A 144,179-nucleotide genomic window follows, 5' to 3' on the forward strand; every position below is an offset into this window, starting at 1 on the left:
TCTCCAGGCCTCTCCCCGCCTCTGGTCCCGGCAGTTGATGGGAGAGCGCACCTGCGTTGGTGCGTGGTGTTGCATCACTGCAGTGCCTCCAAGGGATGTCTGTGGCTGGGCTATTCTTCCGGCGTCCCACGTTGCTAGGTTACCCGCTTGTTCGCGTCTCGGCATTCTGAAATGAGCTGCAGCACAGCACAGCAGCGGCACTCGCCAGGGGGTTAAATGCACTCGCCCCACCCAGGTGTTCCTGGGGGTGCATTTGTCGAACACTGCTTATGTTAATCCCTTCGGGGCCATAAAGCATTGACAGGCCCTTCTAGCACTAATAGGTTAAGTAGAGTAGTGCTTTGCTGAGTAATATTGCTCAGTACAGTTCATTTATAGTGCTTGGTGTTTAAAAACAGGGCATTTTGTTTGATTCGGGGATATTGTAGGCCGATTTGTTTGATTTTTTTTTTTTTTTTTTACTCCAGTGCTGTTATTTTTATTCTGAAAATTGCAGCTGGAACAAAATGTCAGGTCAAGTTTAGATTTCAATCACTTTTGCCATAATTGTCCAAGGCACAGTATATTGTAACTTTGGTTAGCAAAAGTAGATTAATGTGTTGGGCCTGTCTCCCTAGCACCGTTGCTCAGGATCACTGAAGGTCTTTTCTCTGAATGCTGTTATTCTTTAACTCCTCATCAAAACATACAGCACTCTTATAACACTCAAATAAATAAAAAAGAACTGCACCCAACAATGTCAAGCGCTTTGCAGACAAATCTTGTTTAAATATATTGTTAAAAATATTAACATAGATCATATTTAATTATTATTAAACGTGGGAGCTGTTCCATTTGATTATGCTTTGAGGTATTATAGGCAGGTCGCCAACAGCTTTCCCGGGGCCCAGGACTAGAGTTTCCACCAGGCCTCCCCCCCACACTCTTTCAAACCTCCTCGCTCTCACCCCTCTATTCCTTCCCTCAACCCATGTATTTCTCGCCCCTCTTTGTCTCTCACTCTTCCCCTTCCCTTTCACACTTCCTCTCTCCCTCCGCCTCTTCTTCTCTCCCCCCTATCCCCTCTCTTACTCCGTCTCTTACACTCTTTCTATTCTGTCCCACTCTCCTCCCTTGCTCAATGACCTCACTCTCACTTAATCCAACTCCCTCAATCCCCCCTTCCTCACACTCATTCCCCCTCCCTCCCTGGCCACACACACACACACACACACACACACACACACACACACACACACACACACACACACACACACACACACACACACACACACACACACACACACACACACACACACACAATTCCACCCAACCCCCACACATACATACATACACACAATTCCACACAATTCCACACAATCCCCCCAATACCCATACAATCCCGATTCCCTCCCCACAATACTCACAATCCCCCCTGACAATGATTACCCCCTCACAATACACATACATTACCCCCGCAATACACACAATAATTACCCCCCACAATACACACAATAATACTCCCACAAAACACACACAATAATACCCCTCCACAAAATGCACACATAGGGTGACCAGATTTTCAAAATGAAAAACAAACAAATTACATCACGTGATGCACCCTGTTGCCATGACAATGAGACACACACTGTACCACACACCCACACACAGAGTCACTGACCCACACATACACACAGAGCCACTGACCCACACACACACAGAGCCACTGACCCACACACACACACAGAGCCACTGACCCACACACACACACAGAGCCACTGACCCACACACACACAGAGCCACTGACCCACACAGAGCCACAGACCCACACACACAGAGCCACACCCACAGAGCCACTGACGCACAGAGCCACTGACCCCCACACACACACCTAGCCACTGACCCACACACCTAGCCACTGACCCACACACCTAGCCACTGACCCACAGAGCCACTGACCCACACACACAGAGCCACACACCTAGCCACTGACCCACACACCTAGCCACTGAGCCACACACCTAGCCACTGACCCACACACCTAGCCACTGACCAACACACAGAGCCACACACACAGAGACACACACACACACACACACACACACACACACACACACACACACACACACACACACACACACACAGCCACACACACACACACAGAGCCACAGACACACACACACACAGAGAGAGACACACACACACACACACACACACAAACACACACACACACACACACACACACACACACACACACACACACACACACACACACACACACACACAGAGCCACACACACTCAGAGACACACACACACACACACACACACACACACACACACACACACCTCTACCTGCTCTGAGAAGGAAGCAGCTCAGTGGGCTCTGTCCTCCAACCAGTCCCCTGCAGCCGGTATCCTGCAAAGCCCCACCCCGGCTTCTTCCGACCTTCAACCAATCCCCTGCGGCCCGGCCGGCATTGTCCAAAAGCCCAACCCCCTGGCATTCTGCAAATCCTCACCTGCTACCGCATCTTCTCCTCACCGCCTGCGCGCCGCCCCCGCATTGCACAGCGCCCCCGCATCGCGCAGCGCCCCCGCATAGCTCAGCGCCCCCGCATAGCTCAGCGCCCCCGCATTGCGTACCACTGCATCTTCCTACAAGAACCGGGACCAGGGCCAAAAACCGGGACATTACCGGGACAGACCGGCAACTGGGACAGGAATGAAAAAACCGGGACTGTCCTGTCAAAAACGGGACACCTGGTCACCCTATGCACACAACCCCACACAATACACAATAATACTCCCCACCAAAATACACACAATAATACCCCCACACAATACAGACAATAATACCCCCCACAAAATACAAACAATAATACCCCCCCCCCACACACACACACAAAATATGAATAATAAATTACGCACACACTCTCACACTTACTTTGGGGTGGTCTCATGCCCGATTTCCAGTAGGCCCAGCTTTCGGCGTCCATTGGCAGAAGAGGCAGGCCCGGTGGGGGAGAGGCCTGCAGTAGCTGGGGAGAACTGGGGCCCGGCTGCAATCAGAAGCCGGCACCCAGATGCAAAAGTTGGGCCTGACCTCTGACCAGGCCCGGGACAGTTGTCCCGTCTCTTCCCCCCCCCCTCCCCAACACGCCCCTCCCCACCTCACCCCCCCCCCTGTTGGCGGCCCTGATTATAGCTGTATTTAACCACTGTACTAAGGTCAATTGTTGATTCATTTTTACTTGTTTTGTTCTATTTAGAAAACGCCCTATTCTATTAATTTCAAAGCTAATGTTAGTTAAATATAAATGTGACACTTAGCCTGTTTTGGTGTAAATTAAAAGGCTAGGTTAACTCATACTGATCCATCTATAATTAAGGGATAGACAAAGAAGCCCCAATGCTACATCTAATATGACAAACTATTTAGTTCATTACTGTCTATTTTTTCTATGGTTTTTTTTGTGGTTAAAAACCAGAAGTGCCCTAATAAATATAGTACAATAAATAAATAAATAAAGTGCAAGGGGAAAAAAAACCTATATATATTCATCTCAACCCCGTTATAACGCTGTGCTTGGGGTCCAATGAATCACATCGCGTTATAACCGGATCGCGTTAGAAATAATGTACAATTGTATGCATTGTACAATAAAGTATTTAAGAAACCAATAATAGTGTTGTAAAGTATTCATAAATACGGAAATTGGAGCCATGCTACCATCGCGTTATAAGCGGATTCGCGTTGTAATGGATCGCATTATAACGGGATTGAGCTGTATATATATAAGTCTGGTATAAATAATGCACTAATGTGTTAATTCAAAGCCCCTTCCAACTGGGCTAAAATATATTAGTTGACCAATAAACCTCCGATATAAATAGACAGAGAATTATTAAATAAGCATCCTATTATAGATAATATTGATAGAACAGTGTGTTGCTAATGTATAAAATATCTAAAAAAATGTAATTAAAAAAATGATATATGGGAACAAATCTATAAATGACTGTCTGACCAAATGTAATCACACATGTGACTGATTAGGGGGATCCCCTGATGAAATCACTTAATGTGAAGAAACGCGTAGGGTGAGCATTGTGCTGCTAAAGTTAAGAGCGCATACACCGAATCACCCAGTACTTTGGACTGAAGACGTTGGTAGTACTTTCTATTGGCTCCCCGCACTAGCCTGCCCTGCCCGGAACCATTTTAATTATAATGATTGTTTCCGGAGAACACTAACGATGGCGGTGTTGTTTCCTGAGTTCCTGCTGGACGGAGGCTCAGAGGGGTCTGGACGGACAAGACCAAGAGGCGGAAGAGTGGAGGAGCATTGTTCCAGTGCTAGGGCATCAGTATAATCTCATAACACACTCTTATTCTTTGTTGTTTGTGAGTTTTAATTTGGAAATTTTTGGGAATATTAAATGTATTTTTAGACATATTGCACTAGGATCGGGCGCTTTCTTTTTTCTTTTTTCTTTTTGTACACAGACACATATATATATATATATATATATATATATATATATATATATATATATATACTTTCCATGCTTATTGCTACAGCAAATGTCATCTCCACCTCTCTCCTAGGGAAGAAATCTCTTAATAGACTACTCATTCACATGTATGTACCAGGACCTGTTGATTAAATAGAAGTGAGATGTGTATATACTTATATTCTTTAAGCAATCCACCCTCCTTAAACCTCCCTTCGTTGCCGGCAACGTAGTGAATTAATCCCTGCAAGGCAGCTTCGATAGGATTACCTCTTGGTTGAATTTATTTTTCTTGCATTTTATTTTGCAGATTTTTGTCACTGTATTTATTAGGGCACGTTTTCTAACTGCACCGTAGCTCACACACAGTGCTACTAAACGTTAACCCCTTAGGCACCGCATACATGTCACGTGTCCCATGCTGTTGGCTACAGTATATTATGTTTCCTCTTTTCTCTATGTAGTGGAGGAAATACAGAAGACAGTATAATATTGGTAGTGTAGGACTTGCTGATAGGGTTCACCTTGAAGTGGTTACAGGCTTGACATTTTTTGGCCCAAGTATTGAACTAAATGACACATATTTATGAGAAGAATAAACATAGAAAAAAACAGATAGTAATGGACTAAATAGTTTGTTATATCGGATATAGCATTGGGATTCTTTGTCTATTGTTGTATACTTGAGGTGACTATCCTAGTAGCACTCCAATCGACAGAAACAAATATATACAGATATAATACAGTGGGTTGGGCACTTGATAAAGCTGAGTATGTCTAATTGTAAATTGAATATTCCATAATTAAAGAGACAACTCAACCTGAACTCTTGTCGTGCTTTATCCCAGTCTGTGCAGAGTGGTTTATATTACCTCGCTAAATGATATATGCAAGTAATTTTAAACGTGACCTGATACCGACTTGCAGATGTGGAGCTTAAATGTCAACAGTGAAATGTCTATTTCTAGCTTGTATTTCTATCATTTCTCATCTAGCTTGCAACTAGTATTGTTCATGTTGTTGCAATGGCATGGTGCTGTATAACAACTTAGAATGCAGGGAAAATAGGCGAGTAGGTTATGAATTGAATGTTACATTGGGTTGCAGAACATTCTATGATTTTAACCAAATCAAAAAGGTATCCCATGTTACACAACGCAAATAGAGGACGGTACCGTGTTAGCCAGTAGATTAGACAGAGAAAGGTAAGGAGAGCGTGATGCCTTTAATATATCATTTGTGATTAAAAAGAGTGCAAGCTTTCAGCACCACAAATGTCCCTTCTTCAGGCATATCTTTTTGCAAATGAAGCTGAAATAGGATTTCATATTTATACAAGAATAACATAGTTACATAGTTACATAGTTACATATAGTTACATAGTAGATGAGGTTGAAAAAAGACGTACGTCCATCAAGTTCAACCTATGCTAAATTTAGACAATAGATACTTTATCATATATCTATACTTACATGTTGATCCAGAGGAAGGCAAACAAAAAACCCCAGAGACATATCATCCAATGATATCTCATAAATTGAAAAATAAATTCCTTCCTGACTCCAAGAATTGGCAATTGGATTAATCCCTGGATCCACATTCTTCCCATGTATACTTATTTGGTATATCCCTGTATACCTTTCCTATCTAAAAAGATGTCCAACCTTTTTTTGAACAAATCTATTGTATCTGCCATCACAGTCTCCATGGGTAATGAATTCCACATTGTAACTGCCCTTACTGTAACGAACCCTTTCCTTTGTTGCTGGTGAAATTTCCTTTCCTCCAACCTTAAGGGATGCCCCCGAGTCCTTTGTACTGCCCGTGGGATGAATAGTTCTTTTGAAAGCTCCTTGTATTGTCACCAAATATATTTGTATATAGTTATCATATCCCCTCTTGGACGCCTCGTTTCTAATGTAAATAAATCTAATTTAGCTAGCCTCTCCTCATAAGTTAGATTGTCGAACATCTTTGTACGTCATACACAAAGTAACATGCAAATGTAAGAAGGTAAATTTACAGGGCAGGGATTAGGGTAACATGTTAATATACACTAATGTAAACCTTTAGTGGTAAAGGAGGAGTCCACATAGGGTCAAAGTAATCTGTAACATTTTAATGGGTTAAACCTTGACGGCTGAGATTTTTGACAGGGAGAACCATTTTAACTCTAAATTTCCTTTTAATCTCTTCTTTGTTCTTCTACTTTGACAAACTGCTTGTTAAAAACCTGCCCCAAGTTTCTAATGTTCACTAGTAGGGTGGCCAAATGCAGGTTTGTGGTTTCATTATTAGGAGGGTGGGACAATGAAGAATACCCAATGACAGCGCTGCTGCCCACCGCAATGAAAACTCCCCGCACCTGTGTCTCAATACTGCATATCCACAGTCAATGTTCTCCACACAACGCTTCAGAAAGGGACATACATTATCTTTACTATCAGAGTATATTTAGTTATACCCCTTGTTTTCTAATAGTGAGTCCCAAAGGGTGGAATGACCGTTATTGCTTAAGATTTTCACTGCCAGAGGAACATGCAACAGCAGCGAAAGGGTTAACGGTATTTAGGTCACAATATTAATTTAAGACATACATTACAACTCTTTAATATTTTAATGACACCCTGTGAGTTGTGTTACCTGATATTAGAATTCAATATGGGAAACCTGCTATTCCCACCTTATTTGCAGTGGGGGGTTTTACCCTTTCCCTGATACACATTTTGATTAATTAGAAAATTTTCTCCATACGTTGGGAATAATATCCTGCTGACAAGTTAGCAGCTGACAAATGAAGTTTCCATTTTCCCTTAGTGCCTCAGTAATGTCACATGAAAACATGGTGCTCTTAACCCCATCAATGCCAGGGATTATTGCAGCACATTTTTCCTATGTAAAGTTACTATTTGGTCATTGCCTTTTCATACACAAACACTGTCAAAATACACAAATTAGCACATTCTTAGAGCATGGCTTAGTCAATAAAGGTGGAATACGACATTTCCACATTGGACGCTATCTAGCATGTTTTAATATACATCAGACTATGTTATAGCAAACAATATTGTAACATACCGTATATATAGTAGCACAGTCGTTTAGGATGAAAATAGATATACTGTATGTCCATCATGTTCAACCTGTGTTAAATAGTATCATGATAATATTAGTGCGAGAAGATGTGTTTCGGGCAGTTGCCTGCCCTTAATCTAGCTCTTAGAGTGCATATGTATGTGTATTTACGACTACTGTATGCCCATAGCCAGAAAATTGATATCTGCACTTTAAATATTGTGCACTTTCTGAGTGTCAGGCTGAGATGATTCAGTTTTAAATATGAAAACCAGGCAGTGTTTCCATACCAGTCTCCTTTCACCTTAAATGTAAAAATATAAAAACGTCCCTGTGCACACAATGAAAGATATGCCTCCTGGGAGACACTGCTATCTTTTCATCTCCCCAGATAATTCCATGCATGACAACTCTACAGTTTTCTTTGCCATTCATGTGCTATTAATATCCAACACGAGTGGGAGTTCAAACACGAATATGATAAGGGTATGAATTGGGTTGTCACATGACTTAACGTAGGGAAGATAAGTATTAAAATTAATTTTCTCAAATAGGACCATCAAATCCTGAATTTTTTTGATGCCGTAAAAAAAAACAGGCCCGGATAAGATATTCCCTCCAAGACCGTCATATTGTCATTGTTGGTATAATATGAAGATCTGTGGAAAAGAAACCAAATGAACAAACGAATTTCAGTACCTCGGCAAATGACCCATTGAAATGTGAATTTACACTCAAGCTCTATAGCATATAATAAGTTCCCTGTACTGATTTTGTAATTCTCAATTAATTGGTTTTCAAATGTTTTTTTTGTCCCGGCTGGCGCTGAGCGCGCTCATGCTTGGAGAGCGCTCCAAGCATGAGCGCCGGATGTCCTGCTTGTACTCGAACGCGGGGGGGGGGCATTGCGGGTAGTTGAGTGCGCGGGTAAGTATAGATTTTTTTGTTTATGTAAGCGCCGATCGCGGCTGAGCGTGTGTGCACGCGCAAGAGCTCCGCGCGCACCGCGTGAGCGGGGACGTACATATATCTATATATGTAAGTCTCCTCCGCATGCGCCGCCCGCTCAGCTCGATCAGCGCTAGCGGGGACTAAAAATGACCGCAGAGATTTGGAATGAATGGGGGTCACACATGAAGCCAGCCTTCTGTATTCTCCCTTATTACTCAAAATCTTGTCCTACTGTCCTGTGTTTCTCTTGCTTTGCTGGTCCTGGCTCTTAATAGCGTAGAATGCAGATTATAGGAGACTAGCAAGATAGCTGAAAATGCAGCAACATGTAATATTCTCCTCTGTAAGTGATATAAAGGATACGGCTAAAATGAGGATCACTGGCTAGAATACATTAATTATGTAAAAATTTGAAAATAATGGCAATACAGATGTAGTCAACGTTAATGCACCTATTATTATTACACAATGACACATTTCCACTGGTTTTTTTACGCATTATTGTTCGATTTGCAATTTAAGACTATGGAGCCACGCGTTAGGCTGAGTCCCCGCTGGCGCTGAGCGTGCTCATGGTCGGAGAGCGCTCCGAGCATGAGCGCCGGGTGTCCTGCATGTCCGGGGGACGGGGCATTGCGGGTAGTTGAGCGCGCTGGAAAGTATAATTTTTGTTGTTTAACTAAGCGCCGAGCGTGTGTGCCCACACACGAGAGCGCGCGTACAGCGTGAGCAGGCACTTCCATACTGTATATCTATATATGTAAGTAACTGCCGCAAGCGCCGCCCGCTCAGCGCTAGCGGGGACGCAGCATTAAACTTGGCACCTGACCACACAATAACAGGTGCAATAAAGTTGGCTACTTCTGTATACAACTGTGAGTATAACAATAACATATTTTTATTTCAGTTTTCTACTAAGAGTTAATGCAATAAAAATAAAATAGAAAAGCACGTTTTAGCGTGTCACGAAATCCATAAACATTGAGGTTAGCATAGATCAATTTCCTCTCTGCTTGTGTGCAGCATTTCATTTCCGTTACTGTCCTACTGTGTATAAAGTAATTAAAATAAAAATACATGTCGTATCTGCTTGTGAGAGCAGCTTTCCCTTCAGGCTGCTGTTGCCCGGGCAACCAGGTGAAACAAGAGGCAACAGCAACATAACCACAGACTGCAATGATGGAGCGAGCGAGAGGGAAAAGGTTACATCTTAACCCCTTCATTGCAAGAGGGGCGAAGAAACACGATTATTGGCTCTGCCCCATTGTGATGGGGGCTTTACATTTGCTCTCCGAACCACGACATTAATGGTTATATTTAATTAATTGCTTTCATGTGGTACTCTCAAGCATTTTTTTGGACAGATTGCAAATTTTAATTAAAAAATATCCATGTTAGGGCTAGAAAATTAGGGCATTCATATATGAAAAGAAATAAGAGAACTGAATGTTATTGTAAGAAGGCTGCAGGGGAAGTAGACGCTATCACTGGTAAATGGCACAAAACAATATTGGTTTGCTGTATATTGGTGGTAAAATAGGATAAATAGTTTATCGACTACAGTAAGCCCTACAATGAAGATAGAAATGATACAGGTCATTAAGATGACATAATTTTTTAAGTCAACCGTCAACAACACACATAAGATATACCACTTACACTACTTTTGTTCGAGGTTTATCACTCACTAAGACATGAGTGCTCCATTTCTTTACAGCAGTATTACACGTGACATAATAATATAGCACATAATGGGAATAAGCGCTTCAGACATAAAAGTAACATTAGGAAAAGGAGCCCCTGTCCCAAAGAGCTTACAATCTAAGCGGTAAGTAGGAAGAACGTACAGAGACAGTAGGAGGGTGATCTGGTAAGTGCATCTGCAAGGGACCACGGTCGATGTATGAGATGTAAAGTATCAACCACGGAGCTACTCATATGCTTCATTAAGCAGGTGTGTTTTAAGATGGGTCTTAAAGGTGGATGGAGAGGGTGCTACTCGGGTATTGAGGAGAAGGGCATTCCAGAGGTGTGGGGCAGTCAGTGAGAAGGGTTTAGGGTGGGAGAGGGCTTTAGATACAAAAGGGGTAGAGAGTAGACATCCTTGAGCAGAACGAAGGATACTAGGGCGCAAACTCAAAATAACGCAAGAATAAATTAGCTAAAATGCAGCTGATACTACCTGTGACCAATCCCATATATGTTCCCCACTGTTGAAGATACACAGGGGTAGACAGGCTCCTGCCGCTCAACCCCAGTAGGATCAATCCAGGATCCTTAAAAACAAGTATAAAATGACACAATAGGGGATCGCAAGATTAAAAATGAATAAATACGTGCAATGAATATAACACAATGGTGGGTTGGCAGCTGCTTTGTAACCAGCCTACCGCATATACACAGAAGTGCACAAGGATTATGCACCACAGTCAATGCACTTACTGTATGTTCCAATGGGAGGAGGGTGGTGTGGAGTAATCATGTAAATATATATAACAACAACTTACACGGCCCTGTGTAAGTGATACACCCGTCAGAGGTTTCTTTTCTCCATCTCCTCCTATTCAGGCTGGGCCTTCTATGTAGTTTCACTGGTAACCCCAATGGATATGAGTAAGATGACCCCTTGTCTCGGGGTAAGCTCCCACAATCAATTGTGAAGCCAGAGAAGTGTGTTAGGTCAAGCTTGAAAACTTTTAATAATAAAATAAATAATCCACACTCACATAAAGTAAAGTCCTAGGCTGCGACTGTGAAGTCCGTGCCCGCTGCGACACCACAATGTCCCTGCTCCCGCATCTGGTACACAGCTCTGGGTCTCAGCTGGAACGCAATCCAGACGGACTGCTACGGTGGCCTCTTTGGGACAAGATTTAGAGCAATGCGTTTCACCAATGTACGGCTTCGTCAGGCTCAATGATCCTTGAGCAGAACACAAGAGTCAGGATGGTGTCTAGTGAGAAATTAGGGCTGAGATGTAAAGAGGGCCAGAAGAGTGTATAGCCTTTAAAGTGAGGTGGAGAATTGAGTGCGAGATGTGGGATTTGATAGGAATCCAGGAGAGGGATTTCAGCAGCGGAGACGCTGAGACAGATTTAGGAACGAGTAGGGTATTTTTGGCAGCAGCGTTAAAGATAGATTGTAGGGGAGACAGGTGAGAGGCGGGAAGGCCGGACAGTAGAAGGTTATAGTAGTCCAGACGCGAGAGAATGAGGGCTTGCGTTAGAGTTTTCACATCAGAATGACAGAAGAAAGGGCTTATCTTTGCAATGTTGCAGGAGAAAAAATTACAGATTTTAGCTACATTTTGAATGTGAGAGGAGAATGTGAGGGAAGAGTCGCATGCAACCCCGTGGCAGCGTGCTTGTGATATAAATGTGGAACTTCCTTACAGTACTGCTTAGGATCAAACGGAATTGTTCCGAAACCTCTGTATACCACCATCAAATTAGGGAGTTGAAGACCAAGTTCATTGAACGTGAGTATAGAAACCAAGAATTGGATCTCGCAATTAAAGAGGTCAATAAGACCGACAGAGCATCCCTGCTGTGTGGGGGGAAACGGACAGCTGATGTGGGTCAGGCCCCATTTCCGTTTTTTATCACACAATATAGTGGGATAGCTCCATTTATATCTAAGACACTTAATAAACATTGGAGTATTCTCCAACGAGACCCAATCCTTAAAACTGTGCTCCCAGTCAAACCGAAAATAGTTTTCAAGCGAGCAAAAAATTTAAAATCCTCCCTATCCCCCAGTTGTCCGCTGGACAATCTAAAAGATCACCATGTCACATGGTTACAAGATCTTAAAGGTTTTTATACATGTCAAAGCTGCATTGGATGCAAACATAGTAAAAAAACTAAGACCTTCAGATCCAATGTGACAGGTAAAAGCTATGACATAAAAACCTTTATCAACTGCAAAACCAACTTCTGCGTCTATTTGCTGGAATGCCCGTGCGGCCTACAGTATGTGGGCCGCACGGGGAGACCCCTTAAACGAAGGTTCGCAGAACACGTTTATAATATCAGAAGGGGTCTCGAGACACATAGTGTCTCAAATCATTTCAGGCAACATCACAATCAGAGCCCTGAAGGGTTAATGTGTGTAGGAATTGACAATCCGAAGAGTAGCTGGCGTGGGGGGGACAGGCTTAATCTAGTCTCTAAAAGAGAAAGCTATTGGATCTACACACTCAAGACCCTGACCCCCCTAGGTCTAAACATCGAATTTGACTTGGCAGCCTTCTTGAAGGACCATTAGTCCATTCCTGTTCACTGTTGTGGTATAGTTTAAACATGAAATGTACCAATTTTTCAAGTGTTAACCCCTAGTTGCATGATGTGACTGGGATGCACTTCATTCTATTCATTCCAGTCTGACTTCATAATTGTAGTCATTGCCACCATCATATTGTAAAGCTCTTATCTATGTACCATGCGGAGACATGCGCACATTCATAATAAGATAACAACCCCCATTGCGCTGTTAAACCCAGAGCTGATAATCTTTATTCCAATGCCTTAGTCCCGCCCCCGACAGGGGGTTCCTCCCATTTGGGATAGTACATAGGTTAGTACCATTCATTGATGTGGTAAAGTTCAGTGAGATAATGTAAAGTTTTTTAACTGATTATTTTTCATTTACGCCTTTTGCCCTGTGGTAATTAATTATTGCCCTAGTGTGATTGGGATATATTTTTATATTTTATTTTTTTATATTTTCTATTACGAGTATTGCCATTATTATCAAGATTTTTGAGTTCATATCTTTATATTATGTGGGTACATGTGCTTAATTAAGCCAAGGTACCAATTCCTATCACGCTGTTGATATTAAAGCAGATACTCCACTTTTCAACAGCTAGGCTCCACCCCAAGTAGGAGGCTCTCTCCATTTGGTGTAATATAAAAGGTATCACTGACCAGACTCCACTATCCCCTGACGAAGTGACCACGTGTCACGAAACGCGTAGGGAGGAGGAGTCTAGTCACTTGAGCCAACCCAGCCACCGTAGCCTCTGCAAGGAGAGTTCCCGGCAGCGGTGACGTCACACGCTTAGTACCATCAGCGTGTCTGCGTGCAGGGATTCTCTGTATCTTGCGGGCAGGATTTGCAAGCTGCGGACGGCAATTTGAGCAATACAATTCGGTATTGCACCATGTGAGTGTATTTTAAATGTGTTTTTTAGTGTATTAGCTAATTAAAGTGTTTCAAACTACACCATATTGTGCCCATTCCTTCCCTCGGTGGGGGTTTCGCAACGGAGCCAACCGCCGACGCCACTGTGGATTGAGGTCTCCTCCAGAAAGCTGCCTGCACGTGGGGTCGTGAGAGGAGCTGAAAGAAGAGGAACAAGCACAGATTCTCTCCACTGACTACATTGGCGTTCATCATGTGAGTAGGAATCATCACTGTCTTAGATAGGGATCTGATTGCTAGAAAACGCTGCGCAATCAGGTGTGCCTCTCATCTGTATTTCAGACGTGCATCTGTCCATTCCTAGGACACATCCCATCTGGAACATTTTCAACAGAGCCCAGTTACCATCTTTAATACCAGAGACTATCTGAAGATCACGGTATCTTGGACTTTAGCGCTGGGGACTTTAATATTGTTTGTGCACTGCTTGCAAGTCACTTACTCTTCCTTTCTGTAGTGCGGGTATTGAAGATCTGCCACATGAATGTAGGATTTCACACGTCCTCCCAATAAAGACATAAAAAATTAATGTGTCTGCCAACTTGTCTCACAGATTCTTCAAGCTTGTGCTAGTACAGTAATTTGAATATCAAATGGTGTTCAAACTGCAGATACAGTAAGTATAACATACTGGACACATAACAAGCTCCTATTGAACCCCCAAAATAACCACAACATATATATAAGCATATGAGTGTCACAGAGGAGTGCTACTGAGCATGGCAATATATATTTAAAACCAGAGACAGAACATAAAACACAGACAGAGCTCAGTTTTAGCACATCCAGTGAAACTCATACACGGTACAGTGCCTAAATATATATGTATAAATATCTATTAAGTAAAATGGTCTTTTAGTTTGACATTTTTGGCCAAAATTGTTAATAAATTCTTAATAACCTGTGTAATAACAGGAAGAATGATTTATAGTAAATCTGTCAATATTAGTTGCAAAGTTCTAAGTCTATTACACAGGTTATTAAGAATTTATATTAGCGTTAGGGACCCCTGAATTGTGGTCTGCCGTGCAGTTGGCTCAGGGGCTTACAACAATTTTGGCCAAAAATGTCAAACTAAAAGACCATTTTACTTAATAGATATTTATACATATATATTTAGGCAATGTACCGTGTATGAGTTTCACTGGATGTGCTAAAACTGAGCTCTGTCTGTGTTTTATGTTTTTAAATTTTTAGATACAGTAAGTATCAAGACAAATAAATATATTAAAGTCACAATTTACTAAACGGAGCTCAGCTTTAGCACATCTTAAGGTCCCCAGTTAGTAAATCTAGGCCTAAATGCCTTTAGACACCATTTTGCCTGTCTGAGTAATGACAATCCTCTCTGTAGACCTTTACTGCTCAGATAAGTTGGAAGAATAGGTGAAGTTATGAGGCAGGATTCTATTGATTGTTATAGAACAGGATTATTAAATGGAAATTCCCAGGACTTCGTGGAGGCTGAGCCCTAAGATAGTGACTAAAGTCTAAAGCTCCCTCCGTGGTCTCCCTCAATGCGTTGCCTATCCGCCTCTGGTTGGCAAATTGGGGGTCAAACTCCATACACTGAAGTAATCCTGGGCTGAGTACACCTTTATAATCAATACCCAACAACGTGTGACCTAATTCCCTGCATGTAAAGTAATAAGGTTCCACCCGCTAAACCAGGGTTGTATCTAGGGAGCACCAGGTTAATATGTAATTAATAGCAACACCAAAGGAAAAAATGTGTTTCTCTCCACAGACGGAGGGAAACTAGAATACCCAATTGTGTGCACTCTCTAGACACCTAAAGGTAAATGAGGTTGTTTAAAGATGTAAATAGTGATTGCAACTAGCATAGACAAATCACCGGATGTTTTATAAATGTAAATGTAATGGTATCCCCGGAAAAAACAGTAAAGGGTAATCTGGTATGAGATAACTTTATTTAAACTTATACATAAAATAATGCAGGTGAGTGAAATCACCAAATCATTGGTGATAGTAAAAATCACCAGAGAATCAAGGACTATATTGGCAATCATAGATTGATACGGAGAGTATAATATACATACAGACTTCAGTATGGATAAATATGGGTAGTCTATATTTTTCCAAGCTATGGGTCAGGACTATAGGTGGTTGGGAACTCGTAAGTTCTAAATTAATGTAGCACTGCGTAACAAGTAGAGTCTATTGATTAATATGACTCTTGGGGGGTTTATTCTATAAACTCCATTAGCACTGAACCATGCAATCTGCACGGAAAGCCCCATTGACTTGAATGGGGCTTTACTGCGTGTCGTTGCAAAAGTAAAGGCACTTTACTAGATCGTACGGTTCAGTGCTAAAGGAGCTTACAGAATAAACCCCTTGGTATTATATAACAGGTAAATATTTTCAAAGATGGAGCAGTCATCAGAAGTTTCCTAACATCTCTGAGCATGCTTGTGAGACCAGGGCCGCCAACAGAAATCATGGGGTCCGGGACAAATGAAAGGAGCAGGCCCCCCCCCCCCCCGAACCCATAGCGCACCTACCACGAAAAAATAGTTTTTAGCACGCAACTTTTACTTAACTGTTTTCTTATTGTGATACAGAAAAAAAAATTACAATGCAACCTGTTTATTTTTATATTTTCAACAAAAGACAGGTGACTGCCTGCCTGGGTGACTGGGTGGGTGAGTGGGTGGGTGAATGACAGTGACTGGGTGGGTGAATGACAGTAGAATGATAGTGGGTGGGTGGGTGAATGACGATGGGTGAATGATGGTGGGTGGGTTGGTGAATGACAGGGGGTGGGTGAATGAGGGTGGGTGGGACACAGTGACTGGGTGACTGGGTGACAGTGACTGGGTGGGTGGGAGACAGTGACTAGGTGACTGGGTGACAGTGACTGGGTGAATGACAGTGGGTGGGTGAATGACAGTGACTGGGTGGGTGGGAGACAGTGACTGGGTGGGTGACAGTGACTGGGTGACAGTAACTGGGTGGGAGACAGTGACTGGGTGGGTGACAGTCAGTGACTGGGTGGGTGATAGTCAGTGACTGGGTGGGTGACAGTGACAGTGGGTGACAGTGACTGGGTGGGGTGACTTACCTTGACTGGTTGGGTGCAGCTTGCTGCCGGACGCTTCCCCTCCTGCCCCCGATATCCCCACGGCAGCTGCCCGGGATGGGAGGTGGGCTTGGGGGGGGCACGGGAGGTGGGCTCGGGGGGGGGCACGGGAGGTGGGCTCAGGGGGGCCATGCGAGGTGGGCTCAGGGGGCGCACGGGAAGCTGGCCATGGGGGAAAGTGGGGGGGAAGCGGGCCACAGGAGGAGCTGTTACTTCCCCCTCCGTCCCACGTTGGGAGCGGGAGGGGGGAGCGGGCCGCAGGAGGAGCAGCTACTTCCCCCTCCGTCCCACGTTGGGAGCGGGCCGCAGAGGAGCTGGTACTTCCCCCTCTGTCCCACGTTGGGAGCGGGTGGGGAGTGGGCCGCAGAGGAGCTGGTGCTTCACCCTCCATCCCACGTTGGGAGCGGGCCCTGCTTGCCCTGTGCATGCGCACCGGGACCGCGGGGAATCGCCGCCATTTTTTTAAACTTTTAAAAAATATATATTTAATTAACTGGGGCCCGGCCGCGCAGGGGGCCGGGCGGCTGGGCCTCCCTGACCCACGGCGCCCAGGACACCAGTACCCTTTGTCCCCCCCTCTTGGTGACCCTGTGTGAGGCACTCAGAGGCACTGGTGACTAACTCTCTAACTTCCTGACATTATTTGTTAGGAGATTTCATGAACCCTCCTGTTTAATGGCATCCTGCGTTTTCCATTTTTTCCCCACTTCTTTTTTCTGTTTGTGTTGTCGATAACTTTTATTTAATATTGGTGTGTACCAATACTTTATACTTTTTTGTTGACAGATATATATATATATATATACACACACAGAGACAAGCTGACAAAAAGACTCTCCCTCACTCTGTGTCCTACCCGCAGTTGCTTTGACCTCTATAGATCAGATAAGATCTGTCATAAACTCCCCAGCAGCTCTCCAGGTCTTGTGGTACTGAATGAGAGTCACTGACAGATTCTGTCTGATTAATAACATTCTGAGCAAACAGCCTCCGTTCCACAGGCAGGATACAGGAGGAAGAGGTTAATAGCTGCTTTCAATTGTCCGATAGCAGACTACTATTTTGTGTACTGAAGCTGAAATTGTAAAGAAAAGGTGTATTCCAAACCAGTGGGGGTCCAAAGTGTCCACTTAGTCCACTTATATGGTAGCATCGTCTGTGAAGTTTTTCTGTTGTAGGAGAACATTTGACTCTTAAGTGTATGGAACATTTGAAAGATGGAAAACTAAAACATTCCATTAGTAAATCTGATATTTCCATTGGAACTTTATGCCGCGTTTATAGTGGACGCGCAAGGTGCGACATAGAGCATGGCGTCGCGGGTGCCTGTTGCTTGAGCGATTTGTGCTCATAGTGTTTGTACGGCGGGGAGGCATGGTGGCGGTGGGGCGGACGCGTTAAAAGGCTGGTTCGCCCTGATTGGCTGAACCTCTCTCGTGACACGGCCGCCATGCGAAAAAAGCAAAATCATTTGTATCTTGAAAAATCTGCCGCGCGGTCGCTCTGCATTGCGCCTACGCTATTGCACACTATGGTCACCCTCATTGACTTCTACTAATTTGTTTCTGAGGTGTGCACCATCCTGCTGTCACAGTTACTATAATCGCGGCCTTAGAAGTCTTCCATGGTTGGGGTACATTATATTGAATGAAAAGCAGCTTTGACATCTCCTTAGAGACTAAAGGAATTTTATTGTACTAAAAAATAGAGATGGGCGAATTTTTTGCCGTAATTCAAGCCCGCTGCGAATTGGCTAGTTCCTTTCAGCCTCGTAATCCGACGAATCAGTCTCAAAAAGGCAGATTAGTTTTTGTTTTGATCACTCATAATCCGCCCGGCTGTTTCAGGTTAAGAATCTGTAAGCATAAATCGCATCTATAAATTATGATTTTCAGATAGACCAGGGTAATGCAGTTGATGTGGTCTACTTAGATTTTGCAAAGACTTTTGATACAGTTCCATACAAGAGGTTAGTGTACAAAATAAAGCAAAGCGGGTCAAAATATTTGCACTTGGATTAAAAACTGGTTGAAGGATAGACAACAGAGAGTTGTCATAAATGGAACTTTTTCAGATTGGGCTAAAGTTGTGAGTGGAGTCTCAAGGATCGGTACTGGGACCCCTGCTTTTTAACTTGTTTATTAATGACCTTGAGGTTGGCATAGAGAGCAAAGTCTCCATCTTTGCTGATGATACTAAATTGTGTAAGGTAGTAGAATCAGAGCAGGATGTAATTTCTCTCCAGAAGAACTTGGATAGACTGGAAACTTGGGCAGGTAAATGGCACTTAAATGTAAAGTTATGCATTTGGGAAAAAAGAATAAACAGGCAATTTACAAATTAAATGGGGATAAATTAGGAGAATGCTTGATGGAGAATGATTTAAGAGTGCTTGTACACAGAAAGTTTAGCAATAGTGCCAAAAGTAATGCAGTAGCTGCAAAGGCAAACAAGATCTTATCTTGCATTAAACGGGCAATGGATAGAAGGGAAGTAAGCATAATTATGCCCCTTTATAAAGCATTAGTAATGTCACACCTTGAATATGGAGTACAGTTTTGGGTACCACTAAATAGAAAATACATTATGGGACTAGAGAGAGTGCAGAGAAGATCCACCAAATTAATGAAGGAAATAGATATTCTGATTTATGAGGAGAGGCTAGCTAAATTAGATTTGTTTACATTAGAAAAGAAGCGTCTAATAGAGGATATGATAACTATATACAAATATATTCGGGGACAATACAAGGAGCTTACAAAATAACTATTCATCCCACGGGCAGCACAAACGACACAGCGTCATCCCTTAAGGTTGGAGGAAAGGAAATTTCACCAGCAAAAAAGGAAAGGGATCTTTACAGTAAGGGCAGTTACAATGTGGAATTCATTACCCATGGAGACTGTGATGGCAGATACTGTACAATACTGTAGATATGTTCAAGAAAAGGTTGGACATCCTTTTAGAAAGGAAAGGTATACAGGGATATATCAAATAAGTATACATGGGAAGGATGTTGATCTAGAGAGTAATCTGATTGCCAATATTTGGAGCCAGGAAGGAATTTCTTTTCCCCCTTATGAGATATCATTAGATGATATTTCACTGGAGTTTTTTGTTTGCCTTCCTCTGGGTCAATATACTGTAAGTACGGATATAGGATAAAGTATCTGTTGTGTACCTGTAGTATAGGTTGAACTTGATGGACGTACAGTATGTCTGTTTTTCAACTCCATCGACTATGTAACTATATGTAACTATGTAACTATAATTGAAGGAGGAGTATATAAACAGGAATATAGTCTCAAGTTTGTTATTTTGTTGTAGGCAGGGTTTAGCTGTGGTGGGTTGGGAATGGCTTCTGCTGCTGTACTACTACTGTTGTCAGGCCCAATAGGATCCAAACCCAAAACCTTTACTATTCAAGGCAGTACCTCTAGCATTGAACAAAACCAGCTACTGGAACAGTCCACTGTCACATATCTCTCAGGTATATCAGGTGTGCTCTTTATTTTGCACAAGGCACTTTGAACTGACAATCAGGAAGTGGAAGTGCAAGGCTTCAATGCGCATGCGCAACAGCCAAAGTTGGCCGCTGCCTGTAGCGCCGGTCCGTCCCGGAGCTCCGATGGCACCCTATAAGCCCAGCAGTAGCCTTTCCCTCCCCCACACCCGCATCGGAGGCAAGGGGGCTCGGCTACATAAGAAAATTGAGAAATCTGCTGATTTTTAGCAAAGTTAGAACATGAGAATTGTTTATAGCACATTTTGGGTTCAAAATGGAACCTATCAAAATTATTATAGGTTTTGTGCCCAGACTTTTTGCTATGGGTGAGAATATGTTATTATTTTATTGTATTATTACCTCATACTAACAACGCCATAGGCTAATCTCTAAGTGACGAAATTACTATATGAATCTGTTATCAGAGTAGATACGTCAGAATGAACTATACCATCGAGCGATCAAGAATGCTTTACCATTCTCTGTACATAGTATGTTTTAGTTTGACCTATACCTGTAGGTGAAGCTTTATTGTTTTTTTGCATTACGATAAATAAATTAACTGCCAAGAGATCTGTTTTCATTTGATATTGGATAAGAAGAAATGTACAATTACAAATAAAGGAACAATTAGTTTCATACTGCTGCCAATCCCACTAGTATTAAGCCATCTGCAAAAAGGCACATCTTTCTTGTCACATTAAAAAGCTTTCATAAATACAGAACAAGCTCTGGTATTGATAGCACAAGATTCTGAAGAGCTGTTAAAAAAGTCGGATGAAGAAGAGGGAGAGTCACAGGGACATGATGACTGAGGAGCAGGGGGGCGGATTCATCCATTCCAATATCACTTGTGAATGAGGATTCTGATAATGATGATGATGTTGCTGATGTTGTAAAAGACGGTGATTTAAGTTGTGATGGCACTTGTGGTGGTGGTGGTGGTGGTGGTGGTGGGAGTGATGAATGTGAAAATGCTTCAGATGCAAATGATGATACTGTCATCATTGTTAAAGATTGTGAAAATACAGATTCAACAACAAGTAAAGGGAAAACTCCAAGCAGTGATAACACCAACCCTGCTGTACAGTATATTCATTATTTAATAAACAAAACCACACATCATCATCAACATCAAGTACATTGATGTTACTTTCCTCCTCATCAGCAGCACCCTCTTTTACATAGATGTCATCATCATCACTAGTACCATTGACCAGTCATGGTTCTTGTTGTGATGAAGATGACAAAGGGCCAAACCACCAGAACTACAGCATTTATGACTACGGTTAACTTCACAACGTCCAGAACTACCAATTACATCCCCGGTTGGACACACTTTCAATGCAAAAGCTATTGTGTGGCCTTTTTTTTCAACTTGCAAAGGATCAGAGTACAGCTACATGTAGTTTATGTCGAACTGTTGTGAAAAGGAGTAGGCCGGGTACCCATCTTGGCACCTCTGCATTAAGAGGTCACATGACTTGTCACCACCATACAAAGTGGAAGGCAACCTTAGATTGTCAGGGTAAGACAAAGGGGGGGGGGAGGTTGCAGTCAGACTACACACTGTCATGTCACAGCATGGGGAGATGGAGACAATAGGTCACCGTCAGTATAGCAGACACACACACCCCCGCCACAATCACTATTTTCTCATGTGGTACTGGTGGTGGTGATGCATTTGATGATAATGGTGATGTAGATGATCTTTGTGTAACAGGGATGGTGTTAAATAGTATTAATGATGAAGGTGGTGTGGGTAGAGTTGCCAGGTGTCCGGATTTGAACCGTACAGCCCGGTATTTTCCCCCTGCATCCGGTATAAAATGAAAGGTAATACTAGACATGTATGTGTCCGGTATTACCTCTCTCCGAATGCAGGGTGGATGCAGGGAGGGGGGGGGGCAGCCAGTCAGAGCTTATGCAGAGATTATGCAAACTGTGGAGCCACATTGGACCATCCCAAGCAGATCCTCTTTCTCTAACAAGGTGCTTCCCGAACTGTACAGCAAAGTTGTTGCATTGATGGTTGAGGCCCTTGTACAGTCGGAGGGAAGTAGGGTACACGTCACTACTGACATGTGGAGTACTGGTTATGGAGGCGGTGACTATCTGGTGTTTTCTTATTTTTAACCAACAAAAGTCAGTGCAAAAAAAGCCAGTCAGAGTCTGCATCAGCAAGACGTTTCCGAAGACATGCTACTTTATGTATGCAGAGTTTTGAAGGAAAGGCACACCCAGTTTCTGATGTTTTAGCAAAATAACATAATGTGATAGAGTGGTGGCTAACTCCTTGAGCACTTGAGGTTGGGTTTGTGACGGGGATAACAGTTCCAACTTGGTTGCAGCACTGAAACAAGGCAAAATGACACACATTGTTTTGCACACGTACTCAATTTAATAGTCACTCGTTTCCTAGCTCAGTGTAGGAATGTGCAGGGAACTTTGTCAGTTGCCCAAAAATTATCTGCTTACTGCAAAACAACCTGCCTCGTTACCAGCTAAAATGGAGGTACATACACACTGGAATTCCACCATGTGTATACTTGAGTGTCCCCATGAGCAGCAGACGTCAGTAAGCGATTATGTCATGTTGCATGGTAGGCAGCTGGATGAGCGCTTTCTCTCGCCCAGACAGCAGCCTCTGATCGGAGAACTGTCAGCTGCTAAGGCCCATTGAGAAATCCACCTCTCTTGGAAGCAGTGGTGAAGCTGGCATAAGCCAGATCATCCCTCTAATTTTCCTCTTTGAAAAAATATTAATTGATGTGCAGCATAATGGTGACACTGAATATGATGATGATGACGACGACGACGACGACGACGACGACGAAGACGACGAAGACGACGACGATGATATGGTTGATAAGCTGCTTGAATGCCTGATAAATGACCACCGTGTTGTCAGTATGAAATGGATAGATGAAAACATTCAGGCTACACTTTTAGACCCTCAATTCAAAAAGAGAATGAAACACTTTTTGCCCCAAGGGGAAGAGATGTGGTTCATTGAAAGGAGAAGCTAATTTATTGTGTCCAGACCATGATGGAAAAGAATGAAAGGCTGAGAGAGAGGAGGGCAGTGAAGGCTCACAGAGGACAACCTCAGTTGGCATACATTCCACACAGAAACAACAACATGGGAGTCATCATCATCGCTTTCTTCCTCTCAGGCCTCAAGTCAAGTGGCTTTTGGTAGTGGTGTGGGTAGGGGTTGTGGTGGTGGTGGCAGTAGCAGCAGCAGAAGTCAGGGTCCATCACTATGTGAAACACCATCACCATGGCATGGTTCGCACTAGCGCAGAAGCTGCAGACACCTCTAATTCTACTAGTGCTAAGGACATGGTGGAGGTGTATGTGGGTGATAGTTCATTCCTGCCTCCTGACTGACATCCTCTTGAATACTGGGCTGCTAAAACAGAAATATGTCCTGCTCTTGCAAAGGTGGCAGTGGAGTGGCTGAGTTGTCCTCCTGCAAGTGTGTTGTAAAAGAGTGCATAGAGCAGCTGGTGCAATCCTAACCCACTGCCGGACAATAATGTCCCATGGTAGTGTTGAAAGGCTCTCTTTATCAAGATGAATAAACATCTGATTCCTCAGATATACTGTCCCTGCACCCAGCATTTTAGAGGCTCAGAAGTAGCCTGCTAATTACTAAGATTATTACAACACTACCAGTGCTACCACCACTCTAAGGCTACGGCGCCGGTGTCGGAGCTGAATGCGGGCCTGCCAGGCTGACGTGTGTGCAGCTGTGATCCCCGGCCTGCGGTGAGCTGCAGGGGGAAAGATGGGGGGAGGGCGTGATAGGGGTGTGGCAGGAGGGGTGCGGCCATAATGTCACCCTGCATGTTCGTCCTCATTGGCTGAACCGGGCATGGCCACCACGATCGTCACCAGTACTGAAAACAACTTGACTGTCTTCAGGAAAAACTGGTCGTGCAACGTGGCGGCCAAGTGAGCTAGTGGTCCCGGCCCCATTGAGGCACGGTTCTTGTCCCTGCAGCGCATGCCATAGTGCGCACTGCAGCAGGCACTGGGGACCTAGCCTAACACTACCAGTACTATAGCACTTTAAAAAGACCATGCAACAATAGCTGTCTGCCAGTCTCCAGAAGACATGTCACAGGTATTCTGTCATGCCAGAGTGAACTGAGCAGCTTGCAGGGACTTCTGGGCTGGGAGTCCCTATTCCGGCACTTTGAGGGGGTTTCTGCAACGTCACTAGTTGACAGAAATCGATTGATGCAGCAGCCAGTGTACATCTCTCATGTATGCTCCAGATCACTTGGTGCAGGCAACAGCTACATTTCTCAGCTTCAGCCTGAAAGCCCAATTCTCCGGGAGAGGACAAGAACAAGAGGGACACACACAGATTTGGGATAAAAAATAATAAAGAATAGACAAAACAAAATTGCACAAACCATGTGGATAATGAGATTTTCTCAACAAATTCTACATATAAATTCTTATTTAAAGATGAGTCATTCGCTGTGTCTGAAAGTCGCACAAAGCACAAAGCACTTTATTTGTCTGTTCTCTGGGGCAAGGATTCTTTTCCTATTGTTTGAAAGTGTGGGTCGGTGCACTGTCACACGGAGACTCTCATTGAATCAATGGGAGTTTTTTTGCTATACTGTAGTGCCCCAATCTGAACTATTACTTCTTAATGAATAACCATCTGTTTGATGTACTTATTGTATTATATTTCTCTGTATTCTAATGTCTATTTTCTAAAGCATTGCAGGCATTGTTTTCGCTATATAAGGTAACATTTACACATAAACAAGGTAGCACGTTTGTTTAACTCTTAAGTTGATAAAAAAATATTATATGAACGTCACAGAAGACTGTGATATCATTTGAAGATTATTTCCTAATGTATTTTGGACCTTCAACAGGAAAACACACAGCCCTGGAACATCTTTTACTGTATATTATTCTATTAGTGGAAAGCATGAAGCCCTAAGAAATAAGTGCTGCGCACACAACACAGATGCAGTGATCAGGACTGGGTTATAAAGAAATTTGTTGAAAAAAGAAACTAATTATAGACATTTATTCAAGTCCCTAAGAACACCGTTTTACTGTACATAAATATATTGCTGAGACGGAAAACTACAATAAAACTACACATTGGGATGATAGGATTTGGGTAATATGTGCACTGTTACCAAAACACATGCAACTTTTTTTTTTTTGTGGTTTGAAAAATGATTCAAAGAAATACGGAAACCCAGTTTATCCTACATAGCTACTTATACATCGCAGTGTTATGGTCTATGAATTCTTCATGTTCATTAATTATTTAAAAATAATCTCAAATTCCACATGGAAAAAAAGTTGAGGTTTTAATTACTGAGGAAATAATGATGTTTTTTTTTTTTTGTTTTTTTTCAAATGTAAGTCTAGTAAGCATGGTGTAGAGAACCACAAAGCTGGAGGTGCACAGCCTGGGCAAAAGCACAGTACTATATGCGGTAAACCACAAAAGTTTTTATTTGACCAGAGACTTGCATAAAAAGGGAACAATCCTCTGTCTCTAACGCGTTTCGTGCCCAGTGGTGCTTTATCAAAGAGTGAGCGAATCCTATCCCTTTCCTCTTTCATGTTCCGGTCCCACACCGGAAGCACCCACCTCTGAGAGTCCGGGGAGAAACTGTCCAACCGACACCAGGAAAGAAAAGTAACAAATGTGGTCTTTCTGGTGTGGACACATCCGGTGTGACGTGAACAGAAATGAATAGTGAGAAATAAAAAAAACATTATTATAGACATACAAGGAACATCAACAATTGATATTCCACAATAGTTCAAGTATGGCTATATATCATAAAAATATAACAAAACTGTTATACAGTAACAATACAGGTGACTTAAAAACAACCCCTTAGATGTAATATATATGTGTTGATGCTGAGGTTCTCTCTACACTTCACTTCAGGATGGGAGCATGCCAACGGACAGTGGTACTTACCCACTGCAGGGGTGACACCATTTATTAGAAAATTGTCTACACATTGGGCTTGGGATAGAGATGACATTACAACTGAGATATGTCTATTTGTCTCTAGTTATCTACACCATAAGCCCAGACCAAGGACTATATGTCTACATGGACTATTTCTGAAGATACCATATGCAGATTGTGGACCAGGATGATCACTTGATCCTTTATTAAAAGTTCCTATACATATTTATAGAACATATTTCGACAAGTCAATATGTTTATTATTGTATCCAATAGGGAAGAGGTTTTGATGCACTGGTTCTTTTGGGATTCATCTCCTTATACAACGTTTACTAGTAAACATGGTGACAAGAAATACGTCAAAAGTTTTACAGTTCAAATATTATCCCATCCCAGTTACTTTGAGAATAGTTTGGACAAGTGGCTGGGACAGAGGTACAAATAAATAGAACACATTTAGACCAGATAGCGCTCCTAGTCAAAAATGTTTTTACCAAGCAATAGGCATATTTATTTAAATAAAATAGTAATTAAAAAAAACAGCCATAGAAACCTTCAGTAGGGAGTGCTATTTGGTCTTGTTACCTCTGTGAAGTAGACTCATGACCGAGCACCCTATAACTAATTTATATTCTTTCATTTGTTTGTGCGTAAACAGAGATCTTTTTCTACAGAATATAAAATAAATGGAGTCAAAAAAAATGTAGACAACATCATTTTCAGTAATATAAAACTTTAATTCCACTTGCTTATTTCTATGCAGACACAAAATACATATGTAAGCAATGATAAAGTATCCATAATGTCAATTTCAACATATTTCTTTATTTAAATGCTCGTGAAATCACTGTTGATGAAACGTGGGCTTTGTAAATACCGTATTTTCTTTATGTAACATTTTTTATTGTCATTTTGTGTTTGTGTTTAAAAGTATAGTATTAACACACAGTGTTATATTTTGTTTGTTAGCTTTACAGCGTCATGTAGAAAAATAATAAGTATGGAATTGAATATGGAAAATAAAACAATGTAGTCACATTTTAACAAATGGGTTACAGCAAAGGTCAGTTATCGTTACTGCAAAACTAGTACAAAAAGATGTATTAATGAAAGAAAAGACACAATTCAGTGAGATTTTTTTGATAACTGGAGAATTTGAGAACTCATGTTTCCTATTCAGATGTTCAAGAAATAGTGTCCAATAAGAAAGGGAAATGTCAGCATGCTAATGACATACACACAAGGCCTCAGTCACCAACCATCGATGAAGAACTTTGAAGGATGTTCATATACGGTGGTCAATTGATCGGAGTTGTGATGAACAAGCAGTGTCTTTTTTTTCAGCGGATTTATTGTTATAAGAAGATAAAGGGAAAGATTAAGGATACTCCTTGTAAATAACTGTACTCTCTTATAAGCTCGCAATAAAAGCAATGGTACAGTGCATACAATAGTGGTACTACTACATACAATTTAAAGTCATGAATATTTTATGGTAAAATGTACTAATAAAACTTCTGGTCTTCTTAAGGAAGGAGACAAAAGTATTTGGATCCAACTACAAGGGTATCTGTAATGAGAGAAAGCTTTTTTGTTTTTTTGTTTTTTAAACCATCACCAAGTACAATGTTACATCAACCACCCTGTTTAATTCATTTTCAGTTTGAAGGATAATGCTGCACTCCCCCCCTCCCCCCAAAAAAGGAATAATTATTATCAGTGTTCGACAAACCTATACATTTGCTCGCCCCGGGCGAGTGGATTTAACCCCCGGGCGAGTAAATATTGGCCCAAGCAGCACACGTTTGGTACTAGGTGGCGAGTAGATTTTTTTGTGTGGCGAGTAGATTTTTTGGTGATTTGTCAACCACTGATTATTATAAATACTGGTTCTCCGGGTTCAGGAATCTCTGTTAGGCACTCCCAATATCATATGAAAGGAAAAAACCTGAGCACTGCGGATTTCTGCTTAGAAAATTTATTCAGCCAATGATCTGACGTTTCGGCCACCAGGGCCTTTCTCAAAGGTAAATGGTATAATCATGATTATGCCATTTACCTTTGAGGAAGCCCCTGGTGGCCGAAACGTCAGATCATTGTCTGAATAAATTTTCTAAGCAGAAATGCGCAGTGCTCAGGTTTTTTCCTTTCATAATTCACTTTCAGGCCTGATATGGATAATACAATTCTACAGGGTTCTACAAAAAATAATATATTGAAAGCAAACTAGATATTATTGGCTCGAGGAAGGAAATACAAGTTGTTTTACCTTTTGCTCTAGTATTTCCCTTTCATTTTAAGATCAGTTTCTACTGGTGACATGCTGGGAAATTTAGAATACATTTCAATTTTCTCTACATGTAATATAGAAAGTGCAGTAAAAACTGACTGACTGGGGATGTATTACATCAACAAATGTCCTAATCTGCTCCTGAAGCTGAGAAAACGAGCCTAATAAAGGAACAATCCAAGCAATATCCCATGTGTGTGCTTTTTATTTATTTATTTATTTTTAATAACTCGGTTCTGTAGTATTAGATTTTTTTTTTTCATTCAACTCTTAATGTCATTTTTTATGAGTTTTAATATACTGATCATCCTTTGATTTCTGCAGCAGGTTTTAGCCCACCTCCCCAGCAGATCTTTGCAACACTTTCCTACTTGTGGTAATTTGTTGCCAATGTTCCCAGCAGTTTGAGCTGCAAACTGTAACAGTAGATAATGTAACCTTAGTAATATACGAATACATTGTAGCTGCTGAGTTACACTGAGTGAAGGATTGATTGAAACTTAAAGCCAGCCATTAAGTGAACCCTTAGAAGCAGGATTGTGCCTATCGATCACAGGAGAACGAATCGATCGGCAGTTTAGGCAAGTAGCTGTCAATAAAGGTAATCAAAGGCTGCATATGTTAAAACAACATTTTTTTTAAAAAAGTGGCGCTTGGATTGCCTCTTCAAAAACTTTTTAGGGGGCCTATGGGGCTGACGTGTTTCAACTCCTGAGACCCCCTTCTTCGAACTTATTTTTATTTAAAAACACATGTTCTGCTGCTTTCAGGAAATACCGCCCTAGCTTTTTAAAGACATACTGTACAGAACATTCAGTGTAAAGATTGTGATGCAAGAACCCTACTTGGCTGCAACATCTGATTTGAAGCCTTTTCCTCACGTACGTATATGTGATATCATAGTTTCCTTTGCAAGTAGCCTCACGGTGATACCAATCCTTTCATCTTTTGCTGTATTTTAAAAGTGCATCATTTCACTTTTGATTAACCTGAAATTCTGCTACCATTTGTCTATAATGTCAAAATGAACACCATTGTATTTCATGCATACACAATCCGAGAGAGTATAAATTGGTATCAAGTATGGTGCCATTTTGCAGCTCAGAGGTCACTGACTGTTGAACCATGGAGTCGGTTTTGATTAACCGGTTGTCTAATCATGAGCGGTTGGAAAATAGTTGCATTTACCTTGCTATTGACATCATTCTCTTGGTTTTAATCTTTTGAGGTTTACTGGTCTATTCATAATTCTCTAATGTTACGGAACAAGAGACAGTTTAACAAAAGAAAGCAAAGCCTTCATTATGTTCTGCAATTCTCAATTTAAGAGTCAAACGAATTACGGAAGAAAAGGCTGTGTAAGCGGCCCATTTTGGCAACTGTGGGCGGTTGTTTCGGGAGCTGACGCATTGGCTCATATGTTCCAGGACCTGGAGTCTTCTAAAATAGAACATAAATAACAAGTATTAGAGATGAGTTAAGAGGTTTGAAGAGTCCCGAAAAATGCTTAAAATAAATCATATAACATTTGCACAACATGTGATCCTAGCAAGGTAAATGAAATGGCTGGAAACAGAGTCCCATCAGTTCCACTTAGGGGCGACATTGTTTCCCCTCCTACCCCTATTGCCTTCCTTCATGGCCTTGTTGCGTCTTTCCTCCCTCTGTATACAATCACTTGACAGCACTTGAACAGAAGCTCATATTTTTTGTGCAAGTATATCTGTTTCCCCCATGTGTCTACAACGCTGTATTAATGCCACGTATTGTGTCAGGATTCTAATACTGTAATTCTAATAAGGATTCCATTTCAAAGCACTTTGACGTTCTGCTGCTGGGGCATTCATGCGGCCGCATGACATCCAGAGTGAAATCCAACCCGCACATATCTGGTGCTCTGGTTTGTAAGCTATTCTCAAAGAGGGAAAGAAGGATTTATTCATCAGGGCTGCAAACTAGTACCATTTTGGAACCCGTCCAAAAAATGTAGACCCCAAATATTGCTATGAATACTCAATGTATAGCTACATCTGCTGACACATACTATGGGGCCTATGCAGAGAGCAGCGAATTTTCGAAATTCGCCATTTTTTGGAGATAATCGCGCAGAAAACAGCAGAAAATGGAGATTTCCGAAAAACGCGCCAATTTTTCTTTTCTATTTGTAAAACTCGCCTCGCGGCTGGCGAAAACCTCAATCTCGCCAGTTTTACAAATATCCTAATGCAGAGAGCCGCGAACGGCATCTAGCGGCTGTTCGCGCCAATAAAATGGCGCTATTGTCTCCTTTTTCCCTCGCCAGAAAAAATTGGCAAGAAGCTGCCGCTCGCGGCCATTGCAAAGGGAAAAAAAAAGGCGCGCATTTGTTTTTACAAGTTTCTGAAGCGCGCATCTCGCCAATTTAAACTCGCCAGACGCATCCATGTTAAACATAGCAGAATTCGCACTTTTCTGCATATGGAGAATAAAACTCTCCAAAAAAACTACTTTTTAATAAATTCGCCAATTTTAAAATTCGCTGCTCTCTGCATGAGGCCCTATATGCCTTCAGTAAAGCCTGTTAGTTATTATAGAAGTATAAAAAGGTGGGCAACTGTTTAGGAGAAAAATGAAGAGTTGTTATTTTTATAATCTGTTATTATTTAGAGTAAGACGTGCTTCTGATTTATTTCAAAATAAAGGTACTTGCATACACACTTTCAAAATAAAAATGAGGGGGGGGGGGTTGTACATTTGCCATACTTAAATGAAAATGCATCCCAGTTAAGTTGATCTGCACCTTTAAGTAAGTAAAGTAAAACAGACATGGGAGTGAGTCACCAAAACAGAACACTATATTTGGCTCTGTCTCCCTTTCTCCCTGAATTTACTACTACTGTATGTCATAACAGCTCTAATGCTGTGGGCAGTGGAGGAGGATTATGGAAATGAACTCCCTTTGAGAAATCCAGCCCCTTCATTGCAGCTTGTGACGAGATAATTAGAGGTAACGTATAAATAGCTTCTCTGTGTACTGCCTGATATAAAAGAGCAAAACGTCTCACGTTGAATGCAGGATATTATAGATAATAGATAATAAAGGTTATCTCAGACTCTAGGTCCAAAGAATATGGTTGGTCAGTGCGGGGAAGGAGCCAGATTATTGCAAACGTGTTTATTTTTTATAATCTTTATACCAGGCAGGTGGAGATGATATGTCTCACTTAAAGTAGTCATTCATGTCCTTTTTTATGTTTAGAATTTTTTAACGTAGGTTTGAAGCAGGGGCCCCCCGGAGCTGAACCCCCCTGCTTTCTGAGATAGAGACCTCCCGTAGGGGGTGCTGGTATCTCTGCACAGTGTAAAGGTCCCCGTCACGTGGGTCAATGGGAAGCTTCACCGGATGACGTCACCGATTCCTATAGGCCCCGCAGGGTGCGGGAACCTTGAAAAGCGGCTACCGGCACCCCCTACGGAGGGTCTGTATCTACAGAAGCAGGGGTCCCTGGAGTTGAAATGAATTGGGATTTAGCTCCGGAGACCCCCTGCTTCGATCCTATGTTAACAGAAAATTAGCAACAAAAATAAAAATCGCCTGCTTGGATTGCATATTAAATGACCCCATTTGCGGTGTCATTTTGTATCACTGAATGTATGTGAGATCTTTAACCAGAGTGTTTCAGCCCCTCCGGCACTACCCAATCACGTGACGGCTCCTTGGAGGGATCACATGGTCGTGGAGTCACTGATGACAGGAATGGAAGAGTACTTCTCTTTCATCCCTCTACCAGCTAGATCACGCTCAATGTTCCACAGGAGCATAGAATGAAATCTCCCCTAGAAAACTCGCTGATGCCCATGATATAGCCACTACACCCTAAAGTACCAGACCTGTGACATAGTGCATGACAAACTCCAGCCCTCAAGGGCCACTAGCAGGTCAGGTTTTAAGGATATCCCTGCTTCAGAACAGGTGGCTCAATCAGTGGCTCTGTCAATGACTGAGCCACCTGTGCTGAAGCGGGGATATCCTTAAAACCTGACCTATTGGTGGCCCTTGAGGACTGGAGTTTGCCACCCCCTAGTGGCTACATCAAGGGGTATTCAAAGATGTAATTAGGACAAGAATACTGCAAATACTGTAGTGTAATTTTAGCATCTTATTGTTTTGATAAAATGCCTTAAATCCCCTTACTGAATCTTCTTACTTTACAAATGCAAAAAGAGATTATTATTATTTTTTAATAAGTAGTTCACATGACCAGTGGGAGGATTATTTGAATATCCGGATCATTCCTTTCGGGAACATGATTACATCGCATATTCAACAGGGGTAATGTTGCCAATATAAGTCCTGTGATCTACAAGACGCTTGCCTCCTGACAAATTCAGACTTTATTAGCATGGATTTACTTAAAGTCTGTGAAAATTAAAACCATACATTATCGGTGTTGTAAATAAGTAGCCAGATGAGGGTCTGTATTTGTTACGACTGTACCACATTCTATTAAACTTCCAATATAGGTTTGATAGAAAGTCCACTATTTTACTTAAGTGAAATTAATTGATCCTTTGTGTATTTATTTGTTTTTCTGCGACTGCCTATCTTTGTAACCAAGTCTTTAGTTTGTGACTCTGATACGGCATTTTGCATCTTTGTTTTGCTATACATCCACTTATGATAGATACCAGACCTTGGGTATTATTTATTAATATCTCAGAGCTGTAAAAAAAAAAGGTGCAAACATCAGTACCTGATTAAGCAAAGAAAATTAATCCTATTGTAAACATGAGATTTTCTTCCTGTGGCAAAACCAGTGCAAATAAACTGCACCTGATTTATCACAGTTTTGCTCCCTAGAGACTTTGATAAATAGACGCTGAGTTTCATCTAGTGTATTTACGTTACACCAACTATGGGCTCCAAAAGTAGAATAAACATTAAAACAAAGCAGCAATCTCGATTACTTTTTTTTTAAAGTATCGTTTTTTACAGGATGGGAAACGTGGGGTCTCCCGGAGCGGAACCACGCTTTTTTCAGCCACGGGAACCCGCCGGTTCCTGAGTCACTTAGTGGGGAAGTAGCCAGGTCTCATTCTCTCTACAGGGGAAACAAACTTACTGCAAAATCTCAGGCCAATAGGAAGCCGCAACATCATCGGTTGTGGCTTCCTATTGGATGGCCATTTAAATCCCCTTTAAGAACCAGGAAATATTAATACTAGCAATGTTACCAGAAAGTATGTCGGGATTGCGGAGTCCCTGGTGTAGAAAAAAGTGCAATTTGGCTCCAGAGAACGCCCTGTTTCTAATTCTGTGAGAAAATAATGAGCATGAAAATATAGGCGGGGATGTGGTTTATACACAACAGATTCTTACACTCCTAGAATAAAAAGCTTAGTTTCTGTATGTTCTGAATCTTTAGGCTATAGTTAAGTAGTAATCCCACAAGCACAGGGCATTACCTGGCCATTAATGCTATGAATGGAGGAGTTGAAGGTTTAAGACGTAACGATGATGTTTAACCTAGAAGGCTTCTGGAAAAAGTCAGCTGTAGTCTTTAATCCAGAAAGGATATGAGGGGCAAGGTAAAACTCTATTCTGAGGATATTATTACTATTATGAGTTAAATGTATCTCAATTAGCGTTTTATTTTGATCCTAATTTTTTATTTTATTGTTAGAAGCTGATACTGCTTGAAATTCCCATGCATTTCTAGGTCATTAAAGTCTAGAAAATAGACCAATTAGATAGCTAGAATATACAGGTACATGTTTGTTTCTTTGTTTATAAAGTAATTATACGGTCGCCATCACCAGAGATTAAAAACATTCATTTTCAAAAGAATTAGAATCAGTAAAACGTTTGCTTGAAAGATAATTGACCTTTATAAGGAAGTTTATTCCATTATTAGTTTATTACTACCCTAGCGTTCCAACATATCTTCCTTCTGGGACTACCCCTTAAAAGTTTTTTTTTCTGTATTTTTATTTCATTAAATTTAGAGCAAAAGGAAACAACCTTCTTTTAATTCGCTATTTTCACCAAATCTCAGAAATATTTAAAAAAAAAAACACACATTTTATTTGTACTAATATATTGATGTGATCTGTAACGCTGGCAATTATGTTTTGCTACAAATTGTGCTACCACTGAATCTCGTGAAAAATGTGGTGAATCTTAGGTCGGTTTTATAGTGTGCGCTTGCTACGCCGTGTGCGCGCGTGGCAGTTTTAGTTGGCTGAGGTTAGTCAGCCTTTCTATAATGGTGCCGCGCGCGCACGGCAGTGTGTATGGAACCGGCCGACAGGGGGGAAGATGAAGAAAATATAGAATTTGCGCCGCTACCGCCGCTGAAATATATGTATATGTGTGTGTGTATGTGTGTGTGTGTGTGTGTATGTGTGTGTGTGTGTGTGTGTGTGTACAATGTTAATAAACTATTTATTAAAGTATTTATTTATTTCAAAACTTATTTAACACACACACACATACACACACACACATATACATACACATACATACAGTACCTCACTCGCTCACAGCATACACACAAACAGCGTGCGGCCCGTGCACGCGCGTTCGCACAGGCACGTGCGCACGCACGGCCTCACACACTATAGAACGGCCCTTATGATGCATCACAAGCAGTGGCACTGGTCCAGTCTCTTAAACCGCACATTTGTACTACTAAAAACAGGGTGTCGAAAATATATTATTTTTCCAAGTCAAGTAGCATAACAAATCAGCTTTGAAGTGACTCCTCTTTAACATGATTGGCAGTTAGACATGCACTGAAAGATGCCCGAATTTACACTTGGTGCTTTGCCAGCATTACTTTAAGCCGCTGGTTAACATGGATTGACCTTTGTGCTGCTTTGCGTTTGCTGGAATTGGAGACTGCCGGGCAGCTGAAAGAGCCAACTATATAATCTGGTGATAAGCCATTTAAGCAGCTGTAAATGCTGTGTTTCCTGTGTCCCTAGACCACCAAATCAAATGCTGTCACAAAACAGCTTGACACTTGCCCAGATCATATATTAATGCAGTATGCAGTACATTAAACTGTAGTTCCGTTCTAGAAACAAATAGGCTGGTAGGAAAGTAAAACATGTGCATTGCTTTGCTTTGTAACTAAATCATTATGTTAAAACAGACAAAAAAAATGTCAGTGCTAAAGATCAGAGATGGGCAAACTTGTTGGTTTTCTATTCGCCTCATTTATTTTTTAGAATGTTATAGTAATTAGACAATTTTGTGAAACATTGTGTGTGTGTGTGTGTGTGTGTGTGTGTGTGTGAGTGTGTGTGTGTGTGTGTGTGTGTGTGTGTGTGTGTGTGTGTGTGTGTGTGTGTGTGTGTGTGTGTGTGTAGGTGAGAGGAGGGCTATACAAAATAATGTACACAAAAAAAAAGCTTTTAATTTTAACCCTCTGCAAAAAAATTTTTTCCGTTTTTGCGGCCAACTTTACCAGTTGGTGAGGAAGGAGGAGGGGAGTTTGAGCCCATCTATGAAAGATACTAAAAAAAACTCTTGAGACCGATTTCTTCATATTTACAGCCAATGTGCCTTTTTATGCTTATTGATACTATTGATAAAGGCCTTCAATAAAGCTCAGGAATTGGACACCGAGATGTGGATAAATCTCTGTACACCTGTTATGTACATTTTTGAACCAATTCCTGCCTAGGAACTCTCCAGTCAGTTCGCGCGCGCGCGCGCGTTGTAGCAGCTGGCAGCACATGCACCTGTTTCTGCAGCGATCAGTGGACTTCTGATTGCTCACGACAGGGAGGTGTGGCTGGGGCGCAGCGCCTTCATTGGCTGGACCGCCGCCGTGACGTGACCATCGCTCGGCCATGGCGCCAAAAGACAAATTCCTTGTCTGGTCAAAATGCGGTTGCGCCATTGCGCTTTGTGCATGCGCGCGCACTGACTGGGGCCTGCCCCACAGACGGCCATCTCTTGTTCGCGCAGCGCATGCCGTTGTCCGTGTGGCCGCGATCACTGGGTACGAGGCCTTTGTAAAGTTCTAAGTGTAGTAAGTGCTCCGTCTCGGATTGTTCACTTAAGCCAAGTTAGAAAACCTCCTTCTTGGCAGGAATTGTGCTCTGCTAAATTAAAATACAGTGGCAATATCATTTCTTTCACATGTACTTTAACCTAATGGCCCAGAACATTGTTTGATTTTTAATTAGCAGAAATATGTGTTGGTTTCTTGTTGATTTTTTTTTGTTCTCGGAACTTACAGAATGTGATGACAAAAATCTGGGTACATTTGACTTGAAACACGATGCAATAACAGGAGATGAGTCACTTTTCACATGATAGTCGCCTGGTCCTGGGCCTTGTTTCTAAAGTAAAAATAGAAGGAGAATGATTAAAATTGCCCATTTTATTACTGAACCTAATTTTCTCTAATGCAACAAACTATTAAAACACCAGGCAATTTAGATCAAGCACAATTAAACTGCTGATCACATCTAAACAGAAGACATAATGAAATGAGTTTACTATAGACAGATTCACAGTAGACGTGTACAGATGATTAGAAGCCTTGATTTGAATATAGTAATTAAAATGATGCCTCTAAGCATCTAGTTTTTGTCTTGTCATATTAAAAGGCTATAATTACAAATGACACAAAAATGCACTTAGAGTGACAGTACAGGTTGTCAGCAGTATCTCCATTTCTGATGCTTGCAAAGTTGATATCCTTGTTGCACAATGTCTACAACTATACAGACTAGAACAGAAGAATAGCACACCGTGTTACGGTTTTTAAAATGTCCCATTTTAAGATCACTGTTAAAATGTGATTTTCCACTTAGATAAAAACAAGCTCAGAAGCTCTGCAATATTAATGCCATCTACAAAGCAAAATAAAAAATCCGGGATAAGAGTACATGGGGAGTGCACAGTGGAGGAAAATAAACATTCTTTTTTAATTCTACGACGTAACAAATTTCTCCACAAATATATAAAACCGCTGACCTTGTGTGCTCCTTTATATATAATGAATTGCAGCAGGTGCCTTTCTCTATTGTAGCAAACAGTTATACATAATAGATGGCGTGCACTTCTATTGTAGTGTATGCACTGCAGCAAATTTAATTAAAAATGCTTGGCACATGGTGTTGAGGTCAGAGTACCCAGAGTAAAATAAACACGTTGACACACCACATCAACAAAAATAGTGTCCCTTGATACTAAAATTATTAAACTAGAAAACCTGTTACGGCCCAGATCCCCAAAAGGCTGCTATGTTTTAGCACATCTTTACTCCAATTCATATGAATGGGAGTAAAAGGCATGCTAAAGCTTAGCACCCTTTTGTGGATCTGGATTTAAGAGTTCACAATACTATATAACGTCTATACAATACTTGCAACGCCAGTAACAATCCTCAGTTTGAAGCATTGTATGCTAAGGCCTTGGATATCATCGGGGCAGCGCACGCCTGTCGGTGAGAAATCTGTGGACTGACATCCACAGTGACAGGGAGGTGTGACCGTGACATCACGAGACTGGTTCGCCCTCATTGGGTGAACTGCTCGCGTGACCCGGCCGTCACACGACAAAATAAAAATCTTTTGTCGGCTGAAAAATCTGCTGCTCCGTCGCCCATACGCTTGCGCGCACTATGGCCGGTCCCATAGATGCCCTGCATTTTGTTTGCGCCGGTCACGTGAAGTATGGACGCAGCCGAAGAGATAATGGTGTATAAGCAGGGTTGCAGACCTGTGTGAGACATGTGAATGTGCTCACAAGTAGTATTTGTATTTGCAATACTAGACAAGAACATGGGGACTTGTCGGGGATTTACGAAGCTATAATAAGGGGTATCAGTTCTCAATCAACGTTAACTGCCATTCAAATCTTTGACAGTTAGCACAGGATCCAGCTCCAATATCCTTCATCAGAGGTTTATTATTGATGGTGTATACATTCATTTACTTCATACTGCATATTTTAACTCAGTAACCAACTAGCTGAAAGAATTATTGATACTTTTGATACTTTTATGTAATTAACAGTTATTCAATAAAGAATTTTCAGGTTATGAAATTAGCAAAATGAAGAAAAACTAGACAACATTGAAATACTACTCCCATTTGTATAGTTTGTGCAAGATACTTTTCCATTTCATCCCAATGACAGGGATGCTAGTAGCACTTGACTTCCTATCCTCCAATAACTGGGAAGTCTCTCCTCCTGTATCTCACTATGTCCTCCTTATTGCATTTTCTGTTTACTCACTCCTTGGTGAATGTCCCTGTTCTCTCCAACTTCCCCACTCCCCACTGCACCATTATTTATACACCTCTCTTCCAACAACCCTCAATAAAAAAAAAAACAGCCCCACAAATCCTCTATTCACACTCTCTATCTACTCCTTCCTGCTGCTAGGGATCTCCCCTAAACCTGAAGCCAGACATACACACCTGATCTCACCCACAGCTCCCTGCCATCTCTTCCCCTGTAAATGGTGTTAACCTTTTCATTTAACACTGACTAACCTTAAAACTTGCCCCACAAATCAAGCATCCCAATAGCCTGCACTCATGACTATTGTCCCACAGTCACTTATACCACCCATTGTGGCCAAGCACACCCATATACAGCACGTATTCCCTCACCTGTTGTCTCTATAAGTTCCCCTCAAACCTATTAGATTGTAAGCTCTTCGGGGCAGGGATTTCCTTTCCCATTGTCTGATTTTTGCAGCACTTATTGTATTATTATAATTCCCTGTACTGTATTCTGTGTGAAGCGCTGAGTACACTTTTGGCCTATATAAATAAAGACATACAATACAATACAATTAAAGGTTATTTTAACTTCATTTTAACTTCATTTTTGCTGGTGTCTAGCCCCACTTTTTTGCAGCTGTGCTCCGCTTTGTTCCCTTGTGAATATCTTCTTTGCTGATCATCCAGCGTGATGCACGCAACTGGATAAACTGCCTATAGACTGTGAGTACTCTTTTCTTTCAATTTATGTGGATTCGAAGATGTTGGCCATCAAATGAGTGCTACTCCAGGGTGGCTATTTTTCCAGTGATATACTTATAGAGGACTGTTTACTTACTAGCAGTTGGTCTGACATTTATCCATGGAAATTCACATTTCATGTCCCCAGATTGGAGAATATATTGCACACTAGGTCTATGAGTCTCACAAGGCCTTGTCATAGTTTATCCACAACCTAACTCATAACATCTTTCAGGACTTTATTTCGCTATATGTGCCCTTTGTTTACTGAGCACCGACTCTTGGAACTTGTTCCTGTTGCTTACTCATACTATTTGCAGCACTGGCATATTGGTACCCCGTGAAAGGTTTAAATCTGGTAACTTCACTGATCAGTATCTCAGAATCCCGGGGGTCACCGGAGTTGAAAATAATGTTGTTTGGTGCAGGGGAATCCTCAGTTTCCGCTCTAAATAATGGGGTGTAAAACACACATACAAAAACTAGTAAGGAAGTGCTCTTTTTTAAAGAATGTACAACTAAGAACTACTAAAAACAAAGAAAAACCTGGTGCCAAAAGTACTTTGGATAATCCTGTACTCCTCAGGGGATCAGCACACTTGCTTGACAGGCCATGTAGGGGAAAAAACACAAATAGACACAGATCATAGTGCAACACTGTAGGGTTAAAACAGGTCTACACTAATACACACACTGCACATATAACATAGAGACTCCTAGTGACTATAAAAACTATTTATTAAATAAAAAGAACTATGCCATAAACTGGTATGGACAAATGAGAACACCGCTGGTCATCCAGGTGGGAAAATCAGAGCCCTACTTACAAGCAGCAAGGAAAGTAGGGCTCTGATTTTCCCATCTGGATGACCAGCGGTGTTCTCATTTGTCCATACCATTTTATGGCATAGTTCTTTTTATTTAATAAATAGTTTTTATAGTCACTAGGAGTCTCTATGTTATATGTGCAGTGTGTGTATTAGTGTAGACCTGTTTTAACCCTACAGTGTTGCACTATGATCTGTGTCTGTTTGTGTTTTTTCCCCTACATGGCCTGTCAAGCAAGTGTGCTGATCCCCTGAGGAGTACAGGATTATCCAATGAACTTTTGGCGCCAGGTTTTTCTTTGTTTTCACTTTTTCTGTTAGTACTGACAGTATTACTAGGCAGTCTTTATATATATATATATTTTGTACTTGTCACACTGGTGTTTTAGTCTTTAGCGCTTGTTCACATTTTTTCTTTTTCAAACTAAGAACTACTGATTCATGTCAGAACAGGTGACTATCACACGCAACCCTTAAACTCAAGAGTGGGCAACTCCAGTCTTCAAGGGCCACCAACAGGTCAGGTTTTAAGTGTATCCCTGCTTGAGCACAGGTGACTCAATCAGTGGCTCAGTCAAATACGTCCCATCCTTTTGAACTAAGGTAACCTATCACATGGTACAGCAACCAATGGAATTGCCTTCAATCCCATTGGCTCTAATACCATGTGATATGGCCATGTGGTTTGAAGGATGTGACTTACCTCACTTGGAGATGACGTCACATCCTTAAAAAAAAGAAGAAAAAAAGAGGCGGGAACATGATACAGCATCCAATCAGATTGGAGCTGTACATCTGACCCAAAAATGTGATGGCATAGGTCATATTTAAGGCCTTGACGCCTCATTTGAGCTCAAGAAGCCGATGAGCCAACATCGTGTTTTGGATCTAACATGGGTTTTTTGGATTAACAGATAAAGAAAGAAGATAAAGAAAAGAAAGATATCACAGATGAAGGAAGAAGAAGCAGATACAAGATCAAAGAAAGAAGATTTGTGTTACTGTACCTGGCCAGGATATTCAAGGTGGATGGTGTTGGATTGAGTTTGATGAAGTCGTGGTACGAAAGGTTCCAGATTAACTGGGATTAAGAGGGCCAACACTTCCAAAAGTAAGAAAATTATTGAATGTATAGAAATGTTTTTTTTTCAGGTTTTTGATTGTTTATTTATTTTTAAATTTTTTATGTTTTTCATTGCCCATTGACTGATAATGTATTAATCTGAACCCCTTTAGGTACAGATCAATACAGTATTAGCCAATGTATTTTTTGACTAATGCTTGTGTGGCCAGGTCCCCCCTGGGTCCCCCTTGCAGCCCTTACCTGGGATGCAGCTGCGGCTGGCAGCGGACGTTAGGGCAGGGACAGCGGCAGGTGGGGGAAGGTGCAGGAGCCAGCGGGCAGTCAGGGGATGTGACCGGGTCGGTGGAGGTCCGCGGCGGCTCCCCTTGCAGGGCGAAGACATCTTACTGCAGTTGCGCATGTGCAGTGAGGCCTAGCGCATGTGCAGAAGGGTCCCGACAGCTGACGGCCATTTTAGGAGCTTGCGCATGCACAGTGCAATCGCAATAGTGATGACCATTACAGAGCAGGTCTGCAGGGGAATTACATGCCCCATAATGCACAGGGGATGCCAGGCATGTGAGCCAGCCCAGCCAATAGGACTGCAGCCTTCCCCCTGCACGACAGTTGATACATTTGGTGTGCTAGAGGCCACGCCAGTCATAGCTGGGACACAGAAGGGTGAGGGTGAGTGAGCAGGGTGTCTGTGGCCCCTGCACTAGGCCAGAGACCCCCTTATAGGCCCCAAATAGGCCCCGACTCCCACTAACTTGTGGATACTACAGGGACAGCCCCTCTACATAGGGACATTGCCCCCCTGTATTGAGTGCAGTGTCAGGGACACAGCAAGAAGACGCTGCGCAGAATCAGCAGCTTGTGGTCTGGGATTAGACCACACACACAGATAGACACTCTTCATGGTTGGACCCTCCAGCTGGATACTACCCCATGCAGAGGCAGATGACAGGGCTGATGGCAACAGCGTGGGACAGAAGGGCACTTTCTATAGTCAGCGGTACCAGGTGCTGGAGCACCTGGCAAGTATAAGACAAGTCATCAAGTGCACCAACTCTACACTCTCACAGTGAGCAGTGCTGTCTCACACACTTTGGGTGTGGGTTGGTTCCTGTGGACACCAGGGTGGCTAGGTGCCCAGGGCACCTCCGTGCGTTGAGGGACACTCTCACCGGGGTGCGGACTAGGTGGTTGGACAGTGGGATACGGGGTGCAGGTAATGCCATGCGAGGCCTAAATTATCGTGTTACCTATTGCATGTCAGTAAACCTGTTATAATATATGCTGTGTGTAATTATTGCATTGGGTCCTGTGAAGGGGTTATCCGGTGCTGCCAGTATCCTTCACAGGTGGAGGCGCTGTCACCGGACGATCCAGGTATACCCCAGGCTCCCAGCAGCGGAGGTTCAGGACTCCTGTGAGCCGCAGGTATGTACCAAATACACTCAGTAGTCACCACATCTTCCAGAGTGTGGGGGAAACAGGGCTACACTTGCTTTGTATTGAGTGATATTTTTTTAATTTATGTTTATTCTGCGGATGTCTTTCTTTGTCATTTTGTCGGCTTGTGTTGTATTGGTTTTTTTTTTCCCGATTGATTAGCGTTTTTAATTAATGATTTCTTGTGTTGGATCCTGCTTTTAAGTGATGTGTTGGATAGTGGTTTTATAATTAATTGATTTGTTGGCTACTTGTTGAAATTAATTAATTGTTTAGTTGGTTACTGCTTGTATTTATTTAATTTCTTGGCTACTGTTTTTATTTATTGATTTTTAGGTGCGTGTGTTGTTGATTTTTGGCCTTCATGCTTTTGGATTAGGGTTACCATTGAGTACTATAGTATTTTATCATCCCTTGAAGAAGTACGCGCATGCGTACGAAACGCGTCGGGAAGTTTCAAGTTTTTAGAGTGTTCCAGTGTGGTGAAGTCTGCAGTTCCAAAGGAGAAACTCTGCAGTCTCCAACTAGTGTTTTGAACCGAGGTACGGCGATATTGCGGCTGCTGATGAGGACTGGAGGACTGGAGTCCTGTGAGCCGGTGGAGAATACACAACGGGGGTGACGTCACGTCCGCCCAGAGGCCTCGTCATCTGAGTCATCTGCCTGGCTTCCTAGTCACGTGTGGACGCCAGCACAAGTGCTCCGGTCGCCATCTTGAGAGCCCAGATGCATACAGCAGATCTGCCTGTACCTTTCCAGCATTTTGTGAGTAGGGTTGCAATTTTACCCCTCCGGATGCGGTTTATGCACATTTCCACATCAATAAATATGCTTTTTATTAATATTTAGGCCGTGCTAGTGTTATATGTTTGTATGTCTTGTTTGTTGTTTTTTGTCAATATCTGTGATCATCCCCCCCCCCCCCCCCCCCCCCCGGTGTTGATTTACTGCACTATTATTTCTTTTTCTCTTTTTTCACATATGCACTGCTGAGGTGAGAATCATCACCATTCATCATCCCAAGGACTGTATTTGGACTGTCACAACAGGACTGGTATTTACCCTCTTTGGCGCCGGTTAACCCCTTTGTTTCATAGTATTTTATCAAGCCCATATTATATGGGAATGATGTACTACTATGCCACTCAATGGGTACAGGGTGGGTATAGTGTGTCCGGGGTGGGTGGTTAGGCATCCCGGATGGGTAGCAGGGGATGGGGGTTGACACCTTAATTACTTTAGCGTTTATTAACCGCTACGGGGATTAAGGGGTTAGAGGCCATTAGATTGTTTTATTTCATGTATTCTTTCTGGCAACGGAGGACATGGCCCTGCAGTTTGCTGACGAGGACACCCTTCATGTTGGCAGGGGTAAGTAGAACAGTTTTTATTTACTTTATTTATGCTGCCTGGATAATGTTTAATTTAATAATGGGCAAATTAGCTATTATCCCTATCTGGATAATAGTTATTTTGCCCATTACTGTACTGAATGTATTTGGTGTGTGGGGGTGGGGGGAAGTGTATTAATTGAAATATAGGCCACATTTATTTTTTTTAACAACAGGATTCATACTGCAGGGGACCCACGGGGACCACCTGAGGACACCCGGACACTCACGGGGAGGACCCCCGGACACCCACATGGACCACCTGGGGACCCCTGTGGAGCCCCTGGACACCCGTGGGAACAAACTGAGGGCCCCCAAACACCCATGGGAACCACCCGAGGGCCCACAGACACCCATGGGGATGACACGGGGACCCCCAGACACCCACAGAGAAAACCCGGAGACCCCTATGGGGCCCTCCGACACCCACAGGGAACACCTAGAGGCCCATAGACACTCGCAGGGACCATCTGAGGATCCCCGCAGGCCTCTGGTATGAATCCTGTGTATAAAAAAATAAATGATGGTTTTATGTTGGGGCACAGGGGGTGGGTTGTGTGTTGGTGATTATAATATATTGTAATATTTATTGGGGGAAGAGGGGCAAGTACCCCCTCCACTCACCCACTCTGCCTCCAATAAAGCTGCTGCTGTCCATTAACCCCTTCATTGCCTTAGTGGTTTGCCGCTAAGGTAATGAAGTTGACCGTAAATGCATTTTTATTGCATGGGATTGATGTCGGGGATCTCCGGTACTGATATTAATAGATAACAGCTCCGGAGACACCCGGCATCAATCCGATGCAGGAAAAATGCGTTTTTTTCCTAAGTCCTGTCTCGCCGCCTTATCGGCAGATTCTCACCACCCTTTTGCCAACTTTTCCTGGCGAGGCGATTTGGAGAGGAAATCGCAATTCTAGAGCCGCGATTAGCCTAGTTAAGCTAATCGAGACTACTAAAATACCACGAGCTTGAAAAGCTGGCAATAATTGGAGATAAGTGGCTTACCGCCACGCATTTGGCAAATTATTTTCTCCGCCAAAAAAAATTGACGAAAATCTCTCTTAGGCAAATAGGCTTTTTTGGCGATAAGGTGGCGATAAGTGACTTATCGGAGCTTAGTGCATAGGCCCTTCAGTCTCTGCAGGGCAGACTTTCCTTGCTCCAAAACGAAGCCGTTTGCTCTGCTATATGGAACAGAGCAACTTTGAAAAGCCCGCCCTTGCGTAATCGACTCAAGCCACAAGATTGTCTGGTTCTCTGTCTGGGGCTTCTCCTTACATACCCTCCGCTGAGCTATGTTCAGCATGGAGGAAGGAGGAGCGACAACTCAGAGTGTGTGAACCCTATCCCACTAGCCAACAGAAACAGGGGCTCGTCTCTTGGCTGATGTCAGAGGAAGAGGCGTGCCAAGCCGGCTCAAAAAGCCAGGTGAGCAGGAAATATGATTTAGCCAATGGGAGAAGCGTCTACGAGCTGCATCTACCTCAGCTAACTCATTGCTACCCGCTGGGCAGGCTCCACCAAGTCTGGCCGATACAAAAGGTGTCCCCATAGGGTTCCCTTTGTTCTCCAGACTTGGCAATTTGCCCTTCCACGCCCACCAAATGGTCTTCTCACCTCTGGACATCCTCTCCTGATTCAACTACAGACTCTATACAGACATGCTGGCATCTATGCTGATGCCCTGGCTGACTGTATAGAGCCTTATAAGAAATGTATAAAACATTATAAAGTACACTTTAATAAAGTATGGACTTTGGGGAACATTATACTTATAAAGGAAATGGATTTGGGATATTTGGGCTCGAAACTCAGGAGTCTGTGTAATTCACCCCGCGTACCGGCAAATCCTGCCTGCTCGCCGGGGAGAATTAAAGGACTACTGGTACATTTGGCCCCCGAACTCCTGCTAACAAAATAATTGTAATAAACAATATATATGAAAAATAGAAATTAAACAAACATAGGGGGCTATGCACTAAGCTCAATGCTTTTGCGTCCGGATGGGAAAAAAAGCACGTCCGTTAAAAAGTGAGGCCGGAGACACGATTCACTAAGGCCTTGAGCCCATTTTCTAACGTACGTGCTCAAAACAGCCACAGCGTACATGTTGCTTTTTTCCCCCTGCTAGCGTTCTTAAACTTCACGTACGCTAGCTGATAGAAAAAATAAGCTGCATGTAACATTTGCATGGAGATTATGTATATCCATGCAAGGCTGTTACAGGCGATCGTACACTAAATAAATACATTTTAATAATAGTGTTCATGAGCAGGGGGTCTCCAGCCCTGAACAACATTGGTTTCAGGTCCGGGGACCCCCTACTTCAGGAGATACAGGCCCCGTTATGGGGTGCCGGTATCCCCTGCACTTTGAAAGCTTCCGCGTCACGTGACCGGGACATTTAAATTCTGAAGGGGATAATGGCACCCCATAACAGGGCCTGTATCTCCTGAAGTAGGGGGTCTCCGAGGCTGAAACCAATGCGGTTCAGCTCTGGAGATCCCCTACACATCTACACTACTGTCAAAACACACATATCAATAAACAATAATTCCTTACCGTAGCGGCTATCTGCAATGGTAATGAAGCTGCATTAATGTACATTTTAATAATAGTGTGCCGGAGCAGGGGGTCCCCTTAGCTGAACCGCATTGATTTCTGCCTCAGAGACCCACTGCTTCCCGAGTTACAGGGCAAGGTATGGGGCATCGGTGCCAGTGTCGGCGCCATCTTTATGGCGCCACATCTGTTGGGGGCACCGCGGACCCATAGGGACCACCCTTGGGCCCCCAGAGCCCCGTGGGAACCACCTGAGGCCCCTCAGACACCTGTGGGTCTGACCCGGGGCCCCCAGACAGCCATGGGCCTACCCGTGGAGACCCCATTGTGGCCCACGATGACCCGCGGAGACCACCTGGTGGACCAAAGCGCCTGGCGGGGACCACCCGTAGGCCTCCAGACCCTGTTTGAAACATTGTGCTGGGCTACTGTGAGGTCTACTGACACCCGTCAGGGCCACCGGGGACTCCCGTGGGCCTGGAGTGTTAACCCTGTATGTAAAATTAAAAATCATGTATTTATGGGGGGGCACAGAGGGTAGGTTATGTATTTAATAAATATAATGATGTTTATTGTGGGGTGTGTATTGTTTTTCTTGTGGGTACTGGGGGTGGGGGAAGGGGTTATTGGCCCCAAGGGTATGTGGGTAGGCCTCCCGCCTGGGTTAGTGGGTGAGGGTGGTTAGGCCTCACGGGATGGGTAGTGGGGGAGGGTATTTAGACCTCCCGAGTGGTGGCTGAGGGTGGGTTAACCCCTTAATGTCTGTAGCGGTTAATGACCGCTAAGGTGATTAAGGGGTTAGGGGCTATTTTTATTCTTGTGTATGTTTTGCAGCACCGGAGGGACATGGGCAGGATGAAGATGAGGATGAAGACGGCCTTCATCGTGGGTGCCTGGAAAAGGTAAGTGTAATATGTATTTACTGTATTTATTGTAATTTATATGTATTTAAAATGGGCAAATGCATTATTATCCATATGTGGATAATAGTAATTTTACCCATTACTGTATTGTATGTGTTAGGGGGGTGTATTTAGTTATAAATATTGTTTATTATTTTTGGAGGCACAACATTGGTACCGCAGGCGCGGGGACCCCGGGACTCCCACCGGGACCCCCGCTTGGTGAACCAGGGACCCCCGGACCCTGCGGGGTCAGCCGGGGACACCCGCCGGCCTGTTGTATGGGTTTTTCTAAGACCAGCTTTTTTAGCGGCTGCATTGAGCTGACGTGTTTTCTTGAACGCAACTTTTGCGTACGCTAAGGTTGCGTAGTTTAGTGCATCCCGCAGAAGACAGAATTGAACACAAACAGGGTAACGAACGAGCAAAGTTGGACTTTCCAGAAAAAAGTCAGTTTTAGAACGTAAAGTGCCTGTTTGCGTGTCTCTGTGAATCGCGTTCAGCGCAACATCACGTTCTAAGAGCACTTTGCGTTCTTAAAACGACTTATCAGAGCTTAGTGCATGACCACCATAGTGGGACCTGTATGGTAAGGTATCTTAATGTCAAAAAGTGTGATGATAATCCACTCACATATTCCTCTTTCAATAATAAGGCAGGTTTCCTTTATATTTGGGAGAGTGAAAGTACCCTCTACCTTGCACATTACATCCTGGGGGAAATCACCATTGAGGTTTTTAAAATCCTGATATCCTGCTATCTGTCCTACCATAGCTCCAGTTAGAGAGAGAACGTGTCTCTAACCTGCCTTATTATTGAAAGAGGAATATGTGAGTGGATTATCATCACACTTTTTGACATTAAGATACCTTACCATACAGGTCCCACTATGTTTGTTTCAGCTCTATTTTTCATATATGCAGTGAACCATTCGCGCTCACTTGGAAGAAAGAAAAGACTGATATAGACCTTGGAATGATCTATAGAGGGTTAAATCAGAGCTGCTTTGCATTTTTTTATCACATATACACTTGCACAATATTGTGGTGGTGATTTGCTATTTATATTTGGTTTGATGTGGGATTTTCCCGCACTTAATTAATCATATGTGATAGCATTTGTTTATATAAGAGTTCACAATTTATTTTTGCACTTATTCAGTGGCACTATTAAATCACTCTTCACTTCACTAATTTAGAAACGCCTGATTACACCTTTCTTTTACCAATGCTTTAGTTAATTAGTAATATTAATGTTTTGGTCACACCCAGGAATTTTATTAAAGTGACAAAGGTCCCGAAGGGAACCAAAACATCCCAGCTTTTGATTTTTCACGTATAACTTCCCGTTAGCAAAGTTTTTTTTGTGAAAAAAAAAATTAAATATATACAGTACACACACAAAAAAAAAGTTTTAGCCTTCACTTTTAGTTGGGCAACGCTGTTCACAACATATAAATGTTTGAACATTGAATATACTTTAAAATTTTAGCTTAATGTTGACATTATACACAGCACTGGACAACTGGTAACCCATCGAGATCACAATCTAATTTTGATGCTGGAGGTTTGAGACTTTCCCAAAATTATCAGGGACTGAAACTTGGTCTTGTACAGAATTCCTGTATTACTCCTCCTCCCTTTTATAAAGATGTGTGTATCACATGGCAGCACTAGTACAGTAAACAGGACTACACATTACCTGATCCGGGCAGGATGGTGATAATGCCTTTGGGCAAACCTGCTTTTGCAGCCAGCTCTGCAAACTTTAAGGCAGTCAGTGGAGTGACTGGGATAATTGTTTTCCTTATTTGATGAGAGTACATACTCTAAGCATATTCAAGGCAAAAGGACCATTGCTGTAAATGTTCATAAATTCATACACAAATGATCTAGTAACCACTACTTCCATCCCCATAGAGTTTATGGTGTGTAATTAAAAAAAACTCCACAATTAAGTACAAACAGGGAAAAAAACACACACACGCACACAATGATGTATGAAGCTGAGTTGGAACATTTGCAACACACACACACCGACCCCCCGCCCCTCCCCCGATGGCTGCGCCATGGTGTCGGATCCCCAGCATCCTGCTCCGGGTAAGTCCTGTTTGGGAGTGCGGCTGGGTCTGGGACAGCTGGGGGAGTTATCCCAGCTCTCATCTCCAGCAGACGCGGAACCCCTAATTGCAGCAGCCATACATATATTTTTTTCCGCGATCCCCGTTATAACGCAGTCGCATTATGTGGACTCCAAGCACCACGTTATAACGGGGTTCAACGGTATTATTATTATTATTATTATTATTAAGAAGAGAATGCATTAGTAGGATAAATATAACCAGAATGAAGTTCTGGGAAGCGAATCAATCCATGTATTGTTTCCTTGTGATACAGAGCAGCATCTGAGTTTGTGAAATGGTAAAGACACAGTTTTCAAAAATGTTTTAAATTGTGAATTAACGCTAGAAAGAAATATTACATAAATTCATGAATACTTTAAAACCTGCAGCTAAAAAATATAAAGTGAAAAATGGTTATATCTCTGTCACTGGGACACTACACTAATTGTGCAAACCTATTGTCTAATGAGGCTAACTGGATGCAATGCACAGGCAGTGAAGTAGGCCCTGGAAGGCTTGAGATGCAATGTGAAATACCACAATTTCCTCTTTCATTTCGGTTTCAAGGAAAGAAATACAAAATAAGAAAAGCATTAGCATTCATCTTGAACATATTACTTAGGGGACTTCCAAAGCCTTTGCTGCTGGAAAGGTTGAATTAAGTATTCTGTTGGAAGAAAAACAACATTTCAGAAGAAAACCTTTTTAACTACTCATGAGTAAGTCAGTAAGTGATTTAGATCTTAAACTATAAACATAATAATTGTATACACTGACCTATAAATCACAATATAATATTATTTTATTATTGTTAATGATATGACAAAACGAAAAACAATTAATCATTCTTGTGTGTATATAATTAAATAATCAAATAATTGGACATTATCCTGCAAACATCATCAAGACGAATGCTATAAGCGACATTGAAGTGTATCATGAATGTATACATGTGTACATATTTGAGTATTAATTGATGGATGTGTTCCTTGTTGGGAAAAGTCAAATTGATAATCAATTCGCTCACCAAGATTATGCAATATCTAATACTAGTTAACCCGATATTTACATAATAAAGAATATAGAATATATATATATGTTTTGTAAATATGTACACAATAAAATAACATAGAATAAAGAGGGTACAGAAGCAATATGACTATTATTGAAGCACATATATCTTCATGACCAACATTAGTATGATGTAATATGTACTCACATGGATGACTAATAAGCTCTTAGTGATGGAAGTGAATTATATTATCTTTCCTGGAACCAGGGTCACGAATGATGTATGATTAGTTCCAGTAAGCTCAACTCATGTCCTCCCTCTTCCAAAGCATGACAAGTCCTTAATGTCTTTCTTAATTTTATTGCTGGATTAGAAAACACAGGAACTTGTGGGTGTAGTGTAGGCAGAGAGTGCTTCTCTATGTGGGATGCTTCTATGAGGTTGGACTATGGTAAGAGAGAAAGGCCTTACCAGGGGTGGATGCAGACAGGTCTGTACTCACTGTAATCTAGGGTGGAAAAGAAAGTGAGGGGCAGGGGTCACACTAAAGGTTGAGTGGGACTGCACTAACTGTCAGCAAAAGACAGGGGAGAACATGGGAAAGTCCATTAACTGGGAGGACTGGAGAAGCTGCAGTAGCAGTTCACTGATTATGTGCTCAGAGGCAAAAAATGCAACATTGTTGCATGTTACACAGGCACAGTGTGTGTATGTGGAGCCAATGCCTGTAGCTGAACTTAAGGAGCTGACAAGCAGAAGGGGGGTCGGGCAGGAATGTGATTCTTGTTCCATGACACTCCCCGTCTGGTATCTGGAGATACCACTATATAACTGGAATATGTGGAACATATGTGCAATGCATAACAAAGATAACATCACATTCTCAAACAATGCAAGAGTCCATGTCCACATAGCGATGTGACACCGGCCGGTATCACTGGTATCAAGGTCCCTTGGCCAAGGTTCTTTGGCAAAGGATGCAGGGTGGATGCACAGCTCCAGGTTTGCTGGTTGCACCACAATGTCTTTGTATAAAAGTCTCTGGCACTGTTTCCTTTTAGTCTTGTGAGAGAACAGTCCTTTTGTCTCTGTAGTTTCACCCACAGAGTGTATCCCCTTGTAGGTATACCAGCCGTGGCAGCCTGTTACTCTATCACCTGGCGTTTGGCAGAAGGAGAGGGCTTTTGGCTCCTTGTGGGAGCGGATTACTGTCCCTGGAAAACTGGTTGTCGAATGTAATCCAATAAAGGGGGCGTCGTTCAGGGAGACTCCCTGAAGCTGAGCGCTGGGGTTGAACATTACCCGGATTTGATCGGGTTCCTGAGGGTGGTAGGCCCCAGGTGATTGGAGGTACCGACATTCTTTGCCTTCCTCCATTAGAGGTGCTGGCTTTGCGTGGCCGGTAAAGAATATCTTCTGGATGAAGACCACAAAGTTGTTTTTGGTCTCTGGTTCCCTTTGTGGGCCGCAGAGGTGCGAGGTGAACCTAGAGATGGCATGTTCTCCATTGTTTGAGAAGTGCCTCCTTGGTGAACGGGATGGTAGCGGAGTCACCCGACTGCTTAGTCCGTCTTTAGAGGGCTCCTTGACAGTTAACCTCGGGAATCCTCTATCTTCCCTCGAGGGTGTTTGTTTGTCATCGTTCCTTGTTGTCTGGAACGCTGTGCACTGTAGTTCATCGGTACATTTCTCTTGCACGAGAACATCTCCGCGTAGTCTGGTGAAACGCTTTTGTGTTTCTTTGTTGACTGCCATCGGGAGGTTGTTTTCTCCCTGGACATGACGAAGAACAGTCTCTTTTGTCCTTGTAAATCCTTTTGGGAAATGTCTCTGCAACTGTCCCCTTTTACGTGTTTGAACGAACAGTCCTTTTGACACTGTGGCTTCGCCTGTGGGGCGCAATCTTTTGCGGCTATGCCAGCCGTGGCAATTGGTTGCTCTGTTGCTTGATACTCTGTGGAGAGGAACAACTGTACGTCTTAATTGTGCCCTTGCTCGCGGGAGTATTGTCTGCTTGTTTGTTGTTTTTAGGAAGATCCCTTTATCGGTCACCTTTGGGAGGTTACTCTCTTCCTTCGGTGGAGTTGACTCATCATCCTTGGCTGTCTGGACTGCTGAGCATCCTAAGCCATTGTCGCATCCCATCGGCGTGAGGATGTCTTTGTTGGTCTCAGGGGTATGACCTTGTCTTTTCTCTTCACTTGGCCCTTCGGTCACTTGGAGATGGCCAAGACATGGTTCGGAGAAAGATGTGTGTCCACATTCTGTCACCTCCGTTCTGCGGGCATCGACGTAGTCTTGCCCGTGCTCTTTGTTAGTGCACGAGTTGCCCACTATCACCCATCCTAGGTCGAGTCTTTGGGCGTATGGCGCGTTGTGGGGTCCGTTGTGCTGTTTACGGACTTTATGTACTCTCATGATGTCCCTACCGAGCAGCAGCAGGATCTTGGCGTCTTGTTCCACCGGCCGGATGTGGTTGGCTATTCCTTTGAGGTGGGGGTAATGGAGTGCCACGTCTGGTGTGGGTATCTCGTCCCTGTTTGTGGCCATGTGGTTGCACTCGATGAGTGTGGGAAGGGGCATGTTCACTTTGCCGTCTATTGAGCATATGGTGTAGCCATTCACTCTTCTCCCTGTGGTCTCCATTTGCCCTGCGCACGTTCTGAGAGTGTAAGGAGAGGCACCATCTTGTATGTTAAACATGTCGAAGAACTCTGACCTGACCAGTGATCGGTTGCTCTGGTCGTCGAGGATTGCGTACATCCGAATAGCCTTCTCAGGTTGTCCCTGGGGGTGCACTGCGACAAGGCATATTTTGGAGCAGGACATTTTGTCACCTTCTTTTCCGCAAACCTCAGTGCGCTGAGATGTGACGGATGTTGACTCTCCTTCTTCTTTCTCCCCGCCATGCTCCGCTATGGAGGATGGGTTCTTGAGTTGGTGGAGTGTCATCGACTCTGGGTGTAACGCTGTCACGTGCTTGTCACTCTCGCACACTGTGCATTTGATCTCTTCCTTACAGTCCCTGGCTAGGTGAGTCGTGGAACCGCAGCACTTGAAGCAAACTCCGAATTCTCCAAGTAACCTCTTGCGTTCCTCTAGGGACTTCATCCTGAACCCAAAGCACTTGTTGAGTGGGTGTGGCTTCTTGTGTATGGGACATTCCCTGTTTGGGTCCCTTGGTTCCTTGTCTCCGGCGACCGACTGATCGGGAGTAGTTTGGGCCGTGGGAGGCACGTCCGTCCTGCGGGCCGAGATGGGTGTTTGGGGGTTACCATATCTCGTCGCTGGTCTCTCGTTCTTCGGGCTGCTTGCACTGTATGTGGTTTGCGCACCTAAGATGAAACTGGGATCGTTTCTTGTCTTTGCCGCTTCGCAGATGAAGCTCACGAAGAATGAGAATGGGGGGAAGACAACCTGCTTCTCCCTTTTGTATTTGGAACCTTGTGAAAGCCACCTTTCTTGGAGGTTGAAGGGTAGCTTCTCCAGGATGGGTCTCACTCCACGAGCTGAATCTAGGGCGTTGAGACCTATTAAGGAATGGTCTTTCCTTGCGAACTCCAGTTCTTGCAGCAGGTCTCCAAGATCTCGTAACTTCGAGTAGTCTTTACTCGTGATCTTGGGGAAGCTCTCGATTCTTTTGAAGAGTGAATCCTCGACTGCTTCAGGGCTGCCATAGGTCTCTTCTAGCCTTTCCCACACTAGGTCCAGACCTACTTGGGGTTGATGTGCGTTTGCCGTCCGAAGTCTCTGCGCTTGCTCCCTGGATACGTTCCCCAGGAACTTGACTAACAGGTTGAGCTCTTCCCTTGCTGAGAAGTCCAAGCTGTCGATTGCGTCTTTGAACGTGAACTTCCACGTCCGGTAGTTCTCAGGGCGGTCGTCGAAGCTGATGAGTCCTGCGTGCACCAAGTCGCGCCGGATCATGTACTTGGCTATGTCTGTCAGACCTGAGACGTCGGCGCGTTTGCCCCGTTCTGAGGTAGTTGCTGGGACGGTCTGTGCGGTCGCCTCTTCCTTGGCGTGGACGCGTGATGGCTGCTGGCCAGTGTGAGGGGCTGTTTTCTCCCGCGTGGGTGTACCTGGATTACGAGCCTGTTGTGGTGCATCCGTGTGCGCTCTGGCGTGTGGATCACTGTTGCGGCTGTGGCTATCCCAGGCAGCGTGTGCCATTGACGGAGCAGCGTCTTCTCCTCGTGGTCCTAGCGAGTCTTCGTTGTCTGTGGTGTCGCTCCCTCCGTGTTGAGATGGTGCGCTGGTGTTTACACTGAAGAGGCTCCTTACATAGTCTTCAGTGCGTTGGGCTGGATCCTCTGAGGCAATCCGTCTGTAGGGTAGCTCCCCGCCGTCCTGTCTCGCAGCTGCTTCTAGGACTTCGGCTTGGGCTATGGCGGCAGCGGCGTCTTCTTCTTTGCTTAGAGCCTCTAGATCCGCGTCTAATTCGGCCTTTCTACGTGCATTGGCAGCGGCGGTGGTAGCAGCGGCGGCGGCATTGGCAGCGGCGGCGGTAGCAGCGGCGGCGGCGGCATTGGCAGCGGCGGCGGTAGCAGCGGCGGCGGCATTGGCAGCGGAGGCGGCGGCGGCGACCTGCTCCTCCTCTTCTATGCGCGCCTTTTCTGCCCTTACGGCTGCCTCTCTCCGACCATATTCGGCCCGGGCACGTGCGGCCTCTGCAGCGGCTCTCGCCTTGGTAGCGTTTGTGCTTGCGCTGGACGCGTTAGACTGCGCTGATCTTGCTGACCTTAATGAGTGTCTGGATGTGCTTGAGCGCTGCGATGCGGTTTCCAGCAAAAGGTCCTTTCTCCTACTCTCAGCCTCCGTGATAGTGGTACGTACGCGGCTGTGTCGTGCCAGGTCAATGTTGCTCTGTAAGTCTCTTTCTTGCAGGCTTTCGCTGGTGTTGGCCCTGGTCAGGTAAGTAACGTATGCCTCTGATAGCTCTTGATAACGCGAGTGATCAGTCCTTAGTTGCGTTATTGCCTGCTCGAGCTGCTGCGCATAGTTGCCAATACTAGTGACATTGCGTATTCCCAGTGTGGTTGTGCTCCAGGCCAACTCTAATTTAGCGCGGTGCGCTTCAACGTCAGTCTCATATTTTTCGCGCCCCTTTTGTGTCAGTGTGACTGTCCGTTTGGGCCTTGCGCCTGCCTGCGCCTGTTGCAGATGCGCAGCGGTCTCTGTGTCTGAGAGATCGCTTTCCTGCGTGATGTCTGGTGAGGCTCTGAGTTCTGCCATGCTGTAGGTGTGTGTAGGCCTTTTGCCAGTGCGTGTGGCGTGCGGTCTTTTACCTTGTCAGCGATGGGCGTCTGACTCAGATGATGCCGAGCGGTGTCCTGCAGCGTGCAGCGTTGGGGTAGCTGTACTTACAGGTGTCCGTTGGCTCCTCACTGTGGGGCTGAGCAGCGGGTGGACTCAGACAGAGAAAAAGGCAATTAGGTTTGTGTGTACAGTCTGTTTGCAAAGCTGCTGCCTTGTGTGCAGGGTTGCTCGTGCAGTGTAAGCTGCTTGCTTCTCTGTAAGGTTGCAGGCTGTGTGCAGTTTGCTGTATAAAGCTTGCTGCCCTGTCTGGCAGAGTGAAGCTGCTGCTTGTCCTGGGGTGCAGAGACTATTCTGTTTAGCATAAAGTCTTTGAGTAGTAGCTCCTGTGTGATTCCCTAACACAGGTCTTTGTTTTACTGTTCTGTTTAAACTGCTGCTTGTTTTTGCAGAAAGCTGTAGCAGTTTGCTGTATAGCTGTGTAGAGCTGCACTTTTGTAGCATGAAGGCTGTGAGTGATAGCTTCTGCGTAGACCTCTAATACACGGTCTCTCTCTTACTTTCCTGGAACCAGGGTCACGAATGATGTATGATTAGTTCCAGTAAGCTCAACTCATGTCCTCCCTCTTCCAAAGCATGACAAGTCCTTAATGTCTTTCTTAATTTTATTGCTGGATTAGAAAACACAGGAACTTGTGGGTGTAGTGTAGGCAGAGAGTGCTTCTCTATGTGGGATGCTTCTATGAGGTTGGACTATGGTAAGAGAGAAAGGCCTTACCAGGGGTGGATGCAGACAGGTCTGTACTCACTGTAATCTAGGGTGGAAAAGAAAGTGAGGGGCAGGGGTCACACTAAAGGTTGAGTGGGACTGCACTAACTGTCAGCAAAAGACAGGGGAGAACATGGGAAAGTCCATTAACTGGGAGGACTGGAGAAGCTGCAGTAGCAGTTCACTGATTATGTGCTCAGAGGCAAAAAATGCAACATTGTTGCATGTTACACAGGCACAGTGTGTGTATGTGGAGCCAATGCCTGTAGCTGAACTTAAGGAGCTGACAAGCAGAAGGGGGGTCGGGCAGGAATGTGATTCTTGTTCCATGACATTATCCATCAGTAATCACTTTAAGTGAGGAAGTTTTTCAGTTTCCAGTCAGTATTGATACCTGCTGGACTTAGGGTGTCTAAGGTATAAATCCAGAACATCTCTCTCTCTCTGGTTGAGGATGTTCTGGCGATTACCTTCCCTAATGGGAAGTGGTATATGCTTGATTGCTCTAAAAGAAAAATCTTTAACATTACCCCTAGAGCAATTGGAGAAATGTCTGTATACGGGGAACCTGAGGTCTTTGTTCTTAATGGACATCAAGTGCTCCATAATCTGTGTTTTGAATGCCTGACTGTCCTACGTATATCATTTTTGCCGCAAGCGCAATTCAAAATATAGATAACAAAATTAGTGTTGCATGTGATCAAGGTTTTAATTTTGTATTTATCTTTAGTTCTTTTAGATGAGATAACTTTGATTGGTTTAGCGTAATTGCAAAAACTGTAGTAACCACATTTGTGGAAATCAGTGGGAGGAGAAAAACCTCTAGTCTGTTGTGTTCAAGTTTTGAATAAACTTGGAGAAACATCTGTGGAGAGGGTTCTCGCTTTTTTGAATATGAATTTGGGAGCATTTTGGACAAATGGATTTAGATCCAAATCTAAATGGAGAACATCCCAATATTTCATCACAATGGATCTAATGTCGACAGTGTGTCAATTATATTGTGTTATGAAAAGGGGGTATTGTCCGCAAAGTTTGTTGGGACCTGTTATGCACTATCCGATGCGCTCGATGTGTCCGAACGCTGGACATCTCGCTTTGTTTTTTTTCTTTAAAATTGATTGATGTGATGTAGAGTTGTTTTGTTGTCTTGATTGAGTTTCAATACCCTCTCGTTGGGATCTTGATGGACAACCCGGTTTCTGCCAGATATAAACTTGCTTCCATTCGTAGTCAATCTGGTCTTGTTTGAACTTCTTTTATATTTTTTCTCCATGACCTATTTCTCCAGGGTATTGATGTATTGAGATAGCTTTTTATCATTGTTGATAAATTCAGGCTTGGTTTGAAATGTCGCCAATTGTTTCTGTAGACTCTTTATGTTGTCCTATGTCGATACCTTTTCCAATGCTTTAGATTGAATGATGAGTTCTATAAGTTTTCTGGAGCATTCATCTAAAATCTGTGTCCAGCTTTGTTTGAATTTTTTAGTCTGGAACACAAAGGAGGGTATTTTCTTTATCCGCAAGCCTCGTGGTATACGCTTCACTTTAAGATAATTTTGAAGTGTAGCTGCTGTATGTCCCACCATAAGCGAATGTCGAAACCCAGAAATGTTTCCAGTTTTGAAAAGTATAACGGTAAATTCATCTGGTCATCATAGGAAATTCCGACAGTATCGTCAAAAACATGTGCGGCTCTTTTGGATCTTTTTGTATTGTCCGCACAACTGGACACAAATTATCAAACATTGGAGCATTCTCAGTGTTATGTTCCACCTAGAGATCTTGCTCTATGGTTTTCACAAAGGGGCGATCAAAATGGTCCCAAATTCATATTCAAAAAAGCGAGAACTCTCACCACACATCTTTCTCCAAGTTTATTCAAAACTTCAACACAACAGACTAGAGGTTTTTCTCCTCCCACTGGTTTCCACAAATGTGGTTACTACAGTTTTTGCAATTACGCTAAACCAATCAAAGTTATCTCATCTAAAAGAACTAAAGATAAATACAAAATTAAAACCTTACCGCATGCAACACTAATTTTGTTATCTATATTTTGAGCTGCGCTTGCAGCAAAAATTATATAGGTAGGACAATCTGGCTGTTCAAAGCACGGATTATGGAGCACTTGAGGTCCATAAAGATTATATTTTATGTAAATATAGGGTTAACTAGAATTAGATATTGCATAATCTTGGTGAGCGAATTGATTATCGATTTGACTTTTCTCAACAAGGAACACATCCATCAATTAATACTCAAATATGTGCACATGTATATGTAACCATGTTTCCCATCCACCCCCCAATCTCATGTCGGGTACCCTAGGTGAAATGGTGTAGTGGTTACGATGTCTAAGGTGGTGCAAACCTGCTGGCAACAGGGGGCCCTGAGTCTCCCGTGATGGTATGGGGATATCAGGACAGGCTTTTGAGGTAGAGCTGAGTAATACTCACTGGTACGGCGCCTCCATCTCCAACAGATCCCCAGACTGGTAGGGAGGAATCTCTGCAGGAGAACTTCTCTCTTTAGCTTCTCCCTGAATGATTCCAAGCTCAGGCAAGAAGTATGTTGATTCAAGGATATACTTTATTTCTCCAACACACGGCAGACTGCCCATCTTGCAGCCAGATCGCTCAGCCGCACATCGGTAGGTTGTCACCTGAAGGAAGTCCCTAGACAATCACTCCTAGTCAGGGCCCTAGAAGCTGTCCTAGCTCGTCCCTTATCTCCTAGCGAGATAAGAGGAACGATCCCCCTCCACTCCCCTAAGGGAGGGCCTCAGACTGGCAGAGCCCTGCACAGTCTAGATAGGGTGGACCAGTCTCTCTCAAGTGTAGAGACAACTCCTAACTTCAGGAAGTGCGGTGCAGTAAGTAGTTCCAATAAGCACCACCCCTGTGTCACTGTGATTGGACACCGAGCCTCATGACACTATCTTCACTGACTCACTGCACAGCATGTGTGTGGGGAAAACCCATGATTACTCCTGGCAAACCTGCCCTTATCAGGGATTACTGCACAGGAGGAGAAAGTACTATAGCCCCAAAACTACCGAGGGCTACATATAAATTCATGATACACTTCAATGTCGCTTATAGCATTCGTCTTGATGATGTTTGCAGGATAATGTCCAATTATTTGATTATTTAATTATATACACACAAGAATGATTAATTGTTTTTAGTTTTATCATAGTCATATCATTAACAATAATAAAATAACATTATATTGTGATATATATGTCAGTGTATACAATTACTATGTTTATAGTTTAAGATCTAAATCGCTTACTGACTGACTCACGGGTTGTTAAAAAAAAAATCTTCATTTTTAACCATTCATGGGTGTTTATCAATGATATTTTAAATTTGGTGTCTTAAATTGCTCTATTGTGATTTGATTGCAGTTCGACAGGTGTCGCCACCCATGCTTTGAGTGGACTCCATGATGATTGATATCTAGGCGTTTACTTCCAGGCGTTGGGAGGCGGGACTTCGGTCTACACTCCGTCTATAAAATTGTAATCACTGTGAGAGAGACAAATCGCATGTTCCAGCCTCCGTCATTTCACTTCCCTCTTGAGAAGCTGTGCATTGCCTATACTGATCCCCCACTAGACAACACTTCCCATATCGTATTTGGGCTGAAAGCACGCGATTTACGGACCATCGCTCAACAAGTTGTGAGTAAATCAAAGTTTACAAATTCATAGACTTGAGAATACTACAATACATAAGGTTTAACTCCAGAGGAGAGATTTCACACAGCGCACACAGGGGTGCGCATACTCCGTTGCCAATGAGCTTGCATTTACACCAGCGGGAGCTATACTGTACATGTGTATCTCTCCACTGTACAGGAGTAAAATTGACTGTTTTCTGAATTCAGGAGTCCGTTTGTGTGACATATACCACAGACGTTTTCATGTTTATGTAGCCAGGGTCCCTCCGGTCCCCCTGTCTCCCGGTTCCTTTCCCCCTTGCGTGTGTGCTGCTGCGGGGGTGAGCGCATTCCCAGGGGCTCAAGGTGACATCAGTGGCAGGGCGCCGCCATCTTTGATGTCCTCGCACATGCGCGGAGGCTTGCGAAGGCACAGACGTGAGGGGCAGCCATTACATATAGCGCAGGAAAGTGTAGGGAGGTAGGAAGGCCCTCTAGATGTTGTGCATGTGCAGGAAAGTGGTGCGGCGGCTATTAGTCTAGCGCAGGCGCAGATAGAGAGAGGTAGGCAGCCATTAGAGAGGCGCCCAAGCGGTCCTCATAGGGAAAAGCCCCAGAGGGGACTACAACTCCCAGCAGCCTCTGGGGACTGCCCTCTGATCCCTGTCACATGCAGCCAGACAGCCAGTAGAGTTTGCAGCTTCTCCTGCTGGAGAAGGATACATTGTTGCGCACAGACCATGCGAGTTAGTTGGTGCTGGGATAAGGTAGGGGGAAGGGTGTGTAGGTGCAGGGAGCAAGTGGCCCCTTGCACTAGGCCAGAAAACCCCCCTTAGGCCCCAGCTAGAACCCACTCCCCTTCAGCTTGTGACTGCTTTAGGGAAGGCCCCTTAGGTAGGGACTTTGCCCTGTTAGCAGTCAGTTTAGTCAGTGACACAGCTGCAGTGCTGTGTGCTCTGACAAGAAGGGTCAGTGTACTAGGAATTCTTCTCTGCAGAGCAGAGACAGAGACGGTCTGAGCGGTGAGCTTGCTCAGAAGGAGACCCCCATCGCTGAGGCTTCGGCGCTGGACACAGACGGGTCCTCTTCCACAGTTCTACGGTACCCGGTTGCAGGAGAGCTGGGCAGGTATTATCCAAGTCACCAAGTGCACCAAGTATACACTTCATCTTAGTGGGCAGCGCTGTCCCACACGTGGGTGGGGTTGTGGGACTCTTGGGACTTTGGGTACAAGGACTTTGGGAATACTGTGTGGGGTTAAGGCCCATGCAAGGTGTGTGGATAGTTGTGCTTAGTAGTGTTACAGGGTGACACTGAAGTTATGTACTGTTGATGTTATATTGTTGATGCATGTGTATTGTGTTATCTGCCCATATAGTAAAACTGTGTTATATATACCTTGGTGTATGTGGTTCATATATGTGGGTCCTGTGTATGGGACATTCTACACTCCTAGAATCCTGCACAGGTGAGGAGCTGTAATTATAAGATCGTTCCAGAGGATTCACCCCAGGCTCTCACTAGCGGAGGCTCAGACCTCCTGTGAGCCTGACAGGTATTGCACCACACTGGTAACAGATTTAGATTTCCCCACATGGTCCCTATCTGCGATTGGGGGGAGGGGGGGAATACCCGTTACATTTACATGTTAGACCTCAACTATCAACATATATCTTCAAACATGATAGATTTGGATTGAGCATTGTTACACTCTGAGCACTATTTGGGGAATAAATATGTCCCATTTTCTCTAATATTTCAGAAGAGACTTGTTGTTTCGACTTTGAAAATTTCTCGCTTTCCGTCTCAAGGTCGCGACCCTCTCCCTTGGTCCGAGAGCCTCCCGGGAGGACACCCACGATCTAGTGTGCTGTGTTGTTATGGAAACATGGACGGTCCGGAAGAAGTAAATAATTCAGAGATGCAAGGAGATATTACAAATTTACATACATCAATAACATCTTATCTTATTGTTATGAGTCATTGTCACACATTGTTATTTCAGCAAAAACTATATGCTGGGGGGGTTAAAATATTCTAGGAAAAGTATCAACAGAAAGTTCTTGATACAAAACTACGGCGTAAGCGGTTTCTTATACAATAACAAGTTGTATACAAGAACAAGTTGTTTACGATTTTAGGCTGTTAAGGCTAAATTCATTATGGTTATACTTGCAGACATACTGAATGGCACACAAAATGGAGATATACCCCTCATATATTCATTAACAGACTTGAATCAAAAAGCTTAGTTATTCATTAAGTTTGAGGACACATGACATTACTCATTTAAAGCAGCAGGACAGGCTGCATTGCGTTTTAAATTATTATTATTTTTTATTACAGGATTGAAGCAGGAGGTCTCCAGAGCTGAACTCTGTCCATTTCAGTATCTCTGCTTCCAGAGATACGTACCTCCATAGTGGTGCCAGTATCTCTGAAGACAGGGAAACTGTGTGACTAACATAACAGTGTCTTAAATGTCCCACGTCATGCGGGCCAATAGGAAGCTGTGACATCATCCCTTGCAGCTTCTTATTGGCTAGCGTGAGCCAGACCAGGTTTCAGAGGCAACCATCCACCCAACATTCTATTCATATGCAAAATTGATGCATTCACTGGCAAGTTAATTGCTTATCCCTAAAACCCGGTGGGACTGTGGGTTCCAGAGGAGAGATTAGCTGAGAACCACCGGATTAGATGTCTGCATCCAGAGTCTACTTTTATCATAACCCTGCTTTAGAGCATAAATCCAGATGACCATGCGCTGTTCTTTCTGTTTCATTTGCAAGAAATAGAGAGCTAGGAATGATGTAAGGCGAGTAGTAATTTCACAATTTACGCCAATATATAGAATACATTGAAGGAAAACATGAACAACTACCAGTAGCTGTTTTCCACTGAGACATTCCAGCAATATCACAGATTTTTCGATTAGATAGTAGAAAAATATATGGTCATTGTCAAGTGTTTATTATATATATATATATATATATATATATATATATATCCATCACAATCTAAATAAACAGGTAGGGGAGGAAATTGAAAAGAAGAGGCAGGCCTTTAGATTCTTAAAGTCAGAAGGCATTGTATCAGAATTATAAGGAATGTAACAAACGTTGCAAAAGGGCAATCAAATTAGCAAAAATGGGTAATGAAAAAATGATTGCAATAGAAAGTAAGATCAACTCTAAAACGTTCTTTAAATACCTTTAATAACAAAAAATATAGAAAAGAAAATATAGGACCCTTTCGGTGTGAGATGGGCAGGCAAATTATTGGCGATAAGGAAAAAGCAGAGGTATTAAACAAACACAATAGGTTACTGTATAAAAGAAAGCAAATTGAACTCTGTAAAAAATATTTTCACCTGGATTGAAAACTGGTTGAAGGATAGACAACAGAGAGTTGTCATAAATGGAACTTTTTCAGGTTGGGCTAAAGTTGTGAGTGGAGTCTCAAGGATCGGTACTGGGACCCCTGCTTTTTAACTTGTTTTAAACCTTAAAGTTGGGATAGAGAGCAAAGTTTCCCATCTTTGCTGATGACATTAAATAATGAAGGTAGTAGAATCAGAGCAGGATGTAATTTCTCTCCAGAATGACTTGGATAGACTGGAAACTTGAATATGGAGTTCAATTTTGGGCACCACCCCATGGAAAATACATTATGGAACTAGAGAAAGTGCAGAGAAGAGCCACTAAATTAATAAAGGTGATGTATAATTTGATTTATGAGGAGAGGCTAGCTAAATTAGATTTGCTTACATTAGAAAAGAGGCGTCTAAGAGGGAATATGATAAAAATATACAAATATATTCGGGGACAATACAAGGAGCTTTCAAACGAACTTTTCATCCCAAGATCATTACAAACGACACAGGGTCATCCCTTAAGGTTGGAGGAAAGGAAATGTAGTCAACAAAAAAAAAAGGGTTCTTTACAGTAAAGGCAGTTAAAATGTAGAATTCATTACCCATGGAGACTGCGATGGCAGATACAATTGATATGTTCAAGGAAAGGTTGGACATCTTTTTAGAAAGGAAACGTATACAAGGACATACCAAATAAGTAAACATGGGAAGGATGTTAATCCAGGGAGTAATCTGATCATGATAGATGATATTCCATTGGGGTTTTTGTTTGCCTTCCTCTGGATCAATATACTGTAAGTACAAATATACGATAAAGTATCTGTTGTCTAAATTTACCATAGGTTGAACTTGATGGACGCATGTCTTTTTTCAACCTCATTCTACCATGTAACTATGTAACTATGTAACAGTCTTATTTTAAAAGCATATGTTGCAATATCCATTAGATTCCTGTATAATAATAATCAATAGCTAATATTTTTTACTCATGAGTATTTTTGCAAAAAAAATTACTTACAGGAACAAAGTAAATTGTTGGAAACCTCTTAATTGCAGACCGAAACATAGAGTGCCTGGGAAAACACAAACAATATAAATATATGGTTATTAATAAATAACTAGATACCGTATTTTAGATGGTAAACATCACAGAAGATACTGTGAAAACAGCAATTAACTTTTCCAGGAAAAGCATTCATAAGCCATTTTTTCTAAGTGGCGGTAAGCCACTATACCTTACAGTCCCACCCACTTCAGTTCCCTCAGTAGTTATCTCTTGGTATAGCACCACTAGTAAATACAGGTCTTTTTTTTCTACATTTGCCATTATTAACAGTATATTTTTACATGGCTGGGACAACGTTTGTGAAAATATAATGAGTGCAGAAAAAGAACATGTTTTACTGTGTTCAGAAAGCTGGGATTTAGGGGTCCTTGACTGAGCTACTGATTGAGCCCCCTGTGCTGAAATAGGGATATTCTGAAAACCTGACCTGTTGGTGGCCATTGAGGACTGGAAGTTGGCCGCAGCTGCTCTAGAGAAGTGTTTTTGCACCAGCATTGCTCCCCTTTTTGCCCCTTTAAGTTACATACTTACTTGCATGGAAAAGATGCTACAGGTGGAAAACGGAGATCGTACTGGCATGGTTCAGTGTTTATCTCCTGCAAATAATCAAATACAATGTGGGTTGTATTTTAGAATAGGTTTCTTGACCATTTGACCTGTGCCGTGGCATATTTCCCCAAAAAGCAGAGGTCACTCTTTATAACTGACCCCTGTGTAATAAAGTATGACATGAGAAATAAAGGAGGCTTCACATAGAAGCTGAGTTTTGTATCATCAAAACAAAAGCAGGTCACAAAGTGTCATTGAAAACCCTCCTCCCCATGGTGATGATCTAGAGCAGGAGTGGCCGACTCCAGTCTTCAGGGGTCACCAACAGGTCAGGTTTTCAGGATATCCTCAGCACAGGTAGCTCAGTCATTATGACTGGGCCACTGATCGTGGAGCCACTTGTACTGAAGCAGGGATATCCTTAAAACAGTGGAGGATTTCCTAAGGCCTGAAAGGCTAGGGCATAGGGTGGAGACATTTGGGGCGGCAAAAATGTTCACCCCCATATACAGATTATATAAGCTCTCTGGCTTATCGGGTCTGATGGGAAGGTACTTATCTGTGGTGGCCGCCCTCTTGCCATGGTAACGAGACGCCGTGTGTTATGTCACATTGGTGATGAAATGACGCTGCGATTCGCAAGGAGGAGGGCAGCTGCAAGGAGGCGGGTAAGTGCCATGGGGCAATGAATCTTCAAATCCATCGCTGCCTGAAAAGCTGACCTGTTGGGGGCCCTTGAGGACTGGCCACCCCTGATCTAGAGATTCAATTAATCCTCTCACCCCAATGTGATATATTATTGTCATCCCTTGCTGACTGCCAATTCATATTAGTGACACACGATAGCATGAGAATGGAACAGTTGTTTGCTTTTGGTGCCCCAAATAGCATGGAGGCCTGGCCGGCTGGGATTATCCTGGGGCTCGGTGCAGGGGCTTTTGTGGGGCCCCTTCCCTTGTCGGGAGCGGCATGTCCTCTTTAAACACAGAGTTGTGCTGTCACAGTGTCACGTGATATCGCGGCGCCATTTTGTCTTGGCAACAAAACGCCATGGCGCCATTCTAACGGGATTCAAAAGGACGAGGTGCAGCTGGACAAGGTAAGAGACATTTACAGAGGCCTTGATACTCCCCCAGTAATCAGCTCCATTGCTGAGGGGAAAAGCACGGGGCCTCTGTAACCGCGGGGCTCGGTGTGATAGGGCCGATGGAACCACCATCAACTGGGCCCTGCATGGAGGTCACAAGAGAATTCTATTGTCACTGTATATTAAGACACATATAAATAATCTGTTTGCGCTTTCATTTGTAAACTACACATGTATGAATGCGAGTATTGGCACAATTGTCTGGTTTTTCAGGTCAGCTAGTTAAAAGCCCAAATTGTTAATAAATTACCTATATTTTAGTACTTGTGGAAAAAAACATGCGGTTGTTGAAACAGTTTGTATCATTTGTGCAAGAAAATGATAATTGAATGCAGCCAAGATAATTATCATGTATTTTATTAACACTAAACTGAGAAGCAAAATCTTTCAAGAGAGATACTGTAAGCAAATAAAAACACCACTTGTGAGCCCATTCACATGTCTCAGGCAGCAACCCTGCTTTTCACAATTATCTCATAGCATACAGTGCTTCCACTGCAGCCAGGGATTCTGGGTAATGGCATGCAAATGAGCACAAGGGAAACAAACAGATTTTTTTGTGCTCATTCACCGTGTGTGTGGAATATTTATAGCTCATCATAAGGGAAACGTGACGTTTAAAAGGTCTATCTTTTATTTACCAACTATTTGGAGAAATAGGACACAGAAATTCCGCTGCTAGGAAAGGTGGCCACGGGGTTTGTCTCTAATATAGAAGCAGCGGACAACCAGGCTCTGTACACTGCAAAATTGCCTATAGCTATATCAATTTATTAAAGGTGCAGTCCCAGGTAGCAGCAAAAAAATATCCTGGAAAGATTCAGTCCCTTGCTCTCTTACTTTACTTATGTATTTTTCACGAGACATAAATAAGTTTCTCTTTTCTGTGGGTCTTGTAAAATTCATGCGTAGAAGACACATTGATTTGCACTTGTATCTGCCTGGCTAATGACAAGATGTCACTTAACTTTTTTTTTCAATAAATACTTTTACGAGCCAAGAACAAAAGAAGAAGAATTGCAACATTTTGTGGATAATAGAATCTGCAGGTAAAGGATCAATCTTATCACGAAAGAGATTAGGTAATGACTGTGAGAAAAAAAATATTAACATTTTGAACAATAATTTACAAATAGTTATGTTAGAATACTCCAATTCCCTTTAGTTATCCATTTGCTATGATTTAGAAAGGAACAAACCAGTGGAAACATAACTGCCTCTTAACCCCTTGACTACAGTGAGTTGCAGACCTCTTTGGCAACCATGTGGGTAAGCCGGTAAACCCAGTTCCAATCATAACATCAAAAACTTGTGACCGTAGACAAGACATTTTGGTCAACGCCAGTCCTCAAGAGCCACCAAAATGGTATGTATAAGGCTGGGGCCATAGAGGGTTGAGCCAAGCCGAGCCGCGCTGATGCTGATGCTCGCCTGCTGAAATCTGCGCGATTTCATGCCCATGCAGGCGAGCCAGCGAGCGCGATCGGAGGCGGGGGGAGACCGAGGGAGGTGGGGCAGTGACGTCGCTGGGCCAATCGCCCGCGACGCACCGACGTCGACGTCACGGAGCCGTGACGTTGACGCAGCTCCGCGCTGATTGGATGTTTTCAGTCGACAGCGCGCTGAAAAACAGCTTGGCTGTTGGCTGAAAACTCCAGCGCCTCCGCACGCCTGCGGATTCTCGTGTGAGCCCCCTCTCAAGGCATCCTCATTGAGGATGCAGGGGCTCAGCGCGGAGCGTCCGCACGGCTCAGCGCGGCCTGTCCTTCTATGGACTCGGCCTTAGGGATATCTCTGCTTCAGCACAGGTGGCTCAATCAGTACCCGATCTGTTGGTGGCCCTTGAGGACTGGAAATGGCCACCCCTGATTTACTTAAATTGACCCCTACTTAATATATTGGAAAGAGAATTACAGATCTATTCACTTGAATGGAAGCTGATATATAAATTAGTAAATCATTGGCCTTGAATTACCCCACTTCCCACTAGTTTATATTGAATGATGTTACAAATTGTTTACTTTACCTTATCTCTTATTCCTAATAGTATACTCTGTCGCGGTGTATTCTTAAAGGAATGAGTACTTAGGAGCTGTCCTGACAAATGAAGCAAATCAGGGAAGTTGTAGTAGCCAGGTTGCAACATTTCACCTGATATTCCAGTGTTTAGATTAGTTTTCCTGCCTTGTCCTTTAAAATTATAGGACCGTTGCACAGGATTAAGTTGTGCATCTTGGAGAAAATCTCGTACATCATAAAATCCCGGAGGTGGTGTTTCCTGTTAAAACACAGTTTACATTTTGGGTTAAAACAAACTTTTTTCAGACTTCCTTAAAGATATATATATATATATATATATATATATATATAAAATGTAAATATGCAAATAGACTTATTTCCCAGGTATCTCAGGGGTGGTATCTGTCCACATGTTGTATAGAGGAGTATTTTGGGAGGTAAATAAGTAAATGGGTACTAAATAGGACTCTAATTCTGTGACTACAGTTTTGCATATCTCTAGTCACAACCAGCACTGGGTGCATAAGTATAAAAAAAGGTATGTGTTAATTAATTGCACAGCAACAACTATAATTAATAAACACAAACCTTTTTTTCTATTTATTGACCCCACCACTGGTCGTGACAGATCCCTTTGGTACATTTCCTAATGATATAGACTTTTGCCTTTAATCCTACACAAACACGTCTTATGGACATTACCTGTTTTAAACTAGCAAGTGTGCTGCCATCTTTGTTTTCCTCTGCCGCAGGGCTGCGCTCTTGTTTTCCTCTCTGGCTCAAAGCTTTTACTCCCTTTCTCTTCCATCCCAGATAAAATTTTGCAATCTCCGTCTTCCTTCTTGGCCAAGAAAGTGCTCTCTTCCTCCTCCTTCTCCTCTCTCTCTTCCTCCTCCTTCTCTCTCTCCTCTTTCTCCTCTCTCTCCTCTCTCTCCTCTCTCTCCTCTCTCTCCTCTCTCTCCTCTCTCTCCTCTCTCTCCTCTCTCTCCTCTATCTCCTCTCTCTCCTCTCTCTCCTCTCTCTCCTCTATCTCCTCTCTCTCCTCTCTCTCCTCTCTCTCCTCTCTCTCCTCTCTCTCTTCTCTCTCCCCTCTCTCTCTCTCCTTACTCTCTCTCTCTCACCTTACTCTCTCTCTCTCTCTCTGTCTCTCTCTGTCTCTCTCTGTCTCTCTCTCTCTCTCTCTCTCTCTCTCTCTCTCTCTCTCTCTCTCTCTCTCTCTCTCTCTCTCTCTCTCTCTCTCTCTCTCTCTCTCTCTCTCTCTCTCGTTAGGCTGATTTCTTAGGCCCCTATTGAATGTGTGGGAAGCCATCCTCCCACGTACGTGAAGATCTAAACTCCAAAGGGACAAATGGAGCTCAGCGCTTTACTGACATGGGAAAGAAAACTTCACAGTTTATTCAACAGGGACAATAATCTTTGTGTTAATCATATAACCGTCTATGCACACATTCCATAAGCACTACATTCTTTGTTTTCTCTCACCTCGAGCGGCCGGATACTTTGTTGAGCCTTGGACCATGAACAGTCTTTTGGAGTCAGGTCTCAGATGATAAGTGCTGCATGTGGTAGGGTTGAGGAGCTTGTTCAGATAGATGGGTAGGTTGCCCAGAAAGTTTTTGAAGGCAAGACAGGAAAGATTAACTTTGCGCCTAGACTCAAGTGATGACCAATCCAGTTCTTTGAGCATTTCGCAGTGATGTGTGTTGTAGTTGCATTGGAGAACAAAACGGCATATTGAATCAATATTTGATGTCAAGTTTGCTAAGGTGTGTTCGGGGTGCCGAGCCGTATACTATGTCCCCATAGTCGATAATTGGCATTAGCATCTGCTGTGCGATATGCTTTCTGACCAGCAGACTTAGGGAGGATTTGTTCCTGTAAAGTACACCTAGTTTGGCATAGGTTTTGGATGTCAGGGTATCAATGTGCATCCCGGATGTTAAGTGGGAGGGAAACCATATGCCCAAGTATTTAAAACTAGTAACAGGAGTTAGGGTGGAGTTAGGGTGGAGTTAGCATTGGTTAGCTTATAGAGAAAAGGATTTATTTATACAATGAAGAATTTATTTATTTATACAATGAAGAAAATTTAGACGTACCTTGAACGAATTCATCCACCACCCATGTCTCTCTGACAATTGCTCATCCTTTTCTTTATTGATACTCTGTAAACAAACATATAGAAGACGTATCACAGGTTACATACACTATGGCATTTCTAAGGTTTCTCATTTGGGGTGGCGGTGGAGTAGTTTATTGTTTGGGTGACACATTTAGCGTGGCACACTCCCCCACACTGTAGTACAATTACCTGCTATGCAGCCCTTGCTGGACTTTCTAGCATCCCTAAAAAACAAACCATAATACATAGGCTATGTAGCAGCAGGAAGGATAACAATATATTGTGGAAGCAGCTGTCCCTGGTTATTAAACAACTAAAATACAAGTCCATCAAAAAATATGGGTTGGACTCTCTTCCCCTCCCCCTTCTCTCTCCTTCACCCCTACCTCTTAATATAGTAAAGTATAATAAAGTCTTATAGTGCTTGTTTACAGAAAAGTAATGTTACAATACTTAAATGCAGACAGTTTTATAAAATAGCCAGGTATAAAAACAGAACCTATACGTTACCAACTAATAATATCAGTTCCATCCCAAAGAGGACTTGGAGGTTGAAATATGAGAATTCCCGTGTTACGGACATTTTGAATTCTAGTTTTGATACAGCAAATGCATTGTTTTTATCCTTAAAACGTTGCTTCTGTCACAAGAACATGGCAACCTTTTGTGGGTGTGTCTTATCTCCCACTCATCAATTTCTTGTGACATTTATGGCTCGGAAAAATAATTATTTTTAAACTCAACTGACTCAGAGTATAAAATACCCTATAACTCTCTCCCTATAACACCTAGAGTAACATCACTGTTACATTTGTACGATTTTAATACATGTCTGGACATCTGAATAATAATGTTTGTTTTGTTATTAGAACAGTCGATTCTCTAACTGCACAATGCCAATAGTCTTATTATGCCCCAAAAAATAATGCACCCAGGGGTTACAGGAAAGTGCAAATGCAAGACTCCACCATTACTGACTGGCTGAAAGGAAGTTAGAAAGCAGAGTTCTGCAGGCACACTTCCTAGAGTAAATGGTGAAAATAAAAGTGATACTGCGCTAAACGATTCATGATATATTGTGTAAAAATATCAATATCCTTAAATAAAGGTGATTTAAAAGTGATCAGTTTAAACGTCAATATAGTGTGTAACGGTTAGACCCCCACCCAATCTCATATTGGGCACTGTGATCTAATTGGCCCCATTACATGTCTGTGTGATATGTGGTGCACCTGCTGGCAACAGGACTCCTGAGTCTCCCGCTGGGTTGGTATAGGGGAAGTATCACCATGACAGGCGTCTGAGGTGGTGTTCTGAGTCCTACTCACATTCGATGCAGCGCCTCCACCCCATCAGGATCTCTGCAGCCGCAGGGGGAAGTATCTGATGGGGAACTCCTTCTTGGTGCATCCTTCTGTTGAATAACTTCACTCTCACACAGAAGGGATCTTTTGAACCAGGGCATCTTTAATGTCATCTCCATAGGCAGACTGCCCCTCATAGCGGTCGTGCTTAGCCGCTCATCTTGTTGAGATACCCCCCCTTCAGAAGGTTCCTCCTCTCTTAATAGAGTTGGTTCACCTCTCCCCTAAGGGAGATCACCATCTGTGCCAGGTCCCTGGACACAGTGAGTAGTTAGCTTGCACTTGACTCTGACAGCCTTGAACTGCTGCAGACACTCTGGTAGACTAATTCAGAGCTCCTTGTTAACACACACTTTTAGGCAGAGTTCTGTATCTTATATAACCTCCAGAAACAGACCCACCTCTGTGTCACTAACAGTGGACACAAAGCATGTTGTCACTTCTTTTGTTACATATGACACCTCACCAGGGTTTGAGGGCAAACCTCTATGGTTGTTGCTGGCAACCCTGCATACTTACCAGGCTTACTGCCAGCATGAGAAAGAGATGTACACCATTTTACACATGGCTACAATCTTCCCCTGGTGGAACCCAACGTCCCCGGCTGGGATCTAAATTTGTGGAACCTTCTTTCAGGTAGCACTGCAACACATAACAATATATTATCATAGAAATACATTATTCCAACACACGCATTGTTTCTGTATCAACATAATTGCATAACAGTACATCCTAACCTGCAAGACTGCACTGCTCCGGAAGAGAACCTGAATTAATAATAGTGCCTAGGGTCTGGTTTCTGCACCTCCCTCCCATTGGCATCCTTCACAGTAATGCTGTACGATCTAGGCGGCCCATTTTCTGGCCTATACTCCATCTTATTCATGAAGATGTTGCGCCCAACACTCCATACCCTCATGAGATAAGCTATCCTCTCCTCAGTCTTAAATGAAGCATGCCCAGCCGATTTGGACATTATATAATCCTCCACTGTCTCCCTCAACCACGTGTCCCTATTATCCTCGATCTCTTGCATCAAAGGTTCAGGCACATATGGGTATTCCAACCCATGGGATTTCTTATATCTGGCGACTATCGCCCTTTCCGCCCTGCTGATGCAGATCAATTTCTTGTTTCCTGCCCTGCCTTGCAGTACCCACGACAATGGCTCATCAGGATCAACTAAGTCATGTAATATAGACGACCCTCTGGGAGTAACTAAACCTTTCTATATATAATACCACCGTTTCCGGAGCTCTTCAAAGCGCTCCTCATCAGAGAACTCCCCTATGTCCCACCAGTGGTCCACTATGCCATCCCTTTTTAGTATGAACCGCGTACTTTTCAACCAGGCCTCATACTCCTCAAACATGGGCGCCCACCATCTGGTTTCCTTCTCCTTTACCCGCTCTGTTACTACTACATTATGCTCACTCTCTTCCGGTTCTCCCCCTGAAGAAATTCCGGATGTCCCTGTGGACCTAGAATTTGACCCAAGGCGCTTAGGCCTACATCTTACATTGACATTACCATCATTATCACTCGTACATGATGACATTTTACGCGAAAGCATTTCTCTCTCTGATCCCTCATCGGATGTGAAACAATCCCCCCAGTCCAAATTTGACCCAGTCCGTTCATCGGAAGTTTCCCGTGACTCCCCAGACAACCCTTGGCTCAATTGGGACCCGGATAAGGAGGTGACAGGGGCAGGGGTTTGGGCAGTGGCCGGGGGCAGGGCAAAGGGCACAGCATACGGCCGATGCGGTATTATGACCCGCAGCTTCACGATACCTCGGCCGGTACCAGCGGTTTGGGGTTCAGGCTCACCCGTCTCCTGGTTCCCAGGCTTCCGCAATGCCTGCCAGCTCTTGCTCTTTGCTGCTCCAGCCGATCGAGTACAGCACGGCAGTTGCAAGGGCGCGCAATCTTCCATCCGGTTCCGCAGTGTCCACCGGAAGTGATGTCATCCATCTCGCGGGACGATGTCGCCACGACCTTCCTGACTACCCCTAGGTCCCATCCCATACACAGCACTGACTGGCAGTATACACTCTCCCTGTTTCCTAGTGTGCCTAGCAAAAGCCTGTCCTGTTGATACAGTATCTCAGCAGCGCCTACAAAAATGTAACGGTTAAACCCCCACCCAATCTCACATTGGCCCCTGTGGTCTAATCGGCCCCATTACATGTCTGTGTGATATGTGGTGCACCTGCTGGCAACAGGACTCCTGAGTCTCCCGCTGGGTTGGTATAGGGGAAGTATCACCATGACAAGCGTCTGAGGTGTTGTTTTAAGTCCTACTCACATTCAATGCCACGCCTCTACCCCATCAGGATCTCTACAGCCGTAGGGGGAAGTATCTGATGGGGAACTCCTTCTTGGTGCATCCTTCTGTTGAATAACTTCACTCTCACACAGAAGGGATCTTTTGAACCAGGGCATCTTTAATGTCATCTCCATATGCAGACTGCCCCTCATAGCGGTCGTGCTTTGACGCTCATCTTGTTGAGATACCCCCCCTTCAGAAGGTTCCTCCTCTCTTAATAGAGTTGGTTCACCTCTCCCCTAAGGGAGATCACCATCTGTGCCAGGTCCCTGGACACAGTGAGTAGTTAGCTTGCACTTGACTCTGACAGCCTTGAACTGCTGCAGACACTTTGTTAGACTAATTCAGAGCTCCTTGTTAACACACACTTTTGGCAGTCCTGTGTCTTATATAACCTCCAGAAACAGACCCACTTCTGTGTCACTAACAGTGGACACAAATCACGTTGTTACTTCCTTTGTTACATATGACACCTCACCAGGGTTTGAGGGCAAACCTCCATGATTGTTGCTGGCAACTGCATACTTACCAGGCTTACTGCCAGCATGAGAAAGAGATGTACACCATTTTTACACATGGCTACAAGTGATTAACTTAACCAAAATAAAGTGCTGTGATAAAAACAAATCAATGTTGTTAATTAAACCTGTTCCATTCAGGTTAGGTGAAGATGAGGTAACTGCTGCTGTTCTCATGGTGTGGCTCCACAAACCAAAACTAGAACAAAAAACAAAAAGAGAGAACAGCGCAAGACCTCATAGTGTAGTATATAAATAATTTGTATTTGTCTCATTCAGCAGGTGAGTATTGCACGTACATCAATCAAATAGATATTAGGCATGGCATGTTATGGACATGTTACCACAACAGCTAGCAGAATGGGATCACTCGGAATTTGGCTGGGCTGGGAGATGAATGGACTCTTGTCTCCCAGTGGATGTTCTTGGGTTTTTCTCCTCTCCGACAATACTCGTCGCACCAAATGGGGAACCGCAATGCCGCCGACTGGAGCTGAACTGAAAAGGACGAGCTGCACCTGAAGATATTTTCCTCCTGTTTGCTCCTAATAGATGAAAAGGAGATGAACGGTTGGGGTCTCTCTGTATCCACAAGGAGCATGAATCACTCCCTAGGGTCTTCTCAATCAACGCTGCTCCCTTCCTCCGTTAACACACGAGAACACTTATTCTGCTCCCGGGATCACAAGCCTCGCTGCAGCTTCTCTTTTTCAGTTCAGTTCCAGTCGGCGGCAACTCTCAATGTATTATTTCCTGCTAAAACATTTCATACATAATAAATAAATGATATACAACATGTTTACATTACTTTTCAGGGGTAAAAAATAGGAGAGGAAAAAACAAAACAAAAGACATTGGCGGCGATTCACCAGCCAGTGAGCTTTTGCGCCCAATTGGGAATTTTTTTTATCCCAAGATAAAAAATGAAGCTAGGCGCGGGATTCACTAAGAAGTGAAGCGCATTTGGTTTGGTGCGGACAAAAACATGCCCGATCGCACGTGCTGTTTCCCACCCCCCGCTATGTGCTTAAAAATATAAAGCGTGATAGCTGATAGAAAAAAAGCAGCCTGTAAGAGCTGCATGGAGACACTGCGTCTCCATTCATGGCTCTTACAGGCAATCGTACAGTATAAATATACATTTTAATACTAGTGTACATATGCAGGGGGTCTGCTGAGCTGAACCCCTACTTCATGAGATACAGGCCCCGTTATGGGGTGCCGGTATCCCATGTACTTTTAAAGCTCCTGCATCACGTGACCGGAGGATTTAAACCCATAACGGGGTCTGTATCTCATGAAGTAGGGGGTCCCTGAGGCTGAAACCAATGTGGTTCAGTTCAGGAGACCCCCTGCTCATGCACACTATGTGACAGAGTCACTGACTCAGTAGGCTGGGACAGTGAATTGAGAGATGCTGCAGCCAGTCTAGAGAGCGTTAATCTCCTCAGAGAAAGAGCAGCAGCTGAAACCTGATTAATAAGGGGCTTGGCTCCTCAGTGAAACAAGTGTTCAGGGCCACCAACAGCGGGGGACAGAGGGTACTGGCGTCCCGGGGCCCGTGAGTCAGGGGGTGCGGCCGCCCAGGCCTCTGCGCTGCTGTGCCCCTCGATAAATCCCATCGCCCGGTCATCATGGGGTGACAGGATTTAGCGTGCTCGCGATGCGCCAGGCAGCTTCTCTGCAAAAAAATAAAAAAACCTCCCCCTCTCTTGATTGGCTGGCGTGTGTTGGCACGGTGCCAGGATTTTTTTTTGGCCCGCAACAAGCTTTAGTATAGTATGTGAGCCCTCTTTATAGTTGTATAGTATGTGAGCCCTCTTCAAGTCTGATAAAGAGGGGAAAAATAGAATAAAATTCACTGTCACAAAAGTGAATATTGTGACAGTATCAGAGGTACCCACATATGTCTCAATTAGTAAATGTACAGTACTTTAATTCCCGAAACACATTTATAAATTGCACTGAGCAAACAAAATAGCAAAACTGTTGCTTCTTGTGATAGAAACTGTGTCCTTATTTACACTCCTTAACAGAATTTTCTTTTAAAAAAAAGATACATCTACAGTATGTAGAATCTATGTTAAAAGTGCATATGAAGACAAATGTATTTAGAAATAGGGCATTATGGATAAAATCTTTAAATAAGTAATCAAAAGTAAATATCTGGTATATTCGTGAATGGAAGATTAAGCTTTGTATAGTAGCTTTCTAATTAATACTAGCATGCAGATAGCCTGGGCTAGACCAGTGTAAAGGACCACTGCTCTTTCTAACGATTTATACTTGAATGATATCATATGAAATGTTAGATGTTTAGATCAGCCTCACTGTACAGCTCTGCCTAACCTTATTGCCTCTAACAACCCACAAGACATTACTACAAACACTACCATGGTTATTCCCTATTGGAAGGACCTGTACACACAGCAACTGTTGTTCGCCCATCTGGCATGAAAGGGGTTGATTTCTATAGTAGCAGGCTACACCAACAAAAATAACATCATCAACATGAAGGCTTTGTCGTCTTGCTCATTTGGAGTTTAAACAAGCTGCAGGGAAATCGAATTCATTCTGAGCAATCAACTGCTTTGGACTTCAATTACGTTTTACTCATAATTCTCTGTTGCTGCCACTGGGGCCTGAAATATTTATTTCCAATGCAAGATACTGCAGGTCCATTTGGCAGCAAGAATGTTAAAAGTGGGTTACATTAATTTGACCTATCAATAGGGGACTGTAATGCAGGTGTGCGCAAACTTGTTGCTGCTCCCTTCTGCATCTATTCCCCCAGTGCTCGTGTCCCCCTTAACTTCCTGTCGGCATCAGTGGGGTCATGTGACGTGACGTCACATGATGCGCTGCTGTTGCGACGGGTGTCAAATGACGCCGCAGGGTCATGTGATGTCACATGACCCCACGGCGTCATTTGGCGCTGCGTTGCCATATTAATGTCATCTAAAGCCGGCTGAACCTCGGTAATTTCAGTTACAGAGGCTTCACGCGATACCCTGGCATTTACTTTAAATGCCTTGGGGAAGAGTGTGGGGCATCTGCAACCGCCGCGATCCCCCAAGAAAATCCTGCGCCCCCCAGTTTGCACACCCCTGTTGTAATGTATTGGAAAGAAATGGCAAGCAATGAGTTAATGTAGAGTGTTGGTACAGTCTGCTCTGACTTGTTGACGCAGGAGGTTCCCACTACCCTGTAGCATTGATTTGTTATTTTTGTTGTTGTTAAGGAACTCTATAATTATAATGTGAAATTCTTCGAAACCTCAACCCTCTCTAATATCTCAGATGCATTATAAGGAACCCCAATGCTCTCTAATAGCACATCTGAGATCAGATGCATTGTAAGGAACCCCAACCCTCTCTAATAGCGTGTTGGAGATTAGATGCACTGTAAGGAACCCCAACCCTCTCCAATAGCGCGTCTGAGATCAGATGCATTATAAGGAACCCCAACGCTCTCTAATAGCGTGTCTGAGATCAGATGCACTGTAAGGAACCCCAACCCTCTCCAATAGCACGTCTGAGATCAGATGCAATGTAAGGAACCCCAACCCTCTCTAATAGCACGTCTGAGATCAGATGCAATGTAAGGAACCCCAACCCTCTCTAATAGCGCGTCTGAGATCAGATGCATTGTAACTTCTTCTGCATTTGGTGCCATTTTCAAAGGACCTGAAAGTTGCAGAGAACCCTTTAGGGATGCCCGGGGAACCCAAGGATTCCTAGGAACCCCTGTTGTAAAACACTGCTGTAGCACCTACATTCACATCTAATGTGCTGTAAATGTTGGGATTTATGGAGAGCTGCACTTTCACATCTGATTTCTCTGACAGAAACATTTCTATATTATGATATCAAGATTACTTATTATCAACCCTACAGATATGTTTGCATGTGCTAGATTGTCTGGGGGTAATAAAGAACAAGTGCTATTCTTACTTTGCTTTCTAATAAGTCAATGTATATGTTTTAATAACAATACTAGGATGTTGACTACTATTCATTCACGTGTCTCTAATATGTTTGCACTTTTAAACTCTCATAAGAGCCATTTTTTTGTGCATTCCCCTGAAAGTAAATGGGGTTTAAATATTTTTTGTATTTTTCGATAACAACCCCTTTATCCTGTAAGATCCAATTACTACGTCGCCTCACCAGTTTATCAGCAATGAAAGTTAGTAACGTTCATACACAAGGGTTTAGCAACCAGTGTCACACGGTGAAATGATACATTTCCAATCATATTGTTACCACGAAGCCTGGTACTAAATGTCATGCTAGATTTTTTGTATTATTTGATACATAATGGCAATTTTGACTACACAATCCACTACACTCATGAAGAATGTCTTTTTCAGTCTGAACACCTTTGGGTGACATTGTTGAGAAACATTGGGTTAACCTCTTTGCTGCCAGGGAAACCAGCACCGCGCCTCCTCTGACTGTACATGAGATCTACATCACTTAGCAACACAGACCCGCTCCCATCCTACCACTGCTTTGGAAGAGCCTGGAGAACTCCATGCTTTATTGTGCCCTCCCGTCTCCCCGATTGTCTTATCAATCGGACACCACTTACCCACTTATTAGGACATTTACTGTCATTTCTTCTGCCTCTGAATCCCACCGCAGCCATGTCTGTTTCCAACGGTAACTAAGATACTATGTATTCCTGCTGATCCCTGCTGATGTGACCCAACCGGATGGTCAAGTCACCGCCTCTTCAAGCACCCACGGGTGGCCGCATTGTGCTTCTTCCTCCCTGTTACTCCATGATATCAACCCTCTGACCCCAGAGCAGGGCGCATTGTGAACTCTTCACCAAACCTCCATTGTGATGTCATAAATAAATAGTATGCACAAGGTGAGAGGAACGGAAGGGTATGCAGTGGTCGATCACGTCTGAGTGCTAGTGAACTGAATTTAGGTCAGCTATAGTATCCTTGCTCACCCATTTAAGTCTTTGGCACCATTCTCGACATTTAGTGTGCTCACTTAATGAAAAACCCTATGCCTCACATTTGGGACTTGGGACTATCAGGTATGAAAGAGAGTGATCATTGAAAGCCAAGTGAGTGCTGAACCATTCTGTGAGCAGAGCAGTTTCAACCTTCTTTCTTTAATAATCTTAGAACCACAATGTTCATGTAGTTTGGGGGTTGCATATAGTGAAGCCAGTGTTGATTTCTCTTTCTGATGAGTGATCAGAGGCAATAGTCACGGAGGTCGAAGCAGTAAACTACTCTCTGAATGTGCCCAATTAACTTTTAAGCCAGTATTAAACAGTTTTAGAAAGGTTGCTGTACTGGTAACCTGGCCAAGCACAAATAAAGCAGGTAATATGTACTGTAGAACTAAAAAAAATCTAATGTTGCAGGCTTTTCAGTAAATGTATAGCATTAGAAGAGTCTGCATTTGATGTAGTACTGTAATGTGAAAGGCAGACTTATATGTCTCTTATAGCACTTCTGCTAGTAAAATGTGTTTACCAGCCGATTAGATCTTGGAATAAATCATTTATTTAGAACAAAAACAGATAGTCTCAAATTAATTGAATATTGAAGCATACTGTACATGTTATTTAAACAATTACGGTCGAAGCCATAATCAAGTGCAGCAATATCGGGTCTCTATGCTTTCTTAATTTGGCACGCTTTGAAAAAGACAGTCACGTATGTGCGATTCTTAGTGTTGCAATGCATTTCTGTTCCACAAAATAGATACAATGTTAAACCACTCCCTTAATATGTTTAGCAAGTCAGGTGAGTTTTCTGTACTTTGTCACTTGGTTAAAAAGCTAAATACTACAAACCAATGTGAATCAGCCAAATGAAACGTATTAGGTTCAATGTCCTTTTAATCTAAACTGCATACCCAATACTAGTTATTCAGCCCTTAACATTCCTATGTTGACAATCGTTTATGAACCTTTTAGTAGCTTTTACATCTTTAAAAATTAGTGTAATATCCTGCTCTTTATAATTTGTTTGTCACCCAACTAAGGCTGGGGCCATGGTGCCGGAGACCATGCGGACGCTGAGCGATCAGACTGTCTTATGGCAGCGATTGTGTCCATGCGGCCGCGGGCCTGTGTTGCGCAAGAAATCGCGACAGGCCGGTCACGTGAGCGGTTTGCCCAATGAGGGCGAACCAGCTCCGTGACGCCCCTAGGCACGCACCCCCCACAGCCTGGGAAAGCACCCGCTTCTTCCCAGCCTCCAGCCGGACGATGGCACCATGGCCCCAGCCTAACAAATCACATTTACTCACCATTTCAACCATTGTTATTTTGTTTCCAGATTTTTTCTTTTGAGTCCTTTGTTTATTTTTACAGAATCATTTGGTTTGCTGTGTAGCCATCTCAATATTAAACAATCACCACACACCTTCACTCCTACAGTAACCATTCTCTATAAACAGAAAGGCACAGGTTTCATACGGAAAGCAACAAAAACATCCTTGGTAGTGCGGATAAAAAAAAAGGTTATGAAATACCCTGTTACAGACAAAGCCACTGTAGAAAAGACAATGCCACAGTTACAGACAATGCTACTGTAGAAAAGACTGTTCCACAGTGCAAATACAGAAACTGCAAATTAAAGAATAGTGCAACTCCAAAATAGGGAATTAAAAAAAAAAGAAGGGGAAATGCACTAAATGGATTGCCTAAAATATAGGTACTGAAATAGCGATTACCTCAATGCAGACCTGTCAATTGGGCTATCAGAATCTCATGTGGGACAAGCAACGCAGACATGGTATAAAGTATTTAAGATATTAGAAACATCTCATTTGCACTCAATGTAAGGCTGAGGACCCGCTGCGGTCGGCGCGAGCCACCAGCCCCTTGCCTCCAGTCTGGTGGTCCCCACTGCTTCCTTCCGATGTGGCTCACTGCGTTCTGAGACAAGTCAGCCGGCCGGAGCTACAAGGCTCTGGTGATCAGAAGCACTGACGCATCACGTGGTAAGGAAGTAAGCAAATGAGGAGGGGAGCTACGGGGGGGAGGCGGCTTGGGAGGGAAGTGTGTCAGTGTGCAAAATGTACCGCAAAGTAGATGGCCCGATCTATCCCTCTCCTCCCGGACCCACAACCCCCCTCCCCTCGTACGGAACCACAACCTCTGCACCTTCACCCACAACCTCCTCCACCCCTCTCCCCGGGCTCAATGGCCGCGCCTCCAAGCCATTTTGGCCATGCCCCCACACCAAAAAAAGTTTACTGCAGACCGCAGTGCAGTGACTTGCACGCACCGCCGGCAAGCAAAGCGGCCATGCGGATGCGTTCAGCGGGGCCTTAGCCTAACAAATACAAAAATGTTGATGCTCAGGTACACTACTGCAAAACCCTGCAATGCCAGGGGAGGGGCACCTGGCTAGCAGTGGAAGTTAGGCATGGTCAGAGGTCAGGCTCTACACCCGTCTGTGGGCCCTTACAATATTGCCTGCTCCCTGCCGGTGTACGTGTCCATCAGAACCAGACGTTGGGCCTGCCTAGAAATCGGGCCCACCTGTCTGCATCGACATGGCCCCCAGCTTCTCATCAACACGGGACCCGAGGCCTTCCCATTTTAGAGTGGGGCCCGTAAACATTTTTGCAGGAGACCCCAGAAGTTGTAGTTACTTGACTGGAAGAGCCGGATGCAGAGTAGTCTCTCAGGCACCACAGGTGTGCTGGACCGTGTTGGCATCTGATGTAGACTCCATAGGCAGGAAGCTACTTCCGGTTCAAGTTCTCCATTATCCTACCTGTTTGAGAATCGTTTCCTCAGGGGCACTCCCTGCAAGTGCCTTTTCATTGACTTATAATATACAACAGTTTTTCCTGTTTGAGTTGCACTGTATTTTTTTTACAGGTTTCATTGAACTTGCATAAACTGGGAAGGGAGCGGTCGAATGGGAAGATTAAAATGGGAATACAGATTAAATGCTGCACACCAAAGAAAGTTGTAAACAATACCTACAGGTTACCGGTGCTCCTGTTTTAGGGAATAACTGTCTGAATAATCCAGACTTAGAATAAAGAGGATGATTCAGGGCACTACGGATTTTCAAAAGTTGAATTTGTCAGAGCAACACGTTTCAACCATCCACATGGTCTTTTTCAAGTGATGGTCGAAATGTTGTGCTGCCCTGACAAATAAATTCAACGTTTGAAAATCCAGTGCCCTGGATTATCCTCTTTCAAGATTTAAAAATGGGCCATGTTATCTTGGACTAGAGCTAAATTGATTGTACCCAAAGGATACCAGATCACATTTTTGTATATGACAAGTAGCCATCACTGTCGAGATTGGAAAGCATAAAATTCATTTGGTGAAATCTTCCCATGATTTAGCTCAAAGCTCCAGTAGCCATAGTTATCCTTGAGAAAACCGGGGTTCAATTCCCTTTAGCAGACCAAACACTAGTCCATAGCTCTGTAAACTAGAATTACATGTTTCAAAATCTCAGGTTGTTAAATGTAGTCAAGAAGGAGCCATGAGGTTCTAAAGCTCTACACTAATAAATCTATGAATAATGTTTTAGTCCCAAAATAAATAAATGAAAAAAAAACCACATCACAACCTATATTGAATCTGCTTTTCCCCAGAACCAATTACTAGAAGACATGTCTGCACTTACTTGGTGTGACGTTGAGGGGGTAACCAGGCTCACTAATAAAGGTTAAGCCCACTTGGTTGCCCCTGAACTGTGTTTTGGGGTCTTAGAGTGTAAGCTCTTGGACCCCGTGTATTGCGCATGTGTTGCCTCGCAGTGTGTAAGTGATACAGGCTAGTGTAAAGGAAGCAGGTTAGCTTACACTCTATCTCAATACACCAAAAGGCTGTAACATATTTTAACAGAAGCGTGTATAGACGGATATTTTATTAAGCAGCAGTGTTAAGAAAATATGTTATACTTTATACATGTAACATAATGCATGGTCTTTTAATCTCGGGGTCAAAGTAGAACTTCTGGCCACTCCAGGTTTTGGTGCCAGGTCGTCTCCTGGAAGCCCATAGATCAAAGAAACACTTGTGCCATAAGTGTGAGCAGCCAGGTGGGCAGGATAGCTAAGTTAAGTGCTAGCATCCTGGGATGAAGGCAAGCTATCCTGGCCAGTTGTCACCTGCCCCAGACTTTCGGGCATTGAGCCTGCGGGGGGCTTAGAATAGTGAGCAAGATGGCGATCTGCGCACATGCCCTCTTACTTTTCTGAAGCCATAGGTGCTAGCTTTCACAAAGCTGGCAAAGTGTGTAATTGGTCAGCGTTGAAATTCCCACGCCGGGGGTTGTGGACAAGCTGTGGGACTGCCTGTCCCAAAGTGTATAACACAGCTAGTCACCATCCCAGAGATGTGATTCAATGTGTGTTCCAAGAACTGCAATCTCTGAATAAGTCATCTAAGATTTTCAGAGTCCAGTTACAAGTCTCCAGCAGTAAGAGGCTACTTGAAGGAAAAGCTGCTTGGATTATTCTGCTGTTTGTTTTGGAACGGTTACTAGGGTAACCTTGGTCATAAGCTCCTACAACTATGAAAGGTAGTTTGTGTTACCCCCAGAGTTCCAAAGTAAGTGTATTTTTAGTGTAAATTGCGTTACATTGTGTGTTTGTCTTTTCCTGAAATAAATGACAATTTATTTTACCTCCTTGTTTTGCTCAATCATATGATCCCGGTATAAATGTGTTGATAAACCTGGTCTCCCGTGACAGGCTTTATTTACTGGTGGCAGCGGCGGGATAGATTGAGCCTATGGTATAGCATTCTGCGGGATTTTATAGCATAGCGGGAAACTCGAAGATTGCAAGCTCCCAAAACAAGCGGTAACTTACACACGTTTCACAAGAGCACGACAAAATACAGATTCCCTTTGCCACCTAACTTAGTGCCTGCGGGCGAACATGGATACGAGATCGGGACGGTTCCGGTCATAGGACCGGGCTCAGGTCGTTACCCAGTGTGAAAGTTATGAGTTACCGATGGCTGGTCGGTCAAAGGTACAACTGGAGGAGGAATTAGAATTCCATGAAGCCAGTATTGCTTTACCAGAGGGCAACAAGCCCGTACCTGCAGCAGCAGCAGCAGCAATCACATTTCAGACCGGGGCGCAGGTTAATCCAGCCCCGGAAGGAGATGGACATGGGGAGGGAGAGGGCGATCACCAGGATAATGGTGAAGGACTGGTTCTTGGGAGTGCGGTAGGGGTAGTCCCAGTGGCTACAGGACACGCCCCCCCCCCATGGAATCACTGCACTCCTTATCTCACGGGGAGAGGGCTACAGCAGATGAGATGATTTGGATGCTCGATTCGGTAATGTGTCACCTCACTCCCACCTGATCAACGGGGAACAAGACACCCCTCCCCCCCGAGTGGACCACCAGTTTCAACAAGTTTGTGGATGGCACAACAAAATCGACGGGTTTTTAAGTGACTTTGAGACCCAATGTCGAAGGTACTGAGTGCCAGCACGGACTGGGTGTTGCGATTGCACCTTGTTGTCCGGAGTGGCCAAAGAGACTCTGCAGTCCATACCACAAAAAGATCGGGATGACTATAAGCACCGTAAATCAATGCTGCTGATGCAGTATTCCCTCACCCTAGAAAGCTTACCAGGGCATGTTCAGGACAGGGGAGCGATACCCCTGGGAGTCCTATGTCCGGTACAGGGCCCGCATGGCATTGCAGGGGACTCGGTGGGTGGAAGGTTGTGGTGCCATCAAATACCACACGTTACTGGACTTGATCTTTCAGGAACAGTTGTTGCAGCAGTGTCCCTTGGACGTGAGGGCATGGGTCTTTGACCGTAAACCTAAGAACCATGTGGAAGCTGTGAGGATGGCTGATGAATTTGCGACCAGTCACACTTTAATGGACGGGAAAGGGGCTACCAAGGGACCGGCCATGGCGGTCAAGGCAGCCAAACAAACCCTTCAGTGGACGAGCAACCCCGCAGCAGAGGTCAGTGCACCCAAAGTTGCAGCGTTTAAGCATGAGAGGCGATGTGGGTCACAGCAAAGTGGGTCACACATCAGACCAGACTGACCGGAACGTCAAAAGTCTGGTGAACCCCATCAGGGGCAACGTTCTCCAGCTGCGAGGCAAGTCGCCCGTGTGCGGCTGGCACACACAGAGGAGTCAAGTCCAGCCGTGGAATCAACCCAGCAAGGGACGACCGCAGAGAGATCTGTGCTTGACACCAAGGAACCAGCAGCGGAGACGGGAGGACATCAGGTTGCACCGGTCGGGTTGCAATGCAACGATGTCCAGCAGAAACATCTGCGGAGAGTGACCATCGGAGATTGCCAAGCGGACTGCTTGCTCGACTCCGGTGCCACTGTTAACCTGGTCTGACCTGATATGGTCCGGCCAGAGGATTTGCTCCCGGGCGCCAGGATGCAAATGACCATGCCAGACGGACTGCGGTCCATCCAGGTTGCCCGGGTCTTTTTGGATTGGGGGGCCGGACGTGGCATGAGGGATGTGGGGGTATTGCCCGGGTTAGATGCTGAGGTCCTACTTGGCAATGACCTGGGGCATGTAACCTGTGTTTACAGCGGATCTGGCTTCTTGTGCAGCGTACACCAGAAGCCAATCTGCAGGGATCACACCTGCAGAACCCGCTGTCCCCCTGCAGTTGGGACCAACAGTTCCAGCGGTCTCTTCGAAGACCATTCAGGTAAGCCAGACTGAGTCGCGACAATGTACTGACTTACCTTCCCCTTTATCTTTCCCCGTTTCCCCCGACTTAGAGACCAAGAGGGGGTGGCCAGAATTAGGGACAGTTTAGGGATGCGGTGAAGTCTGACCCCAGCTTATAGAGGGCATGAGGCTCCAGGCGTCCGAGTCTAACTCGGGCAGTGGGTCAGAACATTTTCTATGGCACCGCAGGCTCTTATAAAGAGAGCAGGTGTCTACCGGGTTAGATAGTCTGGACTGGTAGACAATAGTTAGTAGTACCCAGGGAGTATAGGCAACAGTTATTATAGGTAGCCCACTCCATACCACTAGCAGGGCATCAGGGGGTCACTCGGACAAGAGCCCGGCTGTTGCAGCGTTACTACTGGCCGGGGGCATCAGGGCCTGTGGCAGATTTCTGCCGGTCCTGTGATGCCTGCCAGCGGGTGGGTAAGGCATGTGATGGCAACCATGAACCAGTTACAGGTAATTGGGGAACCTTTCCCAGGGGTAGCTATAGACATAGTGGGACCCCCATAATCCCCAGCTTGTCTGCCAAGTGTTACATACCCGGGGGGTAGATTTTTCTACCCAGGACCCTAGAGGTTGTGGCATTTTCCACTATCAATGCTAGGGCAGGTGCAGAAGCATTGTTAAGACATTTTCACTAGATTAGGTTGCCCTAGTGAGATTTGAACTGATCAAGGGTCACAATTAATTTGTGAATTGTTACAGGGTCTCTGGGATGCGTGTAGGGTGAAGCACCAGCGCACGACTCCTTATCACCCCCAAACAAACGGTTTAGGTGAGAGGTTCAGTGGGACCCTGAAGCGGATGCTTCGAGCAGGTATAGAGGTTGAAGGAACAGAGTGGGAGATAAATTAACAGCACTTGCTGTTTGCATATCGAGGTACTGCAAGAATCTATCAGGGTCTCTCCCTTCAAGCTGCTATATGATCGCAGGGTCTGGGAACCTCTTGACTTACTCCGTGAGGGGTGGGAAGGGGAGGCTACCAATACTGATGCTTCTGTGCTGCGGTATGTGGTAACTCTTGAGACCGGTTGGAAATGCTTATGGGGTTAGCACAGGCTAATCTCAGGGAGGCTCAGACCAAGCAGCAGACTTGATGTGACTACAATGCCCCCAGCAGATCATTCATCCCAGGACAGCAGGTAATTGTTCTGAAGCCCACTCAGCAGAACAAATTAAGGGCTGCCTGGTCTGGACCGTACCCGGTTATCAGGAAGATGAATGCGTGCAACTACATTGTACAGGAAGATGGTAAGAGAGAAATAGGGCTTATAATGTTTGAGTATTTTACAGTGTGGCATCTGTGCTGGCTATTTGTAGTCCACTGATGGGGGAGCCAGCGAGCAATGCTCTGCCTGACCTCCTAGGGGAATATAGGCAGGGGGGCACAGTGGAGCATAGGGATAGGGTCCCAGCGCAGTGCACAGACCATGTGCAAGCAAACATTATGCTAGAGCAACATAGGGTTGTTTCAGGGTAAGCTGGGCAGAACACATATCCCAGATCATCCAGTGGAGACTGGTGATTAGAGACCTCTGCGTAAGCATGCCAAACCAGTATCAGCAGAGGTAAAAGGGAGTATAGAGAGGGAAGTGGAAGAGATGCTGGACTTAGGGGTAATAGTACCATCTCAGAGCCACTTGGGCTTGTCCGGTAGTCCTGGTACCTGTGAAGGGCCAAACCACCTGGTTGTGTGGACTACTGGCAGCTTAATGCTCAGATGGTGTCAGATACTGATCCCATGTCCCGCATGGAAGAGCTGGTCAATGACCTCGCAGGGGGCAAGGTATCTGACAACCAGGGGTTTGTCCAAAGGGTGTTGGCAAATCCCAGACCCAGGAGGATAGGGAGGTCAGTATTTATCATTCCCGGTGGTCTCTATGCATGTTTGCTGATGCCATTTGTGCTAAGGAATGACCTGGTTACCTTCCAACACCTGGTCAGTAGGGTACTGGAACTGATGCAAAGGTATACTTGCATAATATTGCTGTGTTTAATCATTCATGGGACTCACCTCTAGTGTATGTAGCAGGAATTAGGGAAGCCGGTCTTACAGTGCAACCCACCAAGTGCTTAGTCGGGATGGCAGAGGTATTGTACCTAGGGCACCGGGTGGGCGGATGTATCTTAAACCTGAGCCAGCTAAAGCTGCGGTGAGTCCAGTGGCCCGTTCCCAAAACCAAGTGATGGCTTTCTTAGGCCCCGCTGGCTACTATAGGAAGTTTGTCCCACAGTACAGCACTGTAGCTAAACCCTTGACACAGAAGCGACTCAGTTCTGGTAGTCTGATCTCCCGCCTATGACGTCGCATTACTAAAGACAGCACCAGACTAGTTAAAAAAAAAAACGTTTTGGTGCAGACTGATGTCTTGGACTATGGCATCGGTGCTGTGCTCAGCCAAGTGTGGGAGAGCATCATGTGGTGTACCCAAGCAGAAAACTGCTGCCCAGAGAAGTGGCTTATGCTAGTGAAGAAAAAAAAAAGTCTGGCAATTGTATTGACTACACAAACTACACCCCTATTTATACGGTCGCCCATTCAACGTGATCACAGACCTTCGAGTTGGCTACAACGGGTATCCAGAGAGAATGTCAAACTGCTTCGTTGGAGTCTTGCTCTGCAAGAATTTCACTTTACCATCCAACATAAGGCAGCAAGCTTGGAAATGCTGATGACTGTCCAGACAAAACCTCAAGAGTCTGAGGTGGTTATCACAAATACCTCACTTTGAGGGGGAGAAGTGTGATGGTAACCATTCTCACTAGTAAATGTTAAGCCCACTTGGTTGCCCCATAACTGTGTTTGTGTCTTGGGAGTGTTAGCTTTTGGACCCATGTGTTGCCTCGCAGTGTGTAAGGGATATAGACTAGAGTAAAGGAAGCAGGTTAGCTTACACTCACTACACCAAAAGGCTGTAACATTTTAACAGAAGCGTGTATAGAAGGATATTTTATTAAGCAGCAGTGTTAAGAAAATATGTTTTACTTTATACATGTAACAATGCATGGTCTTTTAATCTCAGGACCAAAGGAGAACTCCTGGCCACCCCAGGTTTTGGTGCCAGGTCATCTCCTGGAAGTCCCATAGATCAAAGTAACACTTGTGTCATAAGTGTGAGCAGCAAGGTGGGCAGGATAGCCAAGTTAAGTTCTAGCATCCTGGGATGAAGGCAAGCTATCCTGGCCAGTTGTCACCTGCCCCAGACTTTCGGGCATGGAGCCTGCGGGTGGCTTAGAATAGTGAGCAAGATGGCGATCTGTGCACATGCCCTCTTACTTTTCTGAAGCCATAGGTGCCAGCTTTCACAAACCTGGCAAAGTGTAATTGGTCAGCGATGAAATTCCCACGTGGGGGGTTGTGGACAAGCTGCGAGACTGCCTGTCCCAAAGTGTGTAAAACAGCTAGTCACCATCCCAGAGGTGTGATTCAATGTGTTCCAAGAATTCCAAGCTCTATGTGTAAGTCATCTAAAATTCTCAGAGGCTAAGTGTCCAGTTACAAGTCTCCAGCAGGAAGAGGCTACTTGAAGGAAAAGCTGCCTGGATTGTTTTGCAACAATTACTAGGGTAAGCTTGGTCAAAAGCCCCTACAACTAGGAAAGTCAGTTTGTATTACTCTAGATTTCCAAAGGAAGAGTATTTAGTGTAAATTGTTTTACATTGTATGTCTTTTCCTGAAATAAGACAATTTATTTTACCTTCTTGTTTTGCTCAATCATACGATCCCACTATAAGTGTTGATAAACCCGTGACACTTGGCCCTCTCATGAAACAGTTCAATTGGCTTGTGTTCTAGGAAGCTAGCTGTACTTGGCACAATCAAGTATTCAGAAAAAGGAATACAATTAACTAAACGATGGCAGACGGACCATAGGTAAACAGAGGATTTACCAAGTTGGACTCCCTAGAACAGCTACATTTATACAGATTGTCAAGGTGTATATTTTCAGTGTGAAACATTTCACAAAATCCTTACAGCCTCAGACTGTACATGGGCCCAACTGGCAGATTAGTGTTGTTGCTGCACTGAAGTAGCTTGCAATTATTGCAGTAAACTAGTAGCCAACAGCTGCACTAAATTCTGCTGGATAGTCAAAAGCACTAATGAACCGTGTAATGCATCAAAAACTAACCAACCTAGTATCACATTTATGATGTCAATTGTAAAGCTCAACTATTGCTTCTCAGAGGAAAAACCCTGACCATTTCCCCCAATTAAATTCTGCTCTGCAGGAATGCCTCAGCAATTTTCAATAGGGTTCCACAGCCAAGGGGGAGAGCTGGAACAACTCCCAGCTGTCCCAGGCTCGGCAGCATCCCTTATAGTGACCCTGCAGCACCCTAGGTTATTGCCATTATTTCTCTGCCTGCTCATGTCAACTTCCAGCTGACAGGGAGGGGAAGGATTAGGTAAGATCATGTGGGGGGATAGAGACAGGCTGACAAGATGGGGAGTGGGTTGGGGTTCCCCAGAATCAGCTGCATTCTGGGGTTCCCTAAACAAAAGGTTGAATACCACTGGACTAGTATGAGAAGCACAGAGCACAACAAAATCTTTGCTGTACACCGCTACAAAAAAAAAAAAAAAAAAAATTTGACATCTCTGAAGTGGCAACAGTGGTTTGTGTCCTTTAATCTTTAAAATAAAAGCACCTAAATAACACAGTAAAGGAAGCCATAATAAATTGTTTTTTTATTGGAAAACAAATATACAACTTGGAATGGATTTGAGGCGAATTGTGCCGTAAGCAGGTTCTTCTGGAAAGTGGCTAAACAAAAGTAAACCTTTTTACTGGTGGAAGGGCTTGCAACTCACTGCAGGGTAAAGCACTGCAGGCCCCACCACAGTGAAAGTAGTTAAAAAGCATAGTAATGTTCCGTACACAGGACTGCAGTAAAGAAAAGAAAATTAAGTGTACGAGACAAGTACCTGGATACACCCATTTTGCATTAGTGCAACAAGTTTAATATTGTTAACTATCCATTCTTTAGTTGTTTATTCCACGTTCCAACAAGCAGTGTAGTTACTTGAAGAAATCCAACTTTAAGAAACAGGTATAACCCAGATGTTCCCTCGTTTGACCAAAATTCATCTAGCTCTTAGATGTGCATAAAGGGCTTAGATAAAATCCAGAGTAAGCCACATGCAACATTTGTTACTTGATCAACTTTAAGGAAAACAAAATATAAAAAAAAAAAGACAGTAAGATGGGGAACATGAATGGAATTCTAAATTACTATACATGCAATTTTGACAGTAAGGGGAAACATTTTACAGATAAGTTACAAACAAAGAAAGGCAAATAAACATTTTTTGTACAAGAAATTTAACACATTCTGTACAATCTTCACTTTGCTGTCATCATTTGTACAAACTCTAGAAGAGAAAGAAATGGCAAAATGAAACATAGGGACTGAAAGCGGTTTAACATTTTTATAACTAAATCAGTTATGAGTGGCGTTTTAAAACCCAAATTGCAGTATACAACTGTATTGCAAAATATACAGTTATAAGCCTTCCTGGTAGAAGGGGCAACTGCAAAATCAAAATGCTCTTTTGTCCTAATCTACCTTGCTGAATGTTATAGATCAGCTTCAATTGCTTTTTTCAGTTCAATTCATAAACTTTTTTATTCAGGATTATCCAGAGAATTCAGGGTTATCCAATCAATACACTGCTATTTTATCAACCTGTATGGATAAACAAAGACGTACCTTCATAATTTACTTGACCATCCCCATCAATATCTGCTTCCCTGATCATTTCATCGACTTCTTCATCTGTTAACTTCTCACCAAGATTTGTCATCACGTGACGGAGTTCTGCAGCACTTATATAACCATTGCCATCCTAAGAAGAAAAAAAAAAAAAAAAGTTAGGCCACTTAGATAATAGTGGGTACCCACAAACCAAGCCTGCCATCTATTTCACAAGGACCAACGTTTAGTCAATCCAGTCTAAAAAAAACTCATGTAGTGTTGGCATCTGCTGTCTACAGTAGGTGTATGAGATTACCACACAGACCTACATAGTAATCTTATTGCCACGCGAATGCATGTTAAGGGGAGGGGGAAAAAAAAAAAAAACTACCAGTTGAGTGCTTTCTGCAGGTGTGGCATATTGAAATAGTCACTTCTACTTTCATGCCAAGAGTTCAAAATGTCACACCACTTAACTAGATTTTCTTTAGACAGCGAAGATTATGGAATGTCAGCCAATAAAGCAAACTATAGCTTTAAAAATCTTGCAAACAGAAAACGGTATCATTACCAAGCAATGTGTATTCAGGCTTGCTTTGCCTTCAAAGCATTGGTAGCTAAAAATGAAGTGTTAACAGCAGTCAAACTACAACTCAGCTTCCAAACACTTCCTTTTATCGGTCACAAGGAAAGCAGCACAATTAAACATCCAAGGAATCTTAAAATGTATTTCTTAATTTCTTCTCCCCCCCACCCAATTTTTTTCCAACACATTTCACAACAGCATGTTCTAGTCAAACTAATCATTTCCTGACAAAGCCACATTCTGCTGCAAAATGCACAAGTTTTGATTAGAGGAATATATGTTAGATTGTAAGCTCTTCGGGGCAGGGATTTCCTTTCCCATTGTCTGATTTTTGCCGCACTTATTGTAATTTTTAAAATTTCCTGTACTGTATTCTTTGTGAAGCGCCGAGTACACTTTTGGCACTATATAAATAAAGACATACAATACATGTTACGATTGTTTGAATGGGCAATTATTTTCTGCTGCCCTATCCAAATAGAAGTTGGTGCATCTTTAACGCGACATTACCTCACTACATTTAACAGCAGTGATAATTTGCATTCTAAAAAAAACAAAAAACAAACAAACACATAATAGACTCAGGTCTTCAGATTTAGGCACCATGAAATTTGGTATAAGCATGAAGAGTACATGTAATTGGAGAAGGTTGGAGAAGACAGTCATGAACATTGCACATTCAATTGTGTAGTGTCATGCACACATTCCCAAGTTTGTTCAGGGTGCAAGATGCGTGTTACCATATAGTTCAAGGTCTGTGTCCTCTAGACAAATAAAAGTTTGGCAGTTGGCACTTCAAATGGAGTCCATTTAAGAACATGAGATGTGACTGCAAAAACTATTCACAATGTATTGCACTTTTATTAATTCTACCCATGGAGTAAAAATGGGAAGTTTAGCGGTCAAGCCACAAACTATGTATTGGGGCCTAGAAAGATGTAAACAGTGACAACTCAAAACTTTAAATTCCAAATTACACAAATGTAAAGCCTGCGAGTATTGGTAGAAACCAAGTCAGTCAACACACCAATTTGCTTATTGCGGTCTATGTACAGGTGAAAAACTTTGCAAGCTAAAATTACATTCATACCTTGTCAAAAACACGGAATGCTTCTCTGATTTCTTCTTCACTATCTGTATCTTTCATTTTTCTAGCCATCATAGTCAAAAATTCTGGGAAGTCAATTGTTCCATTGCCTGGACAGAATGAAAACAAAAATGTTACCTGCAAACTAAATATAGCCCTCATACAAATATTGAATTGGGGAAGTTGGAAAATAATGTGTATATATAGAAACATTACCATCAGCATCTACTTCATTGATCATATCCTGCAATTCTGCTTCTGTGGGGTTTTGTCCAAGCGACCTCATAACTGTCCCAAGCTCCTTTGTTGTGATCGTACCATCACCATCCTTGTCAAATAATGAGAAGGCTTCTTTGAACTCTGTACAAAGAGAAAAGTGCTTAGCCTGAGTACAGTACAAGAGCATTCCCACAAAGCTTGCTTATGCAGAACATCATTCTACATACACCGCTAGTGAAATTAAGCTGAATAACTGCTAGTGTGACCAGAGATTTAAATTAGGTCATTTCAAATAGTCATTGATGCCATATGAAGTTGTAAGGAGAAAACGCTCAATAGTAGCTAGTTCTACAATACCCTAGATACAGCTGGGGTGTTAAAAAAAAAAAAAAAAAAAAAAACACGTGTCCAACAACCTAAAAATGATATGGTGAGAAGTGCAATACCAGTCAGTTAACTAGTGAAGTCAGTCATGTATACACTAATCTCCATATTGTAAACAATTACAACATTGCAAAATGTCCAACTGCAAGTAGTTTTGCAAATTCCATGATTATATAATGCAAATAAAACACAACTAAATGGTTTAAAATAAAGGTTTTAATCAAAATCACTCGTTAGAAGTCAGGTGATAAACCTACAGAAAATTGACCACTGAAAATAAATGTACAAGGTCAAAAGTCTCTGCTGTAATTATTTATCATCCATGACAAGATTACATTAAGTCATATTACCATGAGAAATTGATGCAAGTTAAATGTAATAAATTACTAGCGGTATATTATAGTGAATAGGTCATTACAATCTACAGAAGCTGTAATTGCTTAGGTGGTTTGGAGACCAAGTGCTTCTAAATGATCACAGGTCACTTGCCATTGGTGGAGAAGTTACACCACAAACAAAAACAAAAAGCAAACGTTCCCTGCTGCATCCCCCATTACCTTGTCTTCAGCATCAAATGACACTGTGGGGTCACGTGCTATCATGTTGCCATGGCAACATGTCACCGAAGACAAGGTAAGGGAAGTTGCAGAGGCCTCACGCGAACACCTGGCATCTAATTTAAATGCCTTGGTGAAGAGCACAGGGCCTCCACAATTGCACATGAAAATCTTATCCCCAGTTTACGCATCCCTGGCATATACCACTTGCCTTTTCATATATTGGACTATAAAACAAACTATTAACAAAATGGAGTCATGGGATTTCTTTTTCCCATGCTATGCAACACAAAATTACAACGCACCACCATTCAAATGGTTCTTTAGATCTCCATCAGATGAAGGAAAGAAAGTGCGTCAGTGACTGCAAAGTAGTTATGACCATTTTATAAATACATACACGTTAACTAGTGTGGCCCATTTAGCGCTGAAAAATTGTTTATTCACAAATATACAGCATATGTATTCTATATGCATTAGAATTACAGTCTATTGTCCAATGAATACAAGTACTCAAATATTCAGCTGTTGGGAGAATTAGAGTATTAAATATTACCTGCAATCTGCTCCTCTGTAAGTTGGTCAGCCTAGATGGGAAAAAATAAATAAAAATAAGTTAGCATTGCTTTGTTATTTTTAAAAGGAAATGCATTTCTTGCAGGCTATACACTAGTAGAAAAGCAATGCAGGGTGATTGCAGACTACCACATGGAACATCATTCATCTAACAATAAATAAAAAAAGGTTAGTGTAGCATTACTATGTCAACCAGGTCATATATTAGTCACCACATGCAGTTGTGTTTAATCTATAGTGTTAAGTTAAAAAAAAAAAAAATTACAATCTGAAGTGTGAACACGTAATTTCTTTATACAACACCCAAGGAATTTTAAAACCTGTTTTAAAGTTTGTATTTACAGACCATCACCTGAGACCCGGAAAATATTGTATTTCCTGCGGCTGCTCCCTTGTGTCTGATGTTATTGAATTCAGCAAGTGTTTGCACTGCGTTTCCCCCTCCCCATATTTGTATTTGTTCTGGAAATAATTCTTGTATTTTAAGAGGGGGTGGAGGAAAAATATATATATATACAAAATAAAAACCAGTCACTGAAAACACCACTGTAGGGGCTTGTAAAATTCTACTTGTAATTCATTTTCAAAGTTATAGCAGCCAAATCTTTGCAATTCACATGGTTAAAGATTGTTTCCCTAAAACAATTCAATTTTTGAAAGAAAGGTTTGTAGTAAACTAGGAGAATGCACAAAAAAACCCTCAGATAGCCGACTCATACCAAATCCAGTGAAGTTCCCCTCTGAAAAATGTGTAATTGCAGTAGAGCCAAGTGTGCCAATTTTGCTTCTAAGAAAATTAATTATCTTGCAAGGACACATTATGCCTCCTGGAGGGGAGGAGAAAAAAAAAAATAAAGTTGCATATTCCAATTCCTCTTCAAACATGTGGTTCTTCTAAACATCAATGATGGTGGCATTTGTGTGCAGTCACAGATCTATGGGAAGGCAGGGCATTTTATGCAAGGCAATTGTTTATTCTGATATTTAGGCCTTATTATGTAGCCCTTTGGGAGATAAAGGGGCTGGCTGTGCCCTCTGGCACATCACAATCTCATGGCCTGCATCTGAGCAACCACAGCAACAGAAGTCAAGTCATCATCTTCCATTTACCTGCTTGTCAGGTTGCCTTTTGCACTCCAGAGTGCAGAAACCAGACCTCGCCAGGAAAATGAGCAGTGAAAGGGCATAATGCAGCCACTGGAGTGCCAGGCTGCCATGATTCATGGGCTGCCTTGCCATGTTCAGTCTAAAATACCTGGTACATTCTGGGAATAGCAAAGTGGCAACTGTTCTACCATTGTATGACTTAAAGGCAATATTTTAAATTGATTAGGCCTACTATTATAGTGAAGGACTACAAAGTCAAAATGTTAAGTCTAATGTAAACATTTTTATAATGCTTTACCATTGTCTGCCCCAGTTCCAGACTTATTGCAACAGAATATCTATAAAAAGACCTAGTTTCTGCATTCTGCCTAACGGATAACTGTTCTAATATTACACAAGTGTTGCAGAGCTGTGTGTTTTAACTTCCAACTTTTCCACCAGTACTGCCCATGCGTGGTGTGATAAGTACAAGCAACAAATTACTTGCAAATTGCAGAAGAATGTTTTCTAGTTCAAGCTGATACAGAATTACTACATTCTACAAAGCTTATAGACATCTGAAGGGGGCAATAGATGAAACATTAACTGGTATTGAGGGCAGATTGAAAGTTGGCAAAACATTGGTCTGGGGTTAGGGAGACAGATTGCTACTATAAATGCGGAAAAGCAATCTGGTGATCCTGTGAGTTGAGCAGTTCTTTTCAGTTGTGGGTATCCTTAGTTTCAGAGACACAGGTGAAGTTCAGTGTTGACTACTGGCTTCTTTCTCCTGGGGATTTAAGTTCATCATATAGGAAGCGCTGCCTATTAGAATGCTGGAAACCAACATCTTTGAAAATCCAGGAAGTAAACCGGCATCAAGGAGTGTCGCAGAGTTAAAAAAAAAGTCAGCCCCTGAAGCTGGTGAAACTTGTTTGAATCCCAGCATCAGTGCGCCTCACCAAAAGTTAGATTGTATGGTATACAGAGACTTAGTTGGCGCTTGCAAAATGTCATTTTATTTACTGTATACTGCATCTGACTCACGCACTAATTTCAACCCATAACATTAAGTGTCTTAGGCCTCGTTCAGGGTGCCAGAGACAGGAGTTGGAGGGAGGGCGTTCGGGAGGGAGGCAGTTTGCTGGGCGATGTGTGTTCATACCCAGCAGACTGTTTCAGGAGTTGAGGGGGCGGGGCTGCAGACGGCAGGTTAGGGATCGAGGCAGCAGTAATGAAATCATTCTTAAGAATGATTTCATTGGCTGCTTAGGTCCCAGTGACGCTGCTGCAGCTTAAAACGATTTTTTCGTTTAGTGAAACTGTAGCCAGTGTCAACTCCTGGCTTCGGAGACAGGGCAGCTGCTACCCTGACAACCAGTATTCAATTTGAATACTTTGTGTCCCACGGCAGCACGCCCTCAATCCGAAGCCTGCACCCTGAACGAGGCCTAAAGCCTCGTTCAGGGTGCCAGCTGCAGGACTCGGAGGGAGGGTGGGAGGCAGTGCTGCAGTGTGCTGTGTTTATCCCCCAGTAGACTTTTCAGCGTTGGGGAGGGGGCGGGGTTACACACAGCAGGGTAAGTATCCAAGTTGCAGTCATGAAATCATTCTGAAGAATGATTTCATTGGCTGCCTAGGTCCCTGTGACGCTGCTGCAGCTCCAAAAAACGAAATTTTCGTTTATTGAAACTGTAGTCAGCTTCAACTCCTGGCTTCGGAGACAGGGCGGTTGCTACCCTGACAACCAGTATTCAAATTGAATACTTTGTTTCTCAAGGCAGCACGCCCTCCCTCCGAAGCCAGCACCCTGAACGAGGCCTTAGAGCTGCCAACAGGCCACAGCCTTCAAGTTTGGCAACAAAGTCAAACTTCCAGTAGACAAATACAAAGTAATAAACCAACAGTAGATTGATTACCAACACTAGGCATGTTTAGCTCTATTGGAGGCGGCCTGACATGCAGCCTTCCTAAAGTAGTAATGCACAAAGGGACTTGGTCATAAACATTTATATATTTCACAAGTGTATGCAGCCTCTACAATACCACCCAATGTAAAATACCTGATCTGCAACATCTGAGGACAATGCATGCAAATTGTTTCTGAAGCTTTAAGCACAGCTTTAGTTATGGTCACACTTAATGGCTTGCCAATGCTCCACTTGTCCTATGGTTTTGGAATAAGTGCATTTTCTTAACTAGAGTTTAAATGGCCTAAAAACCATGTTCCAACTCTGATGGATTAACAATCTCCAATCTGGATAGATTACAGCAAGCACACTACTTCAGATCTGACAGACTAAACAAAATCAAGATTTAAGACCATATTTATTAGGCAGTCACCTTATAGCACCAAAGACCTTGTAGCGCAGGGGGTGGCCAACCTTTCCTTACAAGGCGTGCCAATAAATGTGTTTATTTTTTACTGCCCCAATACCAGTTTAAATAGTTAAACAAATTACTAAACAGCAAAAGGGATAAGAACATTTACAAAAACATGTAAAGAACTGGAAATCCTAATTTAAGAAAAATATGAATGTAAGGTCAGGTTCAGAAATAAGTTCAACACTAGGAATGATGTGCTTTATAACAGAAGCAGACTGCGCCCACATGGGTGCATAAATACAGATCTGTACTTATTTTTAAACAAAGTTAATTCCTGAAAACATCTGCTTACAAAACAAATATGGGGAATAACCAATTCAAGCTCCCTAATGAGTATGTTGAGATGCCAAATAAAAATACCACTTGTGAGCACATTTATGTCTCACAGGTCTGCAACCCTGCTTTTTCACCATTATCTCCTAGCATACAATGTTGCCACTGCAGCTAGGGATTCTGGGAAACAATGCAAATGAGCAATCACAGAGGAACTCAATCATAAACAATTTTTTTAAATACAGGAACAAGGACCATTTAAAAATTCTCTGAATAGTTAGAAAAAAAAAGTCAGAACCACTTTGCTACAACAGAATGACTCCTACAGTAATAGAAATATTTAAAAAGATCCCAGCGAATACACAACTGTACACAAGAGGCAGTTTGCATTCAAATTTACATTTCACTTAAGGTGTATTTTATGGCCTTATGTATATAGTCTTAAATTGTGACTTGGAGACAACTTGCATTACACAAAATGTAGCTGCAAACAAGACCAAAATATATACTTTTGATCAGATCTCAAGAATACAATAAAGATCAGGGACTTGCAGGTAAAGGCAAACAGGGAGGGACATCTCCTTTACTCCCACTTTAGGAGATTGCCAGCAAGAAAGGAAAGTGTTCTTTATAGTAAGGGCAGTTAAGGCTTGGAATTCATTACCCATGGAGACTGACGGCAGGTACAGTACAAAAGATATGTTAAAAAAACTTGGACATCTTTAGAAAGGTATACATGGATATACCAAATAAGTAACAAGGAAGGATGTTTATACAGGGGAGAAATCCAATAGCCATTATTGGAGCCAGGAATGAATTTTTTTTCCCCCTTATGACATAATTGGCTAATGTTTCACTTGTGTTTGCTTCCGCTGGATCAATACTGTAAATACAAATAGATTGTTATCTAAATTTAACATGGATTGAACATGGACAAGTCTTTAACCTCAGCTACTAGGCAACATCCCCTTTATGAAAATGAATTAAAATGGCAAGAGGCTCAATTGTTAATGGCTAATGCAATTGCACATTAAATTATACAATATTCTTTGTTAAAGGGACCAAGTGAAAAATTATTTTACTCCCAAACTAATCAAATTTAAAAGTTCACTCCAAGAATAACCAATCATTATTTTAAGTTACATAGATAAAGTTCAGAACCGTTTAGCTTTGTGCACTTTGTAGTTATACAGAGTTTCTGTGAAAGGGCCAGTTTGTTGTATAAGTGTTTGTTGGCATGGTCATTTGAGATCTGAATGCAGACAACTTGGTGGGCCAAAGCAGGTGATAAGCAGTAGACATTTGCACTGTAAGCAAACTGCCGGCTTTGGCCCTGCCATGAAAGGGAGTTACCTAGCCTATTTTATTTATTGAAAAATCCTGAATGAGATGTGGTAATTCCTGCAGTTCTCTCCACCATGCAGCACACCGACTTTAGCATTAATGCCGTCTTGTTAAGACCAGCAGTCCACTTTTTTTTTTTATATATATAATATTTTTTTTTAAACAGGCTGTTAACCTGGATGTCCCCTGGAGATGAATTGCCATTTTCAGTTTGGTAATCCAATATGGTACAGATACTTACCAGTGAAATTACCAGGCTTCAATGCCACTCCTGTGAGAAAACAAATGGCTGCCAAATCTCTGGCCAATAGGAAGCTGCAATGCCATTGGTTGTGGCTTTCTATTGGCCAGTTCTATCTATACAAAAAAATAATAATGTTTAAAGCATTAAATAGAATTAATAGCGTTGGATCAGTTGTGATAGTGTGAGTAAACATGTTCATTACGCAATTTGGATTAATCTGATATTTTAGAATAGACTTTCGAGAGTTCTACTCTTCCTCAGTAGAGATTTGCTTGACCTGAGGAAGAGCAGAGTCAATGAAAGTCTGTGCTAAAATATCAATTCTTAATCTAAATAAAAAAGGCATCACCTTTAAAATAGTAATATGGGTAACTTGACAAGTAACCATTTCAAATTGAAAGGTGTACTGAAATTCAGTTCAGCTCCAGGGGATACCCTGGTTTCTCACCCTGTTTTGTAAAACCAAGTTAATTTCTTGACTTCAAAATCAACAGGTTTATTAGGATACATTTCTTAATCTAGTTGTGGGGAAATTGTTATTGCCCAAATCTACCATGAGCCATGCCCATTACTGCTTCCAAGATTTGACCAAATCCACATATTCCGTCACAGGAGAAAAGCAGCACCTCCTTTAAACAAGTCTTCTCACACATACAAAATGCTCTTAATGATAGAGTAATATCATTAAGGAACCTTTGGCACAAAACCAGAGGCGTTTCCTGCGCTACTGCAAGGACACTAAAGTCATGCCAAACGACACACCCCACTTCTGTTCAGGTGGTCCTTATCTCTTTCACAGCAACGTGTAGAACAAAGCATTTTAAAAAATATGGTGGCAATTCATCTTCTGTATCTAAAAAAAAACAAAAAGATTCTGCTTTGACAAATGTAATCAATGGTTTCCCATCAGGGCCAGGGTTCAGCAGTAGCAGTTATTTATTCTACAAGTGGAAAGTTTAAGTGTTACCATACTAACACTGCTATAGTGCATGATCATAAACTAAAATATTTTGTTAGAAAGAGCAACAATACATATCCTTAAATAATGCACACATTTAATGTTGTGCACTAAAATCGGATTACAATGTTTCAACATGGGGAGTTTAAAATGGCTGTCATTTACACAAGAGGCTGTTATAGCAAGCTCAACTACCGGTAAAAATGCAGCAATAAATAAAACAGAACAGGTGATTAAAGCACAGGAAAAGTCGAATAATTTGCAAAAAATACTTTATAAAAATGAAGCGTCAGTGGGAGAATTTAAGATTTCCTTATGCAGTTATGATTGATAAAGGCACTGACTTCGGCATCAAAATCGGTTCTTTTATGTAAAAGCCATTTCGCTCAGACAATCCATTAAAGTAATTGAACAGTACATACAATTAAACAAAATAAAAACGCGAATATTTTTTACATCGCACAATATATTGCACCTTAACCCGCCTCTCCCCACAGCTCTGAGGTTCGCTGCTGGCTGCACTAATGGGTCGAGGAACATGCCCTTCCTACCGGAAACTGCAGCACAATGCGGCTGGACCCACCCTGCCCTAGGGAGGAGACCGACTGACAGTCACTGCAATATAGGGAACAAATAGGCGGCATCCAGCAGCCTCCCTCAGGGCTACTCCCAGCTGGATCTCGGCCGGGGAGAAAAACGGCGGAAAAAAGGGCGTGGATGGCCCTGGCGTTTAACCACCTGGACACTGACGGGAAATAAAGGCCCTAGTGATTGAAAATGGCTTAGATGAGGAAGTTACCAAATACGAAAAACCAAGGAACCCTGCTCCGTTTGAGATTCCTACGTGTTTTATGCAAATAAGACGTTTGACTGCAGCTCATTTACATGTACGAAGGCGACAATGCAATGTCAAAACCCTTCACAACGGATACATAAATATACTACTTCATTTGGTAGGGGAGAAATTCGAGTTAATCTGGCAATTTATTTCTTTAAATCGAATGAATGTCTAGTTGCAGCTACTGGTGGTGCATAGCAAATCCAGAGCAAAAAAAAAATTTTTAAAAAAAAAGTGGTTACACGAGATTAGTCCATCGGCGTGAGTCCAAATCCGCCTCATACCCAAACTCACTCCAGGTCTTAATACGTGGCTCCCATCCAAGCATAGCACACTGACCCAATGCATACATTTCATAACTAGGCTACATCGCCTTAATGCACAGGGATCCTCACATGTCAGTCACTTACAGGGCGTGGGAGGGGATCTGCATCCAGCTGCCGTGTGATATGTAGATATATACACATGCATGATCTGCTGCTTGGGGGCTCGGTGACACCCCCACAACTATATCTTTCTACTGTATTAAATAGTCCTCAACCTCATTCAGTGACGGCAACGAATCGCAGCCACCATGACTGCCGATACCGAGGCAGCAGCTCAAGTAACGCAATTAAGACAAGTTAAACGAGGATACACAATGCAAACAAAATGCGCCGCAGTAGTGGAGACAGTGAGAGGCTGGATTGAACATGCCGTTTGGCACGGTTTGTATGAACGTTTCCTGCGCAGCAGCAGCCTGTAAATGGCATTAAAAAGTGCCAGCGCTGAGGGCGGAGCAGGGAGGGCGCAGCGCAGACATCTCTGCGGCACCAGGTGCGCATTCCTCCTCTTTGCGGGACCTGCCTCAAAACGTACAAATCCTCACTGGCCACTGTAAATAAATCCGCGCCGTCAGTTTATCCCAGACATCGCAGTGCTTAAGCTGTTCTTTTTAAACACCGGTTTATTAAAAAAATAAAGCTAGAATAAGGCGACACGCATCAAGGGGACGTGCGCACGTTGTATGGGAAGAATATATCCAGGATTTAGAGAGAGGGGTGGGGGTGAATGAGGACACACTCCACGGTCAGGAAGCTCCCAGTGACCCCCAGTAAAAACGCAACCAGAAAGCCCAGTGCACTCTGCATTGACATCTTGAAAAGGGAGTTAGCAACCCCCCCAACGATGCCGGAGGAGCCAGTAACGCATTGCATAGCTGGCTCTTCCTGCAGCATCCCCCAGCCAGATGACAGCCCGCAGAGCAGTGAGGGCCGCTAGGCGTTACTCACCATTTCCAAGGGGATGTAATAAGCGCGCCGCTCAACAGAAACAACCTCAACACTCACAAGCTCGACTCGGACTAATTTCTAACCGCCGCCAACCGCTCTTCATAAACACCTCCCCTCCGCCCGGGATCACTCCGCCGCACACTGACACGCCCCCTCCGCCCCCGGCTCCTCCCCCTTTTTTTTAGCCACAGCTATGGCGCTTGCCACGAGCCCCACCCCTCCCTTCCTGCTTGAAGGGCTGGTGGCGTAGCAGCTTAAGTAGAGGCGCAACTCCTAAACAGCAACGGGGGGTTGGTTTAACACGGTGCAGTTGACACCGCGCCTTCCACGGCGCTGTGGGTTTACGGGAGAGGGTGCTACTTTGCCTTGGCGGATGGGCACAAGGGGGTTTGACACGGCGGTGTTCTGTTTGGGGGAGAGCAAGGCGCTGATTGGTCGCTCCGTACCTGCAATGCGTCACTCGAGTTCGTAGCGCCCCATGCGCAGTAAACACTAGATGGAAAAACGTAGCAAACACGAGAAGGGGAGGGGCGGTATCAGGGAGGTTCGCGCGCCACAGCGCGGGGACCCACTCTCCCTGGTGACGGAGTCCAGGGGTGAGCAGGCGCGAGCCGCAGCGCGTGCACAGCTGGACACTGCGGCGGCAGCTACTGAGCAGGCACACCAAGTCTGGGGGACCCGGCGCCGGCGGGTGTTCCAACAACTGAACTACAGTGCATGCTCCATTCTGAGCACTTGTGGAAACATATGAATTAATTAAACTGTGCCGGCTCATCACTGCGTTGCAGCCAGGATAAATGGCAGTGTCTGAGATACTCCAAGTCAAATGAATGACATGGCCTTGTGATGAGTGTGACTTGCTACATAATAAGGTTTCGTCCACGCTAGCGCTGAGCGCGCGGTGCTTGCCGAGTTTAGTTCCTGCAATTTAAATTGTCCCGTCCCCGCGCTCTCCCAAGCTTGGCGCTTGGGGAGACAAAAGAGAATTTGAAGCGCGCTCAACATGTCCCCACGCGCGTGCTTGCAAAGTAGCCAGGACACCCGGTGCTCATGCTTGGAGAGCTGGTGACGTCGCGCGGTCAGTGCCAGCGGGGCCCGCAGCCTAATTGGGAGACTGCTTATTGCTGAATGAGGCTGTCATTGGAATGAATGAAACTCAATCCAAACCAGTGAAACTTTATAAACCAGCAAGTGTCATGCACATGCTAGAGAAGTAGGGTCCGTTTCTAATTATGGCTTTTTCCTGCTCCCACACAAACTATTTCCGTTGATCTGTCTGGAGCAAGAGTGGCAGAAAATGTCCCTGTTTAACTGACATGAAAACACGTGTATTTGAAAATGTGCATCAGATCTGATGCTTTGTAATGTGCTGACTATACGCAACATAACTATTAAAAAAAAACACACAGGTACATAGAAATGTAATGGAAAAGAAAGGCATATTTATTGTTCCTGCATGCCAGCAACAACTTTTTGGTCCCTTCCCTTCTTAAGGGACTGGATAAGTTAACAATGGCACATTGAATTTCTATGTGCCTGTTGCGTTCTCTGAAGACGGGTGCATACTAGTATAAAGTCTCATCCATTGGGTGATGCCCTTATTTAGTACTGGGTTAATGCATTCCATACAAAAAGCTTTTCTTTAGGATTGTGCACTAGGGTGTTATACATTTTGGGCCTTTTTCTATATACAACGAAGCAAATGTTTGCGGCCAACAATCTGCATAGACTTCAACAAGGATTTTTTTACCAAGAACATCCGCTTTAACTTTTATAGAATTATCCATTGACCCTTATTACTAGAAATCAGATGGTCATCCTAACATTAGGATACTCACATAAGGGATAGGTGAACACGCAGACCTGGGGATCCTGCTGCTCTCAACCATAGTAGCTGGAGACAAAGTTTGTAGTTGAAGCAAATGGGGCATTTGTGACAAAATGAGAGCCCTGGGTAGAGAAGTGTTATAATGGGAAAGCTAACACTAGTAAACTAGAATAAAAGTGCTCCAAAAAAGGAAACATATTGAGAAAGATAACAAAATCTTAGGCTGATCCATTTTCAGAAGTTTATTGGTATTTAAACACGTTGCTTCAGGTTTCCAGGTATAAGCTCAGTCATTCCCGATAATAAGGTAGGATATTCATAGCAGTACCATGCATGTCCCTAATAATGTAGAGTTAAAAAGGTATATGTGCTGCATTACATGCTCAATACGAAGCCATATTGATTGGAAGCAAACTAATTACTTTAACCATGAATGGCCTCAATAGAATTTGAAGTCACAATTATTTCATTACTAACATTGCTCTTATTATTAGTTCAGAACCCTACAAATACTTGCGATACCTTAACTGACAGCTATGCTCCCAGTATTCTCCTTGCTCTGTGTGTCCCACAGGGCAGCCTGAATCTGCTTGTCAGCAGTTATATATCCCTGCAGTCTGTCCCCTGATGGACAGCATGCTGAGCTGCAGAAGCCCAGATCAATAATTCTGCATGGGCCTCTAAAACTTTAGAATGGAATCGTCAGATTTCCTGATACAATTAATTCTAAGAGGTAAGTTTAAAAAGAAAGGTTGTAAAACGAGGCTCAAAAAAGGATTGTTTATTACTTAATACTGTGAACTGAACAAACCTGTTCCACCTAAAGAACATAGCCAGGATTAAGAACTTGATCCCCCAGAGGAATTTACTACGCTTGCCGATGCCTTTGAGTCCTCATGCCTGGACTATGCCAATGCACTATACCTGGGTCTTCCGAAAATAGCAACACCGCCTGCAGCTTGTGCAGAATGCTGCGGCCAGGTTGTTAACTAACCAGACCTGTTATTGCCACATGACAGCTGTTCTCCGTTCTCTGCACTGGCTGCCGGTAAAATGGAGATTTTATTTCAAGATATGCTTGTTGACATTCAAAGCACTACATGACCACGGTCCCAGCTATTTGAAAGAGCTCCTAGTTACCTACACTCCCATTCGCTCACTTGGATCTGCAGATGAATGAGTACTAACAGTTCCCAGAACCTCCTTGACCTTTGGGACCCGAGGTTTTAGCCACGCTGCTCCCACTCTCTGGAACAGTTCTACCTCGTACAGTACGAGAGGCCACCTCTCTGGAAATCTATCACAACAGGCTCAAGACCTACCTGTTTACCCAGGAATGTAATTAATGACCACAACCTGTCCAGCGTTTAATAGTTACAGTACTGTCCCATCCTGTATTGTATCATTTTTGACTACAGTAATGATAAAGAACACATACGAGCATATTCACATCTCAGACAAGTCCCCCAAACTTGCCTTACTCCATAATTTGGGATTCAGGCTTTCAGTGTTTGTTTCTTTTTTCCAGTGTTTTCCTTTTATTAAAAAAATTCTGTTTATCAGTGTTAACAATGAAAAAATAATTGAGACAGATTTGAATTCGGTATTAATTGGTGCTCTTTTCTGTATTTTCCCTGCTCCCCTTGTTTTGTGTTTGTCTGTTACCTGTGACTGGACCAAACCCTTTGCTTCTGATACAATAGAAAATGATGCGTAATTTCTGGTTTTAACTAGAAATGCAAGATAATCAGTCAGTGGTGCTTTTCCGGTGTTTTTCAGTTAAAACCTAAAACCGGAATCCCTACGTTATAATCAAATAAAAAACACCACTCTTGACCACATTCACATGTCTCAGACAAGTCTGCAACCCTGCTTTTCACTATTATCTCCTAGCATACAGTGCTTCCACTGAAGCCATGGATTCTGGGTAAGGACATTCAAATGAACTATCTGTAGGGTTGCCAGGTGAACAGTATTGAACCGGATTGTCCTGTATTTGAACACTGTCAAGTAAAATATGACATGTATGTGTCCGGTATTACCTCTCTGGACATAGAGCCAATCAGGACAGAGGAAATTGCCCAGCCCCCTAGCAAAAGCCCTGTTCTGAGAATTCCACATGCCCAAGACGGTCTGGGTCTTCGACTGAGCCACTGATTGAGCCAAATGGGCTGAAGCAGGGATATCCTGGAAACCTGACCTGTCGGTGGCCTTTGAGGACTGCAGTTGGTCACCTCTGCTCTAAATAAATCCCAGTACTGTACCTCCTACTCCTTGAACCTAGAACAAGTCGCTTTTCTTCTCCAGTTACCAAACACTAGATTACAGCCAGGCTCTTCAGGACAAATATCCGTTGTGCTTGTTTAATTTACTAAGCAGTATACTGCATACGAGAGTGAATGATTTACTGTGGCCTCAGAGGCACATGTCTACCCAATATGTACGTAGCAAAAGGAAACCATAGCATGCTGAGAGTGAAGTGCTTGTTTATTATTGATCCAGAAAAAAATGCAATGCCTGCTAACAATCCATTTATACCAATGCTTTTTCGGGGAAGGGCTCATAGTGGATAAATAACACGTTTCGGACAGAAATGCAGTTTGCTGTTGCATGTTTGCTGCATGAGATTCATGGGGTACATTAGTTCAGTGCGATTATGCCTACAATTATGTAGCTAATGACAAACCCTTTTAACTAGCCCCCAATCTGCTAAGAAGCAAAAAAAAAAAAAAATCCTGACCTCGCTAGCACAAGTCTATGTTTAGCTTTACTGACTGCCTTTTTTTCTCACCACCCACATACTTTTCTCCTTACTAACTGCATGAGTAGGTGGACGTCACGTCTACATCTGCAACCATTTAGGCCACATTTTTCAAAGCACTGATTGCTTTTAAATCTACTGGAATAATATCAGTATTTTATGTTCTTGTTTAGTTACAGAAAACAGAATTTAAAAGCATCTGGTAGGATTGAGTGTTTCGCTTCTTGCTATGACACGAGGATGGAATAATAAAGAGAGGGTGATTCAAGTGCATTTGCTTGCTGCTTAGGAGCTAGTAGTGGCTGACAGGATACACTGATTTGGTTGGATAATTCCTCGCTTATGCTTATATCATTTTGTGCCATTGCCAATAGCAAGCAGACAAAGTAGAATTGTGGATCCTAGAGCACTTCTTACAGTATGACTTCGAAATAGACAATGGCAAATCTGTTTCCATACCATAGTGTGTCTGCGATTGGTCAAGCAACTGAAAAACACAACTTACATCTCTCATGCAATCATTCTCAACCTTGTTACACTCTGAGAAGCAGTAGTCGTGTGATAAATCCACTTGACTGAATACAGTAACCCCACTCTGTGTATCAGTCTTGCCTTGGGCAAGTCAGTTTGTCTAAGGTAATAAAGACTTCCTGTAATCTTCCCAGTGCAGAGATCCCTGATGCAGTGATTGTTCTACAGCACACACCATGGAGTGCAGAACATTGTAGAAGCTGCAGTATAATATGAAAATAGTTGAGACTGTCATAGACAGCAGTTGCCATTTCTTTACTGTTTTAAGTTTTATCATTCTGTTGATTCTGTTGAAATGTAGATTTGTTTCTGGTTATTATATATTATTGTAATGGACCTACATAAAAGTTCTTTATAGATTTAGTTTTACCAAAGCTTTTAAACCTAACGAGACTTTTCTACATATAAATGGCATTCACTTTTGTGTGTGTGTGTGTGTGTGTGTGTACTGTATGTTCAAACATTTTATTAACTTTTTCAATTTACTTTGATTAGAATACATGGTAGATAGTTCACATACAGTATTTGTACATGTTCCTTAACCACCTCTCGTTTCTACTAAAATATTACAGTACATTTTGTAAAATATGTTCGGTGGTTTCTAATATACTATTCCAACCAATGTGAAGTTATATATAAATAAATGTATATTTTTGCATAACTCAGCACAAACATAGCAATAACGGCAGGGGGGGGGGCGGATTGCACCCAAGTAGCTACCTTAATCTCTCTTCGTTAAACTGTAGTCTTAATAGTATATAATCAAGTTTAAACTTGTATATTCAAGTCGTCCCTCCTCTCTTTTCTGTAGGACGTTCCTTTTTCACTGGGTATATCTCTTTTGACCCCAAGATAATACACCTTCCTTCCTCTGGTATACATTTTAAAATTGGTGCCCCTTTTTCTTCAAATTTTACACCTAGTGGATCGCTTTATATATTAAATCTCTTCTATCAAATTATATATTTCTCTTTCTAGATCCCTGATTGAAGGTGGGGACTTATCTAACCATTTGTTCAGTATAACTTTCTTTGCTAGTACAAGTATAGAGTTGAGTAAATGGCATTAACTTGAATAATTTAAGCATGGTTTAAATGTGAAGCTAGTAGTCTAGTGGCTGGAAGAAGAACCTTAACAAATGTATTTATACATTTAAACTGCACATGTTTACAAGTAGGTTTTTTTTACTTTTTGAAATTACAGTATTGTGGTTACTATTAACTATTGTACCAATTTGATAGTAACATTATTTAGGTGTAAACTCTTCAGGGAAGATATTTACTTATTCCTATTAGTAATAATAAATAATCAGGGCATTTTGTCAAAAACATAATGTCATCTTAAAAGGGCATGCGCTAATTAAGTAGCTGCTTTGGGTCCCCAAAAAGCTCATGAGGTCCATATTTATAGTAATTAAAATGTAATTGAATGCTTAATTGCCCTTTACTTGAGCCTTTACATCTTTACAGTTGTGGAGTACAGGGAAATGAAGTTGCTGTAATTGTAGCAAAAGGAGACACTTTTACCAATCAGTCCTTAAACACGCAACAGACGTTAATATGCCACTTCTTATCTGAGCATTCAGAGTATTAATAGAGAGTAAAAAATTGGGGTTGTGTGAAAAAAATTGATGATATGATAGACTCCTGCCACCACACATTGCCCCCAACACTCTAACCCACAACCATGGCAAACACGCTCTACCCACTACCCCCAAAGGTTCTCATGCACTACAGAACATTAACAGAGGAAATCCCCCCTCTAAAGCAGAATTCCTCCTCTATAAATTCATACTTTCACCCGATAACACTGCCCTTTTACTTGCCAAGCAAACCTTCATTTCTTCACTCATACAAAGCCTATTCAAAGACTTTAACTGCCTTCTCTGCCTAATTGCACCTGCACCTCCTTCCGCCCTCATAGCCCAAGACCTTTCCATCTATATCACAGATAAGATTAAGTCCATCAGACATGACATCCCTTCATGTCAAGCTCCACACGCAACACCTACCTCCCTTTGCACACCTAAATCCACCCTCAGCTTATTTTCCCCTCTGACTGAGGACGAGGTTTCCACGCTCCTGTCATCATCTCACCCTACAACCTGCCTCCTTGATCCTATTCCCTCACATCTCCGCTACCTCTCTGGCACACTAAGCCTCACCCCAACTCTAAAGCTTTTTATCTTCTCTTTCTCCTCCGGCATATTCCGATCTTCTTTTAAACATTCACTCATCACGCCCATTCTAAAGAAACCCTCTCTTGACCCAGCCTTCCTCTCTAACTACCACCCTATCTCTCTTTTCCCCTTTGCTACCAAGATACTTGAGTGACTTGTATACACCCACCTGACTCACTTTCTCTCCTCCAACTCCCTGCTTGACCCTTTGGAATCTGGCTTTCATCCTCTATTCTCCACTGAGACAGCACTAACAAAAGTGCCTTTGTAGATAGACTTCCTAGAAATGTAGGAGTCACAGAAGTCCAGGCACCCAGCTGGATTACCCCAATTAGTAGCCCTGGGACTCAAAGGAGCATAGCAACTGGTAGCCTTGGACACCCTACCACTGTGTGCATCCCAGGGGAGTATAATATGGAGCCCAATAGAAAGGAATCACCTCTGCCATCCCAGCATTGAAGAGCTACTAAAAGGATGGTGTGACAGAGTCATGGACTCTATATGTTAGCAGGTTACATTATGCAGGCTTTCCAGTATGCTGGAGGTTAACTTTTCTGGAGAGGCAGTCTGCAGGTGCACACAATTCATACTGAACTCCTGATTGCAAGGGGTTTATATGGCAGTCAGCAAGCTGCCCGAGCTGAGAGACTTTTTCCCAAACAGCAAGACACTGGTTGGTATGGTTCCCCAGGCCTGCTGGTCTGCAAGGTGACGCAGTATCCAGATGGATTCCCTGGAGACTCCAGGTACGGATTTCCCAGCAGCTCAAGTTAAGGGTGATATATTTTGTATTTTATAGTTTGCAGTGTTTATAACTGGAAGTTAGCCTAGCTACTCAGTTGGTCAGTCAGGGACATGGATGTGTAGTTAGCCGCCCTACTGTGGAGTAGGCTTTTGTTTTCTGCCAGGGTTTGCGGCCTTTACATGTTTTCTTCTGCTGACCCCCAGAGATATTGCATCCCACTCGAACACCACTTCTGGCAGGACGGACTCGTGGTAGAGTCAGTAAGAGTCGACATACAGTAGCGTATTTTAGGCCTTAGCAAACTCTTCAGTGGTTTATTTTCCACATTAAAAAAAATAGTAATGGACACTGTCCCTTTAAGGCAAAATACAAAGCATAAGAAACTAGAAATAGACATGAAAGACAAGCGCAAACTCTCATAGGCATTAGCAAACAATTGTTTTTAGTAGGTAAAAAAGTGTTGGATACACATACAGCGAAATAGTAACATAATAACAGTCAGATATAAAAACCTTCAAGAGTCATTGAAATACCAGACCGTCTGTGACGATAGCTTACGACTGGCTGTAATTTACACAAAAAATATATAAATACATATATATATACCTGGGTTTGAACTGGGACGAGACTTAGATATGATAAAATATAATTTATTCCTTGATAAAGGTGAACACAACAAAATGTACAAATAACAGGCAAAATATGGACACTTACTTAAAGATGGGAAATGATGAAACAGTCCCAGCTGGACTGGCAGTTCATACAGCAGTCATCCCAAGACATTGCATAGCATTTCTCTCAGCAATCAGGTAGCAATTCAGATGATATCAGAAGACCAACAACAACAACATGGATAGCTGGGTTACCACAAGTTATATACCTTTTGTAACTCTATCCTTAACATTTAAGTACAGGTGATTGGTTTGCAATTACCTCCAGCCACTCACTAACGTGGGAAAGCATTTTGATACATGCCCCCCTGCTAGTTGCACAGGTGCAGTAGCACTCTGGGGTCTCATTTCTGTAGCCCCACATTTGCATCAGGAATGCCAGCTAGTCTACTACACAGAATTCCTGGCAAGAAACCCTTTGTTAAAAGGTGTGAAATGGGACACGTAAAGCCTGCTCTGATTTGAGTCCCCTCTGCCCTCCTGTAAACAGTGTAGGTGACAAAATCCTTTGAACAATACTTAAGTCCTAGACATTGGGTCGCCTCTCGGACCATATGCTACCCTGGTATGCAAAGGAATTTCCTCTGGGTTCTGTCCATACCTTGGGACACAGTATTAAACATAAAACATACACGTATTAAAATATCCGGTTCCGTTGGGTCCAGCGGGTCCAAACTTCCCAGTTCTCAATGCCGGAAGTGGGACACCCTATGGTCCAATTTGAGACTTGCTACGACCTTCGGAACCGGAGATACACAAATACACCTTAAACCGTTTCCTATTTTAATACAAAAATCTCCGCTAAAAAGAAATCTCAGCGTTTCACTAAATCCCCATTGAAAACAACGGGCTCCACCGCCATGGGTTTCAATGGAGCAACTCCGCCGTTGTAGTCAATGGAGTTTCCTGCCATAGACTTTCAATGGAGAACCGCCGCCATTGAAGTCTATGAGAAAATCCACAAATCTTTACATTCGTCCACACTCCGTCTGGTTGGTCTGAGGGGGCTGGGAATGGGCATGCATTAAAGCCGGAACCTTGGCTACATGCCACCCAAATCCCATCCCTCTGGGCATTCCACAACCGGAGATATGGACTTACACTTTTCAACGTTTTACACTTAGTCATTTTCTCACCATGCGGCTTTTCCCCCATTAGAATCAATGGCAAAAGTCCCAAACTTTCAAGGGGGTCCATACTCCGTTGGGTTGGTCCAAGAGGGTCAAGGATGGTTCTGCAGTGATGCCGGAGCAGTGACTACAGATACCCCAAACCTTGATCCTCTGGACCCTCCGGAACCGGAGCTATGGATTCCCAAATTTCAGCATTTCACACTTAGCCGTTTTCTTGAGCTGTTTCTGCCGCCGCCACTGGAACCTATGGCGCGACCCGCTCTTCTCGGTTCGACCCTTATCGGGGGTCCAGGATTCGGGGACCCGGTTGTGGTCGAGTGGGGGGAGGTCTAGGAACTAGGGGCAAAAAGAATTTTATTTCTAGGTGCTCTAGAACTGCTTATTCCCACGCCACTTGTCGTTGAACTTGGCTAATAAGTGCTCAAAGCTCTCTTTTAGAAAAAGTATCCGCTTTGTGGTTTTGCGGTTTGGACGGCAGCCAACTCGTTCCTGGAAACCTCATTCGAGGACACTCCATTGAAGTCAATGGGCCCATTGACTTTCAATGAGAAACCGCCGCTCCTCCTCTCGGACGCCACCTGCTGGTCTTCACAGGAAACAGGACCAAAACAGCAAGATTCTCCATTAGAATGCATTGAGCCCTAATGGCGGCCTATGGGGACCTGCAAAATGGTGCCTGAAAAGGCGGGAAAATTATACAAAGGGCTATAATCACTAAAGAACTATTAACCCTTGTACTCCCGGAGGGATCCTAGTGTGTGTGTGATGCAGACACTGATATCACAATAAAACATGGGGAACAGGGGAATATACATTTTCATGTTCTAACAAGGGTGAAATCACATTTCTGGACCTCAGCCCAGTTAACCCCTCGTCCCTGGTGAGGTTAGAGGGTGGCCAATTGGGGTGTAACCCCTTTAATCCTGGGCCAAATCCTCACGAACGTCACACCTCCCCTGCTCAAGGGGTGCCTGGTACCCCAGCTGCCTCCCCCTGGCACTGGGATACCACTGGCGCCCTTGAAGCACTCAATAAGTCCTGAGGAGTTGGCCTGGCAAAATTGTCCTCCGGCATTGTCCAGTACAGTGTCCTGACCACAGTGGATTGTAAAGTCTAGATCCTGCGGAGCAGGACTCCACCGGGGCCGCCGGGCATTCTCCTTTGCCTCCCTCTGCCCCCCACCCAGTGCCTGGCGAACCAAGACCAGGGTGAAGGGGCCCCTTTGCAGACCAGGCTGCACACTGCCCAGAGACTGGCATGTCTCTGCACCAACAGGAGACCAGCTATCCAGCACAGACCGTCGCTTTCCTGTCAACCAAGTCGGGGAAAGAGCTATGTCACTATTCTGTAGGGACCCTACCTGCCCTGGCTCTGTGCCAACCTGTAGCTGCTCTGCTATACTCCTGACTCTCCTCCCTGGCTGCCTATCTACCCACAGCCCTTCCTTTGGGAACCCTGGGGAATCTGTCAGGGGGGTCACTTCTGGCCAGTCAAAACAAGGGACCTTCTGCCTACCGAGCCCATCCCTAGCTTCTGCCAGCTGCCTGACACCCCACTGACCTCCTATCTCTCCCTGCTTCCCAGTGTCTCCCTGCCTAGCCTCCCCTAGGCCCAGCACCTCAGCCCCTGCTGATGACTCCTGCTGCTTACCTCCCCGCAGCCCACCTGCACTCTTCTCCCCCCTGGGCAATCCTAACCCAGACACTGGAGCTACCTGAGTGCACCTACCTCCCTGGCCTTGTCTCCCCCTTACGAGGGATGAGCTCAGAGGCATCTCTCCAGATGCAACCGCCTTAGCTCTTGGCTGGCAGGTATCTCTGGGGTGGCACAAACTGGCCACTGCCCATGATACCCCCAGCCCATAGCTAGGCTGCAACAGGGGGTTGCTGATCTGCGAAACGCCCTGAGGCTCTGCCAGGGTAATGGGGGACTCTAGCTGCCATACCTGCTGCTGTACCTCCCCGGCTACCACTAGCCCTCCTTCTCTCACTGAGGTCTGATGCTTGCTACCTACCTGCAGCCTCCCCTCACTCCGCTTCTCCCTAGCTAATCCCAACCTGGATCCTAGGGACACCTGAGTGAGGCCATCTCCCTGACACTGTCTCCCCATTACCGGGGATGAGCTCAGGGTTGCTGGTGCAGATGCACCCACCTTAGCTCCTGGCTGGTAGGTAATCTGGGGGTGGTCTAACTGTGCCACAACCCCTGATACCTCCAGCCCATAGCAAGGCTGCAACAGTGTGGCTCTTAACTGAGAGTCCCTTTGCTGCTCCGCCCAGGTAATGGGGAAGCCTGGGTGCCCTACAAGCTGCCCTTCCTTCCCCTCCCCTGAGAACTGATGCTGGCTACCTACCTGCAGCCTCCCCTCACTCCGCTTCTCCCTAGCTAATCCTAACCTGGATCCTAGGGGCACCTGAGTGAGGCCATCTCCCTGACACTGTCTCCCCATTACCGGGATGAGCTCAGGGTTGCTGGTGCAGATGCACCCACCTTAGCTCCTGGCTGGCAGGTAATCTGGGGGTGGTCTAACTGTGCCACAACCCCTGATACCTCCAGCCCATAGCAAGGCTGCAACAGTGGGGCTCTTAACTGAGAGTCCCCTTGCTGCTCCGCCAGGGTAATGGGGGAGTCTAGCTGCCCTACAAGCTGCCCTTCCTTCCCCTCCCCTGGTGCCCCTATCTCCTGCCACCCCCCGGTCACCCCTATAGTGAAACAACAGGGTACAGTCATAGGGAAAAATAAGTCAGGGTCAGTCTTGGTCTGGCTTACCTCGCTGGTCCCCGCAGAGACCGCCGCCTTCGTTGGTCCCAATTGCAGGGGGACTGGAGTGGCTGCCGCCATGGGCGAGCCCCGGGTAGCTGCCGCAGCAGTACCCGGCTTTGATGCAGGGTCGCCGGCATGGATTGTGGGGCTCCGGTCATCGCTGGGAATCGCCAACTCCGCCAACCAATGTGAAACTCCCTCCTCCCGCACACCCCAACCCTCCCCCCAAATAAAATTGCCTCCGGCAGGATGCCGGAGTGGCGGCTTCTTCTCTGCCGCTGCCGGTTCTCCGCCAGGATCCGATGGATGGCCGCTGCTCTCCGCCGCTGTTGCTGATGCAGCCCGTCCAGGTTCTTCAGGAGACGTCCCGAGGAGGGTTGTCGCCCCGGCTGGGCGGGAGCCATCAGAGGATGCCGCTAACTGGGTCATCTTTTCCGCAGCTCATGAGCGCTGGCCCGGAGGGGCTTCTTCGCCTTACCGCGCACGGTCAGGGCACTGGGCATTATTGTGGCCCATTGGTTGGCAGTGCCGCAGCGGCTGCCGGTGCTTCTCCGCCACCGGTGGACTAACCCCAGCAAGGGGCAATGGAGTCCAGAGCGGAGTTGCCTGAGCGCCAGGCTCATTCCAGAGCGTCTCCGCCACCAGTGGACTAACCCCAGCAAGGGGCAACGGAGTCCAGAGCGGAGTCGCTTGAGCGCCGGGCTCTGGGAGGGGATAATCGGGTCGGTGCGGTACCGACGCCAGGAACTGGGTCCACTTCGCCGGGAACCACGTCTTGCCCAACGCACACACCAGTGCTAGCTCTTTCAGGGAAAATGGACGGGCCACCGCAATGGCCGTTACCTCTCCTAGTGCAAGTCTTCCGTGGTCTCCGAGACCACCCGCTCCCTCCCCAAGTCTCTGCCGTCCCGGAGCTGGGTCCAATCCCTACTCTCCGGGCGGTTTGATGGTTACAGCAGCTGCAGCTGTGGATCTTTGCTCAGCCTGCCGGGTTTCATGCTCACCGATCGCTGTCTCTCTCTCAGCCTTGCTGGCTGCTGGTCTCTGCGCCGACTTGATGCACTCCTCCGGTCTTGGTGCCCGGCTCCAGTCAGATGGATGGCCGGCACTTTGGTTCTGGAGACAAAGCTTCTCACAAGTAGGGGAACAGTGAGGAGGTGCCATATCTTGTGTTATATGTTGTACACTGTGTGTTCAATATCTTTAGTCCCAGGAACTTGCAATTACCATCAAGTTCCCACTGGATCACAGTACCCTGCAGAATACTGTAATCCAGGTCCAGTTCGATCCCACCGCTGCCACCAGTTAATTACAAGCCTGTGACGATAGCTTATGACAGGCTGTAATTTACACAAAAAATATATAAATAAATATATATATACCTGGGTTTGAACTGGGACGAGACTTAGATATGATAAAATATAATTTATTCCTTGATAAAGGTGAACACAACAAAATGTACAAATAACAGGCAAAATATGGACACTTACTTAAAGATGGGAAATGATGAAACAGTCCCAGCTGGACTGGCAGTTCATACAGCAGTCATCCCAAGACATTGCATAGCATTTCTCTCAGCAATCAGGTAGCAATTTAGATGATATCAGAAGACCAACAACAACAACATGGATAGCTGGGTTACCACAAGTTATATACCTTTTGTAACTCTATCCTTAACATTTAAGTACAGGTGATTGGTTTGCAATTACCGCCAGCCACTCACTAACGTGGGAAGGCATTTTGATACATGCCCCCCTGCTAGTTGCACAGGTGCAGTAGCACTCTGGGGTCTCATTTCTGTAGCCCCACATTTGCATCAGGAATGCCAGCTAGTCTACTACACAGAATTCCTGGCAGGAAACCCTTTGTTGAAAGGTGTGAAATGGGACACTTAAAGCCTGCTCTGGTTTGAGTCCCCTCCGCCCTCCTGTAAACAGTGTAGGTGACAAAATCCTTTGAACAATACTTAAGTCCTAGACATTGGGTCGCCTCTCGGACCATATGCTACCCTGGTATGCAAAGGAATTTCCTCTGGGTTCTGTCCATACCTTGGGACACAGTATTAAACATAAAACATACACGTATTAAAATATCCGGTTCCGTTGGGTCCAGCGGGTCCAAACTTCCCAGTTCTCAATGCCGGAAGTGGGACACCCTATGGTCCAATTTGAGACTTGCTACGACCTTCGGAACCGGAGATACACAAATACACCTTAAACCGTTTCCTATTTTAATACAAAAATCTCCGCTAAAAAGAAATCTCAGCGTTTCACTATATCCCCATTGAAAACAACGGGCTCCACCACCATGGGTTTCAATGGAGCAACTCCGCCGTTGTAGTCAATGGAGTTTCCTGCCATAGACTTTCAATTGGGAACCGCCGCCATTGAAGTCTATGAGAAAATCCACAAATCTTTACATTCATCCACACTCCGTCTGGTTGGTCTGAGGGGGCTGGGAATGGGCATGCATTAAAGCCGGAACCTTGGCTACATGCCACCCAAATCCCATCCCTCTGGGCATTCCAGAACCGGAGATATGGACTTACACTTTTCAACGTTTTACACTTAGTCATTTTCTCACCATGCGGCTTTTCCCCCATTAGAATCAATGGCAAAAGCTCCAAACTTTCAAGGGGGTCCATACTCCGTCGGGTTGGTCCAAGAGGGTCAAGGATGGTTCTGCAGTGATGCCGGAGCAGTGACTACAGATACCACAAACCTTGATCCTCTGGACCCTCCGGAACCGGAGCTATGGATTCCCAAATTTCAGCATTTCACACTTAGCCATTTTCTTGAGCTGTTTCTGCCGCCGCCATTGGAACCTATGGCGCGACCCGCTCTTCTCGGTTCGACCCTTATCGGGGGTCCAGGATTCGAGGACCCGGTTGTGGTCGAGTGGGGGGAGGTCTAGGAACTAGGGGCAAAAAGAATTTTATTTCTAGGTGCTCTAGAACTGTTTATTCCCACGCCACTTGTCGTTGAACTTGGCTAATAAGTGATCAAAGCTCTCTTTTAGAAAAAGTATCCGCTTTGTGGTTTTGCGGTTTGGACGGCAGCCAACTCGTTCCTGGAAAACTCATTCGAGGACACTCCATTGAAGTCAATGGGCCCATTGACTTTCAATGGGAAACCGCCGCTCCTCCTCTCGGACGCCACCTGCTGGTCTTCACAGGAAACAGGACCAAAACAGAAAGATTCTCTATTAGAATGCATTGAGCCCTAATGGCGGCCTATGGGGACCTGCAAAATGGTGCCTGAAAAGGCGGGAAAATTACACAAAGAACTATTAACCCTTGTACTCCCAGAGGGATCCTAGTGTGTGTGTGATGCAGACACTGATATCACAATAAAACATGGGGAACAGGGGAATATACATTTTCATGTTATAACAAGGGTGAAATCACATTTCTGGACCTCAGCCCAGTTAACCCCTCGTCTCCCTGGTGAGGTTAGAGGGTGGCCAATTGGGGTGTAACCCCTTTAATCGTGGGCCAAATCCTCACGAACGTCACACCGTCGCATTACCAGATTGATAGGAACCCCGCAAGAAAGTCCAGCCTGGCTAATAGTGGCAGGTACATAGTGTAAGGAACAACAGAGAAACAATAGGTAGCGCTGATTTCTAGAATGGAAGGGCTGACTGCCTATGATATAACTCTGACCCCAGGTCAGACAGATAGATAGGAAAGAATGTTATATCCCTGGCGCTCTGCACCAAAATCAAACTATATATAAAAAATATGTATATATACAACCAGATTCGGAGATGTGGCAGATCCAATGAAGTGCTCCACATGTAGATGGTTAAACATGGAAAGACAATAAAAGAAATAACATAGCGTGATCCTGTTTATTAACTAAAACAAATAGATACAAACACACACAAACACAGTACAGACAACAGATGCTGAGAACAAACAGGTGACTGATCTTAATAAAATAGCATTTAATAAAACACAATGGACAAAGAAATGAAAGAAAGCTCACTGAAGAGAACACCTGTGCCTGTATTAAAATTACTATTTATTAATAAATTGATTAAAATATATTTATTGCAGTAATTATAACGTGAACCAAAATGATTAAAATAAATTAAAAATAAATTAAAAATAGAGGAGGTGTCTGTGTGCTGTAATTAAAATCGACAGTGTAAATTCGGAATAGCTATTAATTATTTAGTTGTCTCACTGTTATATAATTATACTAATAGTGGTAGTTATTCCAATACAATTCTAGGTCGTTTGAGGACTACTCCTAAATAGATGAGTGATAGAGAGTATTGCTAGCTCTGTGTGTGCATAACTACTGATGGTGGTGTGGCGAAAATGGGGGGTAATCAGCGCATTAATAAAGGCAGTGAGCTCGGCTGGTTACCCCTATTTCGTATTGGGGATGAAGGGGTTAATATTATATGCTGTTCCCCTTTTAAGACTGCTAATTTAGGAACGGAGTGAGACAGCAGCCTGATTTTTGAGGTGCAGCCTCAGTGTAACCCCCCAAGTACACACATATTAAAAATATAACTTTGTCATAAGGGAAACATATATTTTTGATAAAGTGCCTTTCTGGTGCAGTTAAAATGTACCGGCAGGATGCTATTTTTTTCTGCCTGCCTTTGTAATGCATTAAGGAACAAATGTTATGCATACATGAAAGACCCCCCCAACCCCGGTTGGGAGATGCCAATGCGTCTAGGAGATGAAAGACTCCAGATTCTTAAAGTGTCACTTAATCAGGATGTTTCTGAATAGCAGGTCCTGTTACTCATCCTGGATATTTCACACCTTGGGACCAAACTCCAGACATTGCGTCCCCAGAAATGAGTGGCCCCTTTTTACTTAGCAGTGCTACCAAGCTGCTTACTGAGCATGCTCAGAATTACCTGAGACAAGCTCCTCAGACAAGTGGCAACTTACACACACTTCCAAAGAAGCACGAAATAATTCACTGGTCTCTGGACCTATAACCCAGTGGCACCATGAGTCCACGCTCAGGAAGGTTTTGTACCTGGAACCGGGCGCAGATAGTGGAGAGATGTGTGGGGTACGGGTTCACGACAGACGGTCGTTCAAAGAGTCAGCTGGAGGAGGATTTAGAAGAATATGAGGGCAGGATGGCCCCGCCAGCAGACAGTACTCAGCCCGGAGTGCAGGATGTCAGTGACCGCCTGGAAGAGGGTGGCGTGGTGCCAGGGGGTGCAGATGGATCAGTCGCTGCGGCGACCGGACTGGCTGCCTCTGGACTCATTGCACTCCTCACCGCCTGGGGAGAAGGGCTTAGCTATGAACAGGGACTCGAGCTCCTGTCGACAGCGCTTGGAAGGCCCCCTCACTCCCACCTTGTCAGCGGGGAACAGGACGTTCCCAGAGTAACTGCTGTGGAAGCAAATGAATATGTAACCAGCAGTGCCTTGGTGAGCAACGCAGCAGTCCCCAGAGAGGCAGCCATTCCGGCTAGGGGGGACCTGTCTGCACCTCAGCGGACTCCCAAACATACAGTGGGCAGCGACACGTCCTATACTGGGGAGTCCAAGCTTGAGAGACGGTGCTATCATTGCCACAAGGTGGGCCACATCCGGCCACATTGCCCGGACCGTGAGCGGTCTGGGGGACCCCATCAGGGGCAACGTTCACAAGCTGCAGGGCCAGTAACCCAGATTGGGCTGGCCCACACAGAGGAACAGAGCACAGCCATGGAGCCACAACCAAGAGGGATGTCCCAGGCAGATGCTGCTTTTGTCACCTCAGAGCCAGCAGCAGTGAGCAGAGGATGTCCAAGTGCATCAGTTGAGATGCAGCCTGCTGATGTCCTGAGCAGGCACCCACGGAGGGTTACCTTTGGTGACCGGCAAGCTGGGAGCTTGCCAGATTTGGGTGCTGCTGTTATTCTGGTGCAGCCAGAAGATTTGCTCCCGGGCACCGGGGTGCAAAGAACCATACCTGATGGAGGGCTGCAGTCCTTACAGGGTGCCCAGATCATTTTGGATGGGGGTGCCAATCATGGCATGAGGGAGGTGGGGGTTTTGGCCAGGGAAACGGCTGAAGCTGCCTGGCAGATCGCGACCGCGCTAAATCCTGTCACCCGTGGTGACCGGGCGACGGGATTATCGAGGGGCATGGCCGCAGAGCGAGCCCAGGCGGCCGGGCCCCATGACTCACGGGGCCCGGGACGCCAGTACCTGCTGTCCCCCCTGTTGGCGGCCCTGGTAATGAATTCCACATTTTAACTGCCCTTACTGTAAAGAACCCTTTTCTTTGTTGATGGTGAAATCTCCTTTCCTCCAACCTTAAGAGATGCCTCTGAGTACTTTGTACTGCCCTTGGGATGAATAGTTCATTTGAAAGCTCCTTGTACTATCCCCGAATATATTTGTATATAGTTAGCATATCCCCTCTTAGAAGCCTCTTTTCTAATGTAAATAGATCTAATTTAGCTAGCCTCTCCTCATAAGTTAGAATGTTCATCCCCTTTATTAATTTGGTGGTTCTTCCCTCACTCTCTCTAGTTCCATAATGTCTTTTCTATGGAGAGGTTCCCAGAATGGTACTCCATATACAGTATAAGGTGTGGTCTTACTAATGCTTTATAAAGGGGAATAATTTTGTTTACTTCCCTTCAATCCATTGTATGTTTAATGCAAGATAAGATCTTGTTTAGGTAGATGTATTCCCACGATTACGGCTGTGTTGAAAATATCTGTTCTGGTAGGGAAAGCACCCGCTCCTGATCCCAAGCATACACGCGATCACTGCAGTATTGGGGGCCTCCATTCCAGTAGTGAAAGCACCCGCTCCTGGTCCAAGGCCTCCACACCCCACGCTCCACTCTGCCGCACAGGTTGGAATCACCTTCGTTCAGAGAACAGCTGAGGCACAAACGCTCGAGGGTGACATCACCACCCAGGAGTAACCCAGAGACCAAAAAGTCTCACTTACAGTAGCATAAATTACACTGAGCAAGTTGAAAAGAGGGTCTCAGGGAGCGTGGCCAGGACATGGAGCTGTACAGTCGCAGCTCGGCTCAGCTTCCCAAAATCAGTACCAACAGAGGCATAAAACCCCATTAGATCACCCAACAAAACATCCTGGGTTGCCCCAATCTCGAGGGCTTGGACCTCCATAGTTTCTGGGCACCCTCCCTCTGATCCTGGGGTTGTCTTGTGTCTCATCCTCCGCCCCAAAAACTCCAGCGACATCCTCTCATCCAGTTCCCCCTGAGACGCCCAATATGACCGCCGGACTTACATGGCCCTACTGATCCGGGAGAGCCGAGTTTGGCGTGCTGCCCGGAGCCTAACAGAGACAATACCTTATGAGCATGAACAGCCCCGGGTCCAGTGTGGAGCCCGGATGGGCTCTGGGCTGACCGGATAAGCGCGGTGATCGTGAGTGAGGCAGGGGGTGCGAGACCGAAGCTGCGATTGGCGGCGCAGGTCGTCCTTAGCGGCCTAAAGCCGATAGATCTGTAGGAGAGATGGACGCGGTGTTGGGAGGCTGCTGAGTGAAGACCCTTGCGCCGACGCTGGGAGGGGCTGCAGACTGTCGGCTGCTGCCTGGCACGGTCGCTGTGGGGGCCTCAAAAGAAGAGCAGCCATCTTCCCCCCCCGGCTAATTACTGGGCTGAATCCTCTAGCAGGCAGCTTGACTAAAACGGGACCCCCCCCTAAACACATCTGGCCACACTCATGGGGGGTGCGGAGGATAAGAACCAGAGGCCACCCAGGGGATTTTCATAACCCAAAATGGCTGCCATAGGCCTCTAGGACACTGTGGGAGACCATAACAAAGTCCATACTATCCCTGAAAAAGACGGAACACCCAGTAGCTGATAACCCTGCCGCCCAGAACCCACCAAGACGATATAAAAGCTCTAATTGAGACTTTACAAATCAGGACTCCCTTCCCCCATGGAAGCACCACTCCCCCCTCCTTATTGAAGTAGTAGGCTCTCACATATATAACTATAAAATCTGAAAGCTCAAGACACTCCACGGGGTAATATGTATCCCTCAACAAAAGGGCTCTATCCACAACTGAGCCTGAGCAGAGCAATCTAAAATGGTGTCTTGAAACCCATACTCCATGAATATCCCTGGCTGCCTTCCCTTTAAGCCTAAATCAGCAAACTCGCCTTAACTGACTCTCTAAATATAAACCATATCTCACCTGGGACCCACCTACCATGGCCTCAAAAATGACTAAATCTAGAAAAAGAACCAAAGAAAGCTGTGAGAATATTTCAGAAAACACGGCCGGTCATCACCACACAATGCCGAATTAGGAGATGCACCCTCCATGGAACACTCAGACTCTGAACCAGGTGTGGAGATCAAGAATCTCTCCACCAAGACAGACTTACCTTCTACAACAAAATTGCTAACTATACCCACTAGAAGAGGCAGCCTAGCACTTCCTTGTTTTCTCTCTTAATATAGAGCAGCACAAGTCAGACAATGGGTAGCTTGGCACGCCAACCCATTACTCAGGAGTTGGGTTTCTCTTGAGGCGTATTCGATACACCCAACCTCCATAGAAAAGATTCTCTGGCTTCCTTCCCTGGTAGGCCTTCTGACTCAACCCTGCCTGCTGACGATTTCACACTATCTCAGAATGTGGGACAGGCTTAAGTTTAAATATAGCTTAGTAGCCCAAATTCTCTAATGACCCCCAGCTTTGGGAACAAGGATTTTTCCCCAGGGTGCTCCAAATAAAGGTTCACAAACTGGTGACAAGCAAATATTAACAAGCTTGTGGACATCAGCCACGATCTTAAGATTACTGCTTTTGACAACCTGGTAAAAGAGAAAGGAATTCCACCGGGTGAGATTTTTCGATATCTTCAGATTAGGCCTTCTATGCTAAAGTTTTGCCCACTGAACCTATTTCCCTGTTTGAGAAACTTTGTCTAGGAGCAGACTCCCACCAGAGGGTGATCTTAAGGTTATATGGCCAATTCTCCCTTCCAGCTGTAAAATCCCAGGATAAGCTTAGTTTTATGAAAAAATGGGAGACAGATCTAGGGGAGGAACTGGAGGCTGATGACTGGACGACTCGGTGGCTAAAAGATCTATTTGCTCAACTATTTGCTCAACTATTCGTGAAATTGCATATAAAGCTCTAACCTTTGGAGACAGGTGAAGTCCTGGATCCAGCGGATTCTGGGTGCAGAGATTCCCAAGGACCCATGGTTGTTTCTATTAAACAAACCACTTCACATATAGACCTGGGTTCTCTGAGCCTATAGCTTCCGGGACCAACTTGTCTCTCTCTACTACAAAGATGGCCCAGAGATTCCCCCAACACCCCCTTGTGGGTCACCATCTACGGTTTCTCTTCAATTAACTAGGCCCTCAGATTATCTCTCTATACCAGATGGAGATGACGACCGTGCTCACCACTCGATCCTAAAACTGTATAAAGTAGCAAGAACTGTTGCTTCACCATGATGCTGTTCCCCCCTCTCCTCCCCCTCTCTCTGACCCCACTTTTTTATGTACCCCAATTCCCCCCCCCCTTCCCCTAACACCCAATTTAATGTTTTTATTCCCTGTATATCTCTGCTCAAAAACCCAATAAAATTTGTTGGAAAAGAGGGGCTCAATAGTAGGTGAAAGCAAACATAGCACACAATCTCATCCAACACATTTCGTAGCAGGTGCTACTTCATCAGGGTGATTATAAAGTGTAAATCTGTGCTATTTAAATCCCTCTGTAAGTAGTGATTGGTAGAAGTCCCAGGTGTTAATACTTGTGAAAACGGTAAGGTAAACCTGATTGGTTAGGACAGGATATCCATTAACACAAAGCATAAACTAAAAGCCTACTCCTTTGGATACTGCGGCACCTTGCAGAAAGGCAGCCCTCCTGAGGCTCAGGTTCCTTGGTGTGGGTCCAAGGCGGTCCAAGCACACCCTGTCTCCTGCAGGCCTGGGAATCCGTACCAGCCAATGTACTACTGGTTGGGGAAACGTCTCTCAGCTTTTTGGCTGCCATTTAAACCCCCTTACAATCAGTTCAGTCTGAATTGGGTGCAACAACAGACTGCCTTTCCAAAGACGTTAATCTCTCGCACCCTGGAAAGCCTGCATAATGCAACCTGCTAATATAGAGAGTCCATGACTGTCAAAATGACCAGCGCCAGATAGAGATCCAAGGCCTCACTGTACCAAAGATATAAAGGAACATCCCAAGCAGGGACCCAGAACGTACAAGAAGAGTGTGTAACATGATTAAGTTATCCTGTATGACAAATCAACTACCCCAACCATTCTAAGCATGTGCCCCTCCAAGAATGCAGTAATGCACCTGGGGGAGTTGTTCTTCCTCAAACTCTATAATAAGGCCTGTCATGTTGGCCTTTCCGTCTGCCTTATTACCTCCTCTCATTGCCACCTACAAGACTTCTCTTGTGCTGCTCCCTCTCACTGGAATTCCCTACCACGCACCGTCAGACTCTCCTCCAGCTTTCAGATCTTTTAAAACTCCCTAAAAACTCACCTTTTCAAGGAAGCTCCCCCCTCCCCCTCCGACCCCATTGGCACCAGCTGTGCAATCTCCATGCTATGTAACACTCCCTAACATCCCCACACTCAAACTTAATGGGATCAGTTGCCGGGCTGGACTATACTCCAACTGAGGTATACACCATCCCACAATGAGCAACCACTACACCTTTTAATTTGAACACTGCCCCTTATTCCCTCTAGATTGTAAGCTCTCAAGAGAAGGGCCCTCATTATGTATTTGTATCAGTGCATGTTTGTCCTTACTTGTATTTAACTCTGTTTATGTAATAATCAAATCCCTGTAACCCCTTTGTACTGCGCTGCGGAATACGTTGGCGCTTTACAAATAAAGAATGATAATAATTGTGAAAGGCTCCAAGTCTACTCTTGCTTGGGGCCCGCAAAAAGCGGCTAGTAGCTGTTGAATTTCGGAGCTGAATAAGTTACCTGTTAGGGAGAAAAAAGGTAACAGAAAAATGATCTCGGTGAATCACAAATAACAACACAATCATATAGTTATATTTATTTATTTCACAACGAATGCTGATTAGTAATATTCTGGTATCGACACAACTATTTCTTGTAGAAAATGTTACAGATACATTTGGCACCATCTTGCAGAAAACAGCGGTACTGCTCATTGGCTGGATAATACACTAGGATTCTCTAAAACAGGGGTGCGCAAACTTGGGGGTGCGGGGGTTCTCTCTTCCCGAAGGCTTTTAATTTAAATGTCGGGGAAGCGGCGAGGGCCTTTGTAACTTCTCCTTACCTTGGCTTAGACGGCTTCTGGTGATGCGTCGCCATGGCAACGCGGCGTCATGTGACGTCGTGTTCCCATTGCAACGTGACGTCATAATGCCAGAACACCAGAGCCAAGGTAAGAGGGAGGGGGGCGCGTGGCGAGGGGGACAGAAAGCAGGGGGTCGCAGGGGGAAAAGATTGAGCTCCCCTGCTCTAAGAGCCAGTCCGGGGTACCGCATCCAGATCTTGTCCTCTTGACTTTATTGGCAGCTAACACCAGATTGGGTGCGATACCTTGCTTGCATCTGTGCTTAGTGAATCGTAGCCATAGTTATAAGCACTCATTAAAACTGTGCTTAGGTCATTTAGTAGTGTTAAAATGGGCATTATTAAGGTGCAGCTAGTTTAATCCTTTTGGCCTAGTCCGATTATTACTATCAATAAAGCACATTCATTGTGTTTGTATCATTCCACATACATGTTTTTCAATGCCTGGCAGTACGTAACATGTCTTTAAGTTGCATCTTGCTAATTTTTTGGTGGAAAGTTTACTATTATTATCATTTATTTATAACGCGTCAATAAATCCCGTAGTGCAGTATAATAGGGTTGGAGGACTAAAAACAAGAAAATAACAAGAATGAACATACATTGTTACAGTAAGAAAGGAGGGCCCGTCCCAAAGAGCTTACAATCTATAAGGAAGGGTAAGTGGAAACATAGGCTGAGTCCCCGGTGGTCACGGCGGTGCGCTCTACGGCGTGCGCGACACACACCCCAGCACAGCCCTCTATGGGGCAGGCTGAGTGGCTGTGTGGGTGCGCAAAGCGCTGTGATGCATACGCTAGCAGGGAAGACAAGAATTTTGTCTTCCTGTGCAGAGATGCGGTTATGTGGTCAGCGCGCAGCCAATGTCAGGGCAGATATGTCCCGTCATGACCACGCCCCCATCATGGCCCCCCCCCCACCCCCGCACTCTCCTACAGACCGCCGATCATGGCTGTAGACTCTGAACACGGCACCATGCCACAAGCCGCACGTGCAGCAAGGAGGACTGGGGTGCAGGGTGATAAGAAGGTTGGTGTGTTTCGTATTGTACAGAACAGTTGTAACATCAGTGAAAGGCAGCAAATGGCTGACACCCTTTGGCTGCCGCCTTTGCTGTGACTCAGGTTTTATCATCTCCAAGAGAGTTTGAGGTAAAGTGATATCAGCTGCACATCATACAGACACCCATAGCAGAGATATGCAGGGGCGAGGTGCTGACAAACTCCAGGTCTTTGAAGCTGTCTTTTCATGATGATGTTAACCCTGTCAATGCTGGCTGAGTGGACAGGATCAGTGAAGGGGAAACATAGTGGGGAGACTCTCTTTGGGGGGCCACTTTTGTTCCGTCTCAGGTGTTTTCATCTCCAAGAGAGTCTGAGGTTGAGTTATATCAGCTGCACAGCAAACATACCTCTGTATTATTCCTCAGTATTAACTTGTGCTCTAGTCGTTGAAGGGTACCTCTCAGGGTCCCCACCCCCCCTCCACCTCCATTCATGAATATATATTCATAGGCATTATGCAAGTATACATAAACTGGAAACTTTAATTACCAGTGAGTGGTATAGCAGTACTGCACATTACCAGCCTTTGCACTGACCATGTATGTCATGCCAGGTAATGAAAAAAATCTGTACCAATTCTACGAATTAGACATAAATGCTGAGTACAGATTCATGCATCATTCACCATGACCTCGGCAAATACCAATCATTTTACAGGTTCATATATAGATGTAATTGGGAGTATCAGGATTTCGATTCTTCTCATTCTGTCCAATTCACCTGAGGATTTTATGTAGTGATTAAACTTTTTGCCTTTTATGTGCATATTTTGTAAGACACAAATAAATATATGAATGTTAATGTTTTATGGATGAAATAAAGAATTTCATTCATAACCCCTAATTAGGAGTTCCGGTTTTTGGTGTTTATTTTATTTTGTAAAATCGTTTTTTTATGTAACTTATTTTGGAAATATTTTTCCATTTCCAAAAAAACTGTGTTTTTCAGTGTTTAAATAATATATAACAATTAAAAAATAGCAAAAACAACAGTATAATTATGTGTTTAGCTTTTTCCATGTTTTAACACGCGTGTACACCAATGTGGTGGTTTAGTGGGCTTAGACAAGGGTTTCAAGTTCTGGGTGGGAATTGAGTGCTGTGGGCTGGGTTTCAAGTATTGGGGACAGGGTTTGCAGTACCTGGTTGCCTCACTCCTTCTCCTCCCCCCGTTGTCTGCCTGGTGCTGCGCCATTGTTGTGCCCGCTCAGCCATATGGCGCGGGAAGTGCACCACGTGAGGACACTCCCCCAATGAAAATCATGTTTTACTGTAAATTATCTTGATAATGTTTCAGACGTAACATCTTCGGGACATAAAATGCACCATATTGTGTGGTTAAATTATATATATAAGAGTATTAACAGAAGTGTAGCCATGCCATCTGTGGCTACTAGTCTGCTTCCCTCCTGGCATTAAGCCCTTGTACGATCAGGCTGCCAGTAGTTGATATGGGGATTTTCCCCTTCTTGGAGCTGCACTTGAGTGACAGTGGGAGGCGGTGGCATCAGGCCTGGGCATGACCAATCATGAGACAGACATGGTGCCCTCCTCCTGGAAGTACCACCCCAAATTCAGGAGTGGCTTTCCCCACTTGAGGAAGGCATGTCACACATTGGAGAGGCTGAGTATTGGGCCTTCTCCAGTCCTCTTCCATCTGGGGGAGAGTGAGTACGGACCATACCTCTGCCTCTGCTAGGGAGGCAGGGAAGAGCTAGGATGGCTGCGGGTGCCCTTTGTCATATCATGACAACTACTATTTTTGATACTGTTGATATACTGATCTGACTCCTAGTCACAAAGTATGCTTTCTTATACCATTTAATAATCATATGGTTCCTCCTATAAGGGGCTGGATGACTAATAAAGAAATAATATATTTTCTTATGTTATTGCCTAAAATGACTTACTGATAATCACATGGATTATATAAAGCCCCCAGTAGTTGCACTCAAGGTAGATAACACTATAGGTCAAAGTGTCATCTAATTGGAAGCCACAGAATAGCCTATTCCCTCAGTAGGGTCAGCCGCAAAAGGTGATATTCAAAATAAAATAAAAAAAAGCTGTGTGTGCTGAGCACGCGCATAGTAAGTGAAACTTCTTTGTTTTTTGTCACAGAAATTTTATTTGTGATGATGATGTTTTTAATTAAAAATCACAAAACAATTTCACTTCCAAAACACAAAAGTTTGACCACATGTTTTAGCTATTTGCACATCTATATTTATAGTAACTAAATTCTTTGTATCTGCGTGGGTCAGTCAGTGTGTGTGTGTCAGTCAGTGTGTTTGTGTTTGTGTGTGTGTGTGTGTCTCTCTGTGGTGTGTATGTCTCTCTCTGTGACCTACCCCCACCACGACGTAGCTGCGGACACGGGGAACTCTGTCTGAGTCTCCTCCCCCCGGTGGAGCTGTGGGCTATGTTTCCTGCTGCAGCCAGCCCCCCAGCGGAGGTACGGGACATGGGAGGTGCTCGGCAGCGGGGGAGTAGGCACATCACTTGGGGGCGCATCACTGGGGTGTGTGTGTCAGTCTGTATGTGTCAGTCAGTGAGTGAGTGTGTACGTGCGTCAGTCAGTGAGTGAGTGTGTACGTGCGTCAGTCAGTGAGTGAGTGAGTGTGTACGTGCGTCAGTCAGTGAGTGAGTGTGTACGTGCGTCAGTGAGTGAGTGTGTACGTGCGTCAGTCAGTGAGTGAGTGTGTACGTGCGTCAGTCAGTGAGTGAGTGTGTACGTGCGTCAGTCAGTGAGTGAGTGTGTACGTGCGTCAGTGAGTGAGTGTGTACATGCGTCAGTCAGTGAGTGAGTGTGTATGTGCATCAGTCAGAGAGTGAGTACGTGCGTCAGTCAGTGAGTGTGTACGTGCGTCAGTCAGTGAGTGCGTGTGTACGTGCGTCAGTCAGTGAGCGAGTGTGTACGTGCGTCAGTCAGTGAGTGAGTGTGTATGTGCGTCAGTCAGAGAGTGAGTACGTGCGTCAGTCAGTGAGTGTGTACGTGCGTCAGTCAGTGAGTGAGTGTGTACGTGCGTCAGTCAGTGAGTGCGTGTGTACGTGCATCAGTCAGTGAGTACGTGCGTCAGTCAGTGAGTGCGTGTGTGTGTACGTGCATCAGTCAGTGAGTGCGTGTGTACGTGCGTCAGTCAGTGAGTGCGTGTGTACGTGCGTCAGTCAGTGAGTGCATGTGTATGTGTGTCAGTCAGTGAGTGTGTATGTGTCAGTCAGTAAGTGAATGTGTGAGTGTATGTGTCAGTCAGTGAGTGTATGTGTCAGTCAGTGAGTGTGTGTGTCAGTCTTTGTGTGTGTGTCAGTGTATGCTTCCTGCGGTTTCTCGTCTGAGGATAGCTGGCCAGCTCCCCCGCAATGAGCCTACTCAGGTGCCCCACGAGAAGCACTCCGCTCTCACCCCAATACCCTCCATCAGGCGGTTGAGTCTCCAGATGTGAAGCTGTAGCTCGGGGGGCAAGGAGGGCAGCTCCACGTCCCCCAGCCCCGGGATCCTCTTCTTGTCTGGCCAGCTGCAGTTGAGAGCCTGCAGGTCTCTGCCAGGTAGCAGCGGGAAGAGAGAGGAGAAGGCCGGGGCCAGGAATAGGTGCGGGGAGATCGGGATCAGCAGCAGCAGCGCCCACATCACCTCAGCCGTGAAGTTCATGTTCCCCATCCACTCCTCCAGCTGCTGGTGGCCCCCTCGGCCTCCCCGGGGCTCACCGCCGTCACCAGCCCGCAGTACTGGAAGGAGCTCTGGCTCACCACGTCCCGCACCACGTCCACGGCCCCCGCGGAGAGCAGCAGCAGTTCGGCGCAGCCGCACTAGTGCAGGATCTCGGCTGTGAGTAAATGTTGAGCGGGGGAGCGGGGGAGGAGGAGGAGAAGGGAAAGCCGTCCTCCTCATTCAACCGGAAGCGCAAGGAGGTCTCCGAGCAGTCAGTGAGTGTCGCCATGACTACCGCGCATGTCAGCGGGCGTGGGCAGCGGCGGCAGTTAGGAACGGCGGCGACGGACGTGTAAGAGGAATGGCATGCGCAGGGGGGCTCTGTCTGAGTCACCAGCCCGGCAGAGCGCGCGGCTGGGACAGAGAGCGGGCCTGATCCCAGGAGCCGGTCAGCGGGTTGCCCCGGATGCCGCCCGTGCGCATCTCCACCTGGGGGAAATTGCGGACGTTAGGAGCGGCATGTCTGTGGCTGTGTAGGGAGAGTGGCGGCCATTAGGAGCGGCGCCGGCGGCTATCGCCGCCGCCGCCGCCGCATCTGATTTGTGGAGCGGGTGTGATGTCAGTGTTGGGGTCGGGCTGAGCCAGAACACAGCCCGGCCTCAACTGCCAGCACTGACGTCACATCCGTTTCATTTCTGTCTCCACAAACCATTTTTGCCCCAGTTCGAATGAGGTGCCACTAAGGAAGTTTCACTTCAAAAAGTTTTAATAAACAAGATAAAACCCGATGAAACACCATAAAAATGCAATGAGATGCATGGAATAAAATCCCCAAGTGTATGGAGGTTAGAGAAAGGCAGTGTATATAATATATCTAAAGCCTATGTCACTCAGACCAAAAGTACCAAAGCTGTCCCCTCCTAAACAGTCTCACACAAGCTGTGTGAGGCTGTACGGGCACCAAATGTGCAAAGTACACAGCAACAGAGAAATGCTTGTGACTGCAAACAGACACACTGTAAATCGTCCGTGAGGTAGTATACGACCTGATAACAAGTGTCCTGCGTATATTTAGTGAACAGCTGCAGCCCTGGAAGGTATCCAGAGCTGATCTTACCTCCAAACACAGACCATGTGAACGTCAACGTGATGACGTCATACGTACCCCGACGTACGTTTCGCGCGTCACAGTGGTCTTTCTCAAGGTGGAGGAGTAGATCGTGATGTTCGGCATGACCTAATATACCCTCCCTGGAAGGGGTGGGGCGGACAAATTGCCTAATATAATTGTACGAAGCAATTGTAAAGTAGGGATGCAAATAAACCCTTAATAAACTTCACAAACAAATAAACAAAGGAATCGGGGGGGGGAAGGGGGAAAGATAATTATAAGGGCACAAATGAAGCTGGCATACATCGTTAGTGTACCATCAAGAAATAAAAAATCAGTGTGATACATAATAAAGAAGCTTACAATGGTAACATGATGGCAGAAAATAATTGCAAAAAATGGCACACAGTAGGGAGATTCTAAAATGTGTATGATAGAATGGGAAGTGTAGGAGTGAACTATCCTAACGGATCCGCCTAAAGAGTCAAAACGGAACCTACAGTAGAGGCAACTCTTATTCGAACAAAAAACAGTGGCAATTCCCCAAAAAACCCAGGAAACACCCAGGTACATTCTGAATACATGCCTTAAACTTTCCTTAAACTAGCCCCAGCATTTCTGCATTGATTAATGGCCTATCAGATTAACAGCGGGGGTCCCTGGCAGTCCCATTCAAACTGAATTGGACTGCCAGGGATCCCTGCTGTGTTAATCCTATGGGTCGTTAGTCAATGCAGAAATACCCTAAACGTGCCTCAAACTAGCCCAGAACATACCCAGCACATACCCAGCACATACCCAGAATGTAACCCGGCTAGTTTACGGCAAATGTTAGAATAAACGTTGCCTCTACTGTACTAAGCTGGAATTAAATTGTAGGTCCTATATACCGAGATTCCTCTACCCAAAATCAAAGAAAAGAAGAAAAAATGAATCCTTCATTCAGGCCATGCGGTGAAGTGGTCACCTATAGAATCATTGCTGGACGTATTACAACACTGCAGGATCCTTTTTTCATTGAGGATACCTGTATATTCTATCCTGCAGCAGGGATCTATATTACCAGGGATACTTTACTTTCAATATGGGCTATGCAAGTACCCTCTATTTATCCTGACCCCACTGAGCTGGTCTAAGGACCCCTTAGAGACCAAGTTTATTATTATATACTGGGGTTATATATAGAGGTCTTGCTAGGTGTATTACAACACTGCAGAATCCATTTCTGTAGAGGATACCTGCACCATCTATCTTGCAGCCTTATATATAGCGTTTGTTCCACCAATAGCTATTTGGAACACATTGTGTTCATACAATACCGTTACCAAACACATTTGGGGATTTTATCATGCACTGTTGTGCATTTTTATAGTGTTTCGTCGGTTTTTATAGCATATACTATTAAAGTTTTTTTATTTTTACAATTCAGTGTGACCTTTTGGTAGTGCATCCTGTACTATGATTTGGCTATTTTCTAGCCAGTGTTAAATTGACATTACATTCATTTTGTCACCTACCTTGAGTGCAACTACAGGGGGCTGTGTATAATCTTTTGATTATTTGTGTGGTTTCAAGTGTTTTCTCCCTTGCACCAGGTTGATTGTGTTTCTACAGTATGTCTGTTGGTTTGGTGTAGCGACGTATATTCTGTGTGTATACACATTTTTAATATTAGCAAACATCAGCTAACTAGTGTCGAGAAAAAAGTGCTTGGTAAGGGTTTAACTTTCTCCCCCATTTGTGGGCCGAATAGTTTCAATTTGTATATTGACGTTCACAAATTTGCAAGAAAGCTGGCTCTTAAGAAGTACTTTATAAAGGATGCTATTAGTAATCAGATGGAACAGAGTGCAAGCGGCATAGAATTGAATAACACCCAACGTAAAGTTTAAAAAAAGCTCTACATTTTACCCAAAATTCTCACAGGGACACTTAGTCAGTTCATTTGTTGAACTAGTAACAAAAGACCTAGAGGAATCAAGTCGATCCTATAAGATCAAAAGAGACAACCTTGATTTACAGGAAAAGGCAGCCCTACAACAATTAGAGAACAATAAATCAATAGTCATCAAGTCAGCAGATAAAGGGGGGGGGTAAAGTGGTGATGGACACCTAATATTATTTGGACGAATCCATGAGACTTCTTGGAGACACCACCACATACCTCCCCCTGAGCACCAATCCACTGGGTCAGTTCGAGATAGAGCTCAAAACTCTACTCAAGGATGGCCTCGATGAGGGAGCCATCACACAGGATGAAGCAGATTTTTTACACTTATGTTTTCCATGTACACCGTTATTTTATTTCATTCCAAAAATCCAGAAACACTTAACACACCCACCAGGAAGACCCATCATTTAGGGTATAGGATCTATATCATCAAATTTATCACAATTTATAGATTATCATATACAACCCTTAGTGATCAAGATTCAATCATATGTGAGAGACACCACACATGTTCTACAGATTCTAAGGGATTTGGAATGGCAGCCCAACTACATATGGGTCACGGCAGATGTAAAATCATTATACACCGTGATCGATCATGACATGGGCTGCCAGGCCATATCCCGGAAACTGGAGTCCGATAATACCATTACACCAGCACTTAAGATTTTTTTTATTAAACAGTATTCGTTATATATTAACTCACAATTATTTTTCTTTTAATTCACAATTCTTTTTACAGACATGCGGTACTGCAATGGGCACCAGGTTTGCCCCGAGTTATGCCAACTTGTTTATGGACTGTTGGGAGGAGGATTACATTTGGAATAACTGTCCACTCGGGGCAAACCTGGTGCTCTGGCACCGCTTTATTGATGACATTATATTCATTTGGTCTGGCAGCCAAGAACAACTAAACACATTTTTTCTGTATCTCAATCAAAATGATAGGAATCTTTCGTTTACATTTAATTATAACACACAGCATATAGAGTTCCTTGATTTGAGTATTTTTATAGTAGATAATGCCATACAAACACGGACGTTTTTTAAGCCAGTCCAGGCGAATAATTACTTGAGGGCTGACAGTCAACATAATCCAAGCTGGATACACAATATACCTAAGGGACAGCTGGTCCGCCTGAAGCGCAACTGCTCAAGTCAGGAGGAATTTGAGGCCCAGGCGGAGGAGCTTAAACAAAAATTTATTAATAGGAAGTATCCAGTAAGCCTCTTAAAAGATGAGTTCTTACAAGTGGAAAAATTAGAGGGAAACACTCTTTTAAAATATAAAAGGGAAGATCCCCAGTAACAGAGAAAGTCTAACTATGGAGTGTCTTTCCTAACGCAATATAATGAAATGGCACCGAAAATACGTAGTATTATAAATAAACATTGGCCAATACTTTTATGTGACAACACACTCAAACAACACCTCCCTGTCAAACCAAATATAATTTTTACTAAGGCTCCGAATATTAAATCGAAACTGGCTCCTAGTTGTCCATTAGATCACTCTGGATCAAAACTAATCAACCCTATAAAAGTTTTTTTTATATGTACAACATGCACAGCATGTTCAAATAGTAAAAACACTAAAACATTTAGATCTAATGTTACGTCAAAAATGTATCATATTAAGTCTTTTATAAATTGTCATTCCACTTATATTATATATCTTCTTCAGTGCCCTTGAGGCCTTCAATATGTCGGCTGACAGGGAGGTGTTTCCAAAGGAGGATTTACGAACACATACTGTATACAATATAAAAAAAATGATTGGTAACACACAGCGTATCTCATCATTTTTATACCCACCACAATCAGAACACACAAGGACTAACATGTCAAGCAATCAAGGTGGTATCAGCCAGTTGGAGAGGGGGGGACCGACTCAATCAGATCAGTAGGCATGAAGCCTACTGGATCTATGAGTGGAAAACCCTCTCTCCAAACGGTTTGAATATCAACTTTGAGTTGGGTGTCTTTTTAAAATAAAAAAAATTTAAATACTATTTTCTTAAAATAAATCTTTTTAAAATAAATGTTTCAAAATGATGGTTTTTATTAAAGATAATGGTTTTTTAAATTTTGGTATTTCTAATAATAGTACTATGCTGCTTGTTCTCTACCATTCTCATTGGAGTATTTTCTAGGGCAATCAAATATAAATTATGGGGATTTTTGTGAATTAGGTAACAATAATATCAAGGTGATTATATTGACAATAAAGTGTTTTGTTATTATTATTTTGTTCCCCTTTTTTATATATGTTTTCAATGTTAAATGTTTTTATGTAAGTCTTTGGTTAGTTTTTGTGTTAGGCTGTTTTTCATTCATAGTTCTGTTGGCAAGAATTTGATTAGTCAGTGTCTGGCTGACAGCTATGTATGGCTGAGTGTTTTCCTCCACTCGCAGCCATTCCAATTGAATAAAAATGCTGTCTGCCACTACTTATAAATTCCCTGATGAAGTGCGCATGCGCACGAAACGCGTTGGATTTTACCCCCCTGAGCTTCCGTCACGAACACTTGCAGGCTGCGTGCCACGCGCATCGTTTTTTTAACACTGCCGGTTTGTAGCAGTGAGAGAAGGATCTGCCCCAAAGCACATCCCCAGCGACGGACAATCGCAGTAGGAGGTGTTGCAGCGCTGAAACTGCTTCCAAATCAGCCCGACGCCAATGGTGGACAAGCTGCTGCACCCCCATGTCCTTAATCCACCACGCATTCAGTTCTGACTTGTCGTGAGTAGGATTTTGGTTTTAGATCAACCGGACCAGCAGCCTGCTGTAGTGTTCTCAACTGTGTTTTAAAATTATCTGTTGTATTAAACTTTGCCCTTTCATTTAGTCAGCCTTGCTTTTATGTGTCCTTGTTGTTTGTTAGTGGTTGTATTGTTATGTCCCCAGTAGTAGCAGTTTGCACTATGTGTCATCTGTTGTTGGTTTAGTGTTTGTACTGTATGTCTCTCTGGGTAGCAGTTTGCACTATGATTTATTTTTCTGCTTGATTCCACATATCACGTCATATCCGGTCGTGATCTCTACTTTGGAAGCACAAGACTGGAAGTGGATCTGTGTGTCCCGGTCCAATTGGATCCCCAATAGACTATTTTTGGACAATTTTAGGCGCCGGTTTGTATTTGTTTTTTTGTTATCACGACTGACTTTGTTTTTGGGTCAGCATCTCTTGGCAGCCTTGCCTTATTATTTTAAGGTATTCAAGTATTTGTATTATTGTACACCAATAAGTATTGTTTAGTTCTTAGCGCTAATATCACCATTTTTTTCCTTTAAGCTACACCTGTTACTACCTTGTCGTCCTCATGTGGACAACACATACAAACCTAATACAATATACATTATAATTAAAATAATAAAACCTGTAAAGGAAAAAAGGTTATTACAAGGTTCAAAGTTCATGTGTTGAGGCCCGGACTTTTACCTGTGTCTTTCTCCTCCGTTGGCTATTGGCGGGATTATTATGCCCCAAAAACAGTAGCGGCTGTGTCTTTAGGCCTTTTCACCCTGGCTATGGTTTAACTTGAAGTGACTGTGGGTGGTGCTGGGATAAGTTTCATGTGCGTAACGTGTATCCAGAAAGACACTTTGGCGGCTGTATTTTGTAGTGAGTAGTATTTGAAATGGCCTTTTCATCTGGGATGAAGAGCGTGCTTGTGTAGGAAATGCTTGACCATTAACCCCGTCTCGAGTAGGTGCACTTTCAAATTTGACCCATGCCTAGAGAGACTCAAAAAATGTATTAGTTGCATACAATACTTACTAATTGTTTTATTACCAATAACATGCTCCTTAATTTGTTCCTTTGAACTACTGATAGTCATAAGTGTCTCATAGGGAGTTAGTTTATATCTAGGAATAAATTCTTGTATCCATTTCTCCTCAACTTAAAACTAAAAAGCCAATGTGTACTTGACTTTACTACAATCTAAGTTCCTAAGACTTGGTGCCTCAGCCATTGCCAAACCAATTGCTTCCATAGTCAACTCTATCCATAGACAAGACAGCAATAATACCCCTCCTTTTGTTCACATCTTATTACATGTGAACAATATCACACAAAGGATAACAGCTTTTAAAACATGACCTTAATGGCTTAAATATAGTTGCTTGATCTATAGCAAAACTAACCTGAAACATTTGTGTATAAATTTGCATTAAAAACCTCAAAACCATACTGAATATAAATATAATCTGCTATAGTCTTCTGACAGAAACCTTTAAAATTCAAAATAACATTTGGTTTGCTTAGAGAACAACCTGTAGTATATGAAATTATAGGCACAGATTTAAAGACTGTGTTTGTTCATCTCCAGGCATGCAACAAGCTTGAGATAACTTTCTGGGCATCCAACCAAAACCTTAGAACAGAACAGATAAGATAAAAAAAATGTTAATTACTGGAGTTTAACATACACTGCAATACAATTTGGGACAGCTTAAAAAATGAAGCTCCTTACACAGCCGATACAGGATACAATTTTGCTGGCATTCAAAAATTAAAACTGGATTTTTTGTTAAACAGGAAATTATAGGCTTAACATATACTTTAAACAGTGTGTGTATTTTTACTGGTTACACACAAACAGACAACATAGAACACAGACACAAAACAAACAGATTTTTTACACTTCTCTCATACACAGCCAACCAACTTGACAAAAATAACAAGAAAACATTTCCCACCTATTCTAATAATAAGAAAATAAAACAGTTTCATCCTGCAACTAAATTAATACAAATTTCCTTCTCTCTTATTATCATATCCTAAACTACAGTTCAACCTAATTTGTAGCTACAGAGCTTCAGTTAATGTTTGTGTCTGAAATGTATCTCTGCACATTCTTTAAACTGTAGAAGGGGGACTGTCTGGGCTGCTATTCTGATTCTTTCTCTCCCTCTCCCTCTCTCTCTCCTTTCTTGAGATGGAAATAGAGAAGTTGGAGAAGGATTTCTTTCTGGTTTTAAAAATTCATCGTCTGGCCAGAACAAATACATTCTTAAAATGTACCACTGACCAGGCTTAATTATAAAAATGGTAAAGATCAAATGATTTTTCCGCATTTGCCCATTCTTTGTCCTTCTCTCCAAGACCAGTCAAAATCTCCCTTGCCCAGTGTTGATTAGTTTGTGTTGTAGTGGGGGTGTACACCTTTAAAAATTAAACTTCAACGTGAGCAATTAATTATATTCTTTTTTTTTTTTTTTTTAGAAACACTTGCAAGTTCCTGGATAGTAATTTGTATACATGTAAGAAAGACGGCATAACCATGATTCAACTCTCACACAGGGGATTCATTCAGGTAAAATTCATGAAACACACAGGGATTACTCAATCAAACAACCCTTTTTAACATATTTTACCTTACAACCTAACAAAACATTTTTTGGGGAAAAAAACTAATTTTACTACCTTTAAATTCTCTCCATTGTGTCTACCTTGAACTTACACATAAGGCGTGTTCCCCACTGAGTTTTGCAATACTTGAGAAAACCTGAGATTCTCAATCCCGGCAGGGAAGACCCATCTTGGTTTAGGCAAAAACAATCTGCTGAGAATAAATGGGAGAATCGATGGACTGTAACCTTGGTTTCTCTGGTTCTCTATCTTAGGGGCTGCACTGCAAATACTGGCAAAATGTCCTGTCCCTTTACAAATTATAACACTTTCTGTCCTGTGACCCCTCTTGGGTCCTATATTTATCTTCCAGAGCCTTTGCTTTCTTTGCTTCCCTGCTCCTTTGCATTCTCTACCACAGCAGCAATTTCTGACAATCTTTTATGCTTCCAACCAGTACCCAGTCTCTACTTGCGTCCCAATTTCTGCATGTTAACCTTTCACAAAAGCCGCCAATATAAGTGGTCTTGCGTTCATCTCTACTTCCTCAATACCTCCATATGCCTATATTATTTCTAATAATCTATCGGCAAATTCACTTGCTGTTTCCTCCTTATTCACTTGCTGTTTCTTCCCTATTCACTTGTGTTATGTTAATTTTTATCCAGTCAATGGTTAAAGTAAATGCAGCAGTTATAACACCTTTTTAGGGGGGAAAAAAAGGTCTCTAATAATATAGGGTATGAACCCCAGAAGCCTAGTCCTGTTCCCCCACTACCACCGGCGGACGACTCTGCCCTCCTGTTACCAGCTGGTATCATGAACCACAAGACTAGTAATGGCTAAATCTCCCACCGGGTGGGGGAAACACGTTACATTTGGAAGCGCTGCTGAGCTCTGTTATCCAAACAGGACAGGCTTTCAGTGAAACAAAGCTTAAAGTAACAAGGTACGCTTCCAGAATAAGTGCTAATGAAGGAGGGAGGCTAGGTATAGTGTTCATGGGACCCTGGTATACCATAACCAGGGCCCACTTTCCTGTCACGGAACTATGACTTAGACTGCCCTATCAGGTGAATGATCTGGAGACCAAAGCTGTTCTTAGTCGCCCTGAGGCGGGTAGTCGGGATGCCTAAAGGGGGTGCGCTGGTTAACTTAGTCCCAAGGGCCTCTAGAGAGGGTCTGCAATGCTGACAGCAAAGAGTAGGTGGCAACTGGTACTGATAGGGAGTATCTAAGGAGGGGTGCCTAAAGTACAATGTGTCTAGACCCCTCTGTTGGAAGAAGCCCAGAGTACCACTAGCCAGTAGCCAGATCATGGAACCACAGAGTGCTTGTAATGGACTGCAATTGTGTACAGCATATCGAGATGGAGCTTTGCTAGCCTGGGGTACACCCTACTCTTGGTAGACTGCTAATCTATGTGCTGTGAGGACCCACAAGGAACGGATTCCTGTCGGAATCGCGGTCACTGCATGGTCTGTGAAGGGATTGTGCCCAAGATGGAGGTTCCCCTGTCCAGGAATACGCCACGTGAGTTACATGAGCTAAAATTGTGTCTCCCGCCAAGGTTGGAGAATGCACGTGATGCCTGCAAACAGGCTACTCATGAATTTTTTGCAAAGTTCTGCAAGGGTCTGGCGCGAAAGCCAGGACCCCACCCAAGCGACGTGACTGGCTCAGCTCGGAGTCAGAGTCACGCCCGTCCACGTCATCGGGTGCCCCATCTCTAATCTCCCCCAGAGGGAGGGGACACGATGACAGCCAATGCCTAAAGCCTTTGGAGAACAAGGGAAGTACCGGATGTAGCGGACCACATCCTCAGTTCTTTGCAGCCTGGCGAGCGAAAGGAGTGACCTACCCGTTGCTCTTGGGCCGTGCTTACAGAAAAGACTGGCGATGTCAAGCGGAATGGAATGTACCCACTATCGGCTACCAGTAGGACTCCTGGTAGTGAAGGTGGAGGGGAAGAGGTACCTCCGATACCTCTGTACCAAATGCGACTTCCCAGGTGGAGACCTGGTCTGGGGAGCCCAGTGTGGCCACTGCAGAGCACGTTTCCTGAAGCCCACGCTGTTGTGGCCTACGGAATTTACAGAGAAAGATGCGACTTACCCTAGTACCTGGGCAGTCGATACTGCTGTTAAAGCAAAATCTACCTCAACTATGGAGACTTCAGAGGGCCCGTGCATCCTAGACGAGGCCCAAGGGGATTCGAGTATCCTGATGACTACCCAACAGGCTGAGATGGTTCCAGACCCGGTCCCCGCAGAGGAACTAGAGATGGTCGGTGAACCGGAACCAGCCCACAAGCGCCCGGGTAAGGTGACTGCCTGGGGTGATGAGGCACCGTTGTTCTCAGAAGCGCATGAGCCGGGACCTGCTCTGCTTATTGCCGCTGATGACTCGGAAATGATCTGATGTCTCTCTCCTGCGGAGTTGTCCCTGCCCTCTTCCTCCCGTACCAGTAGCAGATGGTCTTCCGTGGTGTTTTGACCAGTGTCGAATACGTCAACCGATGCTGTGGGGCAACAGAACAGTTCTAATGGCTCTGAGAGACGTAACCGTAACTGCGACTGTGACCGTGAGATCTGAATGGCGGATGTAACCGTAACTGCGACCATGAGATCTGAATGGCGGATGAGCCTACACTTCGTGGAGGTGTCCAGAAGCCGATCCAGGGATTATCCGGTAACGATGGAGGTACCTTCCGGTGTCGACGTCCACGTGGCGGAAGCTGATAAAGACAAAGACAGCTCCCCTACGCAATGGCCGGATGGCGATGCCCTTCCGGTGCGGGACCTGGATATGCACCAGGACCCCGTTCGACT

At 43.9% G+C, this 144,179-nt stretch overlaps 2 protein-coding genes across 2 annotated transcripts; both read right to left on the bottom strand.

Annotated features, from left to right (window-relative positions):
- Positions 1-28,420: 28,420 nt before the first annotated feature.
- On the bottom strand, positions 28,421-80,426 carry STPG4 (sperm-tail PG-rich repeat containing 4). The gene is made up of 7 exons (XM_075594733.1): positions 79,686-80,426; positions 70,859-70,924; positions 68,767-69,018; positions 65,576-65,640; positions 64,997-65,051; positions 36,828-36,932; positions 28,421-30,038 (listed from the first exon to the last, which is right to left on the bottom strand). Exons 1-7 carry the CDS (start codon positions 79,740-79,742, stop codon positions 29,922-29,924), a joined length of 717 nt encoding a protein of 238 aa, XP_075450848.1. The 5' UTR covers positions 79,743-80,426; the 3' UTR covers positions 28,421-29,921.
- Positions 80,427-91,473: 11,047 nt separating this feature from the next.
- CALM2 (calmodulin 2) lies at positions 91,474-104,460 on the bottom strand. Its single transcript, XM_075595820.1, has 6 exons — positions 104,306-104,460; positions 95,887-95,917; positions 94,387-94,530; positions 94,174-94,280; positions 92,513-92,648; positions 91,474-92,174 (listed from the first exon to the last, which is right to left on the bottom strand). Exons 1-6 carry the CDS (start codon positions 104,306-104,308, stop codon positions 92,146-92,148), a joined length of 450 nt encoding a protein of 149 aa, XP_075451935.1. The 5' UTR covers positions 104,309-104,460; the 3' UTR covers positions 91,474-92,145.
- Between the last annotated feature and the right edge of the window lie 39,719 nt (positions 104,461-144,179).

This window comes from Ascaphus truei, chromosome 4 (genome assembly GCF_040206685.1).
Source record: "Ascaphus truei isolate aAscTru1 chromosome 4, aAscTru1.hap1, whole genome shotgun sequence".
NCBI classification, from domain to species: Eukaryota; Metazoa; Chordata; class Amphibia; order Anura; family Ascaphidae; genus Ascaphus; species Ascaphus truei.

What these genes read in the sequence shown, in the direction of transcription:
- STPG4 (XM_075594733.1), bottom strand. Translation starts at nt 79,742, where the DNA reads ATGGCTGCGGTGGGATTCAGAGGCAGAAGAAATGACAGTAAATGTCCT. An exon ending in GTAAATGTCCTAATAAGTGG is followed by an intron (nt 70,925 to 79,685) that starts GTAAGTGGTGTC and finishes GTTTGTTTACAG; the next exon opens with AGTATCAATAAAGAAAAGGA. An exon ending in TATTAGGAATAAGAGATAAG is followed by an intron (nt 65,641 to 68,766) that starts GTAAAGTAAACA and finishes GATTATTTGCAG; the next exon opens with GAGATAAACACTGAACCATG.
- CALM2 (XM_075595820.1), bottom strand. An exon ending in TACAGAGGAGCAGATTGCAG is followed by an intron (nt 94,531 to 95,886) that starts GTAATATTTAAT and finishes CTCTTTGTACAG; the next exon opens with AGTTCAAAGAAGCCTTCTCA. An exon ending in TGGTCAAGTAAATTATGAAG is followed by an intron (nt 92,175 to 92,512) that starts GTACGTCTTTGT and finishes TTTCTCTTCTAG; the next exon opens with AGTTTGTACAAATGATGACA.